The sequence below is a fragment of the Anopheles coustani genome, chromosome 3 (genome assembly GCF_943734705.1).
Source record: "Anopheles coustani chromosome 3, idAnoCousDA_361_x.2, whole genome shotgun sequence".
NCBI classification, from domain to species: Eukaryota; Metazoa; Arthropoda; class Insecta; order Diptera; family Culicidae; genus Anopheles; species Anopheles coustani.
In genome coordinates this window covers 90,378,786-90,489,853 of record NC_071288.1, presented here as the reverse complement: position 1 = coordinate 90,489,853, position 111,068 = coordinate 90,378,786, and the positions used below count along the sequence as shown (strand labels likewise).

The following is a 111,068-nucleotide window of genomic DNA, read 5'->3' as shown; positions in this document are numbered from 1 at the left end:
GTCTTTTATCGGGCGCCTATGACTGATAGCGGACGAGATGGGTGATTGCGATCGCCAGCGCGCGTTGACAGGTGAGGAGCAGCAAATAGCAGCGTGTCATCCGCAGCTCGCCCGTAGCCCATGCGCTTCCGCGATTGAAGTCCTAAGGCACGAAAAAAAACACCCATATTGAAGGGCATGCAATCGACAGCGGGAACGTGGCGCAGAATCTCCGGAGTTTGGTATTCGCGTGTGGGCCACCGCGTAGGCTCGTGATGGAAAGCGCGCCAATCACGTGAAGTCCACCCACTCCGAGCCCGGCGGAACCTCGACCGAGAGGGCACGGTTTTGGCAGGAAGGCGAGATCGGCGTAGTCTTATCAGGCAAAGAGAGGGTACCTTCCACAACCCCAAGGCCCTTACGTCGGGAGTGATAGTAGATACAAAGTGTGCACTCGCTCGTCGCGCGTTAGCTGCAGAAGCATTCGGAGATGAGCGGCTAAGAATAGGCGCTAGAAGATACCGGGGCCCATACGCTATCGGGGCCGCAGGGTCTATTATCTGCCTTTGATACCTTCCCTGGTAGAATGCAATTCCGCGGGGACTTATCTATATGGTGCCCTGCTCAGTCATAATAGTAACAATAATTGGCTATTAATTTACACGTGCATGATGGGGACAAAATCGTGCTCTAATAAATGCTTCCGGGGAGCAAAAAAACGAAGGGGGCGACGTAGTGAGGGCAGCGGTAAGCGATTCAGTCGAGGGGTGAGGGATGACTTGAAGGATTGTAAATCAATTAATATGTCAATGTTGTAATGCCTCATTGTTCTTCGTTGCGAGGTGGCACACTTGTAGCTAATGCTACTCCAGGGATAGAAGGCAAAGGCACGTGGAGTAACTTCGGTGGGGCGGTCGTGAGATTTATAACGGCGCACGATTTCAGGAGGCCTCCCGCTAATCTCACCCGTTGACGGCTATTTATCCTTCGATGATTGATTAATGGAGCAACCGGGGTACCGGTACGGAAGCGGCAACAAACGGTCCAAGTGTGATGCGGGCGAGGCCAAGTACTAAAGCAGGTGAAATGTGTCCGTTTAACTGTTACTTTGCCGACTTCACCGCTCACACTAGTTGTCCCAACTGTTGATTGACTCCGAGCGATCTTGAACTGTCACCAGATGGCAGGTTTGCCAGAGCTGCAGAAGCGTTAGGACATGAAAGCCTCAATGTCAGGAGCTATGATTGGCGTGGATGTCTGGGGATTCGCTGACGAAATACTGTCTGGAAATGATAGGTCGAATATTAAACCATTTGGCAACAGCATAGAGAACCAAATGCAGTTGAAATAGGCTGTCTTTTTTCCTAAGTTCAAAGTACACCCGAGAGCACGGGATGTAGCCATGCGGTTGGACTGTTCGGCATCTTAACTCTAGACTTTAAGGAGACTTTGGCAGCAAGTCTTTCACTCACACAAGCGGAACACGGTTTTGAGAAGACAGACAGGAGCCATTCTGTGTTGTTACTAGACCGGGATGTTGGCAAGTGTTCGTCAATGTTTGTTTTGTAATGACCTATACGAACGGAATACGTTTTGATTATTAATAACTTGGGTGTTTGAAGGCATTTGGTATTGCGTTAAAACATATCCCAAGATTTTAAATTTCAAATAAATAACTGCACACTTCACAAACATGACATTTTCAGGAATATATTTTTAATTATATATTCTAGCATTAATAGCATCTTTTTAATAAATATTAAAACAATCTGTATGCACTCTAATTAGGTGTTCTAACAATAGCCATCACAGTAAAAGCTAACTGCGCAGCGGATGTTTGTCCATCTGTTGAAAGTAAGATCTATTGGGGACTTTGGTTACATTTTCGAATTGTCATCATCATTAGCAGACTGGATCACACTATTACTTTATCTCAATAGAAGTTCTAGCTTAAAGTGTGTACCGAACAAGTCACTCGATTGCCACCAATAAAAGGAATCGTTTGTGAATGCTGCTCCCGCTCGAGCGGGAAAGTACCGACGTTCTGGAACCTCTTAGTCCGGGGCAGGTGGTTCCTCCTCATCAACAAACATTTGCATACACCGGTGTCGTAGGAAGGTGAAAAAAGCGACGAAAACTAGGACCATCGGCATCGGCGTCCCCTACTGGAGTGCTGCCTCAGGTGCGCGAACGTGCCGGAGTAATTAAACACGTGAACGTGATGTTCAATGAGAGTATTGGCGGCCGAGTTTGCTGGCGTTAACTTCAAAGACACTCTGGTTATTGTAGTCCTGAAGGAACTCGTGAAGATAATACTATCCTCAAAGGCCAGCCGCACTGCATCACGTGATTGGTGCGCGCGGTCCGAAAGTGTTGCGCATTTCGTTTGACTGATCTGTCTGGACTATTGAAGATGTTTACGACTGCCAATGCGGTGCAATCTCTCCCGATGCCGACATGTTTGTGTGCCTGCCTGTGTCAGTGGTGGCCTATCCTAACTACTTTATATCCCTATTTCCGGTCGCTGGAGAAGTTATGACGATAAATGTGACGCCATATTTTTTCTGGTTTAGACAGGTTTTTTTTTGTAAAGAAAAGAACCATGTAAGAATGGTTATTAAATAAATTTTTAAATAACCACCAAAGACTTGCAAAAGCAAGCGAAGGAATACTTGTTTCAGAGGTTCAAATAAACTTTTTCCTTTCACCATCGATATAAGGAAACATGTTTAGCTCTAAAGAAATTGAACAGTTTTAACTCCATTCTTGGAATAGTCTACTGAAGGGAACACAGAACCGACTACTATATAGTCCATCGAGAAATATGTGCCTGGCCCCTTTTAAGAGAACCATCTTGAAGAGGGTGTTAATGCTGCTAATCCAAATATGATCATGACCGCTTTCAATTCTCATTAATAGGCACGTAATGTATGAGTGTTCATTGATAACACAATCGTGTTTACTAAACCTTGCTAGTGTGTTTCCAATATATCTCATCGCTTGGACTTGAAATAGACTTTACCTTCCAAGTGCGGTAAGCAACTAGCGGTAGCCCTTTAACCAATGCGATTAGGTGACATAAAAGCCTGGTTCTTCCAACTTACTACCGGAGGTGCCATAAATCACACGGATACTTGGTTGTCGAACGTTTTATTGGCTGCCGAGATAGTGGTTACCCGGGATTTACGGCTCTATATCGGGAACTACATTGGAAGGGAAAGAGTGATTAGATGCCGCTGGGGAAGGCAGCAAAAATGCCGCTACACGTACGGAGGGAATTAAATCACATGCTACTCATCCATCAATCAGCAGGAAGATAGTTGGCGAATTGATCAGGTGGCGTTGGTAGATGGTGGATGTACCACACGCGATCTCTGGATGGCGGGACAATAGGAGTAATTAACCTTGAGGCGGTCGTGTTTCGCGATGGGTTTTTACCCAGACTCCAGTCCCGGAGATGAGCCAGGACTATTGGCTGAAGGAATGTAGAAAATCATTAATTGATCACACGAAATTCCATTCTAATGTTTATGGGACGCTTTGCGGCACAGCTTAACCTGGGAAAAGCCGTGCAACTCGTCCCGGTTTGTCATTTGTCATGCGCATGTCTGATCGATTGTTTAACTGCCAGTTTTATCATGCGATAGTTTGTTGCTTTATTTTCCTTTCTACTCCCCGTTGTTTGTGCACCCGAACTTCCTTTGGATATGAAAAAAGATATACAACAGGCTTGTTGATTTGTTTGGTTTTTGCAAATAATCACGTTCAAGTAGACAAATACGCCATGTAGCAAAGTAGCACTTCCACCGGTACCTGTGTCACTGGCGCTACTGAAGCGAATGAAGTGGCCCCCGGGTTGAGGTCTGGTGCAGCGCATTTCCGATTGGAAGGAAGACGCACGTTGCGGTTTAGCACTCCAAAGTGACATCAAAGCGATTTCGGTTTGCTCGCGTGGACTCTCGCGATTGCCGCACGTTGGCATTTGGAGAAGGATTGGGAAGGAAACTGAGCTGATTCCTGGTACTGGTTCAAGACGATTTATTCCAGACTTTGAAAACTGTCTCGTTGGTAGGTAAATATGTAGACATTCGATCGAAAGTGTTATACATCTTGGCTAAACAAAAGTACCGTTTTTCGTTATTGCACTGACTAATTTTATAAATCATAAACTTGCTTAATGTTGGTTAGTGATCATCTTTATACGGAAGGAACAACAATTATCCTTACTACGTGCGGCTACAGTTGCATACATGCAGGAGCACATTTTTATGGCATCGAATTTTTATAGCATCTCAGGATACAACATAATGAAAAAAAACAAAAAGTATAATTTTATCTTCTCCTTTTCAAATGGAACTTCCAGTTTCCTTTCGGCACTCATCCTTACTTCTTGGAACTTTTAATTTTTAAAATTTTCTCAGAACCGATACCCTCTGGGAGGATCGAATGCACCGGCGACGCGAAACACGGAACAAAGATAGGGCAGAGTGTGCACGTGAGACAGCAAAAGTGAAACACTTGAGCAAATGCGGGTTGGACCGCTTATCGTCCTGGGACGATACCGGGAAGGATCGATGGCGAGAGTAGTAAAAAAAAGTTTAACACGGGATAACGAACAACGAATGCAATGAGCTAGCGATAGGGAAAGGGAGAAAAAGAGATAGTGAGGGAGAAGCGAAAATGCATGGAAGGGAAAATATGAACAGGATGTAAAAAGGTGCATACGAAGTGGATGGAAAGGATAGCAGCGTTCTTATCACGATTCCTACCGACCTTCTTTTCTCTCGTTCGGTTATTCCTTCCCTTCGAACACACACACGCCCGCGATGGATGGAAAGAGATGGAAATGCTTTCCCTTACTTCTACTGCAGCCAAAAGTGCATTCTGCAGTGCATTGTAAGTGCACGCATGTTTTCTGTTTAACTGTATCTTGCACAAATCGATCCACGATAGGAAGAGGGATAGAGAAAGGACGGAGACGCGCCACAGACTATCCTTATCACCGCCATGTCATCTCAAGTCTCTATAGCGACTATACAGTACCTTTTGCTCGGTGGGAAGGGAGGCAGTCAAAATGTTAAAACAGCGGTTCTGATAACGCGACGGGGCGACGTTCGCGCGCGGCGGAATTGAACCCACGACGATCGGCACCGCGGTGTGTGCGTGTGTGTACGATCACGACGCACGATGGCACGTTTCGCTGGCCCGCGGTACCGAAGCACAACTGTGCACGAGAGCGAGACAGCGCGCACGTTGGTGTTGGTAGGCGCTAGATTTTATATAAATAATCAACTACCTGCCGGTGCGGTCGAGTGTAGTTCATCAGTAGCTCCCCGGTGTGTGCCATCGCAGCTTCGCCGTCACGTCGACGTTGCACGCAGTCATATTCTGCGTCACCTCGAACGACGAAAGTGAGAAAAACGTGAAGATCAACGTGAGAGGATCCTCCGCCGGCGGTCGATCTTTGATCGGAGTTTTTCCTCCACTTCCCCCGTGCGTTGTGCGTGTTTGTGTCCGTTTGAGGAAGGTGTGGTGCATCGGATTGCACGATAAACAAACCACCGTCCAAGGAACGATCGAAAAAAAAAACAACTATGGCCCTTCTGTCCCTTGGAAGCACTATGGTACTGCACTCTGATAGCAACGGTGCCGGTTGTCAAGCTTGACAGCGTTTTGCTACAAACCCGAACCGAAAAAGTTTCCCAAAAATAAAAAATAAAGTAAAACATCCTTTCATCGGTTCGACGGCAATTCGTCCAACACAACATCACGACGAGCAAGAGTGCAGCTTCAGTTTTACAAACAAACACTTTGTGTAAGTAGTAAAATCTCCCCGCGATGTGACACGTCCGTTTTGTGTTTATTTATTTTTTTTTTAATGTCGTCCATACTGTCCCATGGTTTTGTAGGAAGTCCTTAATTCATAAATCCTTCATTTCTTTTTGCGTGTGTTGTGAAACTCGAAATTGAAAATTAACTACTATTGTTTGTGTCAGTGTGTGTTAAAATTATAGTGATTAGTTGGTGGAACTTTGATTACTCGTTAAAATAGCCTATGAGGAATAATACTTTTTAATTTTCCTTAAACATTAGAAAAGGCAAAGATAAACCAAAATAAAATTATAAAATCGCCAAGACAGAGCTAAGGCGAAAAAAAAACACACGGCTTCAAAGGAAACCGCAAAGAAAACCACTTTGGCTGCCGGAATTGAGCAACAATCCATCAAAGCGTGGCCGGTTGGCGAACAAATGGTGTGCACTAAGTGACGCTGGTCAAATCATTACTCGATCTGACCTAGAAACACAAACCGAAAACCAAACTCTCAACACGCGGCCAGTTTGGTTGGCAATGTTTTTTTTTTTTGGACAGCTGTGTCCAATGTGCGTGGTGAGTTTTCTTTGCTGACCACACAGTCGCCGATTTTCGTTCGGTTTTTGTGGGATGGAAAACTGGGAAACCAAAACAACGCTGACAATTAAAATGGTGATCAAATTGAATTTAAATAAATCCACCACTGGAATAGGCCAAACCACGTTGAACCCACGTTGGGGTGTGGAATTTTCCGGGTCGTTTCGGTGCCGGTGGCTGTGGTAAAGAAAAACCTCTCGTCACGCCGGTCACGGCCAACATACATGTAGGAAAAGAGAAAGCAGTACCAAAGGTAGCTGAAGACGTGTTTGTATGTGTCCGGCGGTGGTCGAAATAATTTGATATCGAAAATCAAGTTCAACGACGTTTGTTTCGTGTGTAACCGACGTTACCGGCGCCATATAAATCATGTGTCCAAAGTTAGGCTATCGGTTTGGCTTGAGGCACGGATTGTGGAACGATAAAACTTATAGGGAAAAGTTCGTTTTTTGATAATATAATATTCATCTCTCAGGTCAGGTTGTATTTACAACAAATGCTCCCGTTGAGAAGACGCATGTCTGCGTGTGGAAAACTCGTGCCGTTCACATGCTTGCTAAGGGAACTATTTTCGTCACCCAACAACAAAGATGGACCCCTTTGTGGCCGAGCGCGATTTATCGTCGAAAAACACAAAACATTTTCACTCTCTCCTTTAAAACAACACTCACATCATTTTCATTCATCGCGTCACGATCGTCCGATCCCGCGAGGTCATCGTGCGCGCGTGATCTTCAGGTCGTTGTTTTAACTGTATTTATTTATTTTTTTAATTTTATTTTTTCTTCTACCAATCAACCATTCGCCTGTCTTTAGTTTGCAACTGTGACGGGGAATGGGAATAAGTATTCCCTTCGCCAATCGCCCGGGTTTGATAATGTGATTGTTCAACTCATTTCGCGTGTCGGACGCCAGAACCTGAGGGCGAATATGTTGAGCAAAAATTTGTTCTCACCGATCTGCGGCTCTCGAAAGGGGTTCGCTCTATAAACCTTGGGTCGATCAAGTGCAAGTTTTACAACCATTTTAACCTTTCGCCGTTCGTTGCAGGTGGAATCTGGAGGGTATCTATCGCCTATCTCATCCAGAAGGCGAAGAGAAGGTTGGAATTACACAATGGAAAGCGTATGAGTAACTGCTCCCCGATAGAACCCGTGTGATTGAAATTGAAACATCACGACCTGAGGGTGAAATAGAGGAGGAAGGAAGCATTTTTATCTACGGTAGCCCACGGAACATTGTAAACATCCGATGATTGAACCAGTGAGAAGATACGGTGCATAACAACAACCTACCTTCACTCGCACAACACAATGGAACTATCAATTCCGTGGCATCACACAATTAGATTCTCCCAGGCTGCGTACATCAACGTATGCACAACACACTCCGACATTGATTAATGTGCGGCTTACGGATGGCGAGCGATATGACCGGACGCGGGACCGCGGGGAATAATCTCCGTCCGGAAGATGATAGGCTTTCGAAAATGTGACCGACCGATTTTGATTTTGTCAAGGTTGCTAGAGGCCATCTTGCGAGGCCTCCACCCGTTGGCACGAGAACGAAGTTTAACATTTAAAAAATGGCAAACTAAAGTTCTGCTCGGGTAAAGGAACTCCTAACTGCCAAAGAAGCTGCGATCCGGATGGAACGACGTATCTCTTCTGGAACGTAACCGTGCGAAGCTCATTCAATAGCGTGGTCACTGTTTACTGTTGACTGCGAAGGTCGCCCCCGGGGCGATTATTTTCAATTCCTCGTGACGCCAAATGGTGATTGCAATTTAAAATAGCACTGGGCGTAACGGGCCGAAGAAATGAGATTATATTTAGTTTTTTTTAACCGCCTGTGATTACACATGTGCCGCCGAGATTAACGTGACTGGCTCGCATGATCTGGCTGAAAATACACCACGATCGTTCGGGATGCCTATGTTCAGTATTTGGAACGACAATCAAACGATGGACGGGTTTTTTTGTTGGAACCTGCAAAAGACGAACGTGCTTAATGATGATCGAAAGAATTGCGTGGTGGCGAAAATGATGACCCGAAGCGCCGAATGTTGCTAGGACAAGACAAGGAAGCAAACTCAACAGATACAATGTTTAATTATAGGCCAAGGGGGCTGGTTAGGTAGATTTCCGGCGATGATTCCAGCTGTGTGTCCTCGAGAAATCCTCGCAGCAACGCTCGGCGGCATCCACGAGTGGCGGAATATCTGGGGCAGAAAATGGCGTTGAATTCCGTTCCATTAGTTCTCCTGTGAAGGATGAGTTGGAAGCTTAACGACGAACCTCCAACGGTGAGGAAGCTAGCTGTTTGCTATCTATCGATCGAACGGTGGGATTACCACCGGAAAATCTTAAGTACCCTTCAATCGGTTGCTTACAGACAGATACAGGTTCAGAAAACTGGCCGTGGCGTGTGTGAAGTACCGGAATGGTTCCGACCACATACTAATTGTGCACGTCCGCCGCCGTACGTTGACTGACTGGTTGATAAGGTCGACGTCACCACCCCAATCCCAGGGCTTTTTACTTGTCTCTTCCTCCGATGGCGAAATCGGGAACTAGGGACCGGCTTTTGGTGCACTTCTGGTAGGGCATATAAACTACGCTGGAGCGAGCTTGGATCACGATGTTGCGTTATACATATTTAATCAGCTGTCTGCCGAATGCCAGATCGAGGCCATTCACGTCGATTTTGGGGCCAATGAACGATGATGGAGGTTTAGTTCTGGTTTTTGGAAGTGGAAATCGAAAGTGATAACTCGCTCCAAGCCGGAGTGGAAGCTTCAATCTTTTCAATCATTGACTCACTCTCTTCTGGCTTGTCTTGACTCGTTTTCCCACTAGAAAACTCTGGCAGAGAGAGACACACACCACCGATGGACCGGTTCACGGGAATCGGATTCGGGTTTCGGAGGGGTCTCTGTCGGGGTCACGCTGACCATGACTTTGAACTCTAGCCCTGTGGTGTGCTATTCTTAACCTTCCTAGGCCATCGGCTCGGGTCGGCTGCAAACTCGTTCCCACATGTGCCTGCGTCCTGCACGACGCATACGTGACATTCGTGCGGAACGTGTCGCTTCAGTATCACGCCAATCTCTGTTTGCCTCGGTCGGCTCTTCCTGCGCTCTCGGATGGTTCGGTGTGCCTAGTTCCTACTTAGATTCCCTGCCCTGCCCGGCATGTGCACCGGATGGCAGGAAACTGTAATGAAAGGAATTTTCCATCGAGCACAATTAACCGAGATCATATCTGACCGTGCCATGCGTTGCATAATGTCACACATACGCGCTTTTGCGACGTGGAATGTTGTAGGTCAGCTTTTCCTTCTCTCCAGGGACTCTTGATTCATTGTAATTCTCTTTTACAATTCGTAAGACCTTTTCATTCAAGTAATACGAAGAAACCTTCCTAGGTAGAGTACCTTTTCAGCCTGGCTGTGGAATTTTTGGTCCATTGGCATTATGCAATGTCCCAGAAAAACAGGTCATTCATCAAACATGTATTTTTACCGTTCCTTCTTTGGACCAAATCCCTATGCTAAATAGTGATAAATTGTTCCTGTCACTTCCAAAATGCTACAAATTTGTCATTTCGCAACAGTTTTCTGATCAGTAAATGGCTACTGTTTAGTGAATTTGTTATTTACTTCTGAAATTTTACATTTGGTGAAGCAACTCTTCTCTTAATTTTTAAAATATTTTTTGCTTCAATATTTTCCAAATAATTGGATTCTATTGTTTGCACAGTGTAGTTTAAAAGTTACGGCAAGGATTGCTTATTTCCGAATAAATTCAGAATCGCTAAGGAGGAAATCCGAGGAGATCTTTGATGACTAAGCGTTTAAACTCCTCGTTCTTTCCTCCTTTGGAACGTGTTTATCGAAGCTAAAAAGGGTAGCTGATAAATGATTTGACATTTTCTTTCCTTCATTTTCACGATAGGCAATCGTGGAGGTTTTTATTAAATAAAATTTTTTGCAAACATTTTACTTCTACAACAGATGGTAATTATTATTCTCATCCTACGAGAATGACCTCACGGACGCCATTGGCGCAGTTTTTGACGACCTATTAGTCGCATTAGGGTATTGCTAAACATGCGTTATGCTCACCTGGCTTAAGTGGGAAACCGGACTGGCAATTATTATTCGCGGCCGCTGCCCCGAGCTCACTCAGACCAGCTTCCCGTCCCCCCGGGGGGGAGGAAAGCACCCGATGGCGCAACGGAAATTGGTTCACATGCCGGCGTTAAATGGTGTTAGATTAGGAAAACAACCCCCCTGCTTCATTCGCGCAAACAATAGGAGCGAGAAAAAGCAGCCAACGGGGAATAACAGTGAAATAAAAAAACCTCGTCTCCGTCTCGTCGTTTGAGGCTAAATGCCGTCCGTTGGTTCAAGTGGTTTTTCGTTGCAAATGACAGAAAGCAGCAGCAGCAGCCATAGTCTAGCAGGCATTCGGTGTGGCGTGTCGACGGAGGGCAACAACAGTGAGGAAGGGCACCAGACCGGTACGGTGAAAGTGTGATAAGTGGCCGATTGCCGTGTCGGACCTTTATGTCGGGGATACCGTGAAAACCTGACGTATTAGTAGCTTGTTGACGCTGGGTGGCGTTTGCTGGTAACCGATCGATTAACCTGTGGATATAAAGCAAACAAGACAAAAAACAGTACCACAAACGAGACTCGCGAACTTTTGCTGTTGTTGAGGTGTCAAAAGTTGACACCGAGCCATCGAGATGTTGCGGAAAGCGAAATGGCTAACAAAGGGTTGCGCAATGAAGTCCGTTCCAGTCCTCCGAGGTATATTTTGGTACTTTTGTAGAGTCATTCATAAGACGAGACGAATTGTCTGAAGAGCTTGCGAATGTCATGATCGTTAGCGGTGACGTTGATCCAGGACGATTTGGAGTTAAAAATATGTTTCCGTCTGCAACAGTGACGTTCAACAATGATGTTGCAACAGTTTGTTGTACCAAACTTCGGGAACTGAACTTGTCCAAGTGGGACACAAAAACCTAAGTCTCATCACAACAAGTCCAATGTTCAAAGGGAAAGCTTTCGATCTACACGTTATAGCCACTACAACAAAGTTGAGCTTAATTGTGACGATCTCATTAAATGTTTATTCAAATATCGCAAAGTTCCTTCCAGTTTGGCGTACATAATTTTTTTCTCGCGTCGCTTCACAAGAACCTCAATATTTTCGGCGTGCAAACCCGGACCGGTCGCGGCATTCACGTTTCTCAAGAGAGTTTAAATTTAAAACCCAAACAAACTGATCGAAACATCTGACGAGTCACCTGATCGTCACGTTTGCGAGATTCAAAGCGAACACACAGCTCGGAACGTGATAGAAGGATAATGGAAGAAGAAACAGAAAAATACCCAAATATGTCTGGAAAGAGCCGAATAAACAAACAGCTGCGCCCGAGGAGGCAGGTTTGCTGTAGAGACGTTGATGGTTCTAGAATAAGAGCTTCGGGTATGTTCTTTTTATGATGCTGTTTTTCGTCTGATGGGTATTGAAGGAAGATCTTTCACACAAAACTGGTTAATATTTTTACCGAAAGTTGCGCAATGTTGCGAAATGTTGTCTAGACTACTTATTATTACCTACCAAATTTGAGAAGTTACTAAAAAACTACCATCACTCATCTCCGATGTTTGTTCATTTGCATATAATCGTTTATGTCACGATACGTTATACAATCAATTTTTCCCTTTCTTTCTTTACAGAAATGATAGCTAAACATCAGCACCTGCCTAAGCAACACCAGGGAAACGCATTATAGCATCTAACGAGGTTGGTAGCATCGAGCCAGCAACGTGTTCGGTCCAGCAAACCAGGACCTGAAACGATCGCGTCATCAGACAAGACATCAGTATTATTATTACTTAGAATCATCTAATCGGGTTCACCCACCTAAAGGGAAGAAAGTGACTGTGAAGTAAAGCTGTGCAGCTAGCGAAGCCCACAGTAGTCAACCAAACCGTAAACATGACGGCCAGCAAGGAGTATTTGGCCAACAACAATGGCGAGCCACAGAAACCGAACCGTAAGTAGAGTTTGGTTTTTCTCTTTTCGGTTATAGTTCCTAATCTGGTGCGTTACGATTTATTAAAAAAATACAGACTACAGGGAAACTTTTGCTGAAGGGTTATAACTGTAAAACATCTATTAAATAATGATGAAACAACATTTTGTCAGTGATTGATCGACAGTTTGGTATGTTATTAGCAGATTTTGTAGAACATTTTCTGTTTAATTACTTCGTCGTGAACAAGAAACGTATTTTTGTTGCTCTTTACAAGAATACAGAATCATTGGTTTTCATGTTCTATTTGTTCTTAATATCTGCTCAACTTTTGAAATGCACGATCACGTATAACACATTATATCAATTTGTGTATTTTACCGTAGCGTTGGGTATTGTTGGTCTTGTAGCTCTTCGAAGCTGGTTTGAAGATTAATGAATTATTTTAAGGACACAAAAGTAACGGAACATGCCAACCACGCTTAGCAATAGAACATCGTCGATAGTTCCATGAAATTCCTATGCCCAAATGCGACCACTTCCTTAAAGTAACGCGTCTGGCGTTTCACGTGTACCGAAAGAAAACACGTACCGTGACATTGAAAAATGCAAATACAAAATCCACCGGTCGCGGTTGTTCATCTCGTGTGAATATTTGTTTGTTTCGTCTATCGGTCCATTCTCCATTCCCTCTCGGTTTCGTTGATCTATCGGTCATTTCTGGCACGCACGCGGTCTTGCTGTACCGTTTCCCGCTGGGCTGGAGGAGGCCATTGACGGCCAAACCGGTTTGCTCGATCGCGATGTTTTGCAAAGAATTTTTGCGATCACCTAGCATAATGATCGTCTCGTTACATGCTGTGCATAACGACCTTTTTCCTACCCACTGGGGTACGAGGTGACAAGCGGAAAGAAGCACGACTTACTGCTCGACTGTTTGCGGAAGTTGAACGAAACGTTGTGCCGGCAAACGGTACGCCGGAGGACTTCGTGATATCGAACTGTTTTAGGTTCAAATTTACGGCACTATTGCGCACTGTTTGATGCGCGCTGGCCGCGAGTGTGTGCAAGGTCGGATGTGCACCGGAGCGTTATGGTTTGAATGGAGCTACCGCTGGTAAAAAAAACACACAGGTAACAGCTAACCGCCACGGCCGCATGTAGTTGTCACGTGGTTCACGGTCAGTGCGCGGCTCTCGCCGGTAAAGGAATGTGCAACCGGCGGCGTTCGTTTTCATTTTTCGTTTTAAACTCTTACTCGAGGCATCGCGAAGCCTCATCAGCCATCCCGGGCACGTTCGCAAATGATGCACTTGCAGCAAGACCGCTTGCCAAGTGCAAGAGCCGGCCGGTGCGAATTGCGATCACCTCCAGGTGCAGGGAGACCACTTTTAATAGTGCTTCATTGTGCTTTTCTTCTTCCTTGATTGAAGTGAACGCTTAAATATAAACATTATCTTCAAAAAAAGAAGACCTACGAGTATGTGCTTCGTTTTAACAATGAGACGCTTGGGATTTTTGTCCCCTTCCTCTCGCTCGGATAATAGCTGCTCACACGTGCTTCAATGACATTTTCAATCAACTTTAAATTATGACCACACCCGTCCTGGGACGCGGGAGTAGATGCTTGAAGAACGCGGGTGCAATGGTTGTTAGCAAGAGTGAGAAGAATTGTGACATTTTACGGTGCAGTTACTGGAAACGATCGGCTATCAGGCATTTCAAATAACGTTGTCTTCTCACAAGTAAAAAACAGCTTGTTTCAAACTCTCCAACTAAGAATATTCTATGTGAAACGGGCTGCAACTAAGAATATTCTATGTGAAAATAATCTGACATCTCGATCAATCTTAACTGCTGTTTAAACATGCCTGGAATTCCCGGTGGCGGGAACGGGAAAAAGTAGCCCGGTTTCGACAAAATATCCAGCGGGAACGGCTTATTCGTCCGATCTGTCAAAGTGATGCTTTGTTTACGTTTAAGTTTGTTTACGTGATCTAAATTGGCGGCAGGTAAAAGTGGAATTGTGAATCATTATAAAATATAAAGTTTATGAATGGTGTTGTTGAGTTCCTCCTCCAAAATTTTGCGTAGAAGACTACTCGCATTTTGGTTTCTCTCCAACAACATCGGCCGCATCCATATACGTTGCCCATACCGACGTTTTTATAGCAAGCGAATGAAACTTTTCATGAAAGGTTTCAATTAAGCAAATGCGTCCGTTCCCGCCAGGTCGTAGTTTCGCATTTTCTAAACATAGCGGGAACGAAATCCGTTTTTTTCATATGGAGTTTCCCGTCGTCCAGCGGGAATCCCGCTGGAAGGCGGGAATATTCGTGCGATTCCCGATGTGTCTAGCCGTCGCTTTAAATATGTCGTGTCTTCGCGTAGGACAAATATGAAACATGGAAACAGAAATCAACCCCCAGTCGATAGTTGAAAATCAAGCTGACAGAAATTGACGTCGACCGGGTCCCGAGGCGGCTCAAAATTACAGGCTATGTTGTTAACTATTATTATTTTTTATGATTGTGATTAGCGACGCTGATGACGAAAATGGTTACCGTCGCTTCGGATAGGTACCCGGTTTAACAATGTGGTGGAATTAAAAAAAACGAGGCTTTTCTGGATACAATAAAGGTTTGGTTGGCAAAAAAATAAGGCCCATATGTTTTTGGTCAGCGTGGTTGCATTTTTCGTTTCGTTTGCTTGTTGCCAATCCAATTTGGGCATATTATGGTTGAGTAAGTTTAACGGAAATTGTTTGGGAGATCAATTTGGCACCGCTAATTCGAACCGACTTTTTCGATTATCTTTCAAAAGCAACATTATTTCTTCTTAGTCTTTATTGATTTTGAATGGCTTCAATCCGATATTTTTGGAATGTAGAAATATCTATTTAAGTTTCTTTGCCTTTTTCCTTTATAAAGGAATATTATTTATTTTGTCAGTTTCGTTTTGCGCATGATTTCAATGCGTCAATAATCGATTCTAGAGTTGATTTGTCTTGAAAATTGGACTCATTTATTTCACTTGTCTTCGCAAATGCGCGCTAAAAAGAAAATTACGCGTTATGTCATAGCTCTATCTTAAAACAACGCGCGTTCGTCATCCAGCGAACGGTGTGCAAATATGAAAATCTCGCGTTTAGTCACCTCCATTATCGCGATAAAAAAAACGCGACGTTTGTGCTCAGGTGAGCTTTACTTGTTTTTCCGTTGTCTTCCCGACGTCCACCCTTATTTGCATTCGTGGCGTGAACTGCATTGACCCACCACGCGAACGGCGGAACTTTTATGTTCCCCGGATACTTCGTTGCGTGTTTTCGCTAGCGTGTCACCAGCGTTGCCAAATGCCGGCCCGTGCACTATGGAGCAAAAAGAGCAAATTGCCGGGATAAAATTCGGAATCAAATGTTTTGCAATTTTTTCATTGTAATATCGTGTAATACTATTATATTACATGAAATTATGATGTTTCAGGACAATCCCGCCAGGTGGCGCTGCAAAAACCACAATTTTTTGGAATTTTCTTTGGGTGCATTTTTTTCAATTTTCTTTTTTATATTAACTTAAAGATTTTTTTAAGTTTGATACAAAACAAACTAAATTTACTACAAACTTTCATTCAAAATATTGTCATTTGGAATATAATTGATATTCAAAGCATCTAACGTGGACATAACGTCTCCTAACGAAGAGCTACTATTTGAATATTCTGAACTTGCACCATTATCTTCTTGGTTTTGAATTGGCAAGGGACTATTACTATTTGAGGAGCTGTAATCTACGAAAAAGGGTTTTACTGCGTCTGGGTATGGGATTTATTTTTAATTTGTTAACGATTTAGCCAGAGATATTGTTGAAATGTACGGATCGGATGATTGTAATGCTCTCATAAAAATGTCTTTAATATTGAATTCTCGTTACATTTGACGGACGTGTTCTCTTCTATACCTTCTTCATTATTTATTTCTACCTTCTGCTGCTTCCTCTCCTAAGGATCCCAATTTTGCTGGGACATTTACATGCGCAAGAACTTTGTGGACAGTAGAAGGCATTTTGTACCAACTGTAATGATGTACGTAAAACATGTATGTGTCTTTGCAATATATACTAATAGTTTTTGGATTTGAAGGCTGTGAACAGTTGATGGCTATTAAAATATTTAGAAACCTTTCTATAAGTTCTGTTTCTATTTGCAAAATATCGCTCAATTTTTCTATGTTTGAAAAAGCCCGACGACAAATATTTCCCGTCGTACTATTTCCACCCATTTACCTTGGTTCATCTACTTTAACACCAAATTCCTTGTACATCTTTTCCAATACAATTTTTTTCGATGATTGTGCATGTTTTTATAATTTTTAAGTTACCTTCCGTTTTTTAAATTCAATTCTGTACGAAGTATGAGGCAAGCATTCGAAAAATCTCATCCAACAGTGCAGTGTAGTAGAATATAAGTCATAAGATAAATTCTCAGGATTTTGATTAAATCCATTTTATAAGTGCTTTACACTGTTCATTTCTGTTGGTTTTGCACCATATATATAACATGTTTGCGTATACATAGTGTCGGTTAAATATGCCAAAATTTTTCCTTCAATTCAACTCATGTAAAATGAATAATTTACCGTCACATAACTTGTTTCATTTAGCTGAATTGTAAAAGGAACTAACCTGGTTATTTGGCGTTTGATTTCATCTACTGTTTGTATAACTTTTTCTTTTGAATCTTTCGCAAACTTGATCACAATTAGCCTGCAAAACCTAACACTTTGGGGCATCAAGTTTATCCAGATGATATCTGAATTGTCACTAATAAATGAAAGACGGATAGGAGTTACTAGTACTAGATATACTAGTAAATCACTGTCTGATGCAGTATTTTCTACGGAACCATGAATCAGTTGATTGTAAATGCTGTGTCCACTAGATCACGAGCGCAATAATACGACGCTTAGTGAATCACACAAAGAAGATGAAAAGTGCCGCAAGATTTCTACTTTTTGCATTTCAATTATTCTACACGCAGTGTGATTCACCAACTCTTGAAGATTAACTTCAACTTTTACAGGTAAGGGTACAAACAGAACAAAATGTTAGTGTAGGGTACATTATTAATAGGAATTGTGGGTATAAAAAGATGGGTTTGTGAGCTGTAGAACAAGAAAAAGCGACCTAATACCTTCAAAGCAAACCAAACCAAATGTCATTCTTGGCCATTGACTTGGCTTGTCTTTTCCCTTTCACGTGATGTTCAACCACTACCCTGCTTCACATGTTTACGATACGATCATCGACCTATATTTGATTGAATGAGAATTTCATATTTCATTTCATATTTCTTACCACACATGATGTTGCATATGGCATGATGGAGACGCCTAGTAGGTGATAAACTATAAGCTTCACATATAAAGTACAGAATAACGTAAAGATGCGCGCGTATGCGCAAAAAAAACTATCATTTATTGTTACAAAACATTCTAGACTATAAGTGGGTATGCATCATATTACAATCTTTCACAATCCTTAGCGATGGCGTAAGGTTAATGACAGAAAATTGAAAAAATTTCCAGGAGTTTTGCGAAACAATGCTTAATATTTTGTGACTTTCAATTTCAATTTACTTAAACTGTCAACAATTTTAAAGCATGATAATATAGCTTTCCAAAACTGTACTTGAAATTCGATTCCGATCATTATTATAGGAGTTACAAACCTTCAAAGTTGATGGATTTTTTTCAATTTTTCACGCAATATTTTCACAAATCTTGACTTTGACGGGCTGTTTCTCAGAACCTGGAAGAACAGGGGCTCTAGTTTTTGGGTCATTTCTTAGTTTCATCTTGTAGTTTAAGAAAACATATGTCATTTTTCTGAAATCCAAAAATGAATTTTTGATTTTTATCCCGGCTTCGCTCCATCGTGCCGTGTTAGGCTAATAAAAATCCAATTCAAACGTCATGTGCGTCAAGCGTTGGCGACAAATGGTTCATTTCCGTTCGCTCTGTCCTGGCACACTTAACTGTCAATTGTTCAATTATCGCAAACAACCATGCGAATGTCCCGCGCTGGACAGGTGGTCGGAAGAATGGTTGGGGGTGTTTTTTTTAAATAATATTTGCTAACTGGCGCGCCGAACGATCTTGCGAATGGATTTATCAATTGACTTAACGAGCAGTGCTAGTGCCAGTCACTCAATTGCAGCCTCCAACGAAAGTGATTAACGAGATTTGAATTCTTTCATCCTCTGCCCTCAAGGCGGTACGGTAAAGTTTAATTTCAACGAGTGGGAAGTCATTGAGGCACATTTTCTTAAATTTTTTTCATTTTGCTTCCCACTTACTGTCTAAAAGAATGTCTTTTATTTAAAAAAAACGTCTTTTCCGGCGCAAACCGTTGGCAAAACCTTTAAACCATTTCAAACGGTCTATTACCGTTATAAACCGGTTGACGTAACGCATCCTACTGCACCAACCGGTTCGCAAACGGTTGCGATCTTGACTAGTAACGCTCATGTGTACCGCTTCCCTTGGAGGGGATATTTTCAATTCAAAATTTCAACTTTTCCGTTGACTGCGAGATCGTTAAATGAGGTGTTTTAGATAACGGTGTAAGTAAACCGTGCTTACCGGATGTACCGTAAATGATAGTGGAGCTCATTCAGTTTATGGCCCTGCGTTCCGAGGGACCTTCACTGAACCATTGTTTGTGCAATCTGTGTATTACTAGGGACTATCCTAAATGTTTGCGTTCTGATTTGAGGTAAGCAATTCGACCTCAGCATGTTGAAGTGGTGACAAATTGTGAAACTATTTCGAACCGTAAGCAAGATTGTCGATTTAAGATATGCGTTAGGTTGAAAAATCCCTAAAATCTAAAACCACCCTCCAACATCACATACGACGCACCAATTGGCAAAGGCAAATGATGATAGACAAATGCGTTCCGGTACGTTTAGTATTTGTTCAGTTTTATCAGCCATTGGAAAACAAGGGGCGCGTGTGATATTGTTTTTTATTTGCTTATTTTGGGGAAAAAGAAGAGAGAAAACGAAACGAAAATCGTTCCACGCTGCCGCTGCCCAGTGTTGGGTGACCGCCTGGAAGGTGACAGGAAGAGCTTGGAGAAGTCGACCGAACGACACGCACGTCCTCCGATGTACTTGGGATGTCGCAAATAAGCATTCCCCCCCCCCCCCCCGCCGGCGGTGGGGCTCGAGGTTCGAAAACGATTTGAAGCTCGCTGTATCGCTATCAACGATGCTATCTCGCTGACCGTCGGAACTGTTTGACAAATAGTCACATCAAGGAGGACACCTTCGTTCTTTCCCCTTCAGGCGAGGAGAAACTGGCGGTAGCTGTGATCGCCACCGATAGTAGTGCAAGTTTTTATACCACTGTTTTACACTGTTGCCACGATTTTACAGCCAGATTAACAACACCTCCGGTTGACGTCACGGCTTCGATTACCATTTAAGATGGATCGTTGGATGGATCAACCTGTTTGAAAGGGTAGAATTTTGGATTGGCATAAAGTGGTCTAATGTCCAAACCTTCCGAAGGCCCTTTCCGTATCATTAGCAAATACAACTGTAGAACCTGGCGCTATCAGCTCTTCTGGAGAGTGGACATCTCCGGGTACGTGAAGGCATGAATTAGGCCAAAACCCCATATGGTTCTGTTTGAAATACACCGCTGTCGCGTATGGCACAAGGCGTGATCTTACGCGTGGGCACCATCAGAGTGTCTTTGCCGGTCCGGTTCTTGGACTTCCCCCCCTTCCTTCGTGGGTGAGTGGATTAGTTGAAGACGAAAAGGCGGTACGATCATGGTCGCGCTGTGGTGGATCACCTGCATCGGCGTGAGCGATAAATGATAGCGTCGTTTAGTTTAACGAGCGACCAGAGAGGGTGTTGGTTTGTGTGGGACTGAAGAAGATTGGACTTGCCGGCAGAATGTTGTTTTTAATTAAAAACCACGTTTTCTACGCCTGGTGGGGAATACCGTAGATATTTCCCTATAAATTTGATCACCGGGTATTGGACTGTGTCTTTAGAGGTTCTTCCAAAATTTTAAAAATTCCCCAATACACAAAACATCTGGGAGTAATCATCCAGCAACGAGACCAAGACTTCAAAACCTTCCACCTCAAGTACTTTGCGAGTTGGGTTTGAAGCCCGACGGACGGGTTCGTTACAAACTGTGTACACCGGATCGGGGTGGACTATTTTTACACACAAACAGCAGAGAACAGCACACGCGGGTGTCTTATTTTTAAGACCAGCGGTACTGTCGCTGGCGTGCCAGAGGGAACCGGGAGGTCGTGGTGTCGTTCCCTCGCGGAACGTGGGTAATATGAGATTATATTGTCGCTTACACTGCGTCTCGTAGGTTTGAGGGAAGGAAAGAACGCGTTGTCATCCATCTATCAGGTGGACAGCACAACGGATTGGTGGGTTTACTTCCAGTTCAATGTCTGGCATTGGAGATGAATTAGTGGTAATTTTAAAAGTCCACACGCTGCCCGGAAGCATACGTCCACAAGTGTGAAGATACCTGCCGAGTGCTGGGTACCCACCATTCACACTCACGCAGTTGACGGAACGCTCAAGAACTAGGCCAACAGCTCGTGGACCCCACCACGAGGTTGCACCGTGGAGGTTGAGTTCGACACCGTATCTCCTGCCCTTCCTCCCCATATCACATCGCCGGCTAGAAATGCAGTTTCTAATGCAACTCATTGTAGCTGTTGTTGTGGTGTTGGTGAAGTCGCAAACAAACAGCGGCGTGGTTTAATTCACCGCATTGAACAACTCTCCCAATCGCAGTAGCTGCCTTCGTCAAGGCAACCGCGCGAAGATGTTCGGCGTCGTCACGCACCGCTCCTTCTGACAGTTCACGTAGTTCACCGTGATCGTGTGCGTCTTGGAAGGCGGTTCCGGTATTTCTTTCGGGTGTGTGTCCCGCTTTGATATCAGCGTGTTTGTGTTTTTTTGTTGTTGCTATTGCTGCGGTGGATTTAAAAAAAACCCAATGCTACAAACTCCTACAGATTGAATGTTTCTGCTGGTGGTGGTGTTGATAGTGCGTCGCTATATGACCACGTTATCAGCATGGGAAGTGTCTAAGAAAGCAAACCTAAAGATTAGTGATTCCGCGTGCGGTTTTGGAGAAGGGTGTGTTGTGAATGTCGTCCGCTGTAGCCTTCTGAATGTCGAGGACACACAGTTGTCATTTGAAAACAGTCAGAGTAAAGAAAGTCGGCAAGAGTAACACTAACGTAGGGAGGTCAAACAGTAGTTTGGAGGTGTGTAGTTATCGAAAAGTCACACTTGCAAGACACTTGTGAGAAGATCTGTAAGGAGTTCCACCGGAGATTCTCGAGGACTCCACATTTCGCGATCGCAAGCAACATTGTGTACCAATGCAGCGGACAGGTTAAGCTCAACCGGTTACGGCGGTGCGGAAGAATCCGTTCGGAAGTCCACTGGATGTCGGTGGTTGGCCCGAAGTTGGAGCTGGTGGGTGGCACCGTTTGCCGTGCCGTCACGATCCTGTCACCCGCTACGGCGTGGCAGCACGATCCGTATATTTACATACACTCGGGTGACTGTTGCTCACTCGCTCCCGTGCCTTGTCTATCAGAATACGGCGCCCGGCATCACCGGCACGACGGATGGCAGCGCGGAATAAAACCATCGTCTCGCGGACTGATCTGGTCCCAGTCTATCGGAGGTGATCGTGCCGAACGGTGGAAACAGCTGGCAGGTCTCGGATTCTTGCGACGTTTTGCGATTCGCCAGTGTGCTCTAGAGACTCTAGACAACAGTTGCTGTGTCGCTGTACTGGTACCACCAGAGAGTGTGTGTACCCGTGTGTGAATATTGTACCAGACATACCGGGTCATCATTCGAGTCGCACGGGTTCAGCGTGGCTGCCCTTTTCCGCGCAAGTGACGCGATATAGGGGAGCATAAATCAGCTGGCGTTTGACACGATCGGCTACATCAGGCGTTCCCTTCACGTGTTGCTGAGAGTGTCTGTGTATATTTAGAAAAAAAAAGAAAAACAGTGCAAAACAAACATCTCCTGTGGGGAGATGTGCTGCAGGACATCGTACGACGAAACCGGCTAAAGCTAGCCGTGCGATACTCATCCCGTTCGAAGGCAGCGAGAAGTAGTGTAAAGTGCCCTATCATCAGTATCAGTCCACCATCGGTGAAGTCCTGCCACAGTTGACCACAGATACCAGACCATGTGTGCACGAGTTCGATAGTGTTGTTTGATTTGTTCACTCGAAACGCGCCTGTGAAATACTTGTGGCGACGACGCGACATCTTGCTGTTGGTACCTGAAGTTGGGTACCGTTCGAAAGTAGTGAGAATATCTTCACAACGATGACCGAGAATCGATCCCGCGATGGGCACGTGCTCGTGTGGGAGCAGGCACAAATGGCCACCGACGAGGGCATCGTACCGCAAAGTAAGACCAAGTGTACTTTAGAGAGTGTTGATTGAGCTAGGAGGATGAAGGAGGACTACTACTCTGAGAAATTGCACGCGAAACCCCTTTTGAAATCAACCAAGCACGTGATTTGAATTCTTCGGAAAGTGATTTCGCCTACACAGACATTGGAACGATCTTTACTAATGATGCAATCAGATAATCGTAGCCGGTTCCTCAAGATGGGACGAGTATGAAGCGCCGAGCCTGATCAGCATGTGGGCTCAAAGATCACCCCAGCGGATCGATCACAACATCAACAGCTTGCAGTGAAGCAGTGACGTGATCAAGCTTAATCTGCGTCACCGGTTTGATTTTACCGCCTTCGGGAACACAAATGCACTCTTCGGATGCGCTTGTTGGCTGGTTTGTTTTGCCTCTGAATGCGATATGTGACCGGTTTGTCGATTTGCTGCAGCTCGGACAGTGGTTTAAATGAAGAATAAGTAGTGGACATAATATTCTCAAAAAAAAAAACTAACGGGTTTCCACCTACCTGCACTATCTGTACCAACTTATAATAACAGTTATATGGCGGTCCGTCCTATATCTTGATGAACCCTTATCAGAGGTATTTATGTACCACGATAGTCCTATGCCGAGCCCTTCTGGTCGCGGCGGGAAGTTGTAAAATGGAATGGATGGATAGATCTGTCCGGAGAAGAGCGCATATTTTTCCTCTTTCGACCGAACAATCCGCCCATCAATCAATCAATCAATAAAATGGCGCTAATGCCGCGGTGTCGGGTGTGTGCTACCTGAGTGGACAATGTCCGCGTGCTAGGTGATTAGATATGGAGCAGCACTAATGACCGGCAGCGACTCTTCACGCAGGCGCATGAATCGATTTGAGGGATTACAAGGGATGCGATAACACGTAACATGTTCCATCTAGCTTCCATGTGGCTTTTGGAGCCGAGTCTAGTAGTAGGCCAACTGGTCACCTCTTCATTGAAACATATTTATCGCAGTCACCGTGTAACCATGTACCTATTCTCTTTAATTCTAATTCATCGTGATTCATGGTGATAGACGAATATTTTTTATCAGCAACGAGGAGATGTACCCGAAGTGCTTTTGTTATAAAACACGTGCAGGGTGAGATTTGTGGGTGACGCTTCATTAATCAACGTTTCCGAGCTGCAGAGCACACGCAACTCGGTAATGGAGTTGTGTTAAAGTGGTCGAGTCTAGGTGGGTCATGTCTAGCCTCGTTCCACTAAAGTGGACACACTGGCTCAAGTGGGCGACGAGTTGGACTCACGGTCACGTTCGTTCTAGAGGTGTCGGCGGTGGCGGAATAACTAGATCTGCGGTTGGTCTGATCAAGCTCATCAGTGACGATCACCTAATGCATGCTGTGAGGGTGCGGCAATCTTTCCATTAGGGCCAAATTGGTCCAGTTGCCCAACGGAGTGGAATCCACTCCTCGGTACACTTGTTATGCACTTGTTGGGAAGTTTTCCTACCAATCTTATCCCAGGGGAAGTTGCCCTACTTTGTTGTGCAAGAAACGGTATATCAGAGATTCTTTATGTCACTCACTTCCTCACCCAAGATGTTGGCGTAACTTTCCACTCGTCATCGTATTTTTTGCTTCACCAGGAATCATGCCCAAGAATTGACGTAGGCGGTGATGACCTCGTTGAATCACGGGTGCACACTGCTCGCGGAAAGGAAGCTCCTGTACTTTGATTATCTGCCGGAGGTTCTTATCTGCCCATCTGTCGCCCATTTGTAGTACGAAAGCTTAAGCGGACGGTATCACAAGGCTTTGTTCGTCTTATGGTGCATCTGGTGTGTTTGACCACATTGCACTCCGGGCAGCTTAGAGAATTAATGCTACCACCATAAATCTTTCTGTGCTCTGCTTGCGGGTCAACAATGACTGAGTGGCTTGAAAAATGGGCGCGCTTCTAACAACTTTTTTCAATGTTGCAATTTTGTCCACCATATGCTCCCGTTGTCCCACACCATCCCTGCGCCCCGTTTCTGTTTTCACTGCCGCGGTTAAACCGAACGAACGCTCACTTACACTGACAGCTGGCACGTGCTCGATGGTGCTGTTGAGGCGCAAAATATAACCTTTCCGCAAGACACGTTCGTGGGCGGACGAAAGGGGAAAACGAGACCGATCCGCGGCCAATCGGTCTTGGTTTTCGCCACACCAAAACATCGTGTTTCGCTTGAGTGTTTTTCTGTCTTAGCTGCAGCTCAGCTGATTGTCCCTGTACAGACACTAAGGTACAGTACTGCATCCTCGATGTGGTTCGTTACCGTATGGCGTGTGCAAGAACATCCCATCGGACTTCCGCACGCGTGTTCCTTGGCAGGATACCGGAATGTCTTGTTTTTCACACCTTATATCTAGTGAACCAATTAGTTCACCGTCGCGGACCACATCAATCCCCTTGACAGGGATGGTTTGACAAATTTGAAAACAAATCTAGTCATCCGTGACGAGCGGGAAAGTAAGATGACACAAACAGTTGGGCACACAACAGTAGCAGAAATTGTTGGATTATATTTTTGTCATAAAAATGGTATTTTTACTGTTTTTCAATTGTTTTAATTTGGGTGCGATCTACTTCTTATTTAAAATTGAAGATTCTTGTGTATTATTACAGACTGTGAGGACTAGAGATTTTGCAGTACATAGTAATACTATTTTCTAATTGCATCAGAATTATAAACATTTCAACTAGTTTTACCTCAACGCATTCCATGTTTCTAATCACGTGCTTTTCAACGGTTTTCCCCCCACAGAAAAGTTCGGTACACGACACTACACCGTGTTCATGCTGTTCCTCGGCATGGCGAACGCGTACGTCATGCGCACGAACATGTCCGTCGCAATCGTGGCGATGGTCAACCAGACCGCAATCGAGAAGGAGGCGGAAGAGTTCGACGACGAGTGTCCGGATACGGATTACGGCGACCAGTCGGACGACTCGGTGGACGGCGAGTTCATCTGGAGCACCAGTATGCAGGGTTACATCCTTTCGTCCTTCTTCTACGGCTACGTAATCACACAGATCCCGTTCGGTCTGCTGGCCAAGCGGTACGGAGCGATGCGCTTCCTCGGCTGGGGAATGCTGCTCAACTCGGTGTTCGCGTTTCTGGTACCGGTCGCGGCTCGGCAGGGCGGTGCCGGGTGGCTCATCGCCGTCCGCTTCATCCAGGGTTTGGGTGAGGGTCCGATCGTACCGTGCACGCACGCCATGCTCGCCAAATGGATCCCACCGAACGAACGGTCTCGGGTCGGATCGATAGTCTACTCGGGGGCCCAGTTTGGAACGGTCATATCGATGCCACTGTCCGGGCTGCTGGCGGATCACGGGTTCGATGGCGGTTGGCCGTCGATTTTCTACGTGTTCGGCATCATCGGGACGGTCTGGTCGATAGCGTTCCTGATCACCTGCCACGAGGACCCGGTCACGCATCCGCGCATCCGCGAGGACGAGAAGAAGTACATCCAGCAGTCGCTCTGGGGCAACGCGGCCATCCACATTCCACCGATTCCGTGGACCAGCATCGCCAAGTCGCTGCCGTTCTACGCGATCTTGTTGGCGCATTTGGGCCAGAACTATGGCTACGAGACGCTGATGACGGAGCTGCCTACCTACATGAAGCAGGTCCTGCGGTTCTCCATCAAGACGGTAGGTGACGCTGTTCGAACTGTTCGTTTTCCCTTGATCTAATGTCGTGTTTGTTTTGTATCTTGTAGAACGGTGTTCTCTCAGCCCTCCCATACCTGGCGATGTGGCTGTTCTCGATCGTCGTTGGCTGGGTAGCGGATTGGCTGCTTACGTCCGGTCGCATCAACCACACCTGGACACGCAAGATCTCCAACAGCATCGGCCAGTACGGTCCGGCGATCGCACTGATCGTCGCTTCCTACACCGGCTGCAGCCGTGGACTTACCGTTGCCATCCTGACGATCGGAGTCGGTCTTAACGGTGGTATCTATGCCGGTTTCAAGATCAACCATCTCGACCTCACGCCCCGGTACGCCGGCATCCTGATGGCGTTCACCAACTGCTCGGCCAACCTGGCCGGTCTGCTCGCACCGATGGCGGCCGGCAACATCATCGAGGGCAAACCGACGATCGCCCAGTGGCGCATCGTGTTCGTGATTGCCGCGTGCGTGTACATTTTCACCGCCACGTTCTACAACATCTTCGCGTCCGGCCAGCGTCAGTTCTGGGACAACCCGGAAAACGACGAACCGCAGAAGGCCTCGATCGAAGCGCCGGTGCACAGTGAAACGAACGGTGTCAACGGCACGACGACGGCGAGTCTCACGCATCGGACAGTGAACGAGGCGCACCAGTCGTAGGGGGAAAAGGGGGCGTTCTTTTACAGGGACTTCAGGCGAAACCTGAAGCCTGGACCTACCGACCAAAACATATCAAGCAACGTCTCGGGTGCAACCGGACGAGTTAGGGAACTAGAATCATAGAGCACAGTCTTTTATTTATAAGGGAAAAAACGAATTCTTCTTCCAAGGCAATACAATTGTATTTCTACACTTTTTTTTTTGTTGCTTTGCACAAATTTGGTAAATTTAAGGCGAGTTTTGTTTTGTTACCTTTCGACTTCTCTAAGTTGAGGAGGAGATTCTTTTCTATTATTTTTTATGTTTTCCTCTGTTTTCTTTTCACCAACTTTCTTTGGTTAATTGCGTTAGCCATGCTAGATGTGTGTTAGTAATCACATTTAGTGTTTTTGCTTCTAATTTTTCCGTTTCTTCCCACCAAATTGAATTTGAACTCTTTCGCCCGTGTTTTGCCCTCGCTGGGTGGGCAATTTATGTAATGATACTTTTCCTTTTTCGTTTCTAGTGCTAGTGCCACGCAAACATATTTGTGCTGTAAATATTTGCCTAGCTACTACTGATTTGAGAACATACTACCACTACTAGGCCATAGGACCGCATTGCCGGACGCCACTCCCCCGCCGGAGGACCGGTTTAGGCATATAATATAGGCAGGATTAGGAAATCGTACCATTCTTCGTCAACAAAGGTTGTGAGCGTTTCGTTTTGCGAAGCGTCTTTACCGAGTCAAGATTCGAGACCCGACCATCAGCGGATGCTGTGCCCCAGCATTCACACGTGCGCGTGCGATAAGAATCGAATGATAGCGAGTGAGAGAGAGAGAGTGCAAGAAATAAAGATATTAAAGTGTGAATGAGAATTAATTTGAAACGAAAACAACAACCCCCTTCTAATAAGTGCGATCAAAAGACCCTCATTAATGTAATACTGAAAGGAAATCGATATGTAAACGCTACTTTACAGTCTACCAACACAAATCCTACACACGTTCTCCTTAAAGGTGGAACCGAAGTCAGCCAGAAGCTGTTTCTGCGATGAGAACAAGATGATAATAAAATGATAATAATAATGTTGTTATAATGCGAACCACAAACACGAGGACCTCTTTCCCTCAAATCTCTGTGTGCCGAACTACTCTCCCGAACCTTACGGCGGCTAAACCGGGCCGTTTCCGGGGGTTGGAAAAGAAACTCCAACCCCCCTTGCTGTCTCACGGGCGTTAACATAAATTGACATAATGCGAGTACATAATTCATCGTACCCCTTCCGTGGCGCACCTGAACCGGCGGGTTCGTGTTTCCGCCTCGAAAAGTGTCCGTGTTTGCTATTGTTTTCCCCATTCAATCCGTTATCAAACCGATCGGCAGGCCGGGCAGGGATCGGGTTTTCCTTCCTTTTGCCATCGTAGCAAGACATTTTCGACACTTATTCACACTGCTCCGCCGGTGACGTCCTTTTGCGGACGCGATTACGATGACGGTACGACACGCGAAAACTTGTTGCACTTGCACGGCGGTTTGGGTTGTTCGGGTTGAATTGTTTTCTTTTGGTTGTTTTTTGCGTACGTGTTTGTGTGTATGCATGAATGTTTCGAAGTGCGCGGTCGATAAATTGTATGTTCTCCAACAAGTGGCGACAAGGAGGACTGCGTATCAAATTGTTGCTCAGGATTCCATTTCATCTGTTTTAAATTTACCAAAGTGAGAGATAGTTTTTCCCGACTTATTTCAATTTAAGAATGTTTTTAAACTATTATATTCAGGTTTTTTAAATGATTTTAATGAAACTTTCAACAGATTCACACTGATATTTCCATCTAGGGAGGCCATTATATATAAATGAATAACAGTTTTCCCATGGTACAATTTTCATTGTTTATCCCAATCCAATTAAAACGATTAGCCATGCAGAGCTCTGGCGGAAAACGAAGGATGTTTTCACGGCTACTAAAATAACCGGAATGTATCCAAACAACAGAAGGATGCAATTTTCGATCGATTTCCTCACGTGTTGACCGAAGGAATAGGACACGTCCGCATCCTAACCCCGTCCTTTGCTTATGTTTTATGCTCAAACATCTCGCTCGACGCATGCGAGCGGATTCAAACAATCGCACTCCAACTTCTGATGCATGTTAGCCCCACCTAATTTCGAGTAGTCTCCATTTCGAGCAGTACTGGCTATCCTGCTCTACTGTATCCCCCCCTTTTTAAAAGCAGTAGAGTGAGCGACCGTTATTCGACTCTCACTAACGGTCGTAACCCGTAACGGGGAATTATTTTATCAGTTTGAATTCCTTAGTTTTCAGCGAGGAATCAGGAAAAAAAACGTATATAGCAACTTCATGAGAAGGGTATGCCACCCTCTGGGAGTTTGACTTATCCGAATTCTACATGTATCAACTTGTTGGTGTGAAGAATTTTTTTTTTCTTCCAACAGTCCTCAGTGATTCTTCAAACGAATTAAATTATCAATGAAAACATTGTAGCAGCAAAGAAGAAACATATGTTTTGCAAATGGTTTCTACATGCTCATACACACCTCACAAACGTTACGGCAAAATACCACACAAATTGAATTACCGTTTGTGTTGACTCTTCCTTTTTTTTGGTTTAAGGTGAAACACGGCCCAACACTGTCGACAGGTTATGATGGACAGTCTTTTCGAAAGGTGCAGCAGTTTTGTTCTCTGTTTTAGGAGGAAAAAAATCCTAAGCCAACCCTCGAGGGAGTAGGTTGTTTCGAAATTAATAGTATGTAGATTCTAAATGGATGTATTGTGTTTTCTTTTGATCAAACGAATCGAGTATTTAAATTTGCAAGATATGATAACGCATTTGTTTTTTCAAATAATCAATTGTGCTATATATAAGAGGGTTTCAGGATTCAAGTAATCTCAAGGGTTAAATACCGCGATTCAAGATAGCGCAAGAAAAACTGGTTTCCTTTTGTTTGCCTTTCGGGGGTCAGTCATCCACAAAACAAATAACAACTTTGATGGTAGAATCAAGAAAAAGGTTGTTCTTTGTTTGAATCTCATAACTCTATCGCTGACTTCAGCGCAAAATACTAAATTCTCGTTTGTGCAAATGAGTAAACATCGATGTGTAACTTATATTCTTGCTTCATTCGTCATGTGAAAAATGCGTTAAAAATAAAACTGCGAATAATCACAGTTAAACAGTGGCACACTGCATTCGTTTACTGCGCGTTAGGAACTGCGAAGCCGATAATTGCGCAAATTAATTAACAATCACTGCAAAAAAACAACTAAAGACAGCCAGTGCAATTCTATGGTGAAGCTCAACGATGCAACGAGTGCAGTATTTCCTAACCTCAACTTCCACTTGCAAGTTGCAGTTGCAGGTTTCGCTTCTTCACTTCGACTTTTCCTTTTTTTTTTTGCTCAACCGCCTTCCCTCCACCGATTCACTTTCCAGCCGTCTGCTTCCTTGTGCGAGAGTACGAGTTTGCGGTGATTATGTAAACAAAATCGCACCCCGACACGGTTCTGGTCACGTGTTACCATACGGTGGCGGGTTGCACTGTGGCTGTTTTTTCCTGCTACTGCCCGTGCGGGAAGACCTGCTGCTCCACTGACCTCGGCTGCATTCTCGAGGTGTTGTTTTTTTACTTGCCGTGCCTCCCTTCCAAAGGCTGATTATACACAGATCGAGGTAAAAGGAAGCCGAGGGATGGCGCCATTGGAATTTGAGGTATTCTCGCGTTGCCGTATGAAAACGAGGTTTCCGAGACAGGCTGCTTAGCACAGAATGGTGGAAACTTACGATAAACCAGGTAATGAATTTGTATAGTTTCCATCGTTGATTGGAGACGAAAATTCATTTTCCTATGTTTTATTGTTTTCAAATAAAAATAAAATTACCTGATAAGCCTAAACTGGGCCCAACAGATTAATTGAAAAGTTCACGTCACCCCAGTCAACAAAATGACCCAAACTCCGTTTGATTAAGATCCGCTCGACGCGTTCGGGAGTTCATTCATTCATTAAAAAAAATCTAGATTAACCCCAACGTACGGGAAACATCCCGCTCTGCCTGCTGCCCCGGCCCAATTAACCCGGCGTGTTGATTTGGTTTATTTTATTTCCTTTTGATTTACGACCCCAGGCTGGCGTGTTGCGTGTTTACGAAAATCTTACGGATGAGAAACATGCGTTAGTAAATCGTGCGTGTAATTGATTTGATGTCAGCCGGAGGAACGGAGCGAGTGGGCATTTCCGGGAAGAAGTAGAGTGCTGGAGGAAAGAGAGGGTGGAGGGTTGGAGTAAATTATTTCATTTCTTCCTGTGCAGACTCTGACAAACATTTGGGAAATTAAATCTATGTTCTACTTACTGAGTACCACTTCGTCATACCCATTTTTTGCTAGTATAAACTCCTCTTGCGACTGTTTACATCAAGCGGTTCATTCAGTAAAAAAGTGAATCAATTCCGCATTGCGTATACATCATCGAATATGGGGCATATAGCAGCATGTGCGGTGGATCCACCTCCTGGAGTTCAAGTATTCCGCTAGCAAAATATTAACGGCATGACGCCACAGGCAAGAATGCAATCGGACACCACATTGCGGTGTCGGCTGGTGGCGTCTGTCAAAACAAAACGTCACTAGCTGCTGGTCGGGCCAGTTGGAGGATGCTGGGGACGAAGCGTTCGGCGAAATTGGCGTCCATCTGTCAGAAGAGGACCCTCCATGGGGTGGGCAGCCACGCTGCGGGGCGATTCTCCCTGCCGAAGATGGACACCAGTTGGTTCGGGTACCAATCAGCGCCAATTATCCGATCCGATCGTGCAATCGGTCACCCTCTTCGCCGGTCCCCCCCCCCGCCCTGCCGTGTGTGCGTTGTCTGTTTATGGCGCTGGAGCGATTTTTTTTCATTGCAAAATTATCAACCCAGTGTCGCGCGACGGAGTTTGCGGTGGAACGGAATCGTCGGGCATCGATGTTTGATCGGTGCGATCGGTAGAAAAAAAAGGGTGAAACTATGGGCGGGCGACGGAGTGAATTAAGCCGCAATTACGATGCGGCATATTTGCCGCTACTGTGAGCGTGCCCGGCAGCTTCGTTCGGGTTTTACGGGAGGAATGGAAGTAGCTGGGACGCTGGGAGATGCTGGCTTGGTTGTCGAACGGTGCGGGAACTCGAGTAGCCGCGGCCACTTTTGGATGCCGCATCCGTGTGTATGTGGTTGCTCTCGCTTATATGACATCATGGTTGCCAGATTCATTTCGATTCATATATGATGGCCTGCGGATCGTTTGCGATCAGTTCGATGATGATAAGTATGGGAATTTTGAGATCAGCTTTGGAAATTATAAGTGATGAGTTTACATTTTAAATTTCATACACTACAAAGGAGTACAGGAGTAGTTTTAAGTAATTATAGCATCAAACAAGATAAAAGTTTTTTGAAAAATTGAACCAAATAGAATCAACAGACGAATGAAAGAAAATTACAGCAGAAAACTAAAGAATTATTTCCAATTTGTTCTACAAGTTTGTGGTAGGATAGCTTGTAACAGATTGTTTAACGATCTAATATGTAAGTAGAATGATGTGATAAACGGGTTTAACATTGCACTGTTCAACGTAAAAAGGATGTAAATTTAATACTTTTTATATATCTAACTTAACTTTGTAAATATGAAAAAATATATGCCTTTTTTGTTATAAATGTGTTAGTTAAAAAAACATCAAAGCAAGTGCTCTGTAAAATACGTATGTAATCAAGAAATTATGAGATAGAATTATACGATCAACATTTGACTGATAAAAATCCAGGTCCTACATGCACAAGCAGTGTCCTGATTGAAGTAAAACTCACATGCACCTCTCTAGGGAGAACCACCAGGGTCTCCGAAAGGTTCCGCAAGGCCGTCTGTCTGTTCGCCCGAACCCGATCCTTCACTATGGCTGTCATTTGCCACGCTACATCTTTGGCGCTCGGTGGAGCATAATTCCATGGCGGGACTGTGTGAGCGTGAGGAGGGGAAACGAAAAAAAAAATCGCCGGCAAAAAGAAACATATCGAGAACGACAAAATAAATGACCAGAAAAAATGAAATCAAAATTGACATGAATGACGCTGATGAAGCTGTACTTTTATGTGCAATCATAACGCGATGTTGGTGCGTTAAGGAAGCGAGCGCTCGGTCGGCGGTTGGATGAAGTGAAAAAAAAGTGCATCCACTGCAAAACTGGAAACTAGCACGTTTCACGCTCCGTGCACACTGGTTGGCACGGCTGTGGAAGGGAACGGTGGAAAGGTTTGGTTTGGCAATCGGAAATCGCGGTTGTGCGCGAACAGCGAAAGAAACACTGCCAGAAAGTGAGATGGCGGGTTGTGGGAAACATGACAAAATAAAACACCATGTTTGATTGCGGTGCGGTCGAGTGGAGTAAAGTTACGATTGATTTTAAAATATCTTTCCCCGCGAATGTGCGGCGCGCGGATGTTTCCCTGCATGTATGCGTACGGCGCACCGGCACTGGCATCTTGCTGTGTATGTTTGGCGTTTTTTGGACATCCACTTTTTATCATGAACCTTGATCAAACCTCGCCGATACGATCGAAGCGCTGCACTGTTGCTTCGGTTTTTGCTTACCTTTGCCCGCTGTGCGCACCTATCGACAGTTAATGATGAGATAATCAATCTTCGTTCACCGTTGGCATGTGGGGTTTATTTACTTTTAATTATTAGTATTTTTATTTTATTCCCCTTTATTGTCGTCCATGTTGGTCGACGGCGGCTGCTCCCAGCGGAATGCCATGCGCTGCACCTCGCCTTTCACTAATTAAATCGCCGCACGGCGTCGTCGATCGTGATCGGTTTCGATTTGTGGATGAATTGATTTTAATTGGACAGCATCCGTGTGCCGAATCGTGCGCATCTGTTGGTGCATGTTTTTAATTTTTTTTCGTTGCATTTTTGTTTTTCGAGCAAGATAACGACCCCTAGGGACTTGTTGCCCTTCTGTATGCATCTGTTGTCGGGATTGTTTGTTCTCCTTCGTTGCATTTGTTTACATTGTTGCATATCTTTCCCACGGGAAAGGTGACGAGGAGGAAGGATACCTATTACTTAGTTTTATTGCAAAGCTTACGACATGTTCAGTTACGTTAATCCAACCGCAATGACTTAAAAATGAACGTCACTATCATAAAATTACTTCTTTTTGTTTAATCATGTTCAAGTTTTGTCGTTTTGTAGCTATTTCCATAAAAAAAATGATGTGAATATATTTTCTCTTCAAATAAGTCTAATTTTTATTTCCTCAATTCTAAACTGTGGAACACGTTTGCATTTGTGTGCAGCTTCCCCAGTTTCGAGCAGTTACTGAGCGTCTGCTACTTCCCCTCAGAAAAGGGGAGCCTTTCATGCAGTTCTAGACAGAATTGGGGAGACTCGGGTACGTCACAATCGTTACTCACTCTCTCTCTCTCTCTTCAATGGTAAAGGAAGTTCTTCGAACTCGCGCATAACCGTAATCCTATTGTATTTTGCCCTTCTCGCGGGGGGGTTTTTACGCGGAATCGCGTGCTCCAACCGATAAATTCTCTTTCTCCCCTCTGTCTTTCTCTCTCTCTTTCGACCATTTGTGTGCTCTCCGGATTGAAGTGTGTGCGGTTTGCAAAAATCGAACTCGTCCATCGAGCAGCAGCAGCAGGTTGCGGTCGTCGAAACGCACGGCTCACTTTGATTTGTAATGCCGTTCGGTTCGAACGTGTCTCGCTAGAGCCGTCAGCGTGTGCTGTGTGTTCTTCTCTGTGTGTTGGAGCCTGCGTTTTCCGCCATAGTACGTACGTCCGGTTCACCGTTGTTCCGCGTTTGCACTTCACTGTTGGTGCCCCAAGGGCGGGCTCTGTGTGTGTGTTTGTGTGGGGCCGTACGTGTGCCGACGTCGGGCGGTGGAGCCTGGTGGTGTGGTGTGTACGCGGTATACGCGGTGTACGTGTGAGCGCTTGCAGCCTCATCCGGTAACGACCCTGAGAATTCCCGGTGTCCGAGACCTTGCGATGGTCACCTTTAAGATGTTGTCTTTTGTGTTTCGGCTATCCAAAATTAAACTTTGACCTAGTCGTGCGCCAGTATTAGTGTGTGTGTTTGTGCTGAGCCGTGTTGAATTGAATAACAAATAACCCCACCAAACGAGTGGCAGATAAATAAATCAAGGCAACCACTTCACCAGCAAAGACTGCACGGTGTTGGCCCCACCATTAGAGAGAAATAACTTGGTCGTTCGTCCAAAAATCTCCATTTCAAATGTCAAACGATGTGGGATTTGGCCGGATGGCGGAAAAGCGAAACAACACGATCGTCCATTCGCAAGGGGAAGAAACGAGAAGCAAAACTCTTCCGAGATGGAGTACGAGAGTGAATCCGAGTGATGCCGATACACACAATCCGGCGAGAGCCAGATTTGGACGTGCAGAAAACGGAAATGTTATCGGGCGACCAGCACTATTGGTCCCACGACCAGACCCTGGAAAGTCGCCAGGGATGCCGTGGATCAATTTTCCATCTAGTGTGCGGGAAACGTCAAAACTGATGGGGGGAGATTCCCGCGTTTGAGAAGGGCCCCATTCGTGACTTTTGCATTCGCTCGGTGCAGGCCCAAGAGGACGTAAACAAAACCCATCAAACGGGGTGCGAAATGGTGCTCCGGAAATGAAACATTACGTTGGCAGTCACCAAACGGAGGCAAACAAGCTAGTGACCGATATCGAACGTCCGGATGTGTTAGCATGCTACTGCGTTCGAGATGAGCGCGCGAAGAAGAAAAACAAAATCAAACAAGCAAAGGCGATTTTCTCTCGCCGACGAAAAGTGCCTGAGATAATGATACTTCGCGCTAAAGTGTCTCGGAGAGAACGTAAATGGGGACCAAGAAAAAAAACAAACATAACGAAAACGTGTTCGATTGTTGTATTGTATCTTTTGAACATATTTTTGTATTTTTTTAAACAGTTTTCCCTTACCACTTCGCTCGGGCTAACCAACTCACGTTCTCCATTTTGCCACTTGCTGGGGAGCATGGAGCTATCGGAAACTATCCTTTTCCCTCCCGTACAAACTGCAGACAGACAGAGATGGAGCTGATGGGAGCAAAATTCGAGCAGATTGGATACGGACAGATCGCGCACTTTGCAGCATCCGATTTATAGAGTAATATCGACATCAAAGAGCGGGAGAGCATGGAGTTCTCGAAGTGGATGCTGCTGCTGGGGCTACCGTTTATTGCTACCGTGCTGCTCCAACAAAGTGTGGAGGTTTTTGCGGGGCAGCATGCTTGGTTGGGAGCATTGGAATGCACGAACTGCGTGGGAAAAGGGGTTCTATTTGACGGAAACACACAGCAGGAACGTTAGACCAGACCTGGAGCGTGTCGTCCAGCGAGCGAATGTGAGAGCACCTCAGATTGTTCGTATTATGCGAGGGCATGATTCCGTTTGTGGTATTCACGGGACATTGCTTTTTAAAACCCCTGAGAGTCGATATCGCTGATGCCACAAACTGTCCATCAGGTGTATTGCGCGCCATTATGGATCCTCCCTGAAGTCCTGACAGATCGGACGAATACGTTGAGCGAGATAGGACATGAGAGTTTCGGAGGAGAAAGAGCTCTTTTTTTGGCATTTGTAGAACTTAACTTACCTTTCGTGCATTACTTGCTCACAAATACAACACTTTCCAATGGGGAAACACTTCTTTTGTTCCTAGGAGAATAGACCTGAAACTGTACCAACTTTCTCCAGGACGTATGAAAAGGATGATCAAAAAGATAGTGATGTTTTTGGCGCCTAAAATGATTTAATATTTTTTAAGACACTTACTTCTTCAAAGGGTGTTTTCCTCTATATGTTTCGATTTGCGTTATTTTCCTTCTTCGTTTAATTGCTTGCTCTGACCGCAATGTTCAACCATTTTTATGGTCGGTTTCTATTTTAATCTATGCATTCTTCTTCTTATACCTTTCAAAATCGTTGAACACACAACCATAGCTACCTTTCTTGCTGATGGTTACCGATGAGCGGGTCCGTAAAATAAAATTTATTGTAATTGACACACTTCAAGATTAATTTAAGATGTAATTTCTCTTCGAAGTGAAAGCAGCCCGCGAGTGGCGGTGGCAGTTGGCCGGATTCACATACCATAGGCAAAGAGTTCCCGCAAGGCAGCCGCCAATAGGCTATTAATTTTACTACCTCGGCTGTCAGGTTCGGTTTTAATATTAATTTTTTGCTTGACGTTTCATTACGTTTGCGGCCATAATCGGGTGGCTTTCAATTAGTGTTTGTTTGCCCAAGGTGCGTCGATCATTGGCTGGTAGTGGAATTTAAAGCGCTGTGTGAATCTTCTTGACAGTTTTTATCCGCCGTTTATTCTTTTCGCTGCGACAAGCTCATCAGATTGAGACGCTCCGAAGGCCACCGTAGTGGAAGCCTTGCAAATCATAAGCGCTTTCGCACGATGGTGGCTTTTGCAGGGAAGCCACGCAAAGACTTGTGGTTTTAATTCCTCACGAGAACCATTTTTCACTGAATCGCTGTAGCGGTAGTACCTCAGGAATTCTTTCCCACCCGAGGAGACCTTAAAATATTACGTTTCGTTTTCATACACTTATTTTTTCGACGTTTTCTCCCTCTTTTTTATCGCAATGGCGTCGGTCAGGTGGTTTGTTAATTGAATTAGTAGCCACGTTTGTAGCGTCACCATTTGTAGAGCTGCGACTGGCTCCGGTCCGACCGTGGGCTGTCAACTGTATATCGAAATTCGTGTGACGTCCACACCGGAGAATCCTTAGTAGTAATGTCGGCCGGGAGTCAACCGTCGGTGTTGACACACTGCAAAGCTGGTGAAGTTTTCCAGCAAAGCTGGTGAAGTTTTCCAATTAAAACTCCTTCCAACTCCAGCTACCAAACCGCCCTCGTCCTCGGGGGAAGAAAGGGACAAAAAAAGAAATACGTAGCAAGAACCGAACTAGAACCGAGCAGTGTCATATCGATTTGTTCCACTGTTTTCTGAGCTAGGTTTATTGATACATTTACGTTTTTGGTGAAAGAAAATCAAACAAAATCGTACAACGCACCGGACAAATGAAAAAGTTGGTCTTTTTTGGGAGTTTGTGGCGGGTGAAAATGAAAAACTGCTTGCTGCAGGCGTCACCTTAAACCGAAAGATTCGTTCACGGTTTTGCTGATCATGGTCGGGTTTTTGTCCACACTTCGATTCTGCGCCGCCAAACTTCGGTTTGCACTTTGCGGAAGTAATTAAACTTTTGACATCTGGCTAATCGATTCGGTGTCCCTTTTTCAGTCCGCTACCTTATTGACATCCTGTTCGCTTCGGGGGTTATTTTGTCGAGAAATGGCCGGAGCGTAGCTGCTCTAATTAATCACACCAGTTCTTGGTTTCGTTCGCGATTGTGTTGGTTCCTAGTGTCCGGCCAATCAAATTAGATTACTATGGGATTATTACCAACTGACCCATAAACATTCGAATAAAGTACCATTTCGGTTTAGGTTTCTAAAGTTTCAACAAATTTCTTGCAACGAAAAGAGGTTGAGTGTTCCTTGAACGCCCAACACTCCGACCGGCATAAATTATTCAAGTGCTGGATTAAGCCATGTTGTTTCAATCTGAGCCACTCTATGGGTGAAGGAGGTATAAGGATGCAGCTACTACTACTTCGCGCAAAAGAGCCCTCTCCCGCTCGAATGCTTACCCTCTCTTAGTAATCTGATCCTAGCGTCGTCGGTAGCCGTTGCGCCACAAGTGTGAGCTTCTCACTAGCGGTTGCCTTCTGAGTGTAAATGTGTTCTACGGGAATGTAGTATACGCACACTCGGCCACGCGGCTTTAGAATACTGATCTGCTAATTTTGCAACCGAACTGGACGACTTTATGATTTGTGTAACTTAAAGAATAAGGAGCAAAGGAGAGGGAAAGATTAAAGAAGAAGAGGCTGTGTACTTACCAGGGTTTATGTAAATTAAATGCCATGTGAAATGAGTGGAATGTTTCACATATTAAGATATGCCAAGCTTGGCTTTTGCATAAATAATCTGAACACTTTTGCTTAAATTTTTGAATTATAAATTTTGGAGTAAAGTTGTATTCGAGTGACATCGTTTACCCAGATGTGTTAGTAGTTCTGCCGGACGGTTAGTGTATGTACTCATAATCCGATATTTTTGTTTCCCACGCAGCGTGGAGGAGAAAAGGATCCACCAGCGGTGTCCTCGTGTTAGTGAGTGAACTGTGCCACCACTTGTGCGCGCGTGTGTTTGTGTGCCATCCGTGTATGTGTGACAAAAGCGGAGGGGCCACAAAATCGTTACTATCGAGCTGCGTGTTCCAGTCCCCAGTCCAGTGTCTGGCCCAGTCGCCTGTCAGTCTCGTACGGTCTGTCGTCCTGGAAACCACTCACCGTAGGAGCGTTCCGTCGTGAGGTCATTTTCCAGTACACCCACTAGATTGTAGGTGTGTGGGAGTGTTTGTACGTTGGAGCGGGAAGGTGTCCGAGTGTGGGTGTGTGTGTGTGTGAAGGTAAAGTTAGTAGTCGTTGGCTTCAGAGCCAGAGAGTGTCCGACTGTGGTGAAGGTCCGAGCAGGTGATTATCCCTGAGAGAGTGAGAGAGTGTGTGTTAAGAAGAGAAAGGCATTGAAGGTAAGGAGGGGCGAGTGAGGGGGAGGTTCGTGAAGAAAGGAGCAAAGAAACCGCACCGCAAGGATACGTGAGCGTTATCCGAGCGTTACCACAGCGTTACCGTTAGCAGCGTTACGGTGTGCATTGTTTTAAATCCTCGGAACCTCTCCAGCGTGGCAGAAGCGAAGTAAAATCTAGCGGGAGAAAGGCAACAGGAGAAAAGCTCAGCCAGCAGAAGGAAGATGGCGGACGAGGACAACTGCCTGGAGGAGATCCCGGATGCGGAGAACAAGAACCTGCTCCGCAACCGTGGGCGCAAGGGTGCGCTCAAGAAGAAGAACGTCTACAACGTCAAGGATCATCGGTTCATACCGCGGTTCTTCAAGCAGCCGACGTTCTGCTCCCATTGCAAGGATTTCATTTGGTAAGTTTGACACACACACACGCCTACTTTACCAGCCGGGGTTTTCTCCGGGATCCAGTGGGTAACAGCGGGTAATCGCCCTTCAGGGATTCCGGGGAGTGGAGTGTAAATTACTGCAGGTTTTTTTCCCCTGGTGGATACAAGTAGTCTCACTCGCTGTGGGGCTGCAACCAAGTTGGCAAGGGTGTGTTCTGGCTTCTTCTTGGCACACAACGTGAGGGCGCTGCAAGTGTTGTCGTGATGTGCGTATGCGGCTGTTTGCAACAGCAGGCGTAAGAATGTCGCCTTTTGTCACGTTGGTCACGTTCCCGGGTCTCCTTCCCTCCCCCGAATGGGACCGGTAGTTGGTTACGACGAGGGAGGCGGTATTACATGAACTACATGCAAACACACACACAAACAAACAAACTACGCTCGGTGGTAAGTAAAAACGCTCGCAGCTAATAAGGGAAACGACATTGGTTTGCTGCTGTGGGCTTTCTTGTACCAACCGGGCGGAATAATTACTAAATGCGTCGTGTTATGGTAGTTTCACTTTGATAGGTCCTCCTAGAGTAAGGGGTTTCTCTGCCGATCGTTTGCGGCACAAGTTTGATAATGTTTTGCCCCAAATCGTTCGCTGTGGATATGGTTGTTTGCTGATTTGTTATTTCATGTCCTGTCCACAAACTGATCCCCAACTCTTTGTTATAGTTGTTTGTTTCGAAGTGGCCTTTTCATATTCCACATTATGACAGTTGTTTTTCTTTCGACACTTATTTGTTATTATCATAATCACTATATGTTAATACCACTAATTAACTTCTCACAATAACTGAAAGTGTTTTTGTTTTGGGCTTCCTTTTACCCAGGGAAAAGAACAAGTTTTCCGGGTCATACTACTAGTTTTCATATTTGTATACCATTTCTCTACCAACTAAGACTTAAAGCTATCGATAAAAGTTAAAGGTGGAGCATTTTACGGTTTTGTTTTTTCCTATTTCCTTTAAAGAAAAAGATTTAATGTTAAAATAAATGGACAATCCATGAGCTGCCGAAGGAAACCGTTAAACGGCTCGTAAAGCTACCTCGCTTGAGTTTTGCCATTAAAACCATCTTATTAACACCCAATGTCGCCGGGGCCAAATTCGTTGACCTCGCCCGCTGGGTGGCCATTAAGGGATGAACTTTTTCGATCTTTTTTTTTTGGCTGGTCAAAGATTTGTCGAAGAGCGGATCAGTTGCCGGAAGCTGCTACGCAACGGTACGTAAACAGGTTCGGATTGAACCTGGAGGCCTTTTTCAGGGAGCTCGTAAAACCGACACTTGTCACCCGTTTGGAAATCAATTTCGGATTTAACTGCCTGCGCGTAGCAGGGGGCGTCCGATGGCTTCCTGGTTGTTTCTAGTCTACTTCTCTATCGAAATATTGAACAGCGAAAACATCACTTCCATATTGTTCCTGCATCCCCGGTTTCGACACTCCGTTTCCTCGGATACTCTTTATCTGTCTCGCTCTCTTTGTCGGGTAAGAAAACTCGTATCAATACCATTATCAGCTAATGAGTGAGACAGTGTTTTGCGTTGGACGAGAGGCCACCGTCCGGTAAACGAAGCAACGGTTCAACCAGCAGGACATTCCCTGCCCCAGGTCACCCTGATTCGCAACGATTTCGCAGGCCACAGTTTTGGGTCAAAAGGTAATAAATCACCCGCCGGGAGTCATCCCTGCCAACGGCCCACCCGCCGTTGGCCGCCTGCTGGCGATGGTGGTGTTGATTTCCTGACGGGTTAACGGCAGTTTAATTGTGCTGAAATGGTCTCTGCAACTGGCAGGATACCAGTACATTATTGATTTCCCTTCCAATGTTTGGTGCTCCTTCGCTCGGGTTTGGGCTTTGTGTGTGCCCAAAATGTTTACTACCACAAACTTTCCCGGGAAACTTTTACAACACTCTCCTCATTAACGGGGTTACAGTTGGCTTAAGTGTAAACCTTTTGTGGGGGTGTAAATTAATATTCTGTGACTTTTTCGGTGCGAGAGAGACGCTTTCGAGTTTTATTGCTTTCGAAAGATATAAAGTGAGGTGGGGTTTCATAATTTAAATATTTACTGTTGAACATCGTTGAACATTTGGAATGCAGAATGATATACTTGCTTTTGAAATTTAAACGAAGAAAATATTAATTAGTTTTGTGTTTCGAAAGTCTGTTCCTTCGGTATTTACAACAAAATTTAGCGAAAATTCCTAACTAAAGGATAATTAAACAAATAACACGTACCAAATACATCAATATAATAAAAATGCTCTCGCCGTCAGTATCAGCAAAAATTAGGAAATGAAAGCCTAAATAGATCAAAATTTTATTAAATGTGTCAATGCAAATTTTCATCAAATAAACATACCATTCAATTTTAAATCTCTTTTCAAATCGATACCCAAAAAGTTTCCGCTTCTTTTTTGGCCTTTTACTCTGGGCAATTTATTATATTTTACCGGCGAGTGGAAACAAATTTGGGTGGCTCGATTTTCACCCGTTCCGATCATTATCGAATTAGTGGTTTTTGCTAATCGACGCTATTGTTGCACGTTAGGGTGCGGGACTAAAATAATTGGAATGTCGGAACGAACCCCTCCGCCGGTACCGGTGCCGGGATGGATCCGCCATAACGGGAAGCCACACAAAATAAAACCCAATGACCGCATCGACCGTTTGCGGGACCATTACCATTTGCCCCGATCCCTTGTTTAGGTCGAACATCGACGTTGGGAAAAGCTAAACACTCCATGGCTTTTTAAATGTTTAATTTTTCTCGCCGGTGTCTTACGGGGTGGGTGGGTGGGGTGGGGGGCGTTTCGTTGATGCGTTGGGAAGGAGTTAGAAATTTTTGTGGGAGAACACGCCCTGCCCTTTTGACCGTACGAAGGGGTTATTTCGAGTGCGTGTATTTGAACGTAATTATAAATTAAGGGCGAACATTTTCGAACCCGAAGTTGGACCCGGCTGGAACTAGTTTTTCATGTTAGCCGATCCCCCAGGCAAGGATTTCCGGTGGTAGACAGGAGTCGAGGCTGGTTTTTTCGTTTTCCTTTTCCGACATATTTATCAGCGCCCCGTTTCCGTGGAATGGGTTTCGATCACACAATCGATAATCGACGGCGTGGCGTAATGCGATGAGCTTAATGAACACGAGCACGTCCCAGGGGGGGGAGGTGAGCATCGAACGGGAGGACCCCGTGGTAGTTGACAGGAGTGATTATCACCTAAATGATGCCGACAGCCGAATCGAAAGCTCAGCAAATAATCAAATTAAGTTCCTTTCTTTCCAGCAGCGTGTGGGGTTTTTTTTTTTGCGAGGGTGCGACCGGTCGTTGGAATGTTTTATGTTCTACCCACGTGTGTATGTGTTTTTTTCCTTCCTACCTCGTACCTTCTTTTCCGGTGCACCTGGTGGAAATGTAATTAAAAATATCGATCGCTCGTACCGGGCGAGCCAGATTTTTAAGACGTGAATTGGGAAACCGGGTGAAGCCAACGGAAAGGAAAAGAACTTACCATCGCTTAACATCGTGCTTCGGGTCACGGCTTGTTGGAAAACTGAACACGTTTCCTTTCGGGAGCATCCGTCATCGGCATCGATTGAATTAAACTCGCGTGTCACGTCCTCGTGCGCCGGTAATTGCTTCATTAATTAGCACATAATTGTTTCGACGTACGCTGGCGCGTCCCGCGTTACGCCGTGGTGCGTAACGGACGGAAAATTGACAAGCGACAAAAGCCGCTTGCAAAAGGGGTTGGCTGCAAAGCGAAAATATGGGCTGGAAAAACACACAAAGAAATAACAAACCCAACCACTCTGGCACACTGTTGCGCAAAGAGTGATGGCAAGTTCGTAAGCGCCAAATGCGCCCGTTGCATACTTTCCGGCGGCCCCACTGTCATCTGTCAAAGTGACAGCTGGTATGGTGGGGGTCGGTGGGGGTTCCGTTCGTGCGTAAACACGACCCCATTGCTTCGTGCGGAAACAAAACGGAAGCAATCGGAACCCGTGGCCGGCTGGGCGGATATTTCGTGTTTCTGTGCGAACGCACAGAAAATGGTAATAAATAAATTAATGGTGGTCATTCGCCATGTTTTCCCCATGTTTTTCTTTGCTGATTCCCCACATGGGGGCATGGGTTTCACCGTCCCTGGTTTCCTTTGCTACTGCGCCGCCATTCAGGGGTTCATTATTCACGGGATTTTGCTCGTGGCATGCTAGCAGTACATTAGCATGATGCTGGCCCGGCTGGAGTTAGTTTTCATTTTGTTATGTTTGCATATTGATTCGTACCGCGTACCGCATTGTTCACCATTCCGTGTGTGTGTTTGGTCAAGGGGAATTGCGTGGAATACCGAATAATAATGTATTCTGCGGAACCCTTTTACCAGGTTTCGAGGGAAAAACGGGCGATGCACGTCCTTGTGGCAGGGAGCTGGGCAAACTTCGCATAAGGTTGATTAAATTTGCGAAATTTGTCAGTCGACCGGGTCCACCTTTTGCATCCTGCACTATGAGCACCGAGTGGGGCATATTTTGTGGGATAGATTTTCCGAAAAGCACAATGAATTTTATTAAAAGTTATTAAATGAAAGCACAAGAATTTTGCTGAACTGTAAATTTAAAACAACGTAATAAGGCATTAGCTATGATTCATGAGATAAACAGTTAATTTTTCTGAGGAATAGTGAATTGTAACACGCTCTCTTGTGTTACAATTAAATCGGAAAGTATCCAATTTGTACTAAAACATTATGAACCTTTTAAGTGTAACGTTTTCACACCGTTTTGACACATTGCCTGCCTCGTCACCCACTTTGCAGATGACAACTCCAATCTTCATCAGCCTTTTATACTAATAAAGTAGTGCAATAATATAACAGTAGGTTATATTTATTCCAAAATTATATCCTTTGCCTTTGCTTGATTTTCTAAAAGCTTTGTTTTATCATATTGACTGACGTGTCGCCCAAAAAACGGGTGACAGCTGCAATGCTCATCAGTCCTTTATACTAACATGGTGGATTTATATAGTAGTAAGTTATATTGATTACTCAAATATATTAATTAGGAAGCCCAGGTTTTGCTTAGTTTTCAAAAACCGTTGTTTCAATCAATTTTACAATTTTGATTTTTATCAAAACTTATTTTACTAAAAAATGTGTACTAAAATAGCGTGAAAGTCAATGTGCTAATAAGTTTTATAAACAAATGTTATCCAAAATAAATATAATAAAAATGTTTCAAAAACTGTTGGCAGGTGTGAAAATAAAATGAGATACAGATTCTGCATATCGAAACTTTGTTCAGTATCAATTTTTCTTACACTTTTGTGTTTCTTTGATGTTCTTTAGTTTCGCGTAGTTTTCTCGAGTTCCTCGACACTTTAACATTTTGTACGTAATATTTAATCTTTTCTTACTGTAATGGGCATTTAGTTTAATTACTCTGCTTTCCTTCCTGCTTTTTTTTGGTAATTTTTACAGCACGGTATGAAAAGGTATTCCTAAATCACTGTTCTTGTGTGGACATTGTGTGCAAGCCTTACTTTTTTGTACGGCTCAACCGACCATTAGTCTTCCTGTGGAGCACATTTTTGCGAGCCTCTTTCGGGCCCAAAGATGGTCCGGGGCTTGTTCCATGGAGGGTCCATGAATTATAATACGCTTCAACTGCCTGCTGCTGCTACCGCCGCTGCCTGCCGTCGGTGAGTTGTTGAGAGCGCTCCGTAAAGGTGATCATCAGGTCACTTCGTCGAGCGGCCCTCCCGCAGGGCAAACGGGCCGGGAACGCCGCTGTGGGCCGTGTTAATTTGAATGATTTAATTCATTTTTCACCTTATCACGATGTGCTGCCCGTCGACTCGACGTGTCGGACCGGCCCGAGCACGGGTGGGCGTTTTATTGCCCGCTCAGGTTGGTCCTGCTCACAGGTTGCACTTTCGACTTGCTTGTGGGTGTTTCATTTTTCATCTCCGTTTCTCTCTTTCCGCTCGCGGCGCTTCTCGGCAGCATCTTTGATGGACCAGGCTGTGGAGGGCTTGGACTGTGACACTCCTGCTGGCAAGATTCATCTCCGGCGCACTTAAAATCGGCACCGGTGGGTGGACAGCTTGGTAGGGCCTGAAATGAAATGAAATTTAAAGCACGATAAAAGAAAACACTTTTGATTGCATTTTACATCCACGTTTCATTTCGATTTGGCTCGTGTACTGTTGTGTACTTCGCTGCGGGTCGCTTCATTCACTCCTGTCGGCTGATTGTTTATTTTGTTTGCAATTTATTTTACGCCTTAAGCGTTCGGTAAAACGACTTGTCGGAAGGTTGTAATGGCGCATAAATTGCCAATTGCAGCCCGGGGGAACCGATCGCAAGGGGGAAACGATAGCCCGAAAAGTGATTAAACAAGCCTGCCAAAACATGAAGCAAAGTTGAGAAAGGAAACTGTCGTTGTCAGAAAGTCAAACCCGAATAAGGGTGTGTTTGATAAAAGTGGTTGAACAAAACAACAAGATTGAAGGTTAAAATAAAATATTCTTACCTAAAAACGGGAAAGGAAAATGCAAATGTATTTGCAACACAAGAAGAAATAATAAAGCGGACGAGAATCGATCACACAAATGCGTGGAGAAGGAACGGCTAGCGAATGCAACCTTCGGTGCGGAGATGATTTGAATAAAATGTCAACGTGCCGTTCTGCGACGGACGACATTTAAATGGAATTGGCCCCGACCCGACGGTAAATGACAAGAACGAATTGTAAATTCATGCCAAAGCAATAACAAAACGAGAGGGAAAGGTAAAAAAAAACCCAACCCAGGAAACCCCCAAGAGAATGAGTAAGTAATGGATCGGAATGAGCGGAAGATAAGGAAGGACCGGACAACAAATTGCAAGAAATTGTAGCTGTCGCCGGATGATGTGCGAAGAAAAGGGGTTCGCTGAAGTTGGCCGTCCGTCTTGCGATTGCGACCTGTCGGAAAAGTTTTAGCGACACGCGCTGGTCGAGATAAATGTTTCACGACGCCCAGAAAGTTCAGGGGAAAAGCGCGGTTAATTGTATTGCTTACGGTCGCTCGATGGTTTCGATAATCCATTTGGCGATAAGAAAAGGGTAGCCTTTAATGGGTTTCTTGTTTTACTTGAGGCGAAACATAAAAAAAACCCTCCCGGACAGGTTTATAGTTCATTGTAGAACAACATTGTGAATGTTGAACAACACAAATCAAACAAGAACCCGTTAAGCCGAGCATATGGTGAACATGTTCCGTGCGAATGATTCATTGTCGGGCATCAGGCATGAATGGATGTGTAAACATTGATTGGAAATTGGAACTGGAGATCCAGGCAAAGGCCTAAAAAAGGAAGAAGGAAAACAATATGTTAGCAACCGTTCGGTGCAAGGTTTCGCATAGTTCTTCCCCCAAAACCGGAACATCGGCCACGGCGTAAGCAAACAAACGTTAACGTTCGTATGATTGTCCCAGTGCTTGTCCCGATCGACATCTCGTCCTTTCTCTTCCGGTGGATGTGGAAAATTGATGGACGACCGGTGAAAAGAAAAAAACCAAACCATCGATCTGTGAAAATACGAAAACAATAGAACGAATCTCCGGAAGCTAACGTTGCACGATGTTCCAGGAGTGGAAAAAATGGCTACCGCCTGCCTCAACATTGTTCTGAGCGGCGCTATAAAGAGCTCGAGCCGGTCGACCATATGCTGTCCGGGGCCGTTCCCTCGAACGTGGTCTCGGCCCCTTTCGTCGGCGGAGAAGTAAAAGTGGAAAATGGATGGCGGGCAGTAAAACCCCGAACCCAGTAAAATCACCCATGTACGTAACCGGGCAGCCACACGTTTTACGAGGCTGAGCGATGGCCGCATACTGCCACACTCATAACTGACAGCAGACCATCAAATCAATTTTCCGAAACAAAAGCGAACAGAGGATGCAGCAGCCGTTCGTTTTGACGGTTATGTTCTCCTTACGTTGAAGGGTTTTTTTGTTTTTTATTCCAACGTCGGTGTCCGGTATGATGGGATTTTTCCGGTCCTGGTATGTGATGATGTCGATTATTGCGAGCTTTTTTCCCACGCTCTGATGTATTAGTGGCTTTAGGACGTTGGGTGGGGTTTTTATTTATCCCCGATGACTAGATAGTTGGGTATAATTTAAAGACATTACATAATTCACCTAACGCACTGTTTTTTAGTTTGGTTGAACTTAACATAGGAGGCTGCTTCATTCCCTCATCAGGAGTCCCTACCTCCAATAGAAAAAAAAAATAAAAACAAAATGATGCCCTACTTGTGCAGCAGATCGTCGACCACAATACGTGCAACACGTCATCCATCATGCCGTAAAACAAGGGCAGGTCGACAAAATTGCAAAACTGACACATTCACCGCGACGTCGGCAGAGTCCTCGGAAAAGTGTGGGCTTGGGGGAGATGTAGAGGGCGCTCCGGAAGTCCTGGGAAACGCACCACGGTCTACAGGCGCCGGCAGAGCGGAAATGGTCCACAGTGCAACACGATGAGGCGAGAGGGAGGGAGAGAGTTCACCCGTTCGGGAACATAAAATGCACAGCTCTGTTTTTACCTCCGCTTGGGGGCCAACGGGGTTGGTAATGGAATGCCGGTGCTTCCTGCCGGCGGGCGCCAATCGATATTTCGAGCGCCAACATCAGCGCCATGTTCCGTGTGTGTTTTCCCCCCTAAAGGGGTGACGCGTTTTTAGCATGTAGCTTTTTGCCATGCTGCAGGATTTGCACTTGTTGTACTCCCACCGTGCACTTCTTCCATCCATTAGGCGATAAGTGTTTTAAAATGTATTTTAAGTTTTAGTTAAACACTAAAGTTGGCCACGGAAGCGTTTGAAATTTACTAGAAGTTCAAACAAAACGTTACACTGACTCTTCAAATTTGTAGGTTAACCAAGTTTGTCGTTAGAAAGGATTTTTAGGATCCTTTTTTGGAGTACGTTAAATAACGAACAGAAAGCTCCGTGATAATCGTATGACAAACAACTATAATTGAACTATATGAAACATGCTAGATAAAAATATACACCTTTAATAAATGTTGAAAATTATTGAACAGAAAACAAGATCAAATTGACGTCCTAACGTTTTTAATGAGTAAAAAATGTATAAAATAAAATATAACGATTAACGATTTAAGACATGATTAAAATATATTGAAATACGGATTGAATAAGCTAGATCAACATCTTCTAAGAGTATATGTTTAGTTTTGTATGAAACCGATAAAATACCATCATTATAAATGTTTGCAAGTTATTGTGAAGTATGTTACACTTTCTAAAAAAAATCTTGTTTGCTTCATTTTGCAAATCAAATTTGAGATTCGCTGATTAAAATAAGAAACTTTTATTTAAACTCTTCCCATCCTGCTTTACACGTTAATTAAGAGTAGACATCAAAATAGAGCAGAAGAAAAGTATAGGAAATAAAATAGAAGCTCTTTCGAAATTGCAAGTTTACTTAAAAAATCCCAGCATCCAACGATTGCAATAAAGTTAACCTTACCGAGATTTCCCAAACATCTGGGAAAATGTGCCGCTGCTGTGGCATGAAGATGTGGTAATTAAAAGTCCGAACAAGCGAACATAACACTAAACAACCGACGGTTGATCGCGTCGACGATTCCCGGTGCAATCGGCAAGTGGGCTTCGTTATGGTGGGTGGTGGCCCAAAAAGGTGGCAAAGTTTTAATAACGTTTCCCGTAATCTTATATTGGCGGTTTAGGGTAGCAACTCGCAACAGCGACGAGGAAACTAGCCCCAAAAGTCCATTAATTTACACGGGAAAACTTTGCATCCCTGCATAATGGAACAGCGCCGAACAGCGGACGGACGGAGTTGGTTGAAGATGGTGGGGTTTTCATTATGTTTTTAAGAGTTGGTGTGCGAGGGTGTTGGTGTGTGTTTGCTGATGGTCTCTGTTCGTCCGGTAATGTAGCTGCAGTTTGCAATCCTTCCGAGGCGGTGGAAAAGTGAATGCAAAGTTGCAGACGCAACTTGGTGCAACAGCATGACTGACCTCATTTTCTTTACCGACCAATGGTTGCCGAGCTCGGGAAAGCCCCCCCATCGGGGGGTGTGTGCATCTTTGTTCTGGATAACAAATATCTCCACACACACACAGACAAACAAAATTGCTCCCCACTGTGTCGATGCCTTTCCTGTGCGGCTTTTCCGGTGCAATGTCATTGGGAATGCTGGGCAGGAGGGAAAACCAACCGCACCGCACTCTGGATGGCCGACACCGATGTTGTTGCGCTTGTTTTGCTGACACCGCTGTGTGGCTGCGTGAATCACTTCATCCCACCCTCCTTCCGTCCGTCCCCACACGGCAAGGTTGGCCGTTGAATCGGTGACCTCAACCTTTAAGTGGCAAATTAAACTGTTGAACATGGTGATGGTGCCTCGCCATCCATCCCGGCGCTCGTTGGGCACGTCACGGTACGGTTCTGGCCTTTCTCGCCTCGCCGAAGATGGGCCTTATCACGGTGGGTGGCTCAGAATTCGAGTACTCTGATCTGGAATCTGCATACATCGAGTTCGATAAAAATAACCTCATCGATCTCTATCCTATCGGAATCCCGTATGTGGAAGCGAAGCGCAGCGGAAAATACGTACCATACTAGCGCTGATTATCTTCTCTTGAGGAGAAAAGCATCCTTTCGATGCTTCCAAATCCATCCCAGCATCGATGCTTCGGCACTCGCTGCGTAGGTGATCTACTTACGTCAGCTGATGTCGTGCAAAGTCGCGCACGCCGTTCGAGAAACAAGAGCCACTAACGAGTAATTTTGTATTGATTGCTTTCCTAGATACGTTTTGAACATATTGTCGATGCATCTCATTCCAGGGCTTCGTTTTTCGTAGATGACGATGTGTGATCGACCTCTTTTCAACATTTTGTAAAAGTTCTTTCGAGTTTTTTATCTTTAAATCCAATTTGCTTGTTTTTGTGCTTTTGGTTTTTATGTTTAGAGCTTAGCAATCCTAAAAAGATATATTTTTTCGCTATCATTTTTATGATGAGCTTTCTTAAAAGAAGTGTTTAATCTATGAATTCATTCATCTTAGTATATCCTCCTATTTAATGATGGTTTAGAAGATAAAACAACTTTATGTGAAAATAATCAAATGTACGACTTGAGATTGTTTGAGAACTTAGAACTGTTACGTTGGTTCTCAGTGTCTCAGTTTTAAAGGACTCTTTTTGTAAGTCTTAAAAGTTGTGTTAAAGATCTAAATTTAATAGACAAATCTTACTAAAAAACAAAAATAAACAAGAATTTTAAAATACAAAGCAGAGTGATTAGAAATAGAAAGTCAGATAAGAAAAAGAATAAAAAATCCATAGAAAAATTATGAACAAAAACACTTTTTTTAAGTTAATATTTGATCTTTATTCGAAAAGTACTAGAAAAACCGTTTCAAACATGACAATAATAATGACAAACCAGACAATCTGGCTTTATTACCAACTATTGTATATTTTGGGCAAAACAAACTTACAATGCTTAGAATGAAGACAGGAATATGAAGTTCTTGTTCAGTTCCTGTACTTAATGCGGAGCATAATGAAGTAGATGTGGATAGAAATAAAACGACACCTGTCTGTCAGCTTGAAGCCTTCGCTCGGGACTGCTCAGAACTCTCACAAGACGTTGTTCTCCACCATCGGCATCGTCTTGCCTGGAAACGATAATCCATTAGCACCTTCCTTTTGCGAGTGAGTTACGAGAAGCCGGCAAGTCGGCCAACCACCCCGTACCACCCCACCTGCGATGATTCTGTCCCACACCCCGCACTGTCTTCGTGCTTTGCTAGTAATTTCTTTGAGTATTAATCAATGTCGGATCTTATTTCATTATACATTAGCTAGCCGAGATGAAAGAGGTTGGAATTTTCGCGGGCTGGAATGCAATCGACCACGCTCGCGTTAGTGTGAGGGAATATGTGGGCGTCTTGAATGTGTGTGTGTGTGTGCGTGTGTGTATTTACTTCTGGGAAGGTGTGTCTCCGCCCGACTATAAATAGCGTCACGCGCAGTTACGTCTGCCATCAATTAAAAACCGCATCCCGCAATCGGGAATTGGCAAAGGGCGCTCCATCGACATCGGGTGTTGGGGGTTTCATTCGCGAGGGTGAGGAAAATTTACAACCCTCGGAACGTCCATTTTACGATGGCGAATAGTTTTATCCGATAAAACCCAGCGCGCTTGGCGAATAGGGAAAACACTCACAAACGCTCTGACTCGGCTCTGACGATGATCTGCACCCAATTTTAATTATCTAGGTCACGTAACAGAGACTTACTTGCTTTCATTACCTCATAAAGGATCGGGAAAGTATATTTTTATTATCGCTTTACCTTGTTTTTCCATCCAGAAATCTTGTTTAGGTAAATGCACTTAAATACCAGGAGGAGTTTAAACTGTTTTCCTACCCCCCAAATCGTATTACTTTAAAGGTTTATATCGAATGTGTGCCTTCAGCTGGAAACAAGGGCCAACCAGAATGTGTGCGGTTGATCCTAAAATTAACTTTATTACCGCGCTGCACTCCCTGCTTCCTCCGTGGACGTGCCGAGTGGTTTCTTATCGGCGAGCAGAGACCATCTCGCAAGCCCCAAAATGTGCAGTTAAACGGGTACGAAAAGTTGTATTCGAAATCATAGAGCGAGGGGGACAGAGAGCATGCGCTGGGGTTGGACAAGATATAGGTAGGATTGGGAAAATTGTCCTCGCTTTCCATGCGGGTCACCGAAATTTGTCTCGAGCGGAATATTCTGTGTGTGGACCAGAAGTGACTGAAACGCGAAAGTCCTTGCAGGCGATCGATCGAAAAAGCCAAATTCGAACGTTCGCTTTGGGAAAGTTGTGGACAGGCGGGAAAAACGGGTGGGGAAATCTTAACTCCACCACCGGCAATTTCGTACCAAACCCTGTCAGCACTCTGCCTTTTAACGATAAACGGGCGCCGGGATGTGTGCCGTTCGGTTTGTGGCAAGCTAACGGGTTTTACTACCCGCGGCCCCTACTACCTCCTCCCCACCATCTAGGTAAACCCTCCGGGCGTCCCTTATCTGTGGCTCGGTGCTTCACAGGAAATTATTTTTTACGCCCGACTGGGCGCCTCCATCGGCGAGGGAAGATATTCATATGGATTCACCTGCGTTCCGCGATAAGCGGAAAGCCTGCAGGTGCTGATCGATACATCGCGCTGAGGCGGGCGCTATTTCCTTTACCGGGGAACGAGTATTTCGTTGTCCTGGCACCGATGTTGGAGTATGTGAAATAAAAATGGGTCACAAAAATAAGTCTGTATCCGCCTGCAGCGCTGCGATTCGTTTTATTTCTGGTAATTCGATACAGACGGTGATTGCCGAATTTATGTACACTTCAATTCGGTGTTTTGATTAAAGAGTTTCTTCGTATGCAGTAAATGTTGGGGTCGAGAATTCCTTCATCAACTTTTTAACTATCTTCTACTTTCCTACTGTGAATGTAGGGTGAGTGAATAGAGAAAGAGATTTAGATATGCACTAAAAGGGAAGCCTTCAGTTCAATTGGCCCTTATGAGGGGCATAATTTCTCTCATTCCAAATCAGTCACTTGAGCATAAGTATGTATGGGTTTGGGTTGTCGTTTGCTGGGCTTAAAAGCTATATAAATCAAATATAAATCGATGGAACCCTTTAACGATGTTTATGGCCTTTTTGTAAGAAAAATGCAGGTTGAACGAATATGCAAAACATCCATCATGATTAAATAAGTGTATAAAATAAAATGTAACTATAACAATATTTATATTCCTTTATAAATTTTAGAAAACATCGATTTACCTGATACAAAAAACAAGTATGTGAAGTCAACAAAACAAACCAAAAAAAAATTTACAACGATTTAGCTGTTTACACTATACAATTTCATTGGTTTTATGTTACCTGTTAATGAAGTCGAATAAAATAATGCGGATTTTAAAATAAGACAAAAAAATAAATCGAGAAACAAAGAACTTTCTAGTTTAAAACAACGTTGAGCAAAATCAAGCAGTAAAGTTAATAAGAAAACAAAAAACTTTCTTATAAATGTTTCAAAACATGAAACTCAATTTGAGCAAATAAAAGTTAACTTGACCAAAACAACTAAACAATCAACTTGCTAATTTTCAACTTTAATATACCCAATTTTAAATTATCGCTTAAAACCTAATCACTTTTATAACGATGATTCAATGACTGTATATTTAAAAAACACATTTATTATCTCTTTTCACGCGAAATGTTGGAAAATACAAACAGACAACAAACCATCGTAACCGTAATGAACAGGTTTCCTGGGTACGCAAGTTTTATGGCCAAATTTAAGAACTCCTGAGGGATGTCAAAATTTATCACTCCCCCTTCAAAATGATCCACCATTTTGTCCGCCTTTTTTTTACCTTCCCCGCCCAGCATCAGTACGTTTGGTTTCGGGGAAAACACAACAGGTACCGCTGCTGGCCGGCCTCTCCCAGCACGACGCTCAATCAAACTTTGGCGAGCATTAAATCCTTCCATTATCCGTTCGCCTCCCCGGGAAGCGAAATCCACCGAACCTGGACCGACGCTCGGTTGATTTATTCGGTCCACACCGAATGTGTCGCCTCGATTGGACCGATTGGCCCGATGTTGTGGTTCGGGGCGGTACGATTAGGGATATCGCGGAGTTTTCGCGACCCAAAACGGTTGCGTCATAACGGCGTCTTGTCGAGGGTGGTTTGACCTTTTCGGTTCTTTCTCGTTGTTTTTCCTTTTTGTTTGCCGGTCGGAGGTGAAATGAGCAAGGAAACGAAATAAATCCTACGACGGTACCGGGCGAAGCGCGTCTTTTCGCTGGCGCACGGGTCTGAAGTGGACGAATGAAGATAACCAAGAAAATGCTGCGACGAAAGAAAAATATCCCTCGCGTACACACATTTGTCAGCGGGAGTTCCACCCGGGGGCCGCTTTATCTTCCATTTCTTCGCTGGTCGGTACTTCACGGTCTTTCTCTTTATCTCTCTCTCTCTCTCTCTCTCTCTTGCCCGTGCAACGCTGTTCAACATGCGTGCCCTCGGGCCGTCCGGCGCGTGAGGATGTAATGTGACGTTTGCACAGCAGCAAAACGAGAGCAAAACCAAAGGCAAAAAAAGGCAATGACAAAAAATACGCCTATGTAAGGAAAATGTGATCCCACGCACCTCGCCCCCACCTCCCCCCAGGCGGCATGCGCATTTTCCGACCAGTGCGAAGCGATCCCACGACCGGATGAAATGGCACCGAATGAGGATGAATGTTATTGGCAACATTTTTCTTCATAACTCGGGCTTTATGATGTTTTGCCCGGTTATGTTTTCCCCTTCCCTCCCCAGCGTGTTGCTGTTCACAGTGGGTGTTTTTTTTCTCCTGTTTTTTACGTTGTTTTTACGTTGTTTTTTCATTTCTCTTCCACCCTGGCGGTTCCCATTGTGCGTAGGTTTTCAGTTCTCATTTCTTTCGGGTGCCTTATTTGTTGTGTCTGTTTCGTTACGTGGTTTCATTTTCTTTTCTTTTTTTTTCGTGTTGCAAACTTCGTTGGAAAGGTTATCTTTTCCATTTTGATGCTGTTGATTTGATTCAATCGTAAACACATTAATTCAAGACGGCGACTTGGTGACGGTTTTTCAGCCCGCTGCTTGCCCCGGGAGGATCGTTTTGGGGGTTACATTTTCTTTCCACCGTTCGGTCGCTGAACGAAGAAAGTGAGCTGGTTTATTAGGTGTAATTTTTAACCGTTCGAAAAAAAACTGAGGTTGTGGAGCAGATGTTGTACATAATCAATTTAAACTCCTTCTTTATTTTCTTTAAATTTAATGCGAGAAAAAACTTCTTCATTTGAGTCTGATTTCTTTTAACATCCAGCATCAATCCTCATCAGCTTTTTACAATGATGAAGCATTGCGTTAATATATTAGTAGGTTATATTTATTGCAAAAATGTATACTCTGTCTTTGCATGGTTTTCTAAAGGGATTTTACTTGTTTTAAAATAGATTGTACTTAAAAAATGATGGCACGTTGACTACGTGTTAAAAGTAAATAACGGTTCCATCTGATATCAACCGAAAAACATTCCTACATCACTTTCAACGGTTGGTTTAACGTCAGAGATAAAAATGAGTCCTTTTAACGTTGCTCTTCATCTGTAAACGCTCTTTTCATCCCTCTTTCCGGTCCGAACCATTGAGCGCTTGGTAATTTGAGGCTCATCTGCAATCGGTAAATGTCAAATTTAAATGCGACGCACCGTGGGACGAAAGGAGCGAAAGGTCGCCGGATGTCACCACGAGCTCGATTGCAGAATGGTAATTTTCCACCGCCACTAGGGAGAGTTTTTAACCTCGGAAAACCGGCCGAACCTGGGCGGATAGTTGGTACAGACCGTTGGTGTGACCTTTACGTTAGGTTTGGGTGGCGAAATATGTCGACTTCTCGGAAAACAGAATCATTACGCGGCCCACGAGTGAAATGGAACGGTTCCGATTCCGGTGTAGGTGGCTGGTGTGATGCTAATAAGGAGCCCGCCTGGAGTTACACCACTTTTTCGACACGCCATTGGCCCGGGGAAATTTTCTAGAAAAAGTACCTCTAGTAAAATTTTCGAGAAAAACCCAGGGACGCATTTTTGTGAAGAGTTAAGCGTGGGCTTTTCTATAGCAAAGAGAAAAAACGAGCAACCCCTGATAAATGTGCCTCCTATGATTGTTTATTTCGATTTGTGAACTTTAATCTGCTTCGAAACAAGACATCGTAGAGTGCTACGCTCGCTGAAGCTTTCCACTTGCAAATGCGAAGAATGGAAAACCCCGTTCCATCTGCGAACCAAGCCGTCCGGGAATGGAAAATTCCAAACAACACTCTCCTTCCGATCGCCTGTATCCGCATTTTGTACACACAATTCCAGCGGTGTGTTAACCGGACAGTGATGACGGCAGACAATGCTTTGTCCTGCTTGGCCTGAAGCCTCTTAGGGGTTGGGAAATGAACGGAAAAGTGTGAGCCGGTTGGTTGATGAAACACGAATTCCTTTTCTGCTTGCTGGAATAGAGTGGAAGGAATAGTACGATCAACTTACAGAAGATCGTTGAATTCCGTTCTCTTCCGTGATGGGTCGAGGTGTGAAACGTAAGGTGGTGTCGGTTTTCATCGTGTTTTGGAGAATGTCCGTACGGTCCAAAGTTTGCCTTTTTGTGCGACGGGCATGATGCTTTGATAATAATGGAGTGTAGTCGATGAAATCTGTGGAACTATTGAAATTGAAAGTGGAGAATTGAAGTAAGTAATAGCACCTAAAGAAATGATAACATTGAATTAAAACCTGTTGTGTATAAGTTCACTTCCAGAGTTGAAATCACATACAAGTTATCTAAAGAGGAAAGACATTTCGAACCATTGTTGTTATGCTTTGAGGAATTTACATCGAATGATCGGTAAGGAATCGCTTCTCATCCCACGTTGTACAGCTTCATCCGGAACTGGTAGTTTCGTGTTCGGAATTCATTTAAATTATCTTCTCCCATTTTGCCTTCGAGAGCTCTCGAGCCGGTGATGATTCTATCATTCCACCAGGGAACTGGAAGACTCGCCGACGGATGGAATCGTATTTTGTGAATCGAAAGCAATCGAGCTCGATACGGAACGCTTGGTATTTGATATCGTCCGACGAGTAATTCTTGGTGCTGAGCGTCACACTCGAGGAAAACCGAGACCCCCGAGATGTTGACTGTTTTGATTTGATGGCGCTCTATAGCGGAGATTTCCATCGCTTCCTCGAACTTGCTGGGGACTCTTGGAGTTGGAATCGAATATGAGGCATTCCTGCTTCGGTGCACAGCCCGAGCACTTCGGTCAGATGTGTCCCGTGCAAAAGGCGGCAAAACCTGTAAATCAAGAAATACTTCAGATTCAGATGTCGTACCGATTGCGGTTTCGATTGCATCGAGATTTGTTGTGCCCTTGACGTGGAACGCCATCCCGTTCTGAGAACCGTTCTAAGGATTGACTGAGCGGTTCGTAGTAAGATCAATATCGTATTCAATTTACTGGAGACGACTTCCAACGGATGGTGAGAGGGCGCCACTCGTTGGACTCAAACCGCTGGAGTAGCTGCTGGGGGATGGACCCGATAAATGGAACCGTGATGGCTACAGTAATCCCAACGATTAGGAAGTACCTAATGCGGGTTCGCAATTACAGATCAATGGGATTGTGGTTCTCGGAAGTTCTTGGATACTATTTAATCTCGGTCCGATGGGGTTCGTTGGGTTGTAAGACGTAGGCAGCAGTATGAAGGTTGAACGATTCAGCTCTTCGTTGAGTAAAATCGTGATTTTAATGAGAAGGATGCTTTTCGATCAATGTAAAACACAACCTAAGAAAACTCCAAATATTCGACAACAGTCGGTTATATTAACACGTAATTACATAAAATACTACCTGACTCGGTTAAACATGTTTTGAACGACATTCAAAAAGAGTTCAAAAACTCTATCGGATAACTTACTGCTTCGTAGGAGTTGCAAACTCGATCGATGAATATATATTATATCAAATCTAGCCTACGTTTTGTATTTTAACATTTAACACTTTGCCGTTGCATGTTTTTGCTTCAATGTTTGCATTCCTGTTATTGAAAAGAAACGTTTTGCTCAGAATCAACTCACCAAGGTCTGTGAAAAGACATGCTGCTGTAACCGTTTACAGTTGCGAGTTGAGATCACACTTCATATGTCATTGCTGAATGTAAACAATGTAATGTACCCGATTTATGACGATAAAACATTGTAATCAATTAAAAAAGTACGTAGCTTCCAGATGTAAGATATTCTCATGCCTAAGAAACATTCGTGCAAAGTTTGATTAAAAATGGTTCAGCCGTTTAGGAGGAGTTTAACCACTACCACCATAACACAAGAATTTTATAGATGTAGATATCCTTTGGGAAGCACTGGACGGGCTTGGTTGAACGTTATTGTTAATAGTTCTACATTTTTACGGTTTTCAGATTAGATAGACGTGTTTTTGAAAGATCCTCTTCTTTTTGAAAAGGTTTTTTCTTTTCTTCTTTAATTGCTTTCTTGTAGTGGTTTATGTTTAAATTTTAATTAAACATCGTGTTAAACAGAACTTGGCATCTTAGAACAATTGGGGTTTATTAATTTGTTTTTCATCAGCAAGGAATTTTAAATGTCTGATGTTTTCTAGTGAAATCCAGATCCTTTTTATAAAATCTATTAAAGGATTCAAATTGAATGAACTAAAAGGCAGAATCCTAAAGTCTACGATATTTTTTTCTAAAAAACATAAAAAGGGGCATAATCCATCTAACACACGTTGGCATGATTTTTGTTTTTACCGTAAAGTGTTTCATCACAGTCAATCAGAGCGAGAAGGTCACTTTTCTACCGACAACGGAGCAAAAAGGTGACCAGAATGGCCGTTAAAGGATTGGAACAGACGACCGACGAAGGATATCGCCTTGCCGATCCCTGGGATTTCGCTGAACTCCGCTCGGACCTTCGCTGATATTTTTCGCTCGGCCCTATTTTTAGCAAGCCTTTGATCTAACCGTGCCCTTGGCTGGAAGCTGGTCCTTCACCATCGCTCCGCGCTGGCGGCATTGGAATGCTAATGTTGAGCGAATGGATAAAAATAAATGCTGGAAATTTGACGCGCTGCCCTGGACACGGATATCATGTGTTCAAAGACACGAAGGAAGGAAGGAAGGAAAAAATTACCCGCCAGTTCTATCTCCTGTCTTTGCATGAAATTTTCATTCCGATTGAACTGGAAACATCCTGTATATAATCTGCATAACCTACTCCGTACCGGAAGATAGGATTGTAAATAATCAGCCTACTTTAAGTTTAAAACATCGACATCCTTCTTGGCTAGCCTTTCTGCTTTCTGGTCAAACGTATCTCATTTCATTGTTTGATGAATAATAACAGAACTTTTTCCTTCGTTATTTAGTATCCTCTAAATCTCGGAGGAGTTATTTATTCGCCTGTATTTTCCAATTGCTTCGTACTGTTGCGTTCTACCCTTCGATTGCCCACTGTTTTCCGTCTGCTCGTAAGTTCGGCCGTTTTCAGGACAAAACATTCACGTAAGCAACAGTGGCGGAGTCGAACTGATCCGGCATAAAATGGGGAAACAAATGGGATTTCGATTGGGGTAGCTTTGATCCGTGGCCGAACGTGGCGAAATATGCAAAGCGATATTTCTAGCTGCGAGGGTAAAAAAAATGGACGGATGCCAGAAAAGCTCCACCAAGCATGGGCTCGAGAACGGCGCACGGTTTTGTGTCCGATGACACAGTTTTACGTTTCGCTTCCCGCTGCCGGCGCCGGGTATTGGTTGAAATTGAAATGGGCGTTGGTTTTCATCTTTTCTGCCTCTTATTCCCATATCCATCTACCGCCCCGTTCCCCGGTTGGGAAAGCAGCAACAGTTTGCTGGCTTCCGCCGCTTGGGAGCGCGGTTGGCACGGTTCAGCGATTTAGCGAACTGCTTCCGTGCACACTCCAGTTCGGTTTCTAGCAGCTGGCCGGTGAAGGCACGCTGACTCCCGGTTGGAATTAGTTCAATGAGTTGCAGCTCGGAGAGCTCCCGAGGGGACGGGTGGGAGGAGGGCGCAAGGCCACCGTTGGAGGAGACTTTCGCAACAAGTTTTACATAACTCGCAAAGGCTCGCAAAGGCTGCGCTGTGGGGGCGAATGAGGGCGCTGCGAGTGACGTGTCGCAGACGTGTGGTGGTTTTCGTCCCACAAAGACACACACACATAAATACACATCCGACGTTATGTGACCTCTGTGGCGTACATTCAGCAGTTTCGTTGGCCACCCGTCAAAAGCAGTGCACGACAGCTTCGGCCCCAAGGACATACAGCGTCCCGGGTCTCGGGTGATTATGGTAAACGTTTTCCAAGCAGCGCATAATTCGACCGAGATTTATTTCCATATTTAACCGTAATGAACAAAGGGTTCTGAGAATATTACCAGAAGGAAAAATACACTTTGCGAAACGTTTCAGAAATTCTCTTGTTGAAGAGTACACCTAACTTATACTGTATCATTTTAAAATATTTTCAATAGGAACGAACATTTGTTTGGTCGTATGGATATCGTTCTATTTACTTGAAAAGAATTCAATTTATTTTCTTAGGATGCCTTTTGCTTATATTAAATTATATATTTTTCCAAAATTTAAAAACTATTTGTACGAAATAGGACGTTACTTTATTCTGTTCTTAACTTGTATTTTCTTTATTTTAGTTATCGAACTTTGTTACATTCTTCAGTTAATCTTTTCAGTCATTATTTTGATTCTCTTGTTCGAATAATCCTTTAAATTGTTGAAATTTTGTTAAGTTTTACATTTTCTACCAGTTTCAAGAACCTCTCTTGATTAAAATTTTCCTGTTTTTTTTTTCTGTCATAATAAGAATGAATATGTTTCTATTCTTAGACCATGTTGGAATTGTCACACGCTTTTTCGTCGTGGTAGACTTGAAATTTTCATTCCACCGGTCGGTGGTCGAAGCGGAGGGTGTGCGGTTCGTTCATTTTCACTCCATAATCATCTCGTCACGGGTTGGGAATTATTTGCGTGTGGGAAAAAACGGGAAAGAAAGAGAGAAGAAAAACGAAGAGTGGCAAGGATCCTTTACATCCTGCAAAAAATGTTCCATCCGCCCGACCTGAACCTCACAATCGAGCAGCTCGGGTGAGGTGACAGAACTGGCGATTAAATATAGCAACGAAAGCGCCCGAAATTGGCAGCACCATAATTTTCCCACTTGTTGGTGGGGCCCAGCGGAGGCTTTTCCACCAATGAACCAACTCTCTACCGGTCTGGCGTTGGGTCGCTGGGTCTTTGTTTCGTCAAACTGTCGGTGGAAGGTGAAGGTAGTACACCGGGGAGGGTTACGTTCTATGTAGAAAGGGATATCGATCCTATACGGTTGTTGGTTCACTTTTTGTGCTGTCAACTTGTTGGTTTGGTACATATGGACCTTTAATGGTTGTTTAAAAATGAGAAAACATTAGAAAATTAACTTTTTATTCAATTTCTTTTTCGAAATGTAAAACGTTTTATAGAAATTAAACCTTGCAAGATATAGAGATGCTATAAAGGGAAAATTAAAGAGGAAAAGCTTAATTTTGGTTAAATAAGCAAGGTTCGTTTAGTTTTAATTTCTTAAAAAAGGAAACAAATTATTAAACATGAGTTATTTTGGCAAAATAAATGTTAAACCATCAATCTAGCTATATTGTATGACAGTTTCCATGTTGAACTGTCCGCCTTCGTTAACCATAAGTTGGACAGAGGTGAAAATTAAATTTTCGCCATATTTTCCGCTTCGCCCGAGCTGACACCACAACGCTCTTGGTAGTGCTTATGCTGTTTTGCAGTAAGAAACACTGTCAAAACTTCTGTTTTGTTGCTTTTTTGCAGCGAGGAAAACGTTTCATATGGGGAAATGTAGGTATATGTTTACATTTTGTGTCTGCTCTAACAATGTCACAATGTCTCCAGCGCCGGACTCTCGAGCTTTCCTGCGGGGGGTTCCATTTTGGGACTTATTTAATAATAAATGCAGTGGCACCAGTGAAGGAAAACGCTGAATTTTCCCCCAGCATGGCATCGTTGTCGTGGGGGTTTTTCCGTTGCCACAAATGTTCCCCTCTGTCAGAGGGTTTTCACGATGCAAAGCAAACGAGAGGTTCGGTTTTCGCAGACCAGGAGACCTTACGAATGTGGTGCTGAAATCGAGTGGGGAATTTCTGCAATTGTCACTCTTCCTAGCTCTCCCCGCTGGTTCTTCTCCTTCCCTTCCCGAATACCGAAAAAATGCGTGAGAAAATCCCATTACTGTGCCGTGTGACATTCTTTTCTTTTTTTTTTTTGGCAACTCCACGCCAATTCCATCTGCCAAATCTTGTTTCTCGTTTTCCCCCATTTGTTCGCCGCTCCGTTTCGGATGTTGTATGGCTTCGTGGGCGCGATATTTCGAATTCCTCCGTGAAGGTATGCGATAACTACACTCGTCGTCGGCGCCTGGAAGCCATCCAAAGGCCACGGATAGGTGGTAGTCTGTCAGCTCGGTAACGGCTCACTAGAAATTCAATCAAGAACCACACCGAACGCCGTACTTCTTCTTAAGGCGAGTCATGTTTGGGCGAGTGGTTTTAATAAAGTTTGTTAGTTTCGTAGATACGTAAGGTGGGGATTATTTTCTACATTTAATTGTATTTTTCCTGGAAAAACTTCACATTGTTGACGTAATGCAATTTTTCTTAAACCTTTTCATCTTTTTCCACGAAGGTGCAGAGACTTCTTGATTGCATTTTCCAACAAAGTGCTCCCTCTGGAAGTGGTCAGACACTTTTTTCTTCCCTCTGCTGATCTGCAACTGAGCTCTGGGAAAATACGAGCTGACTGAAGTCACTTTTCACCTCCCAACCTCTAACGGCTGGTAAATTTTTCGTGCTTTCCAAGCGGGTGAAAATGGGTGACACTTGGTGTTGGGCTTTCACCTCTCCATTTCTAGTTGTTGCTCTGAGGTGGGTAACTTTTTGTTTCGGGAAAGGATAATTTCCTTTCTCCAACAAGGGACCCCTTCTGGGTTTTCTTGCGACAGAAGTTTTCTTTCACCACCACCACCAGAGAAACAGGGAGGCGGATGGGTCGGGGGTTTTGGTGTGTCCCGCGGCACAGACACTAAAAAACACTCCGACACACTTACACAAACACACGCGTAGGAAAACATTTTTCCCAACGAACGCCGTGACAGCCGGAGGCAACATTTCGGTTGTTCGCTTTTCGCAGGGCCTTGTTTTTCTTGCACGAAAGTTGTGTTGCAGGTTTTTCGGCAGATGATGTGGTTTTCCTCTCTCCCCCGCCGGAGGTTCCTCGAGCCCCGACCTGACCGAGAGGATCTCCGAACAACCGAAAATGTCAGCCGAACGGTGGGTCCGCTGAAGTCCAGGCTTTTCCCATCAAACCGTCGTTTTCGTGCTCTTTAAGGCACAAAAAGCACGGGAGAAAAGTTGCATGGCGTGTTTTGCTTCTCGTGTAGGGGTTTTCTTTTCCCTCCTGCCAAAGCGCAAGGTCTCTGATAAGGCAAACTTTGGTGAAGCAAGTTTCCCCGTGCTTTTTTCCCGAGTCGTGTTTCGTGGAATGTACTGATTTCTGCTCAGTAGTACATGATTTTTCCGACTGGTCGGGAAGGTCGTTCGCTAAAACAGAATTTTCATAACTTTCTCATTATTTTCTGAGGTTAGTTTTCATATTATGATTTTAGAAAAGAGAGACAAATTGAAAGTTAAGATGAAAAAAGAAGGATCAAAACGTTTTTAATTAACAGATTGGTTGAACCCGCCATATTTCGACATTTTCTTATAGTCGAAAACTTTTTCCACTATTTATTTTAATCCACTCGGTATCTCAGGTATCAAAACACTACGTCGGCCAGCGTCAGAATCGATATTTCAAACCCTTAATCCCCGTACGATAACGTTCGTACGTTTCATTTCTCTTTACGATCCTTGTTGCGCGTTTCATGCTTTGTTGTATCCCTTTTTCAGTCCACTCTAAACCTTTTTATCCACATTATCAGGTGTTAAATATGGTTTGCCATATTAAAGGGAAAAATGTGAAGGCAGCCAGTAAAGGATTTCATTTAATTAAAAAGAAGGAAAACTTCATTTGCTGGTCCGCCGTAGATTCCCAAAGGTGGTCTCTTTCTCGTTAGTGGTTGGCGCTTTACAGTTTCATTCCTTCTTTCCTCTTGCTCTAACTTCCTCCTCAGTGCGTACTATCGGTTTCCATTCTGGCTGCACGAAGTAAAACCATTCCCGGCGGTGTTGGCAAAGTCTTTTCCACTAATCGCCGTCGCTTTTCTTGGCCGTTCTGTGTTTTTTTTTTTTGTTCACTTGTCCGACAATCTGGTGCCTTCGGTTTGCTGCAGCTGCCTCGGTTCTCTATCTCTCCCTACCTGAGGCATCGCAATGAGCCTTTCCTTGAGCTTGCTGATGGTGGGTTTTCTTTTTTTCACCAGTGTTTTGTATGTGTACGCTATTCTGGAGTATTTTCCTTTCTTCCACCAACAGCACAGGATGCAAAATTGCTAACAGCCGGCTACTGGCAATTTGTGTTCGCTTTTTGCGCTCTTTTTTACTTGTGGGTTAGTTCGTTGGAAGGGAAGGAGGTAGATTGCTTTCTCGAGGGGTTTTCTTCCTTTTTTCCCTTCAGCTATCGAGCTGGCGCTTCTTGGCTGGCGTGGCTTTCTGACGTCTTTAAGTCCCGCACGTTTCGCTGTTTCGGGCCGCATTGTCAGGCCCAAACCCAAATTCCAAATTTTCCTTTTCACCCCGTACCGGCCTTTGGGGAGTGGGACGGTTGTTTTTTTTTTACCTTCACTGGCTTTCCGTCGGTTTCGGTTGATTTCCGCTGGGTAATGGATCCCACACTATCGGGCACGGCCGAAGCATGGGAGTTTCTTTTAGCTTTTTTTTTCTGATACATTTCTTCCCTTCCTTTATTCCTGAGGCCAAAATGTTCCGGGGGCATATAAAATGGTGGTTGTTCGATGTGGTTTTCGGGTGTTTCTTTCCGTCGACCGAGCATGCTGCTTCCAGGCTGAGTGAAATAAGTTGGCCACAACAGTTTCTCCCGTGCCCTGGGCCATGATGATGATTGCTTCTGGTTTGGTTCGAAGTGTATCGTTGCGTGGAAAGTTGTCCGTGAGATTAGTCACAGGCTGAAACGGAGTTCGAAGATTTTCGAAGTGAATGTAATCTTTTGTTTATGGTAAAGTTCTAAATGCCTCATCAAACCCCATCTGCAAGATTCACGCTGGTTGAAATATCTACCCATCTTAAAGCTTTTGAATAGAAAAGTAAGATAGATACATTGAAATGAAATAAATTTTGAATAAGTTAACGAAAAGTAACCATGGAAATGGAAAACAAAATAAAATAGAGCAAATCGATAAGAAACTAGAGTTATGTAAATCTGATTCAGATTCATGAATCTGAATGAATCTCTGCCTTATGAGGGATTCACGAATCTTTCGTCGAGAGTTTCATGAATCCTGAAGACACACCAACTGATGAAAAGTCACCAGCTAAAACTGGGTTGAGGGACTCTTTTTTTGTCGCATAATTCACGCCTATGAAATAATTCGGGGGAGATTCGTGACAGATCCATGAAAGATTCATGAAGATTCATTAAGGTTTCGAAAGATTCATTAAGCTTTGAAGATTCGAATCCACAAAGATTCATGAATCCATCTGAATGAATCTTGGGTGAAAGATTCATATGAATGCATCTCGTGAAAAGGTTCATTAAGCGCAACACTATAAGAAACCTTATTCCCTCTTTTCCGACCGTTTTAGTTTATGGATTGAAACCAAAAATAAAAATCGGTTGGAAATAATAAAACAATGAACAGTAAACTATAATTTAATGCTAAAATGGCGTTTAACTAAAGTGAAACTTATAGGACATTGTTGATGATCATGTTTTACAACGTCAAACAATTAAGTATCCATCGAGCACAACTTGAGATGAAAATAGAAACTGTTTGGTGTCTTACAAATATGAAGAATCACTCTTTCTTCTTCAAAAGAATTCACATCACCAAGGACTTTTCCAACCACCGACGAACATTTGGCTCTATTTTAATAAGCATTAAGACTGTTTCGGGAATCAGGATGTGGCTGGTGATGGGAGTTAGACCACATTACCTCCGATAATCGCTTCCATCTGCACACACGCCCGTAAATCTCAGTCTCACCGCCTTCCCGACGCCCTTGCGTCTTCGGACGGGGAAGGATTCTGCATACGCCGTTCTCGCGTTCCGATTGGAGGGGGCGGCGGGTGAGGGAGAAAATACCCGCCCTATTTTCCCTCGAGGGCGATTTCAGCCGCAATCCCGGAACGGTTATGAAGTGGAGAAAGCGTGAGTGCGGCATATCCCTTAAGTGAGTCATCGACGCCGGTAAGGATGTCATTAGGACTCGAGATTTCCTCATCTCTATAGGGGGTTTTTTTCTCTCTCTCCCCCATCCTCCCTCCCGCCGATTTGCAGCACGGAAAATCGGGTGTGATGGAGTGTGCTGAAGAAAATGAAAAGTTAATCGATCGGAGCCGTCGAAGTTGGAAATGGATCAGGGCGGGCCTGGCCCAATGGTGTTTAAATTAACCCTCATCTCGGCCCGCCGATGTCGAGGTAGGTGCGTGCGTGCATGTGTTTAAGTTCGGAATTTTCCGACCCAAGTCAGGAAGCCTTACAAGGTGAAATGGGGGGGGGAAATTCCACGGTAATGGGCCGCAGTGGGACGAGAGTTTAATGTACGTCAAATTCGATCCCCGTTCGGAACCGGAGCCATCCATCACTCGGGTCTCGGGACGGCTCCGGTGGTGGTGGGTGTTGCGGGGTTGGCTTTTCCTTCCCCCGCCATTGCGTTTGCCATTTTTGCCAATTTTTGCCCGAACCCACCGGGTTTTGCTGATGGGATCGCGCAAGGTCCATGCCTTTTACCAGCGTGCGAGAGCGAGTTAATGGGTTTCGATGATGAGCCTCGGCCGAGTGGGAAAATGCCGACGAAAAAAGGGAGAAAAAGCTAGCCCCGACGCTTGGAAGTGTGCGTGGAAATATATTCTTAAGGTGACCTAGAGCGGAAAGGAGCTCGGAGGAGATAAGGGCTTTAGGGAAGGGCACCGAATAAATTACACGATTAAATATTCATTTCGCATTTCGAACTCATCCTCACTCGCACAAATCTCCACGACCACCCCCTTTCCCGCCCCGAAGGTCACGCTCACCGGGTGAGTTGATGGAAATAGGATCATGGAAACCTTCTCGGCCCCAGTTCGGCAGGGAAACGCTGCACGGTGGGGGGGTGGTGACGGGCAGTGCTTATCGTGATGATCGAAGAACCACCGTCTACCGTCGATGGACGACGTCGCCTCTTATTCGCATTCGGGCGGTTGAAATTCGGTTCGTAATAAAAGCCAAACGGATATCCGGCTCGGGGAAATCCACTGGAAAAGCCGGCTCAGCAGTCGGTCGATGGGCCCCCAACCCCGGGGGCCTCGGGCGGGTGACGGCGGGTGAGTGCTGGAGGAAATTATTCGTGTAAATTTTTGATCGTAACATCCCTGCCCACCCCACGCCAATTGCCCCACCGCGCAGGACATTCCGCGTATGCGTCTTTCGAGGAGCAAAGCATCATCATCGTCATCATCCTCCCCCCCCCCCCCCCCCCCTCCCACCCTGGGAAGGTGTGCCTGTTGCTTTATGGATGATGATTTTCGATGAGCTTTTTGACGAAGATGTCGTCTCTCACCTTTGATGTTCGGCTGAGCTTGCTGAGCCGTGGCAAATCGGGATGGAAAAGCGGGGAAATGGCACGGACCAGCCGGGGAAGGGATAACGTATACGCTGCGAAGGCCATTTAAATTTCACACCATAATGCATGACGCATACCAGCACACCCGGAGGAAGGTGTCGCAATTTAAATTATGTCGAAGTTATTCTATAAACTTAAGGGGCATGAGTTTGTTTATTTACAAGCGGAAAAGGCGAGTGGAAATCTAAATTAAAAAGGGTTTTCCGTCGAGGATCATATTGAACGCTGCTAGGATACGATTAGTTGCCCCATTCGAGTTAATTTTCAACACATCCTCAGAGCCAATTTAATCCTTCATAACGGAAGGACGTACAAAAGGTGCCTTTTCTCTTTTAGTTTTATGTTTAATTTAACATTTTATTATATACTTGTTTTTTTCACCTCCCCTAAATGTTTTATTAATGTACGCTACCTAAACGGAACGATTCGAGGAGTTTCAAAAGAATCATGTCTGTGTCAAGACCGAAATAAAAAGTAAACAGAAATAATGGAGAGGGAAAGTTAATAAAACAATCGCGATGGAAAAACAATCAGCTGATTCCGCGTCGTGAAAACCGCGCCCGGAAATCGGATTTGGTACGGCTTTGCTTCCGTGAAATCCGTTACGAACCGCTCGCGATGCTTTGGTTCATAATAGCTGAAGGAAACCGTGAAATAAATATCAATCCAATTAACCACCGGGAAAGCGACCGGGAAACGAGGTGATGGTGGAAATTAGTATGGAAATGTATGCTCGTCGAGAGCGAGTTCAGGTTGGACGGGTGGGAATGATTATATTATCGCCACATTGATTTCACATTGGATGCCGAGCACGTTATTACGTGGTGAAGATTAATACACTTACCTATTTAAGCACGTAACAACAACTGAGAAGGTTTGAATTGGTGCAACAAATTGTACCAATAGTCGATTATATTGTCAAGAATTGATGTTAATTTCAATTTCATAAACTGGCAGATCGTTTTCAAAAATCTTAAATCGAATAATACTAAGCTCAATCAAAACCAATGCAAACGTGATGATGTTCAACTCAATCATTCGTGTTTTCTTTGAATTTTATATGTTTTGCTTTTATTTCTTGATGAATATTTGGTCTTTTCTGGTAAACTACTATATTTATGATGATTCTACATGATAAATTGCAATCATTCAATCCTTTTCAATGGACTGTTTATGTTAAGAAAAAGTTTAAAAAATCTTATGTTCCCTTTTTTATGCATTTGCCGTGGGAATGAACGATTGTTAGGAAAAATTTAATTATTATGCCTCGCAAACTTCTACCATTATACCGCTTAATCAAATTTTCGAAAACGACGAAACCGGCGGAAAAAAACAACCTGCTATTATATTTATGTGAGGTTCTGGTAATTTTTCATTGCTTACTTTATCGCTTTCCCTCTTTCTCCACCCTTGCTGATCTGGGTCCAGTCTCTCCGTTTTTTCCCCCGGGGGGCGATTCGATCAGCCTGTTGAGTTTTTCCTGCGTTTTGCGTTTACTTTTAGGTGCACGGGGGTTGTTTTTTTGATAACTTGCGGGAAAAAGCAAACAATCGCTTGAGGTCGACGGTTTTGTTGGTAGGAAAAAGTATGGAGGAGAGATTTCCGCCCACTAAGGAGGAGAGGACAAACAAAATGGAGGGAGTAACCAAAAAACCTGTTGCAGTTTTACACGTGCCAACGAATGTTGACACAATATACCTTAAAAAGGGATGAATGTTTTCCACAATCAGTAATGTAAATGTTTAAGAACGAGGATTTTTTCCACTTACTCATTACTTTTTTTATTTTTCTCTTTTTTCATGTACTCAACAGGGGATTCGGCAAGCAAGGATTCCAATGTCAAGGTTAGTATCCATCTCTTTGATTTTTTGATGGTTGGTCTTCTTTAACAAACGAAGAAAGACCTTTTTCATGTGTTTCAAGTATATTATCGATTTTAAGCAGTATTGTAAAGGTGTTTTTCTTGATGATCTTCTACTCCATTAGTTTGTTCCTTCGTCGTACACAAGCGATGCCACGAGTACGTTACCTTCAAGTGTCCGGGTGCGGATAAGGGGGCCGACTCCGATGTAAGTACTAACTGTGCTCCATTTGTATATTTTGCTCTCAGTTGACACGGTTTCTCTTTTGTATTTCATTCGTTTCTTCATATTAAAAATTGTTAATGAGTTGCTAGTTTTGTATTGCAAACTAAGAGAAATGAACATTGTAAAAGCTGTATGAGCAATATTTTTCTATTCAGCTTGGAATGGGCTTTCGTTAGAGGCAGGAAGTGCGATTGAGCTGACTTTTTAAGGCATAAAACAGCTAGCTTGTTAGCAGTTTCTTTTTCCTCATTTTTCCCTTTTAGATTTGTGCTTTACTATACGACTAGTTTGAAGATATTTTCTCGTCCGTTGTGTTGTTAACAAATGTGAAAGTAATATTCGATGCCGCTGCGAATGATATTTCGTTCGTTTGCTCCTGTCCCCTTCGGCTTCAACCTTTCTGCGATGGACGCTTTCCCCGCAGCTTTTCCGGGGCTCGGAATAAAAATAACTTTTCTCACCAGCCTGCGGCGGATCTTTGCTCCAGCGCCGTTCGGCCAAAAGTGGTTCGGCACATCGGCCTGGGCACTTTGAATGAAGTTTTCCACAAACTTCATGGGCCCGTCCTCCTGCCCGCCTACACAAACACACCCAATCAGTTTCCAATTCTTTTTACGACTCTCGAGTTGGCCTTTCCGGCGTTGAAGGGTAATTTATGCTTTATTTTGACTACCCCTTGGTCGTCCGCACCCTCGGTCTCTTGCTCGCTCTCGGGTGTTTGGGATGCATATTTATTTTCGCGTTAATTTAACAAATCATCTCTGTCGCCGGGCGGTTCTTTAGTTTTTTTTTCGCGTCCGCCCCGTCGGCGGTGCCGTGATGGTTTATTGTGTGTTGGTTCCAATGGCAAACATACTGTTTTGTTTTTCACTCCGGTTCGTTCGGGTTCTCAAACGAATGAAGCCGTTAACTGGTTCGCAGTTTAAACAAGTTCGCCGTAAAACATTACCGTTCATCCGCCATTAGCGTTTGGTCCCGACGGAACGTTGGTCTGATTGCGTTCGGTAATTAGAAACTGACACAATTTGGTTGCAATACATTTCGAGCCCCTTTCTAGTAAGCGAAATCGAATCATGTAACATTTTCATACCTTTTTCTTAATTAGTTTTATTCAGGGCGGGATATTATTTAAATCATTTTATTGTAAAACTAACCTTTGGAAATATGGTTACTTACTAAGTATGCATGAATCGATTTAAAATGGTGATTCAAGTTCCGTAATGTTATTTTAATTGTTCTTAAACCAAATACGAAATGGCTTCATAGAATAGAAAATGAACGAGTAAAATTTTTGCAGTTTGTCAAGAAAACGCTAGAATAGAAACTGTTTGCTTTTTTTGTTAAATTATACTAGACTACTTAAAAATGTGTTGCGCTCAGTAGAATAGAAGAGCAAAGCGGTTTTGTAATACAGAAAATTTGAAAACAACACCTGAGGAATATTGTAATAGTCCTTACAATTTAACGATACGAATGTTTTGAAAATACTATTTCGATTCATTGCATATTTATTGTGTGTGTGTTCAATCAGACGGATTGTTTTAAAAATAAACTAGAATAGACTAGAGTATAGAATAGAAGTGCATTTTACCTATACCTTCAAACGCTTAAAACGCACAAACCATTCCAATTGGATCGATGCTTTTCAGTTTGCCATACAACTTTCAGCATAAACAGTCAACTACACGCAAGGGCAGTACGATAAATGAATGCGGAAGAAAAACATGCTCATAAACAAATAATCTTCGCAGTACGAAGAACCTGTAGCTGTAGCGATTCAAGCATCAACTTAGTTTACTTATGTTTCACATATTACTTGCATATTTTGAATAGTTTTGTAGTTGATTGGTGTTATGTAATTTGGTTATGATTTTATCTTTTGTCGGTATTTTTATTGTTGTTTTTTTCTTTTTTCTTTTTTCCATGATTATTTCCACTTGGACTTCCATGTCCATGAAACACAACTGAAATGAAACGAATTGTTATACGTTTTTCTAACACCATCACTAACGATACAAACAATTAAAAACAACGAAATATTCCAAACCAAATGTGTGATCAACTAAATGATGAAAACAAATCAACAACAAACCAATCATTAAAACCTAAAACCTGTCTTCCTCCATCATCCCATCGGCCGTTTGGAATCCGGATTGAATAATAAAAAAAACTTTCACACACACCATGTAACACGGACCAAACCACCTATCAAAAAAAAAACAAAACCAAAAGGATACCCGTACCAAGCATGAGTTTAAAGAGTGGACCTATTCGAGTCCAACGTTTTGCGATCACTGTGGTTCGCTGTTGTACGGTTTGATCCACCAGGGGCTTAAGTGTACAGGTAATGATCATCATGGTTTTGCCATCTCTAACTGTCTGTTTTTTCTACTCCCTTCTTTCCTGCTAACTTTCCGAGCTCTACCGTCTGGCTTACTGGCTCCCGTCATTATCGCTAAACTGTCTCGCTCGAACACTCTCGTTACTTAACTCTATCTTCTAGTCATTGGAGGAATATCTTTTGATCTCACTTACTTTTCTCCTTCTCTAATTTTCGTTCACATGTACTCATTTCAACCTTTTTTTAAAGTGTGTTTAAGTGTTTTCAAAAATAACACCTCTTGTTGATTATGTTTTAATTCTTTTATAATTGTTATTTAAACCGTTTGAGTTTCGCCAGCATATCACTGTTAAGTGATAATTAACCTCATTGCAATTATATATTTTTCAAACATCGCAGTTACTATATCGAAACTATAGTGTAATAAAATTATTGCTGATCTTTGACCGAAATTAACACAGCTACTACACAACACATTGTATCATGGTTACAAAATTATACCAATCAACAAACAATAATCAACACGATTTAAACGCATTCTTGCACATACATAGTTTTCTGCATCTTTGTAATACTCGTAGTCAAGTTTCTTTTAGTGTTTCGATTGGAGGTCTGACCGTTCTCGTCAAGATGCTCGCTTTGTTCTCACTCTTTTCTTACCTTCGGCATTTTTCATTCAAACTTATCTTAAAGTTTTGGGAAATTGATCGGCTTATCAACATATTGGTTGTGTGTGACATACTTTTCTCTCTTAATATTAGTTGCTATAGTACGCTGCTTGTAGTTTTCTCATATATTTGCTTCAATCGTTAAACCTCTGTCACTGTGTTTTTATTTCAAAAGTGTACATAGATTCTTTTTTTGCAGTGAAATGGGCTTAAGAAAACGTGAAATGAACGAATGAATGGATAAGTGTGAAAGATATTTTGATTATTTCGATCGGCTTCGGGATCTATTGTAGGGTTTTAGTTACGGTTGTCTGTTTTTATATCTTTTTATTTTTTTCCTCAAGATTTATCTCTAATATAAAATAAGGTTTATCATTTATCTCTTTTGTACGATGCACATAAATTTTATTCATGTTTATTTAAAAAATAAACGGTGTGTTCTGATTAGGTGGTATAGAATTCGTTTTATCCAATTTGGAATGGTAAAACTAAATCCACAAGCCATCATCAAACCACACCACAACGGACGGGTCGAGCTCGATATCCGCTGACTTTATTGGGGAAGTTTTCGTTTTCCGCAAAGTGTTCTCTCCAGACACCAATGACCTATACCTGCCCCGTGGTGACATGGTCCGCTGGTGGAAAGTTTTCACCAAACTTGACAACTCTGTCTCTTCCCACCCGAGCATCAAGAGACGACAGCTCAATCCCATTCGAATCCACCGAGATGGGGTTCGGTTTTCGTCCGCGTGGCACAAAGAAATTCCTCCCCTCCCGGCGGAAATCCAGTTAGATTGAACTCTCCACACTACCTTTTGTTCACAAGTTCACTGGACTATCTGCGCGTCAAAGTAGTTTTCCGGTGTATTTTCGTTCTTTTTCTATTTCCCCCGTAGGTGGTTTTATTTCGGCGAAAGTTGTGATACTCGACATTCGTTTCCCAACGCCGGGAAGCGTGGTTTAAAAAAAAGGTTACACTCTTGTCATGCCATCCGAGACTCCCCTTTTGTGGCCGTGTATTGGCCGGAAGATGGGATTACTCTGTGTCCTGGGCGGATGACCGCCTTCAGTACGGCACGCGATCGTGTCGCGTAGATTGCGCCACACTTGATGCCACTCGGGCACATCTGCTGGATCTATTTTCCCCCATTTTGGCCTCTTTCTTTTCCGTCCGGAAGGTTTTCGTTCACAAACCGTTCGTCTGTCGTTTGCCAAATTCAAGACGGCTCCGGTTGCCGTTTCATCTTTTACGGACGATCGCGCCCGGCCGGAACCAGGTAAGAAGGGTGCCGTTCCGCCTTTTTTTCCCAGAAATGTTTATCTTACGGTGGTGGGTTTTCCCCTCCCCCTCCCTGGGCTTGCCGTTTTCGGGTCAGTCATCCATTTCCGACAGCTGACAACGGATTGAACGGGTGGATGAAAAAGTGGACGCTCGTGCGCGTGCGCCTCGGTGTTTGTTCACCAAAGAACCCTCATCAAGAGTCACCCATCAGCATGATGGTTTCGTCTCGTGGGCCACCGCCATCGTCTTGCATCGGCGTCCACTTTGAAGCTGGAGCTACTCGGACCATGTTATCGGTGTAAGCTATCTGGTGTGACCATCTGTCACCCGTGTGATGGAGGGTTTTTTTTCTTACTTTCCCGCCACCCTTGTCCCCCTTCTGATCCTGTTTGCCGCTTTCCCTTGCTTGACCAGCTGTCCCCTTCTTTTGTGAGCACGCCCTGGGAGTGTTTACTCACCCGGTGACGCTGGCCGATGCTTCGAAATTCGCTGTAAACAGCTAAACGGTAACTATTGGGTGTGAACACTTCCCAGGCGGACGTAGCGCCGATCGATGGTTTAGAATTTCTGAGCTCACCATGTTTTCTTTTCCCGCTACACACATTACCGTTTACCTTCGTCATAAGGTTGCTTTTTTATTCGTAGAAAGTGCCTACATCATGGAAAGGGATTGCAAATTTATGAAAATACTATCTGGGAGTCTTTTTTTTTTTTAATTCTAATAAGTTACAAATCGGTTTGAAAGGTAGGTTTGTCACAAGTCCAAATGTTTTTTAACACTTTGACTGCCAAACAGTTTAAGAACACTTTCTTATACAACCATTTTTGTTAAAATTTGTTCATAAAGTAAACATTAACACGTTGCGTACCAAGCGTTTTAGCACACTTTTTAGTAAAATTTTTAAAAATAAAATTTGTTCATAACATTTATTAAACCGACGGTTTTTGAAGGCCAAGCAAAAACTTAGCTTCCCAAATAACTTATTTTTAATATAACTATAATTTTTATGTTGCATTTTCATTTATTTATGGGTCAAAAACTTTTTAGAACTAGTTACTGCTGTCACCCATATTTGGGTGACGCGGTACGGAACGTGTTAACTGTTTTTAGAACATATTACTAGTACAAGCATTTTGGATGAAATTTGTTCGTAAAACAAGTACCAAGGTTTGTTTTTCAACAAATAACAAATAGAATAAGCTTCCCTAAGGATAAATTTTGAACATTTACCACAGACTACTATTGTATTAGTACAATTGTAATTGGGTTTCGTGGCAAGATCAGAATTACCTGTCACCCACTTTGTTGGTCATTGCCAGGCAAGGTTTTAAAACGTATTTCAAAGCACAACTTCATAGTTAATATACACATTATTTGGTATTTTTTTTCTTCAGATGTCTGGCCAAACATTTGAAAAAGAACTTTCACAAACAGTTGCGATGCTAGTTTGCTTTATCTTTCACTTCCTTCGATTCCGATTGCGCATTGGGCAAGAGGAACGCCACAGACATGTCCCTCGCGTAATTAGTTAATCGACGATCGCGCACCGATACCCAACCGGAGGCGAAAATGATGTACGATGCCGATGTTCAAAACGATGTTAAACAAATTGTTTACCGGTGTTTATCGCACTGCGTTCGCGTCTTGCGGTCGCATTTCTTGCAACCGCCGGCGTGCCATCTCGCGTGGCGTCACGCACTCAGATGCCGCAGCGTCTCCGTCGATCGAGCGGAAGGCAAAACCGATGCCGTGCACTTGCTAATTGATGTTCCCATCGCATGGCCGTGGCATGGTTGCATCCGATTTACAAAACCACCCTCCTCCTTCCCTTGTACTGCAGGCGTAAACAAGATACCTCCTCGGTAAACCACCCTGGCCTGCCTCCTTGGCGTCTGGCAAAAATGGTGGTGGTGAAAATGTAAATTATCCATTCGACCACGGTCCGGACGCGGGGGAATCGGGGATGAATGATGGCCCGGTTGCAATTAGCTGTGGCTCGTTTGTACGGCCGTTTGTCATTGGATCTGGGAGAGGAAAGGACCGAAGGAGCTTCGTGTTATCCGACTAGGTTAAATCGTCCGTTTATTGGTTGTAATTTGTCGCGGCTGAAGTGTACGCCATTGAACTAAATTCAGGCATTACAGATGGACTATTAGTGCTACTTCATGTTAGCGCAAAAGTCTCACCGACTATCGAAAGGTTATACATTTTTGCAAGAGCGATTGGTTTTGAAATCTAAGATAGAATAACCGTAAAATAGGTTTGACATTTTGGTCATTTGAAATCAGGTTCAAATGTTTTAAATCTATAGAATGCTTTGAAATAAAATAAGAGCTCAAAAGACGTTTAACGAAAACACACATTAGGAAAATACTTGTTAAATCACTGATCTAATGGTTTAATTTGTCTAACAATACAAAAATGTTTTGCATGTAAGCTTATTATTGCATTTACTTATTAAATATTTGAACTTTGAAGTTTATTTCTACAATTTTTTTCTTGGATGAGATAAATAACAAAATTCAATACAAAATTTGCCGAAGTAATAATAAAGGTACAAAAGTCGACCTGTTATAAATAGTAAATAAAATAAAACTAGAATCAAAACAATCTTCTCAAAGAATGTTTTTGTAAAATATATACAATTTGAAATATAAAGTAGAAGCATCCAATAGAATTGCGTCCCTGTAAAACCAGCTGCCAGTTATCTAATTTAAACTATTTTTTTTTCCTTAGCCGGATGTTTGTAACTATTTGAAATCTTCCGGCATCGAAGCAATGATTGCGTGTCGACAGTCTCAGTCGCTCCCCTTATCAGCATAACTCACCATGAACGGCGCAGATAACACCCGAAATAGAACCATGACGTTCTTGGTAGATTTTTGGAAGTTTACCGAGGCAAAGATATCAGTGTTTGAGCATGTTTGGTTTTCTTTTCCTTCGTTCATCCTTTGCCTCGATTCGTGGAAGTTCAAGTCCAAGTGTTTGTTGCAGGAAGGTGAAAAAAAACCCCAACATCTCCGCTGGCATAACGTTCTCGATAAGCCCATCGCGGAAGCCCCAGTGTTTGCTGTTCTCATTTGCCGACGCAGCCGAGCTCGTTACAGCTGTCGATTATTTGTTGCCTTTTTGTCGGCTTTGGCGACGACTGGCTAAGACGTCATTGGTGCCGGGTTGCGTGCCGATGCGTGTGTAGTTTGCCCTGTAATCACGTTGTCGTGCTACCGAAAGGTGGTGGCAAGACGTGAACGGGGTGGGCTGGAAATGTCACCCTCGAGAGACGGGAAGAAAAAAAACAACCTAATGGCCAAAAAGTTGTATCGATGGTTTGCTAACAAGCGAACAAGCGAGAGCATGAACTTGCATGGAGGAAGTGATCAATTCACGGGCGAGGCGGGGCGAACGGGTGACGACGCAGGTAGTGACCGTACTGTCCTTGATCGAGCATTACGCAAGACGGCCAGAACTTTCAAACTGATTAGCTTCCGGTGCTGTCACGCCCCGAAGGTTGTGTCTCGATAAAGGCACCGAAACCGAAACCGAGGACCGTAGGGACCTTTCCAGCCGAAAGTGATTTTTGTGTCACGTATTTTTCTCTTCTGTTCTTGCCTTGTTTCGTGAAAATGTCCGCCTTCAGATTTATATCAACAACAATCACGACCTTTGCTCGGCATTTGAGTGGAAAAAGCGAAACGGAAAAGTAGGCATCTGCAGAATCTCGTCGGAAAACTAGCAAACGACTATTTATTGACATCACTAGCGGCGACGTGCTGAGCTTTGATTTTAATTTCTTGTCTAGTGCCCTTTTTCTCGGGCACAAATGTCAGCCCCGAACGGACAATGGAAAACTTTCCACATAGTTTTGCTTTCCGTTGTGCGAAAATCGTCTTCAATTATCACGTCTTCCGGTCGGGGTTTGTCTGTGTTTTATTTTCCCATAAAAAGAAGACCGGTGTTGTTATCCAATTGTTGACAAATAACTAGAGAGTTGCGATAACTGATCGACACGAACAACAGACATTATCAAACGGAATAGGACTTTAAACAATGACAAAGTTTCCCATCGAAGCGCGGACAACCGTAGAAAGGATAACAAATACTCTTGCATTAAACAGAATGAATCATTGAAAGCAAACTAAACCGAAAAGAAAGGAATACAAACTGTCAAACTGGTGCGGTCCGTGTCATCAGTGTCAACCGCGTGACAAGTGACAGCGGAAAAGCCCAAACGGAGGAAACCTTTCCGTGTGCCATGACCGACAAATGTCCTCGTGCGGTAAAGGTCGCTCGGGAAAAAATGGCTCCATGCGTTGGGAAACCTTTTATCCGAAAGCTCGTTTCACATCCCTACCCACGTAAGTCCCACCTCCTCCTCTGCCCGGATCCCGCGGGGGGCACGTATGGTGATACGGTTTTGCGAAACAAACGAGCAAACAACGACTAAACGACGTGCCCGGCTAAATCCAATGCATTAGGGAGTATCGGTGCATCAGAAGGCATGGTTTGAAAAAATAAAAGGATCAATCAGAACGGAAGACACGCTCTGGGATGCTTTTGCCGGATGGGGGGGGATGGGGAAAACGAGGTATATATTTAGAGACGACCCACATTTTGCCAACAAACGTCCATCTTCGTTCGGTTTCTCCAACCCTTGAAGGTGCTTTTATCTTTCCCCTTCGAACGTTTGTTTGCCATTGTCTGGAGTGGGCTCTTTCGGGATTAAGTTCGTTATGCTTTTTTGTTTCGCATACCAAAATGATTCCTTCGTTCGATTTGTTTTCGTTCCGCAACAATGACGCTTTCAAATACCGAAGCCGCCCATGTTTTTACTTTGTAAAACATTTCAAATTGAACCATGAATGATTTGCGTAATTTTTTATAGTGTTTTAATCTTAGATTAGTGTGAATGTATGCGTGTGGTGTTTGTGTGTGGGTTTTTTGGGATATAAGTTCTCTTCTGATTGCACCTAGCATTGTCAGCTTACGCAAACGTTTGTTGGAGGAGTTGATATGAAAGTTAAAAACCAATTAAGCTTAAAGGCTTAACATTGTTAATATCTTCTCTTGTATATAGCTTTAGTTCCTTGTCCATAAATGATCCCGATGGATTGTTTTCGACAGTTATTGTTTTGTTTTAGCTCCAATAATAACCTTTCGAATCATATGTTTGTTTAACTTTTCGACATGAATCTTTTTATCTCTACTTTCAACTCCACGTCTTGTTTATATTGTAATTTTATTGTCCCTTTTATGAATTCGTTTTCTCTTTGCAATAATTGCTACGTAATTATACCTGTTTAAATTATAATGAACCTTCCGTTTGATTTTACCACTACGCTATCAAATTTGGGTTTTTTCTGTTTCCCCATTTTTCCAACTTCTTCCCATTCTCTCTACTTCTCTCTAGGCACAAAATCCGCACAAATGGCAAGGATACACTTTCATAACACCAACCTTTTGCGATCACTGCGGTTCGATGCTGCACGGGATTGCGCATCAGGGTTTAAAGTGTCAAGGTACTACCGATGTGGCCGGCCCGATTCGGCAGCCCCGTTTGTTTTCTTTTTTCGTCTACCGTAACCCATAGAATAGAAGAGTAGAAGAGCGTTCCAACAGTCGCAACGTGGTTTGAGGATGAGTTTGATGTTTTGTTTTTTAATTTTCGCAATAATTTTAACCTAATGGATCCAACGCGAGGGATTTTTGTTCAAGGTCTACTTCAATATCGGTGCTCTTTGTTTCCTTTTCTTTCTTACATTGAAAGCAAACTGCTTTGAGCTGATACCTTCAATTTTTGTTCTATTTTTCTCACTAATCAGCATTGCTTTCGGTGGCGGTGTTTTTCATTTGTTCCCTTTGTCATTTGGTTTCGGTTTTGTTTCGGTTGGTTTCCCGGTGCAAACATCATCTCACCGTTTACGTTCATTCAACATCCACGAGCGTAGTTATATTCCAGTTTGAAAACAATACAGGAAAATTAGTCCGAACTACAAGCAAACTAACAGGAAAAACACATCCATTAACAACACACGAAAAACCCTGACCGTGCACCTCCATTCCAGCGCCATAAAAAGGGGAGGAGAAGAAAAAGGCCTGCAGATGAAAGCACGCACACCCACGAGCTGACGAGCTTGCTGGGGTTTTTTTAATCTCTCTCTCTCTCTATCTGTATCACTCTACTATCTTTTTATTTTTCTCTGCCGCATTTTCACTGCACTACCATTACCGTTCCGCACACTGTCTTCCGGCAAGCCGCCTCGTGATATAGATGTTTATGTTAAATGCACCGAAAGCACCGACTGTACGAGCACTCCGTGCTGCACACTGGAGACTATGGAATGACTCGAAACCATAGCCACTTAGTTGCTCTAATTACACGTTCATTTGTGTTGCACTACACTGAATGAGAAAAGGATTGCTTGCACCATGTTGTTTAGAATAGCCGTGATCATCTGCGCGATGTGTGTTTTATAAACGAACGAGGAGTTTATAAATGAAACAAGTCTTCATATTTTAAACGCTAACGATAAGAGCATGCCGTTGCGAGTGGTGGGACACGCAAACACACGATCTTGTGTTATGTGCACAGTATGTAAATTGTGACATTTTCACATTTTAAGACACTTCAGCTGGTTTTCCCTCGTTGGCATAAATTGGCTACCATTTGATGTTTCACGAAATTATTACCCCTGCAAAAGGACCTTTTGCGGGAGGTGTCCCAGTGACATTTGCAGTAAAAAGCCTCAATAGCTCAATAGGCCCAGGTCGGCCCCAAAAGGTTCGTGAACCCCTTCGGATGATTATGCAAATTGGCCGGCGCTTGTGTCGCTCGTCGTGCGTGGGAAATTTATTGGATCGGTACCGCACGGGGCTCGGAAAAGGTTCGGCCGTGGGAAACTTTAACCGGAGCCGGTTTCGGTGAATTTGGTTGTAATGGAAAAGTTATTCTGCGTACGTCCTCACCTTTTGGGATTTTTGCAAGCGAAAGGTTGCCTTTCGCCGAAGGGTTGTTTTCATTATGGGGATGGAATAATGAAATATGTTTCTGTTTCCTATTAAATATTGCAACACGATACTGTGAACCAAGGGTTTTTTATAGGAAAGACCAGGCGCCTCCATTCACCTTCGAGAAGGGGGCAACTAAAAAAAAACCCATTGGCAACACGTGCACCGGAAGCATGTGAACGATCATAAATCACTGCGTATTACACCGCGTGTGAGTGGGAAAGGAAGTAGAAAAACGACCGGGAACCTGTTTCGTGACGCCCGAACGAGCGACACGCGCACACGGCAGGAAGTGTTTGTTACGGGAAAGACATCCCCGAAATTTGCTCCATCCTTGTGTATGTGAACGAGGGTATGTGTATGTGTGTGCACGAAATGAACGTGAAGGCACGCGGATTGTCGGTGACAAATTTGCTTCCGTTTCGTTCCGGCGCTTGGAGAGACTCGGGGAGCCGTATTCCCAAACACTGTTTCGGTTTATTTTCCCACGCTCTGCCCGAATGATAGATGACTCGACGGCGACGACAGCGGTGTTAAGGTATGTTATCACACTGCCGGAGCAAGGGATGAAGTTGAATTTTATATCCAACACGGAAAATGGCTCCTAGACGCGCCCCAACAGTGGAAAGATTGGCTAACGAACGGCACGATTTCCTGTTTCCTTTTCGCATCCTTCCAGAATCACGCCCAAATTGTGATCGGTAGCTTCTACTAGCCCCTCGATTACCGGGTCATACACAACCAGTGTTCTTACTCACCTTTTAAAATATGTATCAACAATGTTCACGCAAAAATGTAGCCCTCCGGAGGGTTGAGCAAAGTTTGCCATAAAAAATGGAGGCGCCCGGTGCCTGGTGCGATTTCCCGTACAGCCGGTCCCTGGGTGGGGCAAGGGCAAGGGCGATGATTTTTCTTCCACACAATCTCTCCAGCGCACGGAGAAGACAAAGCAGCCGGTGTCCTAGCGAGCGCGATGATTTATTATCGCACGCCACTATTGTCTCAAGCGAGAAATCGGCTCTTTTTCACCCCGCGAGCCCCGACGGCCATATTGTCCGGTTATTGTGAGACAAAGATGCGGTGGGTGGGAAAAAAAACTTCCCACCACTAAATAAATGCGGTCTCCCTCGCCGAGGGGTGGTGTTCCCGCTTTTCTTTGCTCGGAAGGCAGTGGAAAAGTGTGGTTCACCCTTCTGCCATAATGGCCGCCGTTGAGTGGTAAGGTGAAATGTTCCCCACGATGACGGGCCGCGTTAGGGGAATGGAAAGTTTATGGTGTATGGGTTGGATAAATTTTTACCTCGGCCTAACTAAAAATATAATTCAATTCCGACCTAATTCTCGAGTTGTTGTTGTGAGTTAATAGAAAGGAAAAAGAAATTGAACATCAAAAAGAATCCTTAGTCTTTTACGAAAGATTTAGTTTTTAAGGCTTGTATTTTTATCGTAAAACATGTGCCCGTTGATTGGTTTTCTGTTTGATAGCAGGATATTAGATTACTTTGTAATCTCACTGATGGCAACGTTTATAATAGCATTACGAATCAAAACACTAATTTCAGTTTCCTTGTCTAAACAGTAAACCTTCATGCTATTTTAACGCTTTGATTTATGAAAAGCCTTTTGGACTTCTTCAGGGTATAAGAAGAGCAGCTCCTACTGAAAGGTTCTCAACGTTAGGCAAGGGAATTATAATGTTTCAATCATGTCAATCTGGCGAGTTTGTTCCTGTCAACAAAAGCGTTTCGTATGCGTTAAACAACTAATAGACTGATGAACAGACTAATGAATAGACTGATTGGCAACGTGTTTTGCCATGTAAAACAGAAAGTTAGCTATAATGTTTCCTATTAGCAGATGAATTTTCTCTCCGTAATCCCCGTGTGGAGTAGAGAGACAGTCCTTAATATGTTAAGGCATTGAGGTTTAAAAAACGACCTACAAACAAAGTAATCCATTGGTTAAAAGGCAAGGACCTGAGAGGGAAAGGGAGATAGGGTACGATAGAAGATAAAAAGAGATCTAAGCACGCCCGCATGCTAACATAAATCCCACGCCGCGCTCGGCCGAGCCTTGAATGAACTCTAAACAGATGAAAACATGGCAGCGCCGATGGTTTCTAAATTGAGCCTCGAGGGGGCTTTCGGGTAATGGGCCCCAATTTGTATGGGTTACGTTTCGGTACACAAACCTACCCGGGGCATCCTTCGGCTGCTCTTTCGCCGAGCGAAGGATAGATGCTTCCTCATAGGCTCGCGCTAGGAGCTTAGTCCCGGAGCTCACAGTGGTTCCTGTCGGTTTCGTAGATTTCCCGAGCAACATTTTTAAACCAACATCCCACATTGACAACGATGGGTGGCCAAGATGTTGTAGAGGCAGCTGAAAATCTTCCACCCGTTTTGAATGATGTCGCTCTGAAACGTTTCAATCCGATAGTGTTCCGGCCAGGCATGAAATCATTCCGCAAGACGCATGAATGGAAACGGCCTTCGCCGGGAATGCCGGTCGACACAAACATTCCCGTACTTTTGCTCAGTTTACGAGGCTTTTCACTAAACCTCCAGCACCCTTCGCTGTTCCTGCGGTCCCTCCGAGACTTGCGGAACTTCGCTAAACGGGCTGAGCCCGAGCTCAAGTGTGCTTGATTGAAATTGATCAGTTTAATTTAAACAATTTCCGAGCCGGCGCTTCGGGGTGGCGCTACTGCTGCTCCTCCATCGTTGCCACGTCAGCGACAGACACACACACACCGTTCTCTCCCGGAGCCGACGGGTTTTCGTCCGCCCGTCCATCAATTTCGGGGACGGCTCTGTTGACGATGCCATAATAATAATAATAGGCGCAACCGGGCTTGCTCTCGAGCAGTCTACAACGCCCGTTTCGAGTCCTGCCCTGCGGTGCTAGACAAACAGCTACGGTTGTTTCGCAGCTGAACCATTAAATTGCAACCATGGCAGTGGCAACGCACGGTGTGAAGCGTGCATACAGACAAAGGGACATACTACAGAATTTTGTCTAAAATTTCGGAAAACAAGTACACTTTACAAGAGCTTAAATTCAGTAAAATATAGTCTACGGATTACGAAAATAATTGTTCCATAATTCCATACTAAATTCTTTTAAACATTTTGATTTAAATCTGTGTTCAGGCTTAGGTCAAATGAACTTTCATCTTGTCGATTTCAAAAATCGAATGCAATGGTTTCATGGGTATGATTTCCTTCGGGACTTCCCCTATTCGCACTCTTGCATCTAAGCAATATAAAGGCTATATTTCTCTCAGCTCTAGCCAGTAGAATTTTCCCTCCCTTTAGCATTCATCCAACGCCACACGTTTCCGTTCGCCTTCCAGCGAATGAAACGATGCGGGTGCGAACGATTAGCGGGCGAGCGCAAATCGAAACGCAGCAGAAGATCGTCGAGCGGCGTGCCAATAGAAACTGTTCCGTATTTATTGACAAACAACCCATCGTCGGTGTCATCATCGCGAGTGTGCTGAAGAGAAGGTACGACATATTGTGGGGGGGTAAAAAAGGGGGTTTTTCGCAGAGAGCAACACGTACGAGTGCGCAAATAGTTCCCCATTTCACGATTCGCTGGTTTTGAATTACAAATAGAGATGCCTTTCGTCTTGGGAGGGTGGTAAACATTCCTATTGGAGCGCGTTTGAGACTTTTAATAAAGTCTATTCAGTGGCTTTCTGTAACTAAGTTGTTTCTAGATTTAAAATAAGATTTTTAATCACTTGTTAGAACAGTGGTTTTGGAACAAATGTACAAATGTTTCCAATTTATCGCGGTAGAAAATATAAGTGTTTTGTTATAACAGATCGTTGAAAATCTTATTTCCTAGTTTTTCTTTTATTTCTTATTCACGTAACGCTCGTCTTTGGTCATGCCTGGTCAATAAAAGACTTAACCATATGGATAGGTACTGCTGTTGGAGAAAGTTGAAGGTGTTTATGTAAATCGAAAATTTTTAAAGTATCATCTTGCATTACACTCTTTCCAAAATGCTGTTTATATCAGTTGCTTCCAATGTTTAACGCTCTTGCAGGAAGAGAACGTTTTCAATTAATAGGTTTTCATTAATTTTCCCCACAGCAAACGAAAGGAAGCTTTTCTTCTACCAAGAAAACCCCTGTGGCTTGCAAAGGCGCGTTAACAACAGCTGCTCTAAAACGGTGGATTAAAAATGGCCGAATTTGAACTTGGGCAATGTTACACGAAACGAATAATCACCTTCTGCTTTGTTACTTTACCCACTTTTCCGTTGTGGGGGAGCTACAGTGTTTGTCCCTGTTGTGTGAGGCTTATATTACAAGTGTGATAAAAACAAAGTCCTCCAAAACACAGCGGAACCACAGCACCGAGCATTGGAACGAGGAAAGTTTTGTGGAAAATTTCTCTTCTAAATAAAATCCCCATCCTTCAGGCGGAGGAAACAAAAATGCTCTACACTGTTTTTTCATTGTTTCTACTGTTGGTCTTTTCGAAAGAGTAGAGAAGTAATACGTGCACCAAATGAGTGGGGTATCCTCGAAATCTTTTCTTGTTTTCCCCCCTTTGGGAGGCGGGAGTTCCTGGAATACATTCCATAATGGAAAATTCCAGCGTACTGCTTGACGTTGACTTGTGTTATTTTTTATTCCTGAGGGAAGGAAAGAAAGGCGCTCTGTGTGGGCTACTACTAACCGATTCATTCTGCATATAGGATAGTGAAGTGAGTTGGCGAAATTTGGGACGTGCTTCAACTCATTTTTCCACACCATGGGGTAATTTTCACCTCCGCGGCGAAAAAGCACACGGTTCTCGTCGTGCAGAGACCACTTAAGCGACGTAACATTTTGAGGGACAATATAAAAGGACATGGCACGTACGGGAATGCACAGTCACATATTGCACACACACGCACACACACTGGACCACACATGTGTGGGCTAAGCAAAATTTGGTGCACGGAAAATGGCACCATAAAATCCAAACGCCACCGGCTAGCGACAACTTGGAAGGAACGATTACAGTAACGATAGCAATAATTGGATGTTTCGGTGGAGATAATATTTTTCAAACAAATACATTTTCCTCCCGCCTCGCCAACGACCCTCGGAAAGCTTTTCCCTCCTGCCAGTCGGTTGTGGTTTTTCCGCAGCGAAACATTGTAGCCACTATTATTACATTTTTACTGCAAATCCTTACGCTCCTAGGAAGGAAGTAGCTTACAGAAGAGGGGAAAATGGTGTGCCATGGGGAACACTTCACGAAAATCCCACCCGAGAAGAGTCGTTAAAAATATCGTCGATAAAAGTCCTAGGACTTAAAAAAAGTACTACAAAACGCTGGTGCATCAGCGTTTTCCCGAGGAATTATGGGATGGGTTTAAAGATGGAAAAAACGCGGCAAAGAGAAGGGAACTAAAACGAACTCACAATCGCATTCCACTCGACGCCAAGGATGCTTGGCATCCGGTTGAAAATGAGAAAAACATCCATACACTGAAAGTAAAGTTAAACCGACGAAAAACCGAGGATACAAAAAAGAAACAAGAGAGCGTTCCAAAAGTTCAGACCAAATCGAAGCCATTAGAAACGATGGCAGCGACGGACGAATGCAAAGCAAATGATCTGAATGGCGCCTTCGGCGTTTTCTCACACAGGGTGGGAGGGAAGCAGCAGGCAGTAGTGTTTTTAGGAGCAATAATATAAATAAGTTTACAACCGGCAAGCCAGAAAATCAAAAAAGCAAGCAAGCAAACGAACGAACGGATGCTCTTTTTCTTTTTTTTTTTGCCGGAGCGGAAACGAAAAGCGACGACCACGGTCACATTATCATCCAATTTGCGAAACGCTCGTGCGCCCGAAGGGGAAAATGCTTTTCCTGTCGGATAATAAGATGATAATATTGCTTTTGTGCGTTTTTTTTTTCTTCTGGACCTCGGTCTCGTGCCCTCGAACGGGGGAGAAGGGGGAAAAAGGGCAAAAGGTAAATAATTTCTAGCGAGAAACCGGAGCCATAAGGCACGCTGGGAAGTGCGGGACCGTGTTTTTCCTTTCTTTATGTGATTTTTCTTTTAAAAAGAAATTATGTGAAAGTGAAACGAATGGTAGAAATTTCCATCCCTCAAGCGAGCTCATTACTCTCATAAACACACGGGGGTGGAGTGTTTCTTTTTTCCCTCCCGCGGAAGGAAAATGCCTCCGGTTGGGACCATCTCCCGGAGCCCGCTGGGAATCTCTGACATATCCTTCCGGTGCGGCTTCCGGCAACGACCTGCTTCGCTGCATCACGTTTCGTGCAAGTCGTTAAAAGCTCCCGCCCCCCGGTAAGAAAGGGAAAAGAAACGAGAGAACCAACTCTCGGTCCAAATTTTCCTGCAATGAATCCGGAGTGTCCCCGAAGTACGTCGCTAATGGTGTCGCCGGCTCGAAATGGTAGCAGGGATGGGCTTTTCACGCGAACCGAACACTTTCTCGGATTGCCGCCCGAGTCGGATGGGGTTTTTAGGGTGGAAAAACTTCCGCTTTTCAACCTCCTCAGCTCAGCTTACCAACGCTGAACCGCGTACTTACTTTTCGCGAACACAAAGCGCACCGGGTCCTGGAACTCTGCCAAGGATAATTAAATTTTCCAGTAATGGTAGCCACTTTCACCGCTTCCATACTCTACAAACCTTGGTTGAAAAAATAAAAAAACGGACGCGAGTGAAACTGAAACCAAAGTGTGCCTGCAAAATGGTGTCCGGTTTTTCGCGTGATTCGTCTCACCTTTTTCCCCGTGCGTCAGCCAATCACGGACCGGAGAATGATGGTTCCAAAAGAGAGGGAAAAAAACTACGTTAGCTTACCTTTCTCGTTTTATGGCACCGAAGGCCTTTTTATTCGTTTTCACTACCTCAATCATCGCCATTGTTTCATCCCATCCCCGGGTTGATGCAGTTTAAGGTAAACGGATTGGAAACAGAAAACAAAGCAGGCCCGACGAATCACCTGTTACCGCGCGACGACCAGCAGCAATTGGATTGCATAACGACAGGCGCTACACGATGGCGATCCGCAGTGGAGTGTACTCGTCTGTACGCAACTTACGGCTCGATTTACACGTTTCCCCCCATCCATCCGGGGTGAACAGCGAACCGAAACGTACGAAAGCGGAGCCGATAACACTCGGAAGGTGTGCGAGGGGTTTTTTTTCCGCGAGCGGCAAACGGGACGCGGTTCCGCTCGTAAAAACAGGACACCGAAGCTCACTTTGCGGGCTTAAATCGACACTTGAAGAAACTTTTTTGACGATGGCGTCACCGGGTGCAGTTTTACGGTGTCGTAACGAAGTTTTATTGAGGGGTTTGTTGTTTTTTTTTTATTCCTGGAAAATGCACTTCACAGAGCTTAAGTCTTGGATCAATTTGATGTGGTCGTTGAAAAGCGCTTGGGTGAAGTTCTCCGATAAGCGGGAAAGTGCATTACAATCGGCGGGGAAACGGCTAAGGTGAAAATGGACGACTTTAGAGTACGTGAAGAGCTTTTCAAAAGGGTATTTGTGATCGGATAAACTTGGCTTTCTGCAATATCTGGGTATGAAACAACGGAAGCATGCTCGCATGTTTATATGGAATTTCAATAACACCTACCCATTCCTGTTATGAATGTGTGCAAGTGAGTGATCATGTGACAAAAGGAAGGATTTATAGCTACATTTTTCAACCTTTCTGCATCGTTGTACCATCATCTTCTACTTCTCCATAGATATCGTTTGCACTTATGTCGCACGTTGATCCCTTTTTCTGGAATAGGATAGTGTCTCTTTTAATCTGAAACGAAAATTCCTTTAAACACACCTTTTCGTAATTCAAATCAAGATATTCCATCTGTCCCAACTATTCCTGTGGATTTTATTAATAATTGTGACCCTAGTTTCTACCTTGTCGTGTTTCTTAGTGTTTGTAGTAGCTCCAATTTGAACGTGTGTGTCTATTTGTCGACCCCTTTTTCTTCTCCCGGAACGAACCATCAAACAATGTTTCCTCCCTGAGCCAATGAACTTTTAAAAGAACTCTCCAACTAAACTCCACACCAAACCCACTCACTCAGCAAAAGCGCATTTAAACTCCACTAGATGTGAATAAACATTCCCAATACATGGTTACTGTTGCAGATAAACTAAACCAAGCAAATACACCTCTCCAACTTTTCGACACTAACCAATGTTTTAATTTTTATTTTATTTTCATTTTCTAACAATACATATATCATGATTAATTAACCTTACTGGTTGTACACGAGGTCTTTATCATACTTCCTTCTTATGGTTAAACCATTTATAGCACCATTCGTTCTCCTACTTCAGAAACCGGCGGAAGATAACCACACTTAACTGCTTTCCATTTCATTCTCATTTCACCATCAACTGTGCTATACGCTCTTTTTTCTCTGTGTTTTGCTTTCATTTCTGTACCTATCTATTTTTTCCTAAAATTTTCCACTGGAAGAAAAACTTTCTTTCTGTTTTTTTTTGCCGAGCTAAACTCTAACTCGACTTGCAAAAACTGTATCTATCAAACTTCTTAGTTCCCTCTTCGCTGTGTAGTCCGAAACGTACCGACTGGAACAAAACGCATCCAGTTGCCAAGACCACATTGCTAATACTTTGCTCTGTTTCGCTTCGGTTTCTTCGCGGGGGAAAATGAAAACAAAAAAAAATGGTAAAATTGATCCTACACCGGAAACCGGATCGTTCGCGGCGCAGCATGTGATATGAACGTACACAAGCGGTGCGAGGAGAGCGTACCGAACCTCTGCGGATGTGATCATACCGAGCGTCGAGGGCGCATCCAGCTGGCGATCACCCATTCGGCCGGCAAGCTTCACATTGAAGGTGAGTACGAAGGAGCCATGTTAAGGTATAAAAATTTGTAGTATAACAGTCAGACCATTTTATGTTTGTGACCATTAAACTGTATGTGACCTTATTTCCATAAAATTAGATGCATTATTTTCAAGGATAACAAGACCATTAGGATGAGATATTTTCGATTTAGTTTCCTTCTTCTTTCGCTTCGAATAACATGTTTTCCTAGAAACTTTTTAAGCAAGCAATAGAAAAGAAATGCTTCCACTTGCGGTGCTTTACCGGGGAAAAACAGGGAAACAACACATTCAAATAAACATCTCGCCGCATTATAATAATGGGAATCGGCTGCCATGGCACGGGAAAGCTACCGAATATTTGGTAGAAAAAGTTTTCCATCTCCCCTCCTTTCACCGTGAAGCGGATCGTCTGCCGATTGTGCCTCGGCGGAGGCGGATTGAAGTGCTTCTCCAGTGCGAGCGTCAGCAAAGGGGATTAAGGCTTGGCATTTTCTTCTTTTCGTTTTGCTCTTGTTTCATGTGATATCGTAAAACGAGATAGCACGAGGTCTAGAAACATACCTAGTTCCGGGTTTGATGTTCCACCACGAAATGTTAGTGAGCTGGGCTGAGGGGTGGGTTTGGAGGGAAATCCAGCCCGATAAAAAGGATCAACGAGTGTTCCATTTCGGGATCGGTTTCAACGTTTTCTACCCCACGCTAAGGTGGAAGGTAAAAGGCACATCCGTAACGGGTTTTTTTATCGCTTCGAACGGATTCTATTTCAATTGATGGAAGGATTAATTCGACTTGCTATGGTTTGATGGATGAGTGAGCGGGCGCTTAAAGGGGTGTGAAAGGGGTTCGCACGACCGGCTGGACACCTTCTTTTTCTGTATAAGGAAATTTGTTTTTCCCCTTAACATTTTCTTTTTGGTCAATTCCTCTGAATAGATTGTCAGTAATCCAAATCTCTTCTTGCTGATAAAATAAATCGGTTGATGTTTTTCGTATTTTACTCTAGACTCGTTTTATTGTACAAAACTTTAGAATGTTTAGAACTAAATTTACATTTTTGAATATTCTTTTTATTCGTTAAGTTTTTTTACTAAGTATTTTCTTTTCCACTAAGCTGAAACTGTTCACTTGACTTTTCAGTGAAGAAAAACTTCATTATCTTACGAAGAGTGAGATAAAAGTTTCTTTTTTACTTTCCTTTGCCAAGAAAGAAAAAGGCCTCGCCTCAAAGTGTGTTTCTATGATAGCTCACCAATGGTTTTATGGGAAAAGTTAGACTGCGGGTGCAAATGGCGAACGTTTCAGTTTCTTACACATAAAGTCAATTTGACGCACTTCAAAAGATCGATAATTATTCGCTTCCAATTTAGAAGCTTATTAGTTATGCAATCCAATATCGTGAAATATTTGACATCGGTTATGTTATTAGATTTGAAAAATCAGCATAACCGGCTTATGAAGCTCAAGCTTGTTACATATCGTGTTCTGTTTCAAAGTTTTGTTATTAACTTGAGGAAAACAGTTTTTGACCTTTTCTATTCCACGCCATTTTAGTCCTTCTTGTTCGTAACAATGGGTAAACAATACTGTTTATAGCAGCATGCTCAGTTTTCTTGTGGCTTGCGTCTTTTTTCTTGAAGTTTCCATTGCAACGAAAGCCTGTACACTGCGAGGTGTACTGAGGCATGCCTGCTTTCAAGAATTCAACGCTTCTACACCTTCTCTAAATAGCCAAGTTGACACGAGGCCGAACAATGGACGAAAGAGGGATTAACAAAAGGTATTTCGCGAGTTATCATCACCTGATAGTGGGCCAAGTGGTGAACCGTAATTTATTCGAAAAGAAAGAAGAATGTCTCCGGTGAGAGTCGGTACCCAGCGGTAAGGCTTTGTCGGCGATGGTAATACTTTTCCCAGAGATGATAAAATTATCAGAGATTTTCATACCTACGAGAGAATGCATTTTTTTATTTTTACCTTCCTTACACAACCCTCATCATTGTCGCGGGTTATTGTGCTCACTTTTGTCGCACGAGGACCCTCCGGTGTGCTTACTCTCGCTTTATTTATCTTTCTGCCATTGGAAGACTTCTCTTTCGTTGTGGTAGATCCAAAGGAAGGTTTTACGATAACCATCATCTGGCTCTTTTAGTCCCATTCTTTTTATTGTGGTACAAGAGCTGACTGCTAACTACCGAAAGGTGTCGCTGAGTTCGAAAGTATGCCAAATGGTTGTTCATTTTGTGCTCACTTCCAGTCGTTACTTCTCGTTTAATGACTCCGCATTGTCACATTTGCGTTCTACTTCTTCGCTCGTTTATTTTCGTTTTTATTGTAAAATGCATGAGCGTGATGTTTATTTAAGATATTTAACTTTGTTTTACAATCAAGAAAAAGTCAAAATTATTTCTTGTTACATTATTTTGTATTTATTTTTTTCTCTTTTTTTATCTCGAAACTTGGTGATGTGTAACTCCATATTTAATATTTTTCTAAATGGTTCAACTTTCATTTTATAATGATTTTTATAATGATGTGTTCCGTACAAACTATTTTAAGGCTGAATACTGATCCTTGAAACTCCGCTCGTAATGGAGGCGCCTGGTGTTTCATTCGAAATAATGTTCCTCGCTTCACTGCGAGAGCGCTCCAACGGACGCTTTGTTTTAGCAAACATTTTCGTTCTGTTTGCTGAGCACCATATGAATGTGGGTCATACCGGCAGCTGGCAAACGATGGCCAAGAAATATAATACGCAAAAAAGGCCCGAGGAAATTCGGTGCTCCGAACAAACACAAACTCATGCACAGGCACGGGCACACAAGGCGCAACACCGAAAAGCTCTTATAGGTCGTTTTCAATTACGATTGCCGGTGAGATACAAAACACTACAAGCAGCGATAGACAGAGCGTTGTGGGAAAGCATTATGCCACAACAATGGAAGAGGACAGACACAACACAACACACACATACAGACACAGTGGATAAAACCGCTCGAAGAGGGAAGTCCAACTTCGTGGTGCTTTCGCTTGAAACCGGGTGTGAAACATATCGTGCTTTTGCAAATATGGCATGCCATAGCTTTGTGATTCGTGTATGTGTGTGTGTGTGTGTGTTTGTGGTGGTGAATAAAAAAAGCACCTTACCAAGCACTGGGAAGATCAAGGGGGTTATTTCTTTTACTTTTGCATCTCGTTGTCCTGACTTTTTGTTGTTTTGTTTGATCACTAGCAAACCATAATTCTCACACATTCTCCGGCTGAACCAACTGGCGGTGCATTTCTTCGAACTTACACAGCACAAATACCGACCCCTATCCCCTCCCGCGAGCCTTTCTAGCGTCCGGAAAGTGGGCTTTAATCTGCACCATCGTGCAAAAGATGAAACGAGCCGTTCATCATAACGATACTAATGAATAGCTTCACACAAGGGCAAAATGAAAATAAATAACTCTGCCCGGTTCCGGTAGCCTATGCTATGCCTTGGGAACTCGTCTCGCAACGATAGATCGATTTTTGTGCAAGTTTTCTTAAAGAGTTCTGTTTAAGAAGAGAGAGTGCGAGATAAAGAAAAACATTTGTTCAACTTGATCTTTAAGTTTTGTAGCTTTAATGCGAACTCCTCTTGGATTGGAGAGAGTACGTAAGCCTGTCCATGTTTCTTTTTCTTGGACTGCTAATGGGAGGCCTAAGATATTCTAAGATAGATATTGAAACATATATTTGATTCCAAGAAATTAATAAACATAAATCAACTTTCAGAAAACTTTGAGAGCGCGCATTAGAGTAGTTTTCAAAAATTTCCTTAAAGCCGCTTTCGATAGTTGCAACTTTCAGTTGTTTACTTTCAAATGATTTTTCAACCACAAATCAGCATTTGATAATAATACTTACTGGGGTAACGTCTTTCATCTTTCAGCTTTACAAATTAATGCAAGCGATACTATTCATTTGTTATTATTGTGAAAGTCTTTTTTTTAGTGTTATATCATATCTATTTAATAGTTTGTTAGTAATTTAAATTTATTTACTTTGATTATTTTCTTGTCCTTTAACTTGATTTGAAGTAAAATAAATGACGAAAAATAGTATCTTTCTTCAGATAGTTGTGCGTCGTGTAATGGAAAAGAGTGTTTACTAAGAATAAATTTATGTTTTTATCACTTTTACTTTATATTCATATATTTTTATCTTTCTTTCCCGTCTTGTGAACAGTTAAACAAGGCCGTAATCTGATTCCAATGGATCCGAACGGTTCCAGCGATCCGTACGTCAAGATCAAGCTGATCCCGGACGCGGACAACGTGAAGAAGAAAACCAAAACCATCCGCGCGTCGCTGAACCCGGTCTGGAACGAGACCTTGGTATTGTAAGTGATAAGAAAGTGGCAAACAAATTACGAAGGGCTTTGGTGTAACACAGTTTCCCGTCCATCAGTGATCTCAAGGCGGAGGACAAGGACCGCCGGCTGCTGGTCGAGGTATGGGATTGGGATCGTACCTCGCGGAACGACTTCATGGGTTCGCTCTCGTTCGGCATCTCGGAGATCCTGAAGAATCCGGTCGACGGGTGGTTCAAGCTGCTCACGCAGGAGGAGGGCGAGTACTACAACGTGCCGGTGCCGGAGGAGGGCGCCGATCTGGTGCAGCTCAAGAGCCAGATGAGGGTAAGGGAAGCCAACTACCAAGCAGTGAGATCCCTTGATAAATCTAATTCATTTTCCCTTCGGCGCAGAAAACTTCCATCACGAAGAAGATTCCGCTGATGAGCGACAAGGATGTCCCGCATAATATGACCAAGAAGGACGTCATACGGGCGACCGACTTCAACTTCCTGATGGTCCTCGGCAAGGGCTCGTTCGGTAAGGTGATGCTGGCCGAGCGCAAGGGCACCGACGAGCTGTACGCGATCAAGATCCTGAAGAAGGACATCATCATCCAGGACGACGACGTCGAGTGTACGATGGTGGAGAAACGCGTCCTGGCCCTCTCCAGCAAGCCACCGTTCCTGGTGCAGCTCCATTCCTGTTTCCAAACTATGGTACGAACTCATTTACGTCTATTTCGCATCTCTTTCAACCTGCTAACCTTGTTTCCCCTTCCGTTCCCCATCAGGATCGTTTGTACTTCGTCATGGAATACGTCAACGGAGGTGATCTCATGTTCCAGATTCAACAGTGCGGCAAGTTTAAGGAACCCGTCGCTGTGTAAGTGTTTTTCCCAGCTTCTCTCAAATTCATGTCCACCTTCGTTCGGTTGTTACGTAACGGTCACGAAACATTGACCTACGTTCCGTGAGGAAAAGGCATTATTACGCATGAAAGTGGCACTCACGAACATGCTATTGATGCGCATTCCAAACACTGCACAGTGAGTCAACTGCACACAACCAGGTGGATAGTTTTTTTGAAATGTCAAAGGATAATAGCTAGTCAGTTAAATGTATTATTTAATGACAGGTAGATTTTCAATTCCATTTCATCATGTATGTATAAGGCTTATAAGATTTTTACACATCAACATTCAGTATTTTATTTGTTAGTTGCATTTCAAATCAATGCTAATCAAATCGATGAGTATCAATTTTTAAATATCAATAGAATAATGTTTTCCAATTATAAATATTACCTGATACTTTTTTATTTACCGTAACAGTTCATAAATTTATCACATGAAATCGAAAACGGTTTCCAGAACATTTCAGACACAAAATTCAACTAAAAGATTAAAAAATTTATAGCTTTCAACACAAACATAAACATTGCAGTGCAGTGCAACAAACTAAACACAATACTGGCCGGCCTCGGTTTTTGCCACCAAACGGGACTTTGACAGCGACGAAAACCGAGGCTAGCGGACTATAGTTCTTGCGTTTATAACATTTACTCCTGACAAAACAAACGTTGGATGTGTACATTCTTCTCGTCTGAATTTTCAGTGGTTGATATGAACGTGTTGTCAAACTATAACAAAGTTTGTGTGTTTTGCCAGGAAATCAATGGCCAGCAATCGTTTTAAATTCCGTGTTACTTCTTTGGTGTCTATGCCATGTAGGTTTACAATAATACATTCAGTGCTTCAATTGAAAGACATTTTTGATTGAGCAAAGTAGTCTGAAGCAGAAACCCTGTACCACTTGTTTATGAGTCCATGTTCGAATCTTCTGTCGGACAAAATGCATTCAATCGTATGAGTAAAGAAAAAAGCACGCTACTATAAACCAGCTTCTTACGATTTGTCAAACGAAGAAAACCGAGGCCAACGAAAACCGGGGCCAGCCTTTACTAAGTAAAAACTACACGACTTTCGATGGTTTTTCTAAAGCACTTTTTCACGTCTGAACAGTAATCATGTTTGTTTTAAATATTTGAATTTGGAGCGTGCACAATTCTTGAAGTTCGGTTTGATTTTTCAATTGAAAAGTTTGAAACTGTTTGGCCACCTGTGTTCCCATGGTGTGCCATCCCTAATGCGGCTATGACGACAAAGAAGCTAGAACCGGACCTCAAGGAACCGGGGGAAGAAAAGCTAGAAGACGGTCGTGGAAGGCCATTGTTACACCGACTAATTACCGTTTCGGTAATTCACTTATCGCTCCGTCGTCAGACGACGCAACAAACAAGTTGGTGTTTGGCGAAAGAGAGAGAGAGAGAGATGGCGAGGTCGGAAGTCAAAGTTCGGTGGACGGAAGTACGCGTGGACGTGGAATCGATTAGCCGTGGGCTAATTGAATAAGGGCTCCCGCTCCCGGTTCGTTTATTTTTGGGACGCTTTCTTGCAACGCATTAGGCATCCGGGGCAGAGGAAGAAGTGCATGGAATGGGAACTGTTGCTTACTTTTCGGTGATTTCCCCGCCTTTCAGCTTCTACGCGTCGGAGATTGCCATCGGGCTGTTCTATTTGCACGCGCGCGGCATCGTCTACCGCGATCTGAAGCTGGACAACGTGCTGCTGGACCAGGACGGCCACATCAAGATCGCCGATTTCGGCATGTGCAAGGAGGGCATCCTCGCCGACAAGACGACCAAGACGTTCTGCGGCACACCGGACTACATCGCGCCGGAGGTGGGTTCGCTTCGTCCGGCGAACCTCGAGGACGAGTTGTTCACTGTTCTAATTCGCTTCCTTCCGCCGGGCAGATTATTCTCTACCAACCGTACGGGAAATCGGTCGACTGGTGGGCCTACGGGGTGCTGCTGTACGAGATGCTGGTCGGCCAACCACCGTTCGACGGTGAGGACGAGGAGGAACTGTTCGCGGCCATCACCGACCACAACGTGTCGTACCCGAAGAGCTTGAGCAAGGAGGCCAAGGATGTCTGCAAGGGCGTAAGTAGTCCCCGGGAGGGGGGGAATAAGTTATTCAAAGTTGGTCATACATAAACGTCAACCCTCTTTTCCTGCAGCTGCTGACCAAGAACCCGCAGAAACGTTTGGGCTGTGGCGCACGCGGAGAGGAGGACGTCCGTGCGCACGCCTTCTTCCGCCGGATCGACTGGGAGAAGATTGAAAACCGCGAGGTGCAGCCACCGTTCAAGCCAAAGATTGTACGTAGGAACCTCTTCAGAAGGTCGACATCGGAAGAAGTCCCATTAATTTACAACCGTTTCCCTCCATTTGCAGAAACATCGCAAGGATGTGTCCAACTTCGATCGACAGTTTACGTCGGAGAAGACCGATCTCACGCCGACCGACAAGCTGTTCATGATGAATCTCGACCAGACGGAGTTCAACGGCTTCTCCTATCTCAACCCCGAGTACGTGCAGTACGTCTAGGGCGTTGCTGGTCACGAGCGCGTTGCGGCACGAGATCCTGGAAGTGATTGGAGTGGTGATTGCTCAAACCCGGCCACTCTTGGAGGCGTTTGAGTTCGGTTCACGTTTTAATTTGATCGTTATTTGTTGCCAACCGGCTTTTATTTGTTTAAGTGTTCCAAAGAGAATTTTAAGTCGTTTATGTAATTCGTATTTCTCCAAGCCCAAGCGGAAGGAGAAGGCCATTTTGGTTCGAGAAAGAGTGTATATTCCGTTCGAGTTGAGCGAGAAGAATCGATCGTGAACTAGCGGTTCCGATATGTTTGTAAATTTAACCTTTTCTTGCCATATGCTCTCTTACATTCACTCGTTGTTGTTTCCTTATTTAACGTAAGAAAATGTCCTGTTTACCATATGGGCTTTAATAGAGAGGAAAAGTAATTTCCTTACTACTATCGTTTTACTTGTGCAGTTTCTTTAACGTTTTTCTTGTCCAATGTCATCTTCCGTTCGTCCAACTCAATCGCTCCTATACTTCTGCGTTTACTTCACGAACGTGTGTTTCTCTTTTTCTAGCTAGTAACATACAAATAGAAACAAGCGGACGCCATAGGAGCTATCTTTCGGCTCGTACTCCATCCCGTGGCCCTCCCCTTTCTAGCTCCCCGCTCTGGGCGGAAGTCTAAAATTGCCAAACTCTTTTTAATCTACTAGATGCCACTTTTACACTCATTAACGTGACCGGAACGGGGCGGAATCGTTGCAGTGACCGTTAGCGAGGAGAAAAACCTAAAAGACATCCATGTTTATTTGCTCGCGCTCGCGGTCGCTTTAACGGTGCCCGGGGACGGTTCACAATTTAAAAAACATCTGCACCTTGTTAAAATCTACACACTTTTATACTATATAAATATATATACAAACTCATATACAGCGGATAGGTTGGAGGTGGGAAAGTGATTATAGATTCACTGGAAATGAAATAGACAAAGCATTGCTAAAAAAAAAGGTTGCATCACTTAAGAACAAGCAAATTTGAATAAAAAGTCGTCTCTATTCCTCACGCAATATTCCATTCTTTTCACCCCCTCGTGTGCATTCCACTCGACGTCGGAGATGGAACGCCCAAATCCAAACTATAATACAAAACCAGATTCAACCAATAGTCGTAGATGATCTCTTGCTTCGAGGAAAGAAAACGCTAGGGAATGAAACTATACAACATTTGAAAGCCTTATTGAGATGTATTCTGTGGAAATGGAAAACTAACCTGGAAGAATATGATTACAACCTACCACGTGAACTAAAAACCCCAGCAAAACGGTTTCGGATCGTGCACCGCGAGTGTCGACGAGGAACGTGTTTGCCATATTTGTCAGCACACTTTACCATATGACGCATCCTCTTCGTGCAACGTTTATGCCCCGGTCGAATGAACGGTTTGCCATATCTTCTAGGATGAAAGTAGATAACAATAAGGAAGGATGGGGGAAAAGATGAAATATTTTACGTTGCATATGCGCAAGAACAACTGATCCAATCTTTATCCAACAGTATCACCTGTCCCCTTTAGCATAGCAACGGCAAAGCAAGCGATCGTAGGTTGCACCAACGGGGAACGGAAGCGTAAGGTTAAATTAAAACGTGCTACACACGATGCCGGATCAAAGCACGTTTAGGTCTCGTGTGTACTAAGAAAACACCACTTTTTTCAACTATTAGAGCGATAATGGAGAGCACACATTGACACGCTATCACAGACACAGACATGAACACACGTAAATAGTGGAATATTGCTAACCAATGTCCGAATCACATATGGCCAGTAGCTGAATTTGTTTGAGAAAGATACTCGCACGTGCCACAGCAACAATCAGTCAAACCGGAAAGATACCAACACCAGTGTATGTAATTGTGCAGTTTCAAACAACAGCACTCTTATAAGTAGCAATAAATCTTAAAAAGGAAATAATGGCGTAAGGAAGAAACAATGTATTATCAAACATTACTCCGTTTCGAAATAGTAAGCGCATGCTAAATGGGCTAAGCCACCTCGTTTAAATATATGCAGCACATCACAAACGTTGTAAGCGGAAACAGAACAAGTAAGCATAGGAGAAGCTCGATAAATCTTCTTCAAACCTCCCTGCGGCACACAGTTTAGCTACCTAAAGCGATAAAACACACCTACCTTCACGTGCAAAATGAAAAACCTAAACATACACTGTCACACATGCATAACACATTCATGTAAAAACAACCAAAAGGAGCTTTAATCTTGCACTTTATTGACCTATTATCGAATAACGAAACAAATGTGAGGTAAAATAAAGGGAGAAACTTAGCACTTGCAGAAGTGAACGCTAGGCGGAAAAGGGAGAAGATATATTTCCGGGAAGAATAATACTATATACTCAATGAAAAACAAAACCAGCTAATCGTTAAAATGTAAGGTAACATAAGAACTCGTTGTGAAATATTACAACACACAAACACAAACATTGTATGGCAAGATCACCAGAATGAGAAAGGAGAACAAATCAATCACGATCAAATCAATGCAGATATAATTATTTCCCTTGCCGGTATTGTAATCTCACACACTAAGTTACCCACAGGATATGAAAATTACATAGACAACATGATAAACATAATAACACATCAATAAAAAAAACCGAAACAAAACAAAACTATCAGAAGCAGGAAACCCGGTTGCGTTGTGATAAAATCTGGAGTACCTTCGGCCAGAAAAATCTATTAACATTCTGGCACATGAAAAGCATTTAAACATGCTATCCCATTGCAATAGACGAATTCTCATGATGACCTGCGAGTCTGCTTGTGCGCGTAGCACGAGGATCAATGCACATGCACCAATGCGAAGGACTGGAGCAATTGTATTAACCAGAGTAAAACATCTTCAAGAGATCTATTTACTATATTGGAATATAATGGATGTTGTAAAACAATCACCTGAGCGACAAAATAGGAATAAATATGCTGATATTTAAGCAAAAACTTATAGAACTGCAAATGGACAGCTGGGCAGCCCGCGCAGACACATTTGTTTGACCTGACGGCATTTCAATTGTGAGCGAAAAAGAAGGCTACTGACGAAAGGAACAAGCAATTTATTCACTTAAAAAGTATAGAAGAACACTCCAAACTCGTACACTCACATACAAACATGAACTCATTTAGCTAAGCAAGACATCTTCTAAATTACAGTCAACACACGCAACTGTACTTTCTTCTCGTGTTTAGAATTAATGTCGGGAGTCGAAAACCTGATACGGAAAGAAAAGATTTAAAAGACAAGTAAATCCGGAAAATATACGGAAGTATATTATATGATGATGAACAGAGGCATGAAAAGGAAACGAGAAAAAAAAAACAGTTAAGAAAAGAACTTGGATAGGAACGAATATGCTAACGGGATCAGATTCGATCATATCAAATGGCTACGGTGGCTACTCTGTAATGAAATGAACGTAAAATTTTAGATGTGATTGGATTTGCAATAGACTAGTACCGTCTAGGAACACATGAAAACGAAAATGACAATCTACAATTAAACGTTTAACTAGCAAAAGAAAAAACAAACATGAAGAAAACCAAGTGGAAACACGGTAGCATTTAGTTTAGATGTATCCAAGACGCGGTAAGCAAATACGAAAATTGAAAACATTAGCAAAGCATACGATGGAAAGGGTAAATACACTCGATAATGCTGTAGAAAACCGATTCCGACAAATTTAATTTAGTTGGCAGGTAAATCAACTGTAACTTATTGCCTGTGTCCTACCCGGTTGACAAAAATTCAAATTTTTTGCAGCTGTCATGTAGTACCAGCAAGTTTTTCCATGGCAGATTGCTGGGACTCTTGCTGGAAGTACATAGTACCAGCAACAATGTCAATTTCTGTCAACCGGGTAATCCTTTGACGAATCGACGAATGAGAAGATGATAAGATACGGCATTCGTACCGTACCCGGTGACACTTACTCTTGAAACCTGTATAGTCTGTCAACATTCCAGAGTACTGTCGAGAAGAAGGCATCACAGAGTTGGTAAGACAGGAAGGCATATAAAACAAACCGCTGGTGAGGAATTGAGTTAGTTGTGTGAACTTGAGAAAGGAATGGCGGGATTCTTTTTAGAAATCTGGTTGAGAGATTGGTAGGTTTCATTTGAATGCATACGATTAAAACTATTCGACATAATTATTTGTAACATAAACTTTGTTTGTTATTAGTTAAATTAATGAATGACTAATAATAAGGATCCGTTGTATCTTATTAAATTGTAACATGTTAAAAGCCAATTATCGATTGTTTAATGCTACGTAGTACTTTATTTTATGCGGTATAGATATTTCAAAGCGATTATTTATTGTTAACGAAGGCAAGAAATACTAGTACAACGTTTTCGTTAATTTACTGCTTGCGTTTGTTTAACACTACTCTTAACACCGAATTCCAATCTAGCATGCCGTTTATTCCACCACGAGGATGTTAATGCGATAATCTTATAATCTGTGAGCAAACTGGGAGCATACTGTATGCAAGCATTCAATCGATTTGTGTACGACCTCCATTGGTATCCTTTATGAATATGATTTAATCTTCTCTAGTTTTGTACACCGAGCTGTACATTTACTGCATTACGGGCAAGGAAGCGATCTAAAAGAACCTGAGTAAAAACTAACTAATACATTCGTGAATAAACTAAACTCAAGTTAATAAAGGAGAACCTGACAGTCAAGGAAATTGGACACAAATACATCACATAATACATGAGCGAAATCCACCTTCAAGTAAAACAACAGCATACAAAGCAGGAAAACAGGAGACCCTTTATATTTTAAATTAAAAAAATCAATAACGAGTAGCGAGGGATATCTTAATTCAAGTTTTTTTCCCAAGAGCGTAACAAGAGAAAGTGAAAGTCAGTGAATTTAAAAACAATCCAACACGTCGGACATAAGCTGTGCAAAATGGATGAACTACCCCTAACGCTGATATACAACTACATCTAGGACCCACCGTGTGTTTCTTTAGTTGTTTTTTAATTCATTCAAACTACAAACTGTTGTGACTGTCCAATGGATGACATAGCAACCGAATTCTTTGCCAAGGTTTCTCAAAACTTTGTAGGATTTTCACAAAGTAGCTTAAACATTATTTCACCGTAGTTAGTCTATCGATTTGTCAACCTTCGAGGTGTAAATTGCAATGGAAACAGGACACAGGAGAGCTGTAAATTTACAGAAGGATGGCAATTTTTTCATTAGAATCCCATACTTTCTCCCCCCTAAACTCCCGCTCCCTGATGACTTTCCTCAGGTGCGTTTAGATTGAAGAAAAACGAGAAAACGATCCCGCTGAAAGGTTGTATAAATCATTGAAAAAGGTAAAAGAAAAGATAAAACTAAAAAATTAACAAAAACTAAATGAATAAAAGAAGGTGTAAAAGCCGTGTAAAAACAAAAACAAAGTAAATCACGGTGGAGGAAAATAATATCCCACCCTACCATCAATGAAAGTAAACCCAAACCACGTACGGAAGAGTGGCCCTTACATGGCACCCGGAACGAATAAGGTAAATGCAGGATACAATTTCTATTTCACCACTGCCTTAATTTTTAACAAATCTATAGCAAATGGAATGTTTTGTGTGCCGGAAATGAAGAAGAATAAGTAAATATAACAGATGAGATGCGTTTGCGCCAATACGAGCTTGATGGCCAAGAAAAAGATATAAATATTGAAGAACGCCAAAGCGGCAATGACATGTGGGTACTGTGGAGAAAGTTATTAGAAAAAAATCAGTGAGAGCATACTTTACAACTCAACTGAAGTAACAAAACAAGAAAACCAAACCTTCTAGTGTAGACATAACTATTGAAGTAAGAGATTAAAAGAGAAAAGCGTTTAATCATTGACAAAATGAAAGAAGAAACAACTTAAAAGTGAGAACCATAGAGTCAAACCGTAGGAATATCATAACACTAAACAAGTAAATAAGAATTATGAACCGTAAGCAAGTGCATAAACAATTAAGATTTCGAAGCCGTGAAACTTTTGATTTTTTTAATTCTTTCGAATGTGGTCGGTTCTTCCTCTAATTATTTTACTCTACCTGAATAAGAAAACCTATTGCGAGTGAGCTTGGAGGACGTTATGAAATGTCTAAGAAAGTGTACTAACAACACTCAGCAATGGCTAATAAATAATCACCAAACAGATAGATGTAGCAAAAACTCTGGAGATCATCAAGAAAATTGTACCCGAAGCAAACGAAAAGAATCAACAAAAATGAAATATATAAAACACGTCTGAATGTTGATATTTTAAGAAGCGATGAAACATTTTAAATCACCCTTCTCAATCTCACTCGTACTCAAACACACTCACTCTCGCACGTGCAAAATTTACTTTTACAACCATTTACCACGTTTTTCGAATACAAAACGCACGGAGAACGCAATTGGATCGAAGGAAGAAGTCGAAAGACGCCAATTGTGCGTTACGCTAACGAGAAAAAATAAATGGACAGAAGGAAGGGCAGTGGCGGCGTTGGCACATATTTATGCTACTTTTCAATGTTTCTGTTTCGATACAATTCAAACAATTCTCATTGTTGTGATTCGATTTTGATGCTCATAGAGTGTGCAAGAATATATCGATTAAAGAAAAAGTAAAAACGCTAATTCTTACCTTCAAATCATGCCTACATGCTTTATCACTGGGTATCTGGAAGCTGTTCGTCGATAACTGTTCAGTCCTCTACACGCAAGTAAAGTTGGCGGAGCGTAAGAAAGAAACATAAAACAGTGCGGAAGATATGAGTTGAAATTGACGCAAACCAAATAAATACGGAGTCATAAGTATAAATAGAAATCATTTAATCATCGTTCTTATATCTGCAGCAAAAACAATCGAGGCAGCAAAAAAAATGGGTTGTTTATTTTTCACTTATCTTTGCAAATCACCCAACCAAATATGATGACAAATCCATCGCAACGTGGTTCCATGACCGTGGTTCCTTCAGCACTTCTATTTTGTATAGTAGAAGTTTACTACGTGAACGAAACCAGAGTTGTAATGAAGGCTTACATATCTCCTAAGGCATCGAGACATTTATTATTCCCTTTCATCATTTATTATTCTTACATTCTTACATTTATTATTCCCTTAAACTGTTGCCACAATTCTTCATCCTTAATTAACATTAAGTTGAGTGTCATTATTATCTGGAGGGAAGGTAACTGATCGTAAGGAATCGAAGCCTCTACTCCGGTTGACTCATTGCTAGTAACGCCATCTTTGCACAACCGGCCAACGGTGCTCGTAAACTCACGGTTTCTTGAAGAACCCTGCCACGCCGGGCACTAACGGTTGAGGAAGTCCACAATCCGCTGGCGAACCCGATCCAAGTCGTGGTTCAGATCGGGTTGATCCTCTCCAGAATTTGACGTCAGATTCGTCCGTAAGCCTAGTGTTAAGCCAGAGCTCTTGGAGAAAAACTAGAAAAGTTTGTAAGCGATCGAAATTGTTTGATTTTTCTGTTCTTATCTTCTTCTTACCTCGTTTTTTATGCTGTCCATAATGGTGGCTAGGTTTTCTCAAGGATTCCCCCCACTCTCCATCTTATGGTTTGATACCGAGCAGTCGCTTGAACGCTCGTCGAAAGTCCAGATTGAAGATGGTATAAATGATGGGATTGAGCGCGGAGTTGATGTAGCCGAGCCAGGTAATGAAGTTGGTTAACTTGTACGTGGGGCAGCAGGCCGGGCAGAAGGTCAGGATGATGTACATCAGGAAGAACGGCAGCCAGCAGACGACGAACACGCCGATGATGATGCCGAGAATGCGCGCCGCCCGTCGCTCCTTCGACAGCGAGATCTTCTGCCTCTCCTCAACGAACTGATTGATGCCGCCCGGCTGACGGGACGGCTGCTGGAGGGGGGCGGGTGCTACTGACACCGAGCTGGCCTCCACCTGTGTGACCCGTGTAATCTCCCCCGTCCCCGTGTCTTCCGTCACAGAGTCGTCCTCGCGATGCTGCAGCGCCCCCAATCGGTGAGTGCCGTCTTCGTCGTTCGATGTTCCGTCCGACGTCCGGCGAATTTTCTTCCCGTCCACTTCCCACCCATCCAACATCCGTCCAAAGAACGCCCTTAACCTCCTCATGGGCACCCTACAGGCCTTCTGCTCCCCTTCTCCATGTTCCGTGATGTGTTCGTTGAGTTCGTTTGTTTCGCTACTGATCGACTCTCGGTGTTTCCGGTGTGGCTCGTGGTGTTGCTGCTTGACCTCCGCACCCGCCCCTACCCTCCCGATGGAGTTAATCAGGTAGCCTCGTGCTCGCCCACGCAACCGACGCCGGGTGGCGATGTAGATTCTGAGGTACACGATCGTCATGATGGCGAGCGGGATGAAGAACGAAACGAATGACGAGAGGATCACGTAGCTCGGGTTGTTCGTTAGCTGGCATGAAAAGCCGCTCCGAAACCTCTCCTCCGACCAACCGTTCCAGCCCACGAGCTGTGCCGAACTGATGACAAGTGACAGAACCCAAACGCCGGCTATCAGTGCCAGCACACGCTCCAGAGTTCGCTTCAGGGCGTAGTTGAGCGGATCCGTGATGGCCCAGTAGCGATCGAGGGCGATGGCGCATAGGTTGAGGATGGACGCGGTGCAGCAGAGCACGTCCGAGGTGAGCCACAGCTTGCACACGCCCACGCCGAACTCCCAGCGACCGAGCAGCGAGTAGGCGACGTTCAGGGGCAGCACGAGGATGGCCACCGTCAGGTCGGCCACCGCCAGCGACACGATGAAAAAGTTCTGCACGATCCGGAGCGGCCTGTAGGTGAACACGCTCAGTATCACCAGGACGTTGCCGACGATCGTGGCGACGATGATGAGTGACAGGATGAGCGCCGTCCCGGTTGCTTCCCACTCCGGTACGGCCAGCTCGACGCCGATCAGGCTCGGGTACAGCGTGTCGTCCGGCTTTGGGCACATCGATCCGCCCGCTTGGTCCATCTCGGACTCGTTCGAAGTGAGGCCATCATCGATTTCCATCAGCGAACCTATTCCCTCCAAAGAAGGCTCACCACGACAGTTTAGATGCGTCACTCAGCCTCCGACGTTCCTAGGATGTGCGTCAGCCACGACGTTCCTTGTCGTCACGGCCTGACTTCGCGGCATACAAATCTGTTCTCTCCCTCCTTTAGCAGTTGAACGACTGCTTTCAATCTCATCAGCCTCGTCTAGGTTCGTCGAATTCTTGGTTCTGCCTGGAACAGGGCCAGAAACGGGAAGCTATGATTAACCGGAAGGTCGTTGTTGACTACATAATAGCGATGGCTGATAAATGATAGGGTCCCAGAGAAGTGGTTCATGGATCTTCCCACTAGAAGCTAGTGATTCTCAAAGATCTGTGTATGGAATTAAATGTCAGGGTTAAAAATACAAATAGAAACATGAGCAAACGAAAAATCATCTTCATCAAACTCCAACATCTGTGAAAATGCTTCGAAATGCCCCACCCTTGTAGCAAATGTCGACTAACTATGCTCGAGCTATGTTCTAAAGAAAAAGGTTTACTACTAATCGAGTGTTCCGCAATCCTTCTGGTGGTGGTGTTGCTTATCAGTTGTCTTGTGTTGTAAATAACTGAACTTTCCCTACACAAAAAGGGCAAACTACATCTCTTTCTATGCTCCGATCTAGAGATGTAGGATAACTTACCAAGTGATTAACAACAGATATCAAAGAGGAAAAGAACAGTGTCAGACAGAAGACCTATAGTTCACCTTGATCACTTTGAATAAATTTTAACTTATACTTGCACAACAATCGCAAAGGAATGTTTACCTAAATCGATTCTACACTGTCGATCCAACCGTTTAACTTGGACTCTCTACTGTTTTTGTTACACAAGCGGCTTAGAAAACTTGCTAAGTGCAACCACACCAAGTGATATCGAATTGAACTCTGTGAGTAGAACACAACATTTGTTTACAACATTCTTATCAACGAGCCAGTCAGCGTTGCTATTGCAAGACACATACACCCGATCTTGCCTAGCTTAGTCATCCGCCTACAAAACTCGAATAACGTTATGTGGATTTTATCTTAAATCGGTCCCTTCTAATCGAAACCCAAGTAACATTTTCAAAACCTAATAGACTTTACCAAGTTTTATCAATGTTTTAATTTGGGTGTGTTAAATCAAATTGGTTTTATTGAGGCTTTTCATATGCATAATTAATTATTTTAAGACCTGAAAACGCTTTTTGTATCATGGAAAAAAAAATCTAGTCGTTTTAATACGTATTTAGAGCAAATTCGGGTCGTTTAATGAATTAAGAATTATTTTCCAAAACATTTGTGTCGCAATATTTTGTCATATTATTGCGGCGCTTCATAATATTTCGAAGTATCATCTTATATTTAATCAATGAAATTTTCATGGCATAGGGTTCTGTCCACCCATAATGATAATAATGCTCCTTGATTTCAATCGATATGACAATTTAGTTTTCGATAATACCAGACTCGATAAACGATTGTAGAATTTATAATAGTTTGCCATGACCGTTGCCGAAAACAAATGCACAATGTATATTTGGATAAATTCGCTAACCGTAAATCCTTCCTATCCGGTGCGAAGCGAGGGGGGGGGGGGAGGGGGAGGGCTCGTGTGGAAAACTTGTTCCACCGGTCGTACTGATGAAGGTGAATCGATCGATCGCACGCACGTACCACGCTCGCGAAGGCAATGGCCACCAAAAGGCCGCTATAAATTTAGTTGTAACCTCTTTGAGGGTGCAATAAAGCAGGCTTGTGGAGATAAGAGTTTATTTTAGGATCATCCTAAACAAACAAAAGGTGTTCGATTAACCAGAAAAAGGATGTTCATCAGCCAGTCTTGAATGGGAGAAATCCCGAAGAGATCTCTGCCTCTAATAAATAAGATGGGCTTAAACCTTAATTTATAAATAAAGTTATCCAGTGATTCAATTTTGTTGACGTTGACATACAAATCATAAAATACTTTATCTTCATGGATTTTACATCTATCCTTTTGCAATCCTTTCTGTTATACGCCAGTAAGATGCAGCGTGAACCCGGGCTCTCCGTAGATGAGTTCCATCTTCGGGTGATGCCACGATCGGGATCACAAATAGATCGCCGTACCTGACGGGCCGAAGCGTTGGCCTCGCTCTCTGGCTACATGACCTCCGGTGCGTTCGGACATGTGTAGCGTAACGGGATCAATAATTTTAATTTGTTATTTGTCTAAACGTCCATTTAGGAATAAAGTGTTTTTACACCCAAAAATATAAAAGTGGCGACGAGGATACGAGTGGATTGAACCCCGTTTAATCGTGTTTAGTGTTCGTGAACGGTTGATTATTTATTGAACTATTTATTTTTTTTAACTTTCACGACGAAAGTGTTAAAAAAAAGACGATCGTCGCTGTACATGAACAACGCAGCAGAACAACACACGGACGAACAGCGCAGATCCTCCGGAATGTTCGCATCCGCATCGTCCGTGCTTCAGCCATCACCAAACGGCACAATGCCGCATACGCTCCCGGAGGCAACGCCCGAGCAGCATCATCACCCGGCGCCATCGCAAAATCCATCAGCGCCGCCATCGCTCCCACAGCTCGGGTCGGCGTCCTCAAGCAGCGATAACGGAATAATATTGCAAATGATGCAATTGTTGCAGCAACAAATATCTCAGCAGCAACAATGGATGGCCAATATGCTACAACAAGTGCCAATGGCAAAGCAAGCGGATAGCCAGCGTGAGCCGAATGATCCGGAGATAATTTTGAACGCACTCGCGGAGAGCATCACCGAATTCCATCACGACGCGGAGGCGGGTATCACTTTCGGAGCGTGGTACGACCGCTACGAAGACCTTTTCGATCGCGACGCTTGCCGTTTAAGCGATTCAGCAAAAGTGCGTCTTTTGGAGAGGAAGCTGGGCACCGCCGAACATAATCGCTTCACGAGTTTCATACTCCCTCGCGCTCCCCGCGACCACACCTTCGCCGAGACCGTAACCACACTTAAGGGACTATTCGGCAGTAAGGAATCCCTCTTGAGCAAGCGTCATAG

General features: G+C 43.6%; 3 protein-coding genes across 5 annotated transcripts; 2 read left to right on the top strand and 1 right to left on the bottom strand.

Moving 5' to 3' along the window:
• Nucleotides 1–5,302: 5,302 nt before the first annotated feature.
• On the top strand, nt 5,303–27,482 carry LOC131272491 (putative inorganic phosphate cotransporter). Of its 3 annotated transcripts, XM_058274237.1 has the most exons (5): nt 5,303–5,794; nt 7,439–7,490; nt 12,140–12,459; nt 25,714–26,606; nt 26,675–27,482. In XM_058274237.1, the coding sequence occupies exons 3-5, from the start codon at nt 12,402–12,404 to the stop codon at nt 27,284–27,286; spliced, it is 1,563 nt and encodes a 520-aa protein (XP_058130220.1). In that variant the 5' UTR covers nt 5,303–5,794; nt 7,439–7,490; nt 12,140–12,401; the 3' UTR covers nt 27,287–27,482. The 3 variants fall into 3 exon arrangements, with proteins under 3 accessions (XP_058130220.1, XP_058130219.1, XP_058130218.1); XM_058274236.1 differs by lacking the exon at nt 7,439–7,490; XM_058274235.1 differs by lacking the exons at nt 5,303–5,794; nt 7,439–7,490; nt 12,140–12,459 and adding an exon at nt 22,062–22,926.
• A 7,553-nt stretch (nt 27,483–35,035) lies between these two features.
• LOC131259979 (protein kinase C, brain isozyme) lies at nt 35,036–102,368 on the top strand. The gene is made up of 14 exons (XM_058261599.1): nt 35,036–35,288; nt 39,522–40,384; nt 70,738–70,769; nt 70,912–70,994; nt 73,245–73,356; nt 91,051–91,179; nt 95,385–95,538; nt 95,607–95,835; nt 95,904–96,209; nt 96,284–96,375; nt 98,032–98,233; nt 98,308–98,496; nt 98,574–98,714; nt 98,791–102,368. The coding sequence occupies exons 2-14, from the start codon at nt 40,203–40,205 to the stop codon at nt 98,941–98,943; spliced, it is 2,004 nt and encodes a 667-aa protein (XP_058117582.1). The 5' UTR covers nt 35,036–35,288; nt 39,522–40,202; the 3' UTR covers nt 98,944–102,368.
• Nucleotides 102,369–106,574: 4,206 nt separating this feature from the next.
• On the bottom strand, nt 106,575–107,972 carry LOC131269254 (probable G-protein coupled receptor No18). Its single transcript, XM_058271603.1, has 2 exons — nt 107,129–107,972; nt 106,575–107,068 (listed from the first exon to the last, which is right to left on the bottom strand). The coding sequence occupies exons 1-2, from the start codon at nt 107,970–107,972 to the stop codon at nt 106,575–106,577; spliced, it is 1,338 nt and encodes a 445-aa protein (XP_058127586.1).
• Nucleotides 107,973–111,068: the final 3,096 nt, after the last annotated feature.

Coding starts and splice junctions, on each gene's coding strand:
- LOC131272491 (XM_058274235.1), top strand. CDS start 22,842: ATGACCGAGAATCGATCCCGCGATGGGCACGTGCTCGTGTGGGAGCAG. Junction 22,927..25,713: donor CGAGGGCATCGTACCGCAAA/GTAAGACCAAGT, acceptor TTCCCCCCACAG/AAAAGTTCGGTACACGACAC. Junction 26,607..26,674: donor TGCGGTTCTCCATCAAGACG/GTAGGTGACGCT, acceptor TGTATCTTGTAG/AACGGTGTTCTCTCAGCCCT.
- LOC131259979 (XM_058261599.1), top strand. CDS start 40,203: ATGGCGGACGAGGACAACTGCCTGGAGGAGATCCCGGATGCGGAGAAC. Junction 70,770..70,911: donor GCAAGGATTCCAATGTCAAG/GTTAGTATCCAT, acceptor CTACTCCATTAG/TTTGTTCCTTCGTCGTACAC. Junction 96,376..98,031: donor TTTAAGGAACCCGTCGCTGT/GTAAGTGTTTTT, acceptor CCCGCCTTTCAG/CTTCTACGCGTCGGAGATTG.
- LOC131269254 (XM_058271603.1), bottom strand. CDS start 107,972: ATGGACCAAGCGGGCGGATCGATGTGCCCAAAGCCGGACGACACGCTG. Junction 107,069..107,128: donor AGAAGGGGAGCAGAAGGCCT/GTAGGGTGCCCA, acceptor ATGGGTGGGAAG/TGGACGGGAAGAAAATTCGC.